The sequence below is a fragment of the Bufo bufo genome, chromosome 2, assembly GCF_905171765.1.
Source record: "Bufo bufo chromosome 2, aBufBuf1.1, whole genome shotgun sequence".
Taxonomy (NCBI): Eukaryota; Metazoa; Chordata; class Amphibia; order Anura; family Bufonidae; genus Bufo; species Bufo bufo.
Window position 1 is genome coordinate 297,967,567 of NC_053390.1, and position 144,179 is coordinate 298,111,745.

At 45.2% G+C, this 144,179-nt stretch overlaps 2 protein-coding genes across 5 annotated transcripts; both read right to left on the reverse strand.

Annotated features, from left to right (window-relative positions):
- Positions 1-4,851: 4,851 nt before the first annotated feature.
- Positions 4,852-9,793, reverse strand: LOC120988975 (leukotriene B4 receptor 1-like). Its single transcript, XM_040416800.1, has 2 exons — positions 9,656-9,793; positions 4,852-6,590 (listed from the first exon to the last, which is right to left on the reverse strand). Exons 1-2 carry the CDS (start codon positions 9,668-9,670, stop codon positions 5,520-5,522), a joined length of 1,086 nt encoding a protein of 361 aa, XP_040272734.1. The 5' UTR covers positions 9,671-9,793; the 3' UTR covers positions 4,852-5,519.
- Positions 9,794-13,263: 3,470 nt separating this feature from the next.
- Positions 13,264-111,237, reverse strand: LOC120988974 (leukotriene B4 receptor 1-like). 4 transcript variants are annotated; one of them, XM_040416799.1, is made up of 4 exons: positions 91,282-91,302; positions 90,767-90,871; positions 58,778-58,818; positions 13,264-16,483 (listed from the first exon to the last, which is right to left on the reverse strand). In XM_040416799.1, the coding sequence occupies exons 3-4, from the start codon at positions 58,787-58,789 to the stop codon at positions 15,461-15,463; spliced, it is 1,035 nt and encodes a 344-aa protein (XP_040272733.1). In that variant the 5' UTR covers positions 58,790-58,818; positions 90,767-90,871; positions 91,282-91,302; the 3' UTR covers positions 13,264-15,460. The 4 variants fall into 4 exon arrangements, with proteins under 4 accessions (XP_040272733.1, XP_040272731.1, XP_040272730.1 ...); XM_040416797.1 differs by lacking the exons at positions 58,778-58,818; positions 91,282-91,302 and adding an exon at positions 111,116-111,237; XM_040416796.1 differs by lacking the exons at positions 58,778-58,818; positions 91,282-91,302 and adding an exon at positions 111,110-111,216.
- Positions 111,238-144,179: the final 32,942 nt, after the last annotated feature.

Sequence of the window (144,179 nt, forward strand, 5' to 3'; positions counted from 1 at the left end):
CTTTTAGCATATAAGAAAAAAGGCATCAAAGGAATGAGTTCCTGGGTCCCTTAGGCTACTTTCACACTAGCGTTCGGGTGTCCGCTCGTGCGCACCGTTTGAAGGGGCTCACGAGCGGCCCCGAACGCATCCGTCTGGCCCCAATGCATTCTCAGTGGAGGCGGATCCACTGAGAATGCATCCGCCTGCCAGCGTTCAGCCTCCGCTCCGCTCAGTGAGCGGACACCTGAACGCTGCTTGCAGCGTTCGGGTGTCCGCCTGGCCGTGCGGAGGGGAGCGGATCCGTCCAGACTTACAATGTAAGTCAATGGGGACGGATCCGCTTGAAGATGACACCATATGGCTCAATCTTCAAGCGGATCCGTTCCCCATTGACTTTCAATGTAAAGTCTGAACGGATCCGCTCCGACAACTTTCACACTTAGAAAATTTTCTACGTTTTAATGCAGACGGATCCGTTCTGAACGGATGCGAACGTCTGCATTATCGGAGCGGATCCGTCTGATGAAACATCAGACGGATCCGCTCCGAACGCAAGTGTGAAAGTAGCCTTACATACATTTTTATTATTACAGATGAAACAATTCTTTTCAATTTTAAACTGTAATTGTGCTTTAAAAATTTATTATATGTCATAGTCTCAGACTTTTTATTGAGACTGTCTTCAAGTGCGAGGAGAGCCAACATTCTGGGTGAGTGCTTCTGTCTCCTAGTTTTAGAGATTGGTGGGGGTCTCAGCATTTGCACCTCCACCAATCTCAAAAACTAGGAGATAGAAGGACTCACCCAGAATGTCGTCTCTCCTCACACCTGCAGATGCTCTCAATAGAAACCCTGTGAGCCTGTCTCAAGTCCATCCCCATCCCCAATTTAGTGGTCGTGGGGGTCTCAACACTTGGACCCCTATTGATTAAAAACTTTGATATGTCACTATAACACATTATTGTTTTGTAATAGGGTTGTTGCGATACCAAAATTTTGATTCGATTTTGATACCATAAAAAAGTATTGCGATACTCGATACCATGCGAAAAAAATATAACTCCAAAAAAGCCGCATGCATTCCGCATCTAAAAAAATGGCTAATCACGCAGTTTTTTTTTTTTGTTCCAGCGTTCACCGCATAGAAGATTTTTTAAAATATTTTAATAGTTTGGACTTTTCGTACGTGGCAATATGTGATATGTTTATTTATTTATTGTTTATATATTTTATATGTAAAATTGGGAAAGGGGTTGATTTATACTTAAAGGGTTATTCCCATCTTGCTATTTCATCCTCACCTTCAGCCAAGCTCTGGAGTTCACTTCCTGGTTTGCTGCTTCTAAGGCTGGGCGGGCTTAGGCAGTTTGAGTGAAGGCCGGCCACGCCTCTTTATGACATCACACTGAGAACTCAGTCTTTGCGTGCTAGTTCATGTGGATAGGATGAGTCATCAGCCTGCAGTGTCTGTGAGGCCCCTCCCCACTGATGGGGAATCATCACTCAGAGAGCCTTGATAAGTGAGCTCAGTAGACAGTAACATGTGGCTGTCCTGCAGTCTAATACAGTTTTACACACAGAACCTGTCTTATCTTTTACAAACCTAATCTGTGTAGCAAAACAATAATTCACTAATATACTTTAGCCCAAAAGCATCTGATTTCCCCAGTAACCTACCAGCACTGTGGCTGAACCGCTTCTGATACAGCACTGCTACATCTGTTTTCCCTGAACCGCTTCATATGCAGCTTAGCTACATCTGTCTTCCCCTCCCCCAATAGCACTGTGGCTGAACCGCTTCTGATACAGCTCTGCCAAATCTGTCTTCCCTGAACCGCTTCATATACAGCTCTGCTACATCTGTCTTCCCCAGTCCCCTACCAGCACTGTGGCTAAACCGTTTCTGATACAGCTCTGCTACATCTGTCTTCCCTGAACCGCTTCTTATACAGCTCTGCTACATCTGTCTTCCCTGAACCGCTTCATATACAGCTCTGCTACATCTGTCTTCCCCAGTCCCCTACCAGCACTGTGGCTAAACCGTTTCTGATACAGCTCTGCTACATCTGTCTTCCCTGAACCGCTTCTTATACAGCTCTGCTACATCTGTCTTCCCTGAACCGCTTCATATACAGCTCTGCCACATCTGTCTTTCCTGAACCACTTCCTATACAGCTCTGCTACATCTGTCTTCACCAGTCCCTTACCAGCACTGTGGCTAAACCGCTTCTAAAACAGCTCTGCTACATCTGTCTTCCCTTAACCGCTTCTTATACAGCTCTGCTATATCTGTCTTCACTGAACGGCTTCATATACAGCTCTGCTACATCTGTCTTTCCTGAACCGCTTCTTATACAGCTCTTCTACATCTGTCTTCCTCATTCCCCTTTCAGCACTGTGGCTAAACCGCTTCTAATACAGCTCTGCTACATCTGTCTTCCCTGAACCTCTTTATATACAGCTCTGCTACATCTATCTTCCTCTCCACTACCAGCACTGAATTTCAATCACTTCAAATACAGCTCTGCTACATCTATCTTCCCTGAACCGCTTCATATACAGCTTTGCTACATCTGTCTTCCCTGAACTGCTTCTTATACAGCTCTGCTACATCTGTCTTCCCTGAACGGCTTCATATACAGCTCTGCTACATCTGTCTTTCCTGAACCGCTTCTTATACAGCTCTGTACATCTGTCTTCCCCAGTCCCCTACCAGCCCTGTGGCTAAACCGCTTCTGATACAGCTCTGCTACATCTATCTTCCCTGAACCGCTTCATATACAGCTCTGCTACATCTGTTTTCCTTGATCCGCTTCATATACAGCTCTGCTACATCTGTCTACCTCTCCACTACCAGCACTGTGTTTGAATCACTTCAGATACAGCTCTGCTATATCTGTCTTTCCTGAACCACTTCTGGGGTGGTAAAATGTGTGGGATTGTATGGAGGAGGGGAAGGGGGGCTGCTGTATAAGATTGTATGAAGGGGGGTGTCTTGTGGAATTATGCTGAGGAGGGGGGAAGTTGTGCGTGGGATTGTATGCTGAGACTTATTTGCATATTATTAAAATGCTGGATTTCTGTGCATCCGATCTGTGTAGTTAGTTTACTATGGATAAAGGGACATTCACACAACAGTAGATAATCTCACACAGCAGCCCCCCAGCATATAATCCCACACAGAATCACCCCCTCAATATATAATCTCACACAGCCCCCAGTATATAATTTCACACAGCAGCCCCCCAGTATATAATCTCACACAGCAGCCCCCCAGTATATAATCTGACACAGCAACCCCCCCCAGTATATAATCTCACACAGCAGCCCCCAGGATATAATCTCACACAGCAGCCCCCCAGCATATAATCCCACACAGAATCACCCCCTCAATATATAATCTCACACAGCCCCCAGTATATAATTTCACACAGCAGCCCCCCAGTATATAATCTCACACAGCAGCCCCCCAGTATATAATCTGACACAGCAACCCCCCCCCCCCCAGTATATAATCTCACACAGCAGCCCCCAGGATATAATCTCACACAGCAGCCCCCAGTATATAATCTCACACAGCCCCCTCCCCCAGCATACAGTCCCACACAGAATCCCCCCTACATACAATTCTCAGCCCCTCCCCAGTAGTTACATCCACCTGGAGCGCTCTGTTATCACAGGCACAGGCCGAATGTTTACAGAGTAGGAAGGTCTGCAGCACTGAGAGGTTGAGAGAGTCTGACAGTGCTGCAGACCTTCCTACTCTGTAAACATTCGGCCTGTGCCTGTGATAACAGAGCGCTCCAACTGCCGACCCTCGTGACCTAAGGATGTCACGCGATATTGTGACGTCAGAAGGTCCTTACAGAGTCTCCAAAGTCTGCCCTGCAAACAGAGCATGCACAACTCTGTTTCAGACGATGTGCTCGTTCATGAATTAAAAGAGAGAACGGTGTTCTAACAAAAATCCTTACTTCGGAAGTCACGAGGGGTAAGGTATTTTCACGAATTAAGGATTTTTGTTTGAACACCGGCCACTGGATGGATATAGTTCATCTGCGCAGGCGCGGCCCATGGAATTGTCAGGCAGCTGTGGCCGTAACTATGGGAGACCAAAGGACAACAATGAGGTAGGAGGGAAAGAATTTGATCAAGAAGGGTGGGAATTTGCTTATACAATATATTTACAAAAATGATCACTGGCACCCTATTAACAGATTAAACTGTGATCATTGTGATGGGAATACCCCTTTAATATATTTGTTTTTTTTTTTACTTTTTATTTAATAACTATTAGCCCCCTTAGGGGCTAGAACCTGGGATCTTTTAATCCCTTGTTATTCACCCTAATAGAGCTCAATTAGGCTGCAGAGCTGACTATGGCAGCCAGGGCTTCAGTAGAGTCCTGGCTGCCATGGTAACCGATCGGGTAATAGGAGTGAACTTACTATTATTCCTAGCATCGGAACAATGGAGAGGAGACTGGCCTTTATCTCAATGTTCCTTCTCCCTGGCTGTAGCGCTGTCCATTTAAAGAGTAGACCGTCACATCCAGAGAAGGTGATTATTTTTTTTCTCCCTGGCTGTGACGCTCTGCGCTTTGATTGGATAGCGCTACAGACAGGGAGAAGGAACGCCCATTGAGAAAAAGGGCAGTCTCCTCTCCATTGCTCCGATGCTAGCAATTAGCATACAGAGCGGGAGAATATACCGGGGGCCACAGCAGGCGACCGGAGCAGCGCCCAGGAATAATAAGTTCATTGAGATCCCTGGGCGTCGCTCTACATATCCTGATAGTTAGTTTACAATGTTTGGACCCATGAAAGGTCCTCTACTATCATTGGTGGTGCAGTGCGCCTGCCCCTCCTCCTCCCGTCTCTCTTCTTATTGGCAGCAGTGGCGGCACAGGGGGGAGGGAGAGAGTGACTCCTTATCCCCTGTGCTGCTGAGGGAACATGAGCGCGCTGACAGCAGTGCGCTCCATGTTCTCTGAAGCTAGGCTGCACAGTAGGGCAGCCTAGTATCGATAAATGTCAAATCCCTGTATCGTATAGCTACCGGGACAAAAGTATAGATTGGGTATCGATATTTCGATACCCGCAACAACCCTAGTTTTTAAACTATAAATAAACTTTAAGCAATTGTATTGGTCAACTGATTGATGCAGATCCCAGCTCTTAACACCCCAGGTGGACAGCTAATTTTGCCAAGAGAAGGGCGTCCATCGTCCAGCAAAGGCATATCCTTGTGTAGAGTACATGAATGGCTCAGTTCTTTTTTAGAACATCGTCCTGTTCCTGTTTATTGAAGGGGTCCTGAGTGAGGAACCTCCCCATGATGATTATAATCCCTTAATGCGATTTGTTTATGTCACAAGGAGATAGCAATTCCACATTAAATAGGAACATCCTCTGCTCAAGACATGAAAATATATTCATGTTTATCAGGCCTAGATATATGTCCTTATTAGTTCTTTTCCTCCTTTTGTGCTTGCATGTTTCTTTTAAGTCCTATTGTTTTTTGCAGAATGTTAATGTTCACTCCTCTACAGTTTGATTTAATTTTCCTTGCTCTGTTGACTGCTTTCGACTCTTCTGCTGTAAAACTTGAGAAACTTTTCTTAAACTGCTTGCTTCAGAACCTGTTGCTTCGAATAGTTTGGCCATGAATCCCAAACCAGCAGTCCTAATGAAGTTGCCGCCAGCAAAAACATACAGAACGGGATTAATGCTACTACTGAGAAAAGCAAGAGCTATAGCATTAGGTCTAGCAGACTTAGCAGCGACTCTTAGTTTTTCTGATGAATACAGTTCTCCTGAAACCTGAATCATATTCACCACATGGTATGGAGTCCAGAAGAGAGCAAAGATTACTATGATCATGATGACCAGTCGGCTTGTCTTATGTTTTGATTGAAACTTTACCGTACGTAACCTTAGTCCAATGTAGGCATAGCAAGACACAATGATTGTGAAAGGTATAACAAATCCCATCATAGTTTCAAACATATATTGAAAGACTATGGGCTGGAAACCCCCATTTACTGGAGGATGCTCGGCGATGCAAAGTGATACATTATTACTAGTTTTTACTGTAAAGTAAATTGGCGTAGGGATTGAAAGCAACGATGCTATTACCCATAGTGCAAGAACTATAATCCGGGCAGACACCTTTGTCCTGATTTTCTGTGACACATAAGGTCTGGAGACAGCTAGAAAGCGGTCCATGCCCATGAAGGTGATCAGGAATATGCTGGTATACATACTCAAGCAGCTTATGTAACGACACATTTTACATATAATCTCTCCAAATACCCACATACCGGTGGAAAGTAGGTGGAGGAAAAGCGGGGCAGTGAGGAGGACAAAAATGTCTGCCATGGCCAGATGTAAAATAAGGATGCAGGTCACGGTGCGCTTCTTCATTCGTGTCAGGATTGTCCAGATGACAAATGTATTTCCTGGGAATCCAATGATAAGGGCGAGTGAGAGAATTGCAATGCCAAGACTGGCAGACGATTTAGGAGATTTATCTGAACTGGAATTGGTAAATGCCGTGGAAATTGCAGTTGTAATGTGGAGAGTGGTCATCTGCTCTGTTACGGTGTACTGTCAAGAAATAAGAGATCAAAAAAATCATTGTCATTTTATAATTATTGTGACTTCCTTTCACCAAGACAGGAATGGGCATGCAATAGGTACTTAGGGTACAACAGGGCCTATACTATACCTCATATTTACTATACCACTGCTAATCATTTCAGGATTTTCTTTTGCTTTATCATTGCTGCAGTGCCGTTACAACATAACATTGCAGATCTATGCATAATAAATAAAATAAAAATAATAACCTATTAATCACCAAACACATGAGCAATATCAGCTGGGCATAGCATTTCTACAATATGGATACGCAAAATACAGATGACATACGGATGTGTTCCGTATTTTTTGCTGACCGATTGACTTGAATGGGGCCTCGGACCGTGATTTGCGGACAATAATAGGACATGCACTACTTTTTTGTGGAACGGAAATACGGAAATATGGAAACGAAATGGACACAGAGTACCTTCCGTTGTTTTTGCATACCCATTGAAGTGAATGGTTCCGCATACGGTCCGCAAAAACACCGGAACTGAAGCGGAAAGATAATACGTTCGTGTGCATGAGGATAACTGTCGTATATATATTTTTTTGGAGTATTGGATTGTGGTGATTAATATCTCCTTGGTGGCCCTATTTCAACTTTTCACTGTGTATTCAATTAACCCCTTAATTCCACATTTTTGTTCCCTGTACAGCCTACTTTTACCTGTGCTTAAAATAGGGTTGCTAGGCATGGTCCGTCTATCTGTTGAAGGACAGAGGACGCAGAAGCAGGCTGCGTGCAAGGTCACATTACTGACAGCCAGGGACTGTAAGTAAATGATTAAAGCCAGGTCCTCCCCAGCAGCTGATAACAGTGCCTGGGCTGTGTGCACTTCTCCCTGTCCCTGCGCTTGGCAGACGCTCCCTCACTCAGCAGAGCAGGAGAATGCAGAGTTGGAGCAGCGCAGACCAGGGAAGGGAGATTTGCCATCTGCTTAGTGTATAACTGAAAGCAACATGTGGTAAGAGGACCCCTTTGTGCTGCAGGAGATTAACCCTTTAGGGGGAGGGCTCTGGTTACTGACACTTTTGGGGGACTATTGTTACTGGCTAGTGAGGGCAGGCGGGATTGGCCTCAGGGTGAGGGCAGTGGCGGCCATCTTAACTGAATAGTGAAATTGCAGTTTTATGCAGACTGGTTTCTAAGGGCTGAATCTTATTAAATATGGGGTAAGTCAGTCTAATAGTAACTGATTCTGGAATATCATGTTATTAGTTACTACATATATGAAAATTGAAATTAGGGGTGAAAGGGATTTTCAGGGTCTAAATGTGACAGTTATCCTTTAAGGTGGATTTAGACGGGCCGACTGAGCGGCTAATTGTTGAGAAGGAAGCGTTCAGTGAAGGAGACCACGCATTTACATGCAGAAATCTCTTTCACTGTATGAGGACGAGGAATCGCTATAGCAATCCCTGGTTCTCATACAGAATAATGGCTTCTGAGTAGCAGGTCACTGTTTAGACAGCACAATCTGCTGCTTAGAAGCCATGATCGGTGGTGCCTGTATGAACCACAGGATCACCCGATCATCCTCACACTGGCCAGGCACGCCGATGTGGTGACATTGTACATCACCCTGCGCGAGATTTTGCACAGTTTCTGCAATCAAGATGGCAGCGACGGCCTCTTTGAGCACAAATAGATGAGGTGAGTATGTTTTCTTTACTTTTTTCTGCGTTTCAGGGAAAATCAACTCGTTATCATGAAGCGCAAGGAAAGTCGGCTTTGCGGCAAATCTAATTTTTTCCTAAAATTTGGATCAACGTCCTTTTAAGATACTTCGATTTGCTCAGTACTAGTAAAGATTGTAGGTGACATGTAAGAAAACAGTATGGATCAGTCCCCTTTGAAGTGTCTTTATGATGTAGTTGAATCACTGATCTCACGACTTTGTTAGGGTGAGTGCCTACATAGACAATTCTTGCATGTTAAAGGGGTTGTCCATCTTATGTTAAGTGATGGCCCACACCCCGCACCCCCACTGATCAGCTGTTCGGTAGTAGCCCCTACGCTGGAAGCAGATGGTTCCGTCTACTTTGTAGTGGACTGAGTGTGTGACTGCAGCACTGCCTCCATTGATTGGTGGAGTGACTAGCTTGACCAATCATCATCTGTGAAAACTATTTGTACTCCATGCTGTAGTGTGATAGCATGCATCATGTACACAATTGCTCCTAGAGGCTAATTTGCATACTATACAAGTAAAAATTCTGCAGTGACGGGGGCCATGAATAATCACAAGAATAGCATAGTTAGGTGCAGCTGACATTAGCACATCGCTAGTGTCAGCCAGTTTAATAGTGAAAATTCTAGTGACAAAGAAACCCTTTAAGAAACCATTTAGATGTAATAATCAGTGACATTCGAGCAATCTGATTAAGGACTCATGCTTTCGCAAAAAGCAACAAAATATGTAAAAGCAGCAATTTAGTCAACTAAATAAGTAAATTAATTAATTAATTAAAGCATTTATTATGTAGAGAAATGTAGAGAAAGTTAATACAATGCGCTTACTAATATATTGCCTCCTTTGCCGGCTGGATTCATTTTTCCACCACATTATACACTGCTCGTTTCCATGGTTACGACCACCCTGTAATACATCAGCGGTGGTCGTGCTTGCACACTATAAGAAAAAGCACCAGCCTATGTGAGCTCCCACGGTCTCGGCCACCAGAAAGGACGGCGCTTTTTCCTATAGTGTGCAAGCACGGCCATCACAGAGGAATTGCAGGGTGGTCATAACCCTGAAAACGAGCAGTGTATAATGTGATGAAAAAATGTATCAAGCCAGCAAAGGAAGCAATATGGATAACAACAATACATTAGTAAGTGGCTTGTATTAACTTTGTCTACATGATAAATGCCATTTGCTGAAGTGACACAACCCCTTTAAGTAATGAATCTAGATTATATATTTGCTAACTATGTAGCCAACATCTTCATTAATCAAAAGTGTAACATAATTTTAATGTAAAATAGCATTAATATAAGAAATGATGATTTTCATGGTACTTACATTTTCAGTCATCATGTAGCAGTCTATTGTGGACCTGGAGTATCCTGATTTTTGTGTCAATATTCATTAGCACCTGTGAAAAGACTGCAGACACTACTTCTCCAAAGTGTGTAGATGAGATTCTTTGCAGGATATTTCCACATCGTCCGTCAGAGTATTGCAAATAAAGCTTCCTACTGTTACCGCCTGTAACAGTATTTCCTTTTATAATACCCTATAATATTTCACAAGTAGCATTTGCAGCCCATATTTAGACACATCCCCTGGGTAGGGTAATGAGGCATGCTTGTCTGGAAGCAGTAGTCATCAATATGTTTCTCAATAACCCCTCTCACCATTGCCGTATATTTGAGAATATGCAGTAGGTACAATAATTGGTAAAAGGTAAAAAAACAACAACACATTATATAATAAAATCAGCATGAAAAAATTATTTGCTTTATTGAAAACATGGTGATATATTACAGAATTCACGATCAAAGCTATAACAAAGATATTTTAGATAAATGGACAAATAAATTTATCTTGAATAAACTGATTTACATAAATTAGGCACAATTACAAAAAGATGTCTGAAATGAGAAAACATGTATATTTTTTGAGAAATGGCACCTCTTGTGTTCATAGGGTGTGTTTGCTTTTGCAGCCCAGCCGCATTCCCTTCAATTAGGGCTCATGCACATGACCGTTGCCTGTTTTGTTGTCCGCAAAACATGAATACCGGCCATGTGCATTGCAATTTTGTGGAACATAATAGAACTGTCCTATCTAGAGATGAGCGAATTTCTTGAAAATTCGATTCGACCGATTCGTCATGAAGCGCACTTTTTTGTAAGTAGCAGGTGCAATGACAGGGAGCTGCCATAGCGCCGCCCTATCATTGTAGCCCTCATATGCCGCGTTCGTACATGATCGCCACAGCTGAGTGTACAAACAGTGTGAAATTAACATAAAAAAAACATTACATCAAACTTGCGCGCGATGGGCTGGCCGCCGTCCTCTTGCTTAAAGATCTCGGCCGAAATCACGTGCGGCTCGAGATTATGTCATCACGCCGGCCCGAGGGGGGGGGGGGGCGTGATGGTGTAATCTTGCTCCGCATGGGATTTCACCGAGATCTTTAAGCAAGATGGAGGCTGGCGGCCCTTCGTGCGCAAATGGAGGTGGTAAGTTTGAATTTCAGGATTAATCGATTTGCTGACACGAAGCACGAGGAAATTCGGCTTCTAGGAGAATTGAATAATTCCTGAAATTCGGATCGAATTCCACTTTGTGGGATCCGATTCGTTCATCTCTAGTCCTATCCTAGGCCATAATAATAATAATAGGACATGTTCTATTTTTCTGCGAAACAGCCATGCAGACATAAGGAAATGGAATGCACACGGAGTAAATTATTGAAGTGAATGGATCCGCATACGGTACAGAAACTGAAAAAAAAAAAACAGGTTCGTGCCTGGTCCGCTGCAGGCATCCTTTATTGTATGCATTTTTGCTGGGGATTGCCATTAGCAGCGGACCACAAGTGCAGGATCTGCCCCCTGGTATAGATGTACCACTGCATATGGGGTTGAGCACTTCCTGCTTTCTAATACCACGCCAATTTGTAGTTTGTATTCGTGTTCATTAGCCTTAAAGGCTGAGATGCAATATCAAACACAGCCCATGCATAGACTGTAAGGTCTCTCATAAGTTCACGTAAGCAGGGAACAAATGCCTTTATCAGTTTGTTACTCTGTTATGTCTGATCATGGATACAAGAACAAAACAGAGCAACATTTGTAACATGACAGCCATGCATTCCAGGCCTTAAACTTACATAGCAATGTTCAACAGCAGAAGCAGTGAAAATTAGAATATCGTGCAAAAGTTCTATTATTTCAGTAATGCAACTTAAAATTTGAATATTGTGAAAAGGTTCACTATTCTAGGCTCAAAGTGTCACACTCTAGTCAGCTAATTCATCCATACCCCCTGAGCAAAGGGTGCCTCAAAATTGTGACTTTGGGGTTTTCATAAGCTGTAAGCCATAATCATCCAGATTATAACAAATAAAGGCTTGAAATATCTCGCTTTGCATGTAATGAGTCTATCTCATATGTTAGTTTCACCTTTTAAGTTGCATTACTGAAATAAATGAACTTTGCACGATATTCTTCTATTTTTCGAGTTTCACCTGTATGTTTCAGAAGGAAGTGTTGCATCCTAAGACAAGTGAGGCTAGTTGCATTTACGTCCCTTTCAAGCTAAAGTACATCTTTTCTCAAAATTCTCAGTTATGGCTGCTTCAAATTGTTTTTGCAACAAAGTATTGATTAGTATGTTTTTTATAAAAGACGGACACGTGGGTCAATAATCATATCTCATTAATCTCCAAGCATTGTCACCGATACGTTTGAGGAATTACTATTGAATTGTCACTTTCAGACAACTTTGCATAAATCAATAGAACTTTGCATTATATCTTATCAGAGAAAAATGCCCTTTTCTCAAATTATCAGCTGCTCACCCTTTTCTAAACTAACTTTTGTTCAGAAATTTCTGAGAACTTAATCTTGTGAGACCAAGAGAGGCTGCTTACTCACTGAATGATCCATGGAAGTCTACAATGCATTCAAAAGGTCTTCAGACTCTCACTTTGTAGCACGTTTTGCTGTGTTGCGGCCTTGGGATAAAATAAGATAAAACCCACTGATCATGAGAATGGGGACCTTTTACCTCCTGCAGCTCCCAGAAGTAAACGGAGCGGCTGATTGGACATGCATACAGCCGCTCCATTAATGTCTAGGTGAGTTCCGGAGACAGCCAAGTACAGTCCTTGACTACCTTCAGAATTCCTATAGAAATGAATGGAGCTGCCTCACATATGCCCAACCTGTCGCTCTGTTCATTTCAGGGTGCTGAAAGTGGTACAGGGCACCCATTCTTGTGATTGATGGAGGTCACAGTAAGACTCCAACCGATCTAATAGTTATCCTCTATCCTGTGGATAGAGGATAACAATGTGACCAGAGAACCCATTTAAGTATTCAGACCCTTTTGCTATGACATTTGAAATTTAGCTCTGGGTGCCTCCCATTTCTCTTGATCTTCTTTGAGGAGTTTCTAAAGCATGATTGGAGTACACCTATGGTAAATGCAGTTGATTGGACATGATTTGGAAAGACATGTAACACCGCAGAGTTGTGTTACTACACGCCTCTACCCCTCTACTATCTTCTAAAAGCTTTATGCTGTCATCTGATGTGATTTTGCTCATGTCTTCCACAAATGTGTATACAAAACCATGTTAAATGCAATTGTTTATGTAATTTGCCTGGTTACCAGTAGGTGGCAGCAACACTTTGGCAAGGTACAAGTCCCAGTTTAGTGTATCTAGGCTGGAATGGATTATTCTAGCTTAGTTCCCTCTCTGTGAGGGAAGTTGGCTGTTCCCACATCCTGCAGCATGGGTGGAGAAGGAAGTTAGAAGTCAGTGTAACCTTCCCCCCTGCTAGGGGAAGGCTGTGTGATAGCGTTCAGGAGTCCCCCTGCATAGGGAAGACAGCAAGGACCGAGTCTCGGCTGAGACTTGGTCATATACCCAGTCTGAGCACCCTCAGCTCAGCTGGATGAAGAAAGCAGAAACTACAACCTCCAGAGTTCCAGAAAGAAAGCATCCCCTGAAAATCTATCTGTGAGTTAAATCCAAAGACCTAGGAGAAGCCATTCCCTCCTCAGCTAGTCTTCCCCCATACAGCAGAAGTCACAGAACACAATTACAGAGCTGCCAAGCAGACGACTTATCCTGCAAGCTTCTAATTTTAAGCAGAAGTATTTATTCCCTCCAATGATTGCTAAAACCTGCTGGACCAGAGACCAAAGCTGTACACTGCTTAGATACAAGTTATCTTCAGTAAAGGAATGTTTGAACTTCTTCATCTAAGGGTCTGGACATCATTTCTTTTGCAAAAAATTTCTCTATTACTCCTACTATCACTACACTCAAATTTATTGCAAGTGAGCCAGGAGCCAGGAGTCCAGCCGTACCCAGGTAGGAGACACCATTGACACAATTACCACTACTCTACAGAGACACTATAGGCTATTACACCACTCTGGCATTCCTAATCTGGGACGTGCCTTATAACACCTTGGAAGGGCCCTGGGATAGTACCCTGTGCACACTGCATTTGGCATCACGACAAATACAGAACATTAACTACCCGTATCCTGGCCATTGCAGACACACCCCGGTCTATATAAGGTCTCACAGCTGAGAATGCATATCAGAGAAAAAAACAATCCAAGTGGAGAAAAAACTGCCTGTGGAGATCAGAGACAGGAATGCGTGAAGAGACAGATCTCGAGAAGGGTACAAAAAATTATTCTGCAATGAAATTTTCCAAGAGCACATTAGCCATCATAATTCTTAAATGGAAGACGTTTGACAGCCAGAACTCTCCCTAAAGCTGGCTGCCCCACCAAACTAAGTAACCAGGGGAGATGGGCCTTGGTAAGAGAGGTGACCAATGGTAAATCCAATGGTCACTCTGGCCCCAAAGCTCCAAAGATCCTGTGTGAAGATGGGAGAAACTTTCAGAAGGTCAGTCATCACTGCAGCATTTCACCATTCTTGGCTTTATGGCAGAGTGGACAGAAAGAAGTCTCTACCAGGTAAAAGACATATGAAAGCCTGCCTGGAATTTGCAAAAAATCCCCTATAGGACTCTCAGACTGTGAGAAGATTGTCTGGTCTGATGAAACTAAGATTTAACTTTTTGACTTTAATTCTAAGCATTATGTGTGGATGAAACCAAGCTCTGCTCATCGCCTGCCCAATGCCATCCCTACGGTGAAGCATGGTGGTAGCAGCATCATTTTGTGTGGCCTTTTTTTCAGTTGGAACAAAAATACTGGTCAGGGTTGAGGTAAATCTGAATGGAGCAAAGTACAGAGATATCCTTAATGAAATCTGGTCCAGAGTGCTCTGGACCTCAGACTGGGCCAAAGGTTCACCCTCCAACAACACAATGGCCCTAAGAACACAGCCAAGACAACAGGGGAATAGCTTAGGGTCAACTCTGTGAATGTCCTCGAGTGGGCCAGCCAGAGCCCTGACTTGTATGATTTGTGTATATGCTGTATATGATCAATTATAATTTACAAAAAATAAGGATTTATCCACATGGCCATCTTAAAAATTCTTAATAAGAAATAACTTATTTGTGCCTCAATATGCAATCTAGAGGCAATCGGAGGTAGAGTATGAGCTCATAGATTTCTAATAAAACAATCAAGCCAAGTTCCATCACATATTACAGAAGTATGTTTCCCTAGTAGCATTACTTCTAGGAGAGAATACAGAGCTTTGCAGAAGAACCATACTGCAGCACATGGAGTGGTTATGAAACCATAATGCAGTTCTACTGTAAGGCTCTGTGCCCTTGGCTTTATGTGCATACGACTAAGATTTATTTAACTAAAACATAAAAAATAAATAGATATTGAAAAATATCACAAGCAAATAATTTTTTACTGAAATCACAGGACATTTTAATCCAGGTCAGTAAAATTAAAGGTAAATGGTGTGATGGCCCTATTCACTAGTGTTATCTATGTTACATTTATTCAAAATTCAGCTGAGCCTCAGAATAGTACATTCGCATTACATCACTTCATAACAAGGCAGTTCTGTTACATTAAGTAACATATAGCACCTGAAATACATTTTACACTCCATCATACAAGTAGCATTAAACATCCGACTTTGCACCTATAGCACCTAAAATAATTATTGACACTCATCTAAGCAGATCAAAAACTTCATTTGTTCACATTGTCCAATTCCATTGACTCTCCTTGACTCTTCTGCCAGAACATATGGGGGACTTTGCAAAAATTATTGGATTCAGAGCCAACACCTTCAAAGAGCCTGGCCATGAATTCCGCTCCAGCAGTTTTTATAAAGTTGCCACCAGCAAATACATATAAAATAGGGTTAACACTGCTACTAAAAAATGCAAAAGCTGTAGCATTAGCCCTTGCGCTTTTAGCTGCTACTTTAAGTTTTTCTGATGAAAATAGTTCTCCTGACACTTGCATTATATTCACAACTTGGTATGGCAGCCAGAAGAGGGCAAAAGTAACTACAATCATGATGACCAAATTACTTGTCCTATGTTTGGTCTGAAACTTTGCAGTACGTAACCTAAGTCCAATGTAGACATAGCAGAATATTATGATTGTGAACGGAAATACAAAACCTGTCATCAGCTCAAAAAGATATTGAAAGATCACATGTCCTGTAGAACTATGAAAAGGTATGCACCACGTCTTATGTTTAAAGGGAATTACTTCCCGGTAGAGTGGCATGGGAATGGCTAAGAGAGATGCTATCAACCATATTGCAAAAACCATATTGCTAACAGCTAGTTTAGTTCTTATGGTTAGAAAAGCTATTGGTTTTGAGACAGCAAGAAATCGGTCTATACTCATTGAGGTGATGAGGAGAATGCTGGCATACATACTCAAACAGCTTATGTAATGGCACAACTTGCAGATAATATTCCCAAATGCCCATGTACCCGTAGCTAGAAAGTGGATAAACACTGGTGCTGTGAGGATGACAATGATGTCTGCAACTGCTAAATGTAAAATGAGAATGCAGGCAACAGTCCGCTTCTTCATACAGGCCAACACAGTCCAGATGACAAAGGCATTTCCTGGAAATCCAATGGAAAAGGCAATAGAGAGGATTGCAATGCCAAGACTGGATCCAGTGGTGTGGTCCTTCGTGAAGTTTGTAGGGGTCATATTGGTAGTCATTATCAGTCCATCAATTAAATTCTGTTAAGAAAGATAAATGTCAGTTACTATATTATTTTAAATGATATTTAATGTTTCACCGGTCTATATAGATCAAACATCATAAAGATAAGAATACACCTAAAAATGGCAAGAAGGTATGCAAATGAGCTCTTAGCAAGCTCTGCTTTTAATACCACCAGGTGTAAGGTAGCTATAAGTCAATGTTTGACCCTTTAAACAGGCCTTGACACATGACCTTGATAATAATTAAGCCAGCATCTCATCTGCAGACAGCTGTTTTAGGGTGAATGTCCCTCATTATTGCAGAGCAGAGAATCCTGGTTTAACTGGGTGAGAGGTCTAAATCAGGATTTAAGGGATACTATATCTTCTTATGGAGAGCGTCTAATCGGCATGAGGAGTCTTAGGCAGCACTCTCTGGCCTGGACTGATGAGGAACAATTACCCTAAAACAGCTGTTGCAGATGAGATGCTAGCTTAATTATTATCCAAGTCATGTCTCAAGGCGTGTTTAAAAGATAGAACATTGACTTATAGGATATCTACCTTACATCTGGTAGCATTCGAGGAAGAGCTTGCTGATAGCTTATTTGCATACCATCTTCTCAGAATTCCAGAGGTGCAATCCCTGGCCTATAAAATTCCTTACGTTGATAGGCACTCTCCATAAGGAGAAATAATATATCCCAAATCGTAAAAATGGCCTCACTGGCCTGTTCAAAGAATTATTTTCTTGACTCTATACAATATTACTTCTAGATGGTCGCTGTTGTTCTTTTTTTTAATTATCTATTTTTAATGTCCCACTAGGACACTACTAGTGGATAAATGTTTAAAGTTTTATATTGTTTGATATATCTTGATATAGGCTCTATTGTTTTCACTGTATTTGACCTGTTTTCATTTGGTTTCTAAGTTTTGGAAGTGTTCTTATGTGGCTGGAACACATGTTTTTCTACTTTTATGTAGGACCTTCTGATTGGAGGGCATTGTTTGTTTTTTGCTTTTATGCTTTCAGCTATGGCAACGTGCACCTGCGTACTGGGATGTGCTGACTAACCCCCATTTTTTTCTTTGCAGTCTGCATTGGAGGTGCGGCTGACTCCATTGTTTGTGTTCTCCTGTTTAGCCTCTCCGTTCTTCAGGCTGATTTTAATCAGTGCAAGTATAAGGCTACTTTCACACTTGCGTTCGGGGCTCCGCTTGTGAGTTCCGTTTGAAGGCTCTCACAAGCGGCCCCGAACGGATCCGTACTGCCCCAATGCATTCTGAGTGGATGCGGATCCGCTCAGAATGCATCAGTTTGGCACCGTTTGTCCTCCGCTCCGCTCAGCAGACGGACACCCGAACGCTGCTTGCAGCGTTTTCGTGTCCGCCTGGCCGTGCGGAGCCAAACGGATCCGTCCAGACTTACAATGCAAGTCAATGGGGACGGATCCGTTTGACATTGACACAATATGGTGCAATTTCAAACGGATCCGTCCCCCATTGACTTTCAATGTAAAGTCAGGATTATACCATCAGATCGGAGTTTTCTCCAATCCGATGGTATATTTTAACTTGAAGCGTCCCCATCACCATGGGAACGCCTCTATGTTAGAATATACCATCGGATTTGAGTTACATCGTGAAACTCAAATCCGACAGTATATTATAACACAGAGGCGTTCCCATGGTGATGGGGACGCTTCAAGTTAGAATATACTGAGAACTGTGCACATGACTGCCCCCTGCTGCCTGGCAGGTGCTGCCAGGCAGCAGGGGGCAGACCCCCCCCCCCTCCTGTATTTAACTTATTGGTGGCCAGTGCGGCCCCCCCTCCCTCCCCAGTATTAATTGTAACCAGTGCGGCCCCCCTCCCTCTATATTCATCGGTGGCCAGTGCGGATATTAAATATGAGCAGTGCGGTCTCCCCCTCCCTCCCCAATATTAAATATGAGCAGTGCGGCCTCCCCCTCCCTCCCCAGTATTAAATATGAGCAGTGCGGTCTCCCCCTCCCTCCCTCCCCAGTATTAAATATGAGCAGTGCGGTCTCCCCCCTCCCTCCCTCCCCAGTATTAAATATGAGCAGTGCGGTCTCCCCCCTCCCTCCCTCCCCAGTATTAAATATGAGCAGTGCTGCCTCCCCCTCCCTCTATTCATTGGTGGCCAGTGCGGATTCAAAGTATTGTGATCAGTGCGGCCTCCCCCCCCCCCCCCCATCATTGGTGGCAGCGGAGAGTACCGATCGGAGTCCCAGTTTAAATCGCTGGGGCTCCGATCGGTTACCATGGCAGCCAAGACGCTATTGCAGTCTTGGCTGCCATGGTTACTTAGCAACAAATAGCAGCATTATACTTACCTGAAGAGCTACGATCTATGTGACCGGCCGGGAGCTCCTCCTACTGGTAAGTGACAGGTCTATAGGCAATGCGCCGCACAGACCTGTCACTTTACCAGTAGGAGGAGCTCCCGGCCGGTCACATAGATCGCAGCTCTTCAGGTAAGTATAATGATTCTATTTGTTGCTAAGTAACCATGGCAGCCAAGACTGCAATAGCGTCTTGGCTGCCATGGTAACCGATCGGAGCCCCAGCGATTTAAACTGGGACTCCGATCGGTACTCTCCGCTGCCACCAATGATGGGGGGGGGGGGGGAGAGGCCGCACTGATCACAATACTTTGAATCCGCACTGGCCACCAATGAATAGAGGGAGGGGGAGGCCGCACTGCTCATATTTAATACTGGGGAGGGAGGGAGGGAGGGGGAGACCGCACTGCTCATATTTAATACTGGGGAGGGAGGGGGGGGGGGGGAGACCGCACTGCTCATATTTAATACTGTGGAGGGAGGGAGGGGGAGACCGCACTGCTCATATTTAATACTGGGGAGGGAGGGAGGGGGAGACCGCACTGCTCATATTTAATATCCGCACTGGCCACCGATGAATATAGAGGGAGGGGGGCCGCACTGGTTACAATTAATACTGGGGAGGGAGGGGGGGCCGCACTGGCCACCAATAAGTTAAATACAGGAGGGGGGGGGGGGGTCTGCCCCCTGCTGCCTGGCAGCATCTGCCAGGCAGCAGGGGGCAGTCATGTACACAGTTCTCAGTATATTCTAACTTGAAGCGTCCCCATCACCATGGGAACGCTTCTGTGTTTAGAATATACGGTCGGATCTGAGTTTTACGAAGTGAAAAATCAGATCCGAAATAAACTGTTATGCAAACGGATCCGTTCTGAACGGATGCAAGCGTTTGCATTATAGGAGCGGATCCGTCTGATGAAACATCAGACGGACCCGCTCGAACGCTAGTGTGAAAGTAGCCTAAAGCTGTAGCCTGCTCTCCCTGCATTTATTGGATGCCATTTGGCCCCAGGATAGGTAAAATACAGAGTGGGCTCAGCAGGCATGTGGAACCTGCATTCCCTGAATATAATGGAGGCCATTGTGGCACCAAAAGAGGTATAATATAGTGTGGGCTCAGCATGCATGTGGAACCTGCATTCCCAGTACGGCACCAGCGGACATAGCATTTAGTGTAGGTTCCTTGCTGTTTGCGAACAAACACAAATAATTTTGCACAAAATGTACTTGTCAAGAATCTCACATTTATAACGTAGCATTAACAGTAGTACATTTTCTATAGTGAGTATGGCACTATTGTATTTACTTGATTATTTGTGTTCGCAGAGTGCTGTTACATTGTTTTTGCATAACTAAGCTACCATTGAGCTCCTGTTTCCATAGTTCCCAAATGTCCCTAATTTGGCAGGACTGACCCTGATTTTCAGAGACAGTCCTGATATTTAAGCTATCCTGGGCCCAAAATGGATGGGGCTAACTCAAACTTCACCTCATGGGATGTTCCTGGGCAGAATCGGGGCATTCCAAGGGGCGTAGCTTAGATGCCCCTATTTTACCAACTGAAATGTTGGTAATTATGTGCTTTCTGGCCAGTCTCTTAAGTCTAAAGATGCATCTGTGAGGAGCGAATATTCAAATCGGGAATATCGCCACTTCGAGAATTCACAAATAATTAGAATATAGTGATATACACTGCTCAAAAAAATAAAGGGAACACAAAAATAACACATCCTAGATCGGAGTTAATTAAATATTCTTCTGAAATACTTTGTTCTTTACATAGTTTAATGTGCTGACAACAAAATCACACAAAAATTAAAGAATGGAAATCAAATTTTTCAACCCATGGAGGTCTGGATTTGGAGTCACACTCAAAATTAAAGTGGAAAAACACACTACAGGCTGATCCAACTTTGATGTAATGTCCTTAAAACAAGTCAAAATGAGGCTCAGTAGTGTGTGTGGCCTCCGCGTGCCTGTATGACCTCCCTACAACGCCTGTGCATGCTCTTGATGAGGTGGCGGACGGTCTCCTGAGGGATCTCCTCCCAGACCTGGACTAAAGCATCTGCCAACTCCTGGACAGTCTGTGGTGCAACGTGACGGTGGATAGAGCGAGACATGATGTCCCAGATGTGCTCAATTGGATTCAGGTCTGGGGAACGGGCGGGCCAGTCCATAGCATCAATGCCTTCGTCTTGCAGGAACTGCTGACACACTCCAGCCACATGATGTCTAGCATTGTCTTGCATTAGGAGGAACCCAGGGCCAACCGCACCAGCATATGATCTCACAAGGGGTCTGAGGATCTCATCTCGGTACCTAATGGCAGTCAGGCTACCTCTGGCGAGCACATGGAGGGCTGTGCGGCCCTCCAAAGAAATGCCACCCCACACCATTACTGACCCAATGCCAAACTGGTCATGCTGGAGGATGTTGCAGGCAGCAGAACGTTCTCCACGGCGTCTCCAAACTCTGTCACATCTGTCACATGTGCTCAGTGTGAACCTGCTTTCATCTGTGAAGAGCACAGGGCGCCAGTGGCGAATTTGCCAATCTTGGTGTTCTCTGGCAAATGCCAAACGTCCTGCACAGTGTTGGGCTGTAAGCACAACCCCCACCTGTGGACGTCGGGCCCTCATATAACCCTCATGGAGTCTGTTTCTGACCGTTTGAGCAGACACAAGCACATTTGTGGCCTGCTGGAGGTCATTTTGGAAGGCTCTGGCAGTGCTCCTCCTGTTCCTCCTTGCACAAAGGCAGAGGTAGCGGTCCTGCTGCTGAGTTGTTGCCCTCCTACGGCCTCCTCCACGTCTCCTGATGTACTGGCCTGTCTCCTGGTAGCGCCTCCATGCTCTGGACACTACGCTGACAGACACAGCAAACCTTCTTGCCACAGCTCGCATTGATGTGCCATCCTGGATAAGCTGCACTACCTGAGCCACTTGTGTGCGTTGTAGACTCCGTCTCATGCTACCACTAGAGTGAAAGCACCGCCAGCATTCAAAAGTGACCAAAACATCAGCCAGGAAGCATAGGAACTGAGAAGTGGTCTGTGGTCACCACTGCAGAACCACTCCTTTATTGGGGGTGTCTTGCTAATTGCCTATAATTTCCACCTGTTGTCTATCCCATTTGCACAACAGCATGTGAAATTGATTGTCACTCAGTGTTGCTTCCTAAGTGGACAGTTTGATTTCACAGAAGTGTGATTGACTTGGAGTTACAATGTGTTGTTTAAGTGTTCCCTTTATTTTTTTGAGCAGTGTATATTTGTATTAATGAATATTCAGATTTTTTTTACTTGAACACATGATCCCTCCCTGCTTCTTGCTTGTAGGCCAATTAGAAGGCTGCAGTGTCTTTGTCTGAGCTTAGCAACATCCCTAGCAACCAATAAGAAAATTGCCTACCCCTTACTACATAAGAACCTCCCCAGCATCCATTTTCTTCATTTTTTTGCAGTTCTGAGAGAGACAGCAGTGTCATTGCTGTGCTCTGTGCTTTGCTGTGTCATTACATTAGATAGTTAGCTAGCTTATATATATAATACAGATAGTTAGTGGGAGATAGTTAGTGTAGGTTAGATAGTGATATAGTGTAGCTGGTTCCTGTGCAGGGTGTTAGGTAGTGTGATAGGTTCTGCTGTCCACACATACATGCTACAGACATAGTGCTGTGATGCCACAAGTTCACAACAATACTTAGTGCACCAATCAGTAATATGTAGTCAGACCTGCTAAAATGTGAAGTTGCAAGTAGGGTTGAGCGAACCCGAACTGTAAAGTTCGGGTTCATACCGAACTTTACGGTGTAAAAGTAAAAGTTCGGGTTGGGGTTCGGTGTTCGGGTAATATTAATATACCATCGGATCAGAGTTTTCTCCAATACGATGGTATATTGTAACTTGAAGCGTCCCCATCACCATAGGAACGCCTCTATGTTAGAATATACCATCGGATTTGAGTTAGATCGTGAAAACTCCGATCCGACAGTATATTCTAACACAGAGGAGTTCCCATAGTGATGGGGACACTTCAAGTTAGAATATACTGAGAACTGTGGACATAACGGCCCCCTGCTGCCTGGCAGCACCTGATCTCTTACAGGGGGCTGTGATCCGCACAATTAACCCCTCAGGTGCCGCACCTGAGGGGTTAATTGTGCGGATCACAGCCCCCTGTAAGAGATAAGGTGCTTCCAGGCAGCAGGGGGCCAGACCCCCCTCCCTCCTCAGTATTAAAATCATTGGTGGCCAGTGCGGCCCCCCCCCTCCCTGCCTCCCCAGTATTAAAATCATTGGTGGCCAGTGCGGCCCCTACCTATTAAAATCATTGGTGGCTAGTGCGGCCCCCCCACCCCCACCCACCCCTATTAAAATCATTGGTGTCCAGTGCGACCTCCCCTCTCCCCCCCTTATTAAAATCATTGGTTAACAACCCCCCCCCATCATTGGTGGCAGCAGAGCGGCAGTTCCGATCGGAGTCCCAGTTTAGTCGCTGGGGCTCCGATCAGTTACCATGGCAGCCAGGACGCTACTGCAGTCCTGGCTGCCTTGGTTACTAAGCACTTTTTGCAGCATTATACTTACGTGCGCTGTCTGTGGCCGGCCGGGCGCTCCTCCTACTAGTAAGTGACAGGTCCGCTGCCACCAATGATGGGGAGGGTTGTTAACCAATGATTTCAATTAGGGGGGGAGAGGGGAGGCCGCACTGGACACCAATGATTTTAATAGGGGGGGGGGCGCACTAACCACCAATGATTTTAATACTGGGGAGGGAGGGGGGTCTTGCCCCTGCTTCCTGGCAGCACCTGATCTCTTACAGGGGGCTGAGATCCGCACAATTAACCCCTCAGGTGTGGCACCTGAGGGGTTAATTGTGCGGATCACAGCCCCCTGTAAGAGATTGGGTGCTGCCAGGCAGCAGGGGGCAGTTATGTACACAGTTCTTAGTATATTCTAACTTGAAGCGTCCCCATCACCATGGGAATGCCTCTGTGTTAGAATATACTGTCGTATCTGAGTTTTCACGATCGTGAAAACTCAGATATGAAAAAGCTAATACTATTATTTTCCGTTATAACCATGTTATAACGGAAAATAATAAAGTGAAGTTCAGGTCCCCATTGACTTTAATGGGGTTCGGGTTCAAGTTCGGATCAAGTTCGGGTCCCAAACCCGAACTTTTTTTTAAAGTTCGGCCGAACTCCCCGAACATCTAGGTGTTCGCTCAACTCTAGTTTCAAGTATTGCGCAAAAATATGCGCATCATTAATTGCCGATTTGCGCAATCGCAAATATATTGGAGCACTCTATCTGCATATAAAGCTATTCTAAGGTTCTTCCGTGCCAACCATTTTCTCTCAGGAAACTTCTAGCAGCTTGAAAAATGTAGCAACAGTGACCCACGCCTGTATTGCGTGCGCATTAAGCGAATATTACATTGCCAATTTTCGCAATCAAGAAAATAATCACGAATTCTCAAATTCGCGTTTTTATTACGAATATTCGCCCAAATATTCGTGAAATATCACGAATATCGCCACTGCCACTCATCACTAGTGAAGAGAAGACATAGGTAACTGGCTTCATGGCCCAGGACTAGATCTTAGGCTTCCTGGCGTTTCACCTGACTATAGTGTGTTCAGTCAGAGGAGGGTGTAATGGATAGACTGTGAGGAGAATACTTCAGGCCTCATAGTTTGGACTAAAGGCTCATGCACACAAACTTATTTTCTTTACGCTTCCGTTACGTTTTTTTGTGGACCGTATGCGGAAACATTCACTTCAATGGGGCTGTAGAAAATATGGAAGTTACTGCGTGTGTATTCCGTTTCCGTTTGTCCGCATGGCCGTTCCGCAAAAAAGTAGTGCATGTCCTATTATTGTCCGCAAATCACGGTCCGAGGTCCCATTCAATTCATTGTGTCCGCAAAAATACGGAACACATCCGTATGTCATCTGTATTTCATCCGTATTTTGTGGATCCATACTGTAGAAATGCTATGCCCAGCTCATATTGCTCATGTGTTTAGTGATTAATAAATTACTGTTTCCGTTTCCGATCCGCAAAAAACGGATCAAATGCGGAAACCATACGGATATGTTTTGTGCAATAATGGAACGTAAGAGGACTTAAATCAGAGAAAAAAAAAACTCAGATACAGAACAACGGATCTGTGAAAAACAGACCGCAAAACAATAACGGTCGTGTGCATGAGCCCTAAGCCTTAAAGGGGTTATCCCACCTTCTCTTTTCCATGCCGTGGCTGCTCTCTCATGTTCGCTAAACTGCTCAGTCAGGGGGCGTTTAGATTTCTTATGACTGACAGCAGGTTCAGCGGTCTGCTGATCTACAGACTCCGCCTACTTGCCTGGCGTGCGCGCTCCCGTGTGAGGAAATCATTTGCGCAGATGAACTAACAAGCGCGCAGGCGCAAAGAGTTCTATTTAAAAAAAAAAAAAGGACGAACGACAGGAATCCTACGCAGCCCAAAAGTCAGGTCGGGCTGCGTAGAAAAAAAAAAGAAGAGGATGTCACTGGGGTGGCCGTAACCAATAACAACCGGCTGTAAACAATGCTAAAAAAGAATGTTAAATATATAAGAAGGGAGGACAAATCGGTAATCACTTATATTGGGTAAGTTGATACTTGTGTCAAAAACTACACAATTAAGCAGACATCAAAAGATGGGATAACCCCTTTAACCTCCTAGGCTGGCTTAGAATGTTTTGCAGCTGTCATTGCTGCTTGTAATTTGAATATCTGCACCTCGCTGTAGAAACTGCAGAAATTTGAGAAGCTTGTGCACCTCACAGTTGGAACTGCATAGCAGATAAATTGCTATTTGAGGAATTGTATCAAGAGAAACAGATTGCTGCATCCAAGAACAGTGAGATTTGATAGACCTTGTTCCAGCCCAATCAGAGCATTAACTGCCTTGTAAGGGCTCATGCACATGACTTTATGCCCTCCGAGAAATACGGTCCGTGAGCGGGCCATATGTCCCAGAGCGGCATACATTGTGCGCATGGGAGCGCATAGGGCCGCCCGCGGGTCTATTGTCCCGCAATCATATGATATTATAAGTGCAGGACAATAGCCCCGCGGGCGGCCCGATGTGCACAGCATCATAGTAACCTATAATGCTGTGCGCTCCCGTGCGCACAATGTATGCCGCTCCGGGTCATATGGCCCGCTCATGGACCATATGTCTCGCAGGGCATAAGGTCATGTTTATGAGCCCAAAGACCTCCTTCCTGTGTAGACATGTTCTGCAACCTGCTGTCAAGTTAAAAAACAAACAGTTAATATTTATCTCAGTCTCCTGACTATCAATTCACACTCTAACACCAAGGGCACCCCACCTTTTACCAGACAGAAAACTCTACACACGGTGTGCCATTGGGGAACTACTATTTCCATCGTCCCAAGTGCAACTACCCTTGTCATTGCAGTATCTATAAGACGGAAAAAGCCAGCAGCCCACCATTGAGATCAAAGAAACACGTGCGGTTTTATTCACCCAGTGTCATGTAGCAGCGACGTTTCAACCGATTGTTGCGGTCTTTCTCAAGCTATGTGCACATGTGTTACAACCACAATATATATAGGTGTGTCAATTCATAATACAAAAGAATCAATTAACTATAAAAGTGAACAAAATTCATAAAATCGCATTTACAACATATAAAAATCTTAATATCCATGTGAAAAGTACATAATTGAAATAAAGTGACAGTGCCATATACAAAATGCATAATATGCTGGGACAATACATGATAAAGTATAATTGATTATTAAAATATACAGGTGTGCCCATTACATGATGTGTATTAAAAGACTCACACAATCAGCTGATAGATTGCACGCGCCGAGCGCAGCGGTCTCGGTGGCGTCCACATTCGGTTACTGCGCATGAGCGAGAGTAATAAATCTCACGATATCTCAGGCGCAAGAGAACTCAATAGAACCCACATCTAAGATGGCCTAATCCGGCAGTGCTCACATGTGCGCATGTCTATGCAATAGAGGCCACCTACTCTAGAATCATGTGATCCTTGTCACATGATCCAAATGAAACCAGGTAAACAAAATCATAAAGTATCTGAACGGCTGACTGCGGGTCAGGATCGCATGAACAACCAATAGTTCACCAATGATCTGCGAACACCGCTCACACGGGAACTTAGGGTCATGCGTCCTACCAACCCTCCTGTCACTATACAGACCCATTCAAGTAGTGCACAATACGGGAAAAGATGGTGTCTCACAGTTAAGACCAACTGGACCAACAGTGGAGTCATCGCTGTAATCGGGCAACAGCGGCGTCGACACGGATCACCGTGTCGAATCGCCACCGTCCCCTACGAGGCACCAAATGCATCCATCCATGTTCACTACATGAATAAAGCAAAACCTGGTGTGACCCTTCAAATGAAAGGGAACAACACCTTAATCAGATATCAAAAGTATTCAATGTGTAAGTAAACCTACAAATTGCCATATACCAAGCGCCACATATGTAGCAAAATTCAGACATGTCCATCATAAAAGTTATTTAATAGAATCTATAGAACAGAATGTGGGTAGCTGATAGGGACCGGAGTGCTCTTGTCTTCATGCAGAATATCAGCCATGATTGTGATTGATAGCCAAATCTATAGGAGATGCAAAAAAAAAAAAAATGTTAAAAACAATTTACAATTCAGCTTGGTTGTATTATACACATGTTTACTGTACCCATCTCAGGGAATACGGACAAGGCGGTACACGGAGAGAGACACCACTAATCCACCCTAAAGTCAACATTTAAGACATTTGGCCTAAGGGTCTTCAAAGTAAAAATCCAAAATAGCTCTCGCTTTTTAAGGAGAGCCTTCCTATCTCCACCACGTCTGCCCATTTGTATCTGCTCTAATATGCGGAACCTTAAATCTTTTTCCGAATGCCCGGCCTCCTTAAAATGCTTGGAGACTGGCAAATCCATTTTTTCTTTTCTGATAGAGTATCGATGCTGATTTAACCGTGTCTTAATGTCCCACGTGGTCTCCCCAACGTACCACTTCCCACAGGGGCATGACAATAGGTAGACCACGTAGGATGAATCACACGTCAAATACTGAGTGATTTCGATCATTTTATTGGTCGCAGGATTGTGAAACGAATCCCCCTTCAGCACAAGGCAGCAATTCACACAGTGATGACATGGGTAGCAGCCAGTCCGCGTGGAGCCACATAGTGCCCTCACACTGGTCTTGCCGCTACCCACATCAGACTTCACCAACCTATCACCTAGGTATCTATCTATCTATCTCGGCAAAATATACAAAAAATATTGCAGTTCTCCAGAATACACAGTATTCTACTGCATGCTGAGTGTAACTTGGCTGGATGAAAATCCTCTCACCAATCAGCAGTTCATTAATAACAAAACAGCAGCTATCTAAAGAGCTCAGCATCATTGTAATATAACAGAGCATGCTATTATCTGTCTATCTATCGATCTATCTAGAAAAAACTAGAAAGTAAATCATCCAAAGATACAGTAGGTACTAGTTCACGTAGAAAAAACATTAGAGAAATATCAAGGCTAACGTGATAATTAAAAATCCCTTTATTATATTGAATGGGTAAGGGTACAGAGGTGCCCATAATTAAAAACGTAATGCCAAATAGCTATATATGGAGACAAAGCAAGCTCGCACGAAAGGCTTCAAAAAAATATATTGAAGAAATTATAATAATGACAGGGATCGGATGGGGGGAAAAACTATCCCTATTTCACCCTGGATGTTTTTGAGCCCAAGGTGGCCCCCTGATGGTGGAGGTTCCCTGTCCCTGTTCCTAAATCTATTAAATCCCTGTTACCGCCGTATATATGACAAGATACATAAAAAATATAAATAAACAAAAAAATTAAGTGATCCCAACGCATTTCACCTACACCTGGAGGTTCATCCGGGGGTGATATGAAGTAATGATGAATATAATGCAACAAAAAGGAAAAAATATGAGTATATATAGGGATAAAATGAAAATTACAAATGATGACAATTAATGTAAAGTAGATAATAGAAGGTACTTGCTCCCGGACATGTAGCGGAACAAGATAACCGCCAGAGATGCAATAAGCCAGCCAAGGGATAACAACTGGTGCCGGGAACCCACTCACACATGTCCGGCAGGATGTAGAGCCACCCCGGGGCTCAGAAACATCCAGGGTGAAATAGGGATAGTCCCCCCCCCCCCTTATCCGATCCCTGTCATTATTATAATTTCTTCAATATATATTTTTTTATATTTTTTTGAAGCGTTTCGTGGGAGCTTGCTTTGTCTCCATATATAGCTATTTGGCATTACGTTTTTAATTATGGGCACCTCTGTTCCCTTACCCATTTAAAATAATAAAGGGATTTTTAATTATCACGTTAGCCTTGATATCTATCTATCTACCTATCTATCTATCTATCTATCTATCTATCACAGCCTCTTCCTAGGCCACTAACGTCACAGTCATTGGTCACATGACCTAAGCACAGCTTAGGCTACTTTCACACTAGCATTAATGTTTTCCGGTATTGAGATCCATCATAGGGTCTCAATACCTGAAAAAAAATCGCTTGCGTTTTGTCCCCATTCATTGTCAATGGGGACAAAACGTAACTGAACAGAACGGAATGCTCCAAAATGTATTCCGTTCTGTTTAGTTGCATTTTTTTACCGTAGAGAAAACCGCAGCATGCTGCGGTTTGCTTTCCTTCCTGAGATGCGGACCAAGACGGATCCGTCATGACCCACAATGCAAGTCAATGGAGACAGATCCGTTTTCTCTGACACAATAGAAAACTGATCCGTCCCCCATTGACTTTCAATGGAGTTAATGACGGATCTGTCTTGGCAGTGTTAAAGATAATACAACCAGATCCGTTCATAACAAATGCAGACGGTTGTATTATCAGTAATGGAAGCGTTTTTGATGAACCCTGCCAGATCCAGCTAAAACACTAGTGTGAAAGTAGCGTTAGTCCCATCTAAGAGAATGGGCCTGAACTGCAATACTAAGCATGTCCGCTATACAATGTATGGCACTGTGCTTGATAAGCTGTGAGGAGGCTGCAGCACTCACTGGAGTGCCACAACCTCAGCTGATCACTGGGGGCCCTAGGAGTCAGATTTCACTGATCAGATATTGATGACCTATTCTAGGCATAGGACATCAATATCAAAATCTCGGGCAACCCCTTTAAGTACCCCAAGGTAGATAGCCTTTGGCTGGGAAATATTAGAGTGTATGTGTGCTGACCATTTAAGAGGTAGAAGAAGGGCATGTAACCTACATACAGGAAGAGAAGCAGACAAAAAGCAAGGCACAGTCTGCAGAGGAACAACCAGAGTTAGGGGTGGGCGATATATGCGATATGCAATATGGACGATATGAATCTGTACAACGATACAGATTTTGTCCATATAGCATATATCGCCGGATAGAGATGTCGCAAACATAAAATTTTTCTGTTCGCGAACGGCGAACACGGATCTCTGCAAATGTTCGCGAACGGGCGAACCAGGCAAACTGCCATAGACTTCAAAAGGCAGGCGAATTTTAAAACCCACAGGGACTCTTTCTAGCCACAGTAGTGATGGAAAAATTGTTTCAAGGGGACTAACACCTGGACTGTGGCATGCCGGAGGGGGATCCATGGCAAAACTCCCATGGAAAATTACATAGTTGACGCAGAGTTGGATTTTAATCCATAAAGGGCATAAATCACCTAACAATCCAATTTTTTTTTGAACAACGTGGTTTAAAACATCCAGTGTGTGTATACGATCAGGTATGATGTTGTATCGATCAGGTAGTGTAAGGGTTACGCCCGCTTCACAGACATTTACAGACCAAACTCCCCTTTTAAAGCACCGCAAACAACCGCAAACAGTCCATTTGCCCAACAGCAAACTCCCCATTTGTACAAGGTTGGATACCAAGCTAGCCATGTCCCGTTGATGTCATTGAAGGTTTCTTCCTCCACCCAGCCACGTACAACACCAAGGGTCCCGGAAAGGTGAATTAAATAGATTTTTCGAACGGGGAGATGGTTAAAAAACGCTGGCTCCCTCCCCTTTGTTTGAATTTACGCCACGGTCACTGCGTGTGCACCGTGCAATTTACTGTCACATCCGATATGAGTGGTATTTTCTGTAGTTCTCTCTTCTCATCAGTTTAATCCCTGTTACGTCCCCAATCTGGGGTCCATTTATTAAATTGATTTTTCGAACGGGGAGATGGTTAAAAAAAAGCTGGCTCCCTCCCCTTTGTTTGAATTTACGCCACGGTCACTGCGTCTGCGCCGTGCAATTTACTGTCACACCCGATATGAGTGCTATTTTCTGTAGTTCTCTCTTCTCATCAGTTTAATCCCTGTTACGTCCCATATCAGGGTGGGATTGCCTTTTGTGAAAAAAAAATTTAGGCCGGGTACCTTCGACTGCCTTCACAGTGACAGACCAAACTCTGATACACCAAACTGAATTGATTTTAGGAACCGGGAGATGGAAAAAGCAGCTTGGTCGGTCCTCTTACTCAGTCCCAAGTTGGGGCACTGCGCGTGCACGGAGCAATGTGCTGTGACACCCTACATGAGTGGTGTCTTAACTAGTACTATTCCTATGAGTTTAATCCCTGTTACGTCCCCTATCCGGGGACGTGTGTCGAATTGATTAACCATTGTCGAATTAACGAACCATTACGACATCCTGGAAGATTTTAGTTCTGAGCTTTGTACTTGCTTTGTATTGAAATTGATGGGGATTTTTTTTAAATTGTCTGCATTATTTCTAATAAACTATTAAGAGACTTTATTATGATTTTTTTATTTTATGTATTAAAAACCCACCCATACAACTTAAAAAAAAGAAATAAAAAAAATGTAAGTTTTTTCTATGAAAAATTATCCAGCCGATCGCTTTTGGTCTGATCATAATGAAGCAACGGCCTTATCATCTGGGGTGTGGCAACATTGCCAACACACTCAGAGGTGATGATCGCTTCATTGTGATACGCAAGCCCCTTCACCACAACAAGGTAGCGATCACGAAGGGGAATTGACACTTGTATGTGCCTTTTTTTTATTTTTTTGCAGCCACAGTGCAGCACCAGAGGCCAGAAAAATTTGGCATGTACACATGCCTGAAAAATAATGTTATTGTTGCAGCCGCTGTTGTAGCAGCGGCCGTAAAAATTGATGTTTTCAAGGCAGAAAGGTGACAAACAGTGCGGCCTGAACCCTAGTTGGTGGCGGAGAATTCACAAAAGTCATCCGGTATGCAGACATTAAATACAGCAGCGTGGGGACCATTTTGAGGCCAAGGCATGTCATCAGGCCTTTTGTTAGTCAAACGTATCCCCCACTGTCAGTCCCTTCGGGATCCATGCCTCATTCATCTTAATGAAGGTGAGGTAATCAACACTTTTTTGACCGAGGCGACTTCTTTTGTCAGTGACAATGCCTCCTGCTGCACTGAAGGTCCTTTCTGACAGCAGGGCAGGCCAGAAGTTCTATCGCAAACTGGGATAGCTCAGGCCACAGGTCAAGCCTGCACACCCAGTAGTCAAGGGGTTCATCGCTCCTCAGAGTGTCGATATCTGCAGTTAAGGCGAGGTAGTCTGCTACCTGTCGGTCGACTCGTTCTCTAAGGCTGGATCCCGAAGGGCTGTGGCGATGTGTAGGACTGAAAAAGCTCTGCATGTCCTCCATCAACAACACATCTGTAAAGCGTCCTATCCTTGCCGCCGTGGTCGTGGTAGGAGGAGGATTACTTTCACCTCTTCCCCTGTTAGATTCCCGTTGTGCTGTGACATCCCCCTTATAAGCTGTGTAAAGCATATTTTTTTGTTTTGTTTTGAACTGCTGCATCCTTTGTGACTTTCGGTAAGTTGGTAACATTTCCGCCACTTTCTGCTTATACCGGGGGTCTAGCAGCGTGGCCACCCAGTACAGGTCGTTCTCCTTCATCCTTTTTATACGAGGGTCCCTCAACAGACATGACAGCATGAAAGACCCCATTTGCACAAGGTTGGATGCCAAGCTACTCATTTCCCGTTCCTCGTCCTCACAGATGTCATTGACGGTCTGTTCTTCACCCCAGCCACGTACAACACCACGGGTCCCAGATAGGTGACAACAACGAGCACCCTGGGATGCCTGCTGTGGTTGGTCTTCCTCCTCCTCAAAGCCACATTCCTCCTCTGACTCCTCTTCCTCATACTCCTCTTGCAGCGTTGCCGCAGGTCCGGCAAGCGATGATGACAAGGCTGTTTCTGTTGGTGATGATGACCACAACTCTTCCTCTTCACGCTCATCTACAGCCTGATCCAGCACTCTTCGCAGGGCACGCTCTAGGAAGAAAACAAAATGGGATGAGGTCGCTGATGGTGCCTTCGGTGCGACTGACTAGGTTTGTCACCTCCTCAAAAGGACGCATGAGCCTACAGGCATTGCGCATGAGCGTCCAGTAACGTGGCAAAAAAATTCCCAGCTCCGCAGAGGCTGTCCTAGCACCCCGGTCATACAAATACTCGTTGACGGCTTTTTCTTGTTGGAGCAGGCGGTCGAACATTAGGAGTGTTGAATTCCAACGTGTCGGGCTGTCGCAAATCAAGCGCCTCACTGGCATGTTGTTTCGGCGCTGAATGTCTGAAAAGTGCGCCATGGCCGTGTAGGAACGCCTGAAATGGCCCCACACCTTCCTGGCCTGCTTGAGGACGTCCTGTAAGCCTGGGTACTTAGACACAAAGTGTTGTACGATGAGATTCAACACATGTGCCATGCACGCCACATATGACAACTTGCCCAAATTCAATGCCGCCAACAAATTGCTTCCATTGTCACACACCACTTTGCCGATCTCCAGTTGGTGCAGGGTCAGCCACTGATCCACCTGTGCGTTCAGGGCGGACAGGAGTGCTGGTCCGGTGTGGCTCTCTGCTTTCAGGCAAGTCAACCCCAAAACAGTGTGACACTGTCGTATCCGGGATGTTGAATAGCCCCTGGGGAGTTGGGGGGATTCAGTTGATGTGCAGCCAGACACCGCAGCAGAAGAGGACTCAGCCGAGGAGGTTATGGAAGAGGATGGAGTAGGAGGAGTAGAGGAGGTGGCAGTAGGCCTGCCTGCAAGTCGTGGCGGTGTCACCAACTCCGCTGCAGAGCCACGCATTCCATGCTTGTCAGCCGTCAGCAGGTTGACCCAATGAGCAGTGTAGGTGATATACCTGCCCTGACCGTGCTTTTCAGACCAGGTATCAGTGGTCAGATGGACCCTTGCCCCAACACTGTATGCCAGAGATGCCATGACTTCCTTTTCAATCACTGAGTAGAGGTTTAGGATTGCCTTTTTTGAAAAAAAAAATTGTCCGGGTACCTTCCACTGTGGTGTCCCAATAGCGACAAATTTTTTGAAGGCCTCAGACACCAGCTGGTATGGTAAAAGCTGGCGGTCTAAGAGTTCCATCAAGCCAGACGCCGGGCAAGGAGGTGACTCTGTGACATTGGCTTCCTACGCTCAAACATTTCCTTTACAGACACCTGACTGTGGGCAGATTAAGCTTGTGTGCTGCTTCTACTCGTCATCATGTGTTGATCCCATAGGCGTTTGTGATGTGCGATCATGTGCCTTCGCAAAGCAGTTGTACCTAGGTGGGTGTTGGATTTCCCATGACTCAGTTTCTTTTGGCACAGGTTGCAAATGGCATCGCTGTTGTCAGAGGCAGACACAAAAAAAATGCCACACTGCTGAGCTTTGCAATGATGGTATTCTAGTGGTGGCAACAGCATGCGTTGATTGGCGTGCTGTCTGGCTGACCCCGGGTGCCGATACATGCTGTCTGACTGTGCCACTAGCTCCTTGCGACAACCTCCCCCTGCTTCCAACTCGTCTCCTCCTTCTCTCTGTCTCCCCTTCTGAACTTTCCCCCTCTTCTTCTTCTCTTTGAGCAGGCACCCGCGTGACATCCACGGACACATCGTCATCATCAACTACTTCACTTGTATCTGACACCTCAGCAAAGGAAGCAGCAGCGGGTACAACATCATCATCATGATCATCACACTGTACGTCCATGTGTGTAATGCTGCCTGACTGAGACATATCCCTGTTATCTCCATCCTCTGGCAATAATGGTTGCGCATCACTCATTTCATCCAACTGATGTGTAAATAACTCCTGAGGGATCAAGTGAAGAGGCTGTGGTGATGGTGGTGGCGTGCGGGAGAGTGGTAACTTGAGAGCAGGTGACCAAAGCTGAGCTGGAGGAGGATGGTGCGACAAGGTTCTTAGCGGAAGCTGTTGAAGATTGGGTGTCCTGTGTAAGCCAGTCAACTATTTTCTCAGAATTTTTGGGGTTCAGGGTACGTGGCCTCTGAACACTGGGCATTATTCCAGGGCCAGTGGAAATCACAGCACCACGAACACGACGGCCCCTGCGGCGTGGCCTGCCTCTGCCTGTCATTTTTTATTAGATAAGTGTTACTATGCGTGCAAGGTACTGTGCCACCCTATATAAGTGGTGGGCAGTGGGCACAGTACAGTCTGTGTGGGCCTGACACACACTGGCTTGCAACTGTGATTATATCACAGAAAAATATTAAATATAATTTTTTTTAATCTGCAAGGTATTTGTGAGTGAGTGACACCCTGTAACGGTATAAGTGGAGGCCTAGCCACTAGCCAGTGGCCACAATACAGTCTGTGTGGGCCTGACACACACGGGCTTGCAAATGTGATTAGATCACAGAAAAATATTAAATAGAATTTTTATTTATCCGCAAGGTATTTGTGAGTGAGTGACACCCTGTAACGGTATAAGTGGAGGCCTAGCCACTAGCCAGTGGCCACAATACAGTCTGTGGGGGCCTGACACACACTGGCTTGCAAATGTGATTAGATCACAGAAAAATATTAAATAGTTTTTTTTTTATTTGTGTAAGGGGCTTACGGTAGTACAGTGAAGAGCCCTGGGAAAGCAGGGAATGAGTGCAGTCGGTTGTGGTGTGCCGAAACCGAGGATGAGGTAGGCCTGAGAAAGAAGAGGGCCTACCCAAGGAAAAGATATGGAAGAAATGAGTTGTAAATGAGTGGAGTGGTGGGAGGGTCAAAAGCTCAGACCTCAATGATGCAGGAGCCAGGTAAGGGGAGTGCCCTAAATAGGCTGGAGGCGGACCTCAGCCCCTCCCACAAATCCAGGCAATTTGCCTTAATACTTGTGTAAGGGGCTTACGGTAGTACAGTGAAGAGCCCTGGGAAAGCAGGGAATGAGTGCAGTCGGTTGTGGTGTGCCGAAACCGAGGATGAGGTAGGCCTGAGAAAGAAGAGGGCAAAAATGGAAATAACCAGTTTATTGTAGCCAATTGATGTATCAATAGCTTAACCCGACATGTTTTGGAAAGCCACTCTTAAACTCTTGTGTTGGATTGGGAATGTATTGCGCGTAAGCGGATGACTCCCAGCGCCCCAATCCCCTGATGCCATGAGTGAGGATGTTGGCACTGGAGGCCGTGGACGTGGCTCCAACACGAAAGGAGTGCCCTGAGTAGTTGGCTGCGTTGAGGCCTAGTTGTGTGAGGGATGACCCGGCATGGGTCATGAAGGTGGTGGTGGTGAGTACCGAACCATGTAGTTGAAGTAGCGGTTGAGAGGGTAGAACTTATGACGCTGATTGTGAGCATCCAGGACCCTGACTGGACACCATCTGTTGTGCGTGGGGTAATATAAAATGTTGACGGGTAAGTGCTGACTATTCTTGGAGTGAGGTAAGGACAGGATGTAGTGAACCATGTGTTTTGACAAGTGGGAGACAAGAAGACAAGGTGAGGTTCGGGTCGTGGAGGCTGTAGTGAATTTCCCGGAACTCAGGAATCCGTAGAAGGCCAAGTAAATGCCGTATGGATGATGGAGTTGGTATCTGTTTCCAGAGGCGTGGCGTCCAGTAAGTCGGATAATGCTTTGAAGATATGATTGATTATGGGTAGCCTCTGGGCTGGACGTGCGGGTTCCGTTTCCTGAATACCTCTGAGTATGGATTTGATCTGGTGCGAGGACATGAAGCTGATGTTATTGGGGTGTATGATTAGCATATGATGTTGAAATGCCAGTGAGATATGGTTTGATGGTGTTGTATGACATGAGTTTGAGGTGGCAAAAAGAAGCCAACCCCGGAAGAGACGTCATGACAAAAGGGTGCGTGATGTTGTGTTCCAACAGGACCTGTTGAATAGTGTGAACGCTCTGTCGTATGTTCTATGTGTATCGTCTGATAGTGCTAAGCGGGACAAAGACTGGCTATGCCGCATGATGCCTTCTAATCCAGAATGAGCTGTTTGAAATGATGGAGTGATGGAGGCCGTGGGCGACGCTGATGGGAGAGCTTGATGAAATGCCTGAAATTTGACGCGAGACAGACTGTCAGCTGCCGTATTGCCCACCCCCGGGACATGGAAACAATGCAAGAAGAAAATATTGCAAGTGGCCAACCAAGGAAGTCTCCGCAGAAACCTCACGATTGTGAGAGATTTGGAACGATCCTGTTGATGAACTGGCAGGTCGTATGGTTGTCTGAATAGCACCGGACCGACATGTTTGCCCATGAATGACCCCACGCTACGGCCGCCGCCACGATGGGGTAGATCTTGAAAAGCGCTGAGGCAGTGGAGAATCCTTCCAAACCCCGGACCGCAGGAGGCCGGCTGCCCCACAGCCATTCGTTCCCAAAAATGGCCGCGAAGCCTGTGGTAGATGCCGCATCTGACCAGATAGAGGGGGAAGAGTCCGGCGGCTGAGGGAGAAACAAGCTCCCGCCATTCCAGGTGGACAGAAATCTCCCCCACATGCCCAGACCTGCCTGCAGCGTGGGCATCCAGGGACAACCTGTGCGAGTCGTGTAGGAAAAAAGGGGAGAGGTGCAGGAGCCGTGATATAAATGAGCGACACTGAGGTGGATGCGCATGGCAAAGATCAGGGAGCCCAGCAGGGATTGCAGTTCTTTGCGGTTGCCGGTGCTGAGTTGAAGGTAGTTGCCTATGTGGGCGAGAATGTCCTGGATCTTCCCGGATGGCAAACTGGCTTGCATTGAGGCTGAATCCAACTGGGTACCCAGGAAAGGTGATGACTGTGTCTGGCCCTTCTGTCTTCTTGGTGGCGATGGGTACCCCAGGTTCCTCCTCCGGTATTATGTGCGCCAGGCTGACTTCTTGGTCCTCCAGGCTAACGGTCGACGTGATCACTGGCAATCCGGCCGGTGACGCTACCGGTGGTGGCCCCGCCAAGGAGAGGGTCGCGGTGACCGATTCCAGCCTCTCCAACCTGGCGTTGACTTTAGACATGGATGACATTTAGGGAGGACAGCATGGTATGTATATCCCCTGTGCTGGACTGGCTAGGTCCTTCCCCTGCCTCCCTGTTATCGATTGGCGTGCGCAGCAGCCGGAAAAGCTCTGCTTCCCTCGCCGTGGCGGGGAAGGGAACATGCCGTCACCTTAACTCCGTCGTTATGCGCGGGATTGTCCAGGATCTGATGGGTGCTGGACTGGCTAGATCGTCTCCCTGGGTAGCAGTCACGGATCTAGCAGGGGTGCCAGGTAGGGAGAAGTTCTCTTTCCCTTCCAGAGACATAGTAAAACAAAACAGTTGATTAGCTTGGGGAAACACAGGATCGTGCTGGCTAGCTAGGCCGGACGGCGAAAAAATTATACTTGCATGGTGACAGATGAGGCCCTGCTAATTTGCCAAGCGGCTTGAGAGGCTCTACCTATGATTTGGCACGAGGGGTTAATGAGGCCACTTGTGGTGGTGGCAGGAGCGTTGGCCTCTCGGTGACTGTAAGACAGGACTAGGGGAAGGGAGTGACAGGTGAGGCCCTCTCTATGCAACACGCGAGGCGGCTTACTAACGAGGTGGCGCGTTGGGCGGGTGCCTCTGTACGTTTGAGGCGGGGTGTCGGCCTCGCGGGACCACTAACTGCTGGCGAAGCCAAGAAGGGGGTAACCTAGTGGGATGATGGTGCCCCTAAAGCCAGCACGCTGACCCTAACGGGATTATTCGAAATGTAAGGAAGACTTTTGTTAATGAGCAGGTGAACGTACCTGGTGGTAAGAAAAATTCTCCGGATACATGGTAGTGCAAAATACAATATAGGTTGACCGCCTGAAAAAAAAAAAAAGGGGGAGGGTAGACATAAAATAGTGTGATGAAATGTGCAAATGCATATGGTACATATACACGACCGGGAGGATCATGGCGGTTGTTCATGAAACGACAGCTTGCGCCTGGTGTGAAAAGAGACCAGTGCGTGCCGTGTGGCCATGCCCAGGCGGAAAGCGCGTGCCTGCAATTTAATGGAACATTTTGGACCGTGTCCCTGCAATTCCCACCTATTTATTGATTATGATGCAACAAATTATAATATATATATATATATATATATATATATATATATATTTTTATTTTTTATTTTTTTTTGGATGACCAGACGATGCTTCCATTGCTTCCATTATTATTGATTTTTTTTAATTTTTTTTTTTTTTAGGCTGATGACCTATCCAAAGGGTAGATCATCGTTAACAAAAAGGTGAAGAACCCTTTTAAGACAGTCTCTTTGCAGCTGAGTGTGTGTATGGGAAGTTATGCCCTTCCAGCCAGAAGAGCATTTATAAGATCATACATTGATTTTGGACAAGAGGGCCTGGCTTATAATCTTTCATGTTTATTCCAAAAGGTGTTTGATGGCGTTTTTTTTGTTTTTTGTTTTTTTTTGTTGGGGCTGCTGGGGTGTTATATGACTGGAGGGGCGTGCTGGAAGGCTCCCCTGCCGTCCGACGGCGCCCCCCCGCAACAGAAGCGGCGCGCACGGCCGCCGGGACACCGCGCATGCGCCAACGGAATCGCCGCGCATGCGCAGAACCCCGGCCGCGCATGCGCAGACCAGGCACCAGGACGCGGCCGGGCACCATCGGCCGCGCGGCAGGAGGAGCGGTAACCAGGCAGGAGGTGGTGGGGAGGGGATGTCAGGGCAGCGGTAAGCCCAGTGGAGGTGGAATGAATGGGGGGTGTGCAGGTTGCACCGCCGCTGGCCCCCGTGACTGCGCACGTAAATGACGGGGGGGGCCATGAACGTTGTTGGTGAAGTGAAAATGAATCATGTGGAACATGCTTGGAGGATTATGTGACTGTTTGTAAGGAGTGACATTTTGGAGCATATAAAAAATGAAAGCCATTTATTTTTGAACCCATTCGTCCGGAGTCCCCCCACGGCCGCCGGGACACCGCGCATGCGCCGACGAAAACGCCGCGCATGCGCAGAACCCCGGACGCGGCCGGGCGCCATCGGCCGCGCGGCAGGAGGAGCGGCAAACAGGCAGGAGGCGGTGGGGAGGGGATGTCCGCGCCGCGGCAAGCCCAGTGAAGTTTGAAATGAATACTGGTGACTTGTGCCGGGTGTACCGCAGCTGGCCCCTGTGCTGTGTACATGAAATACGAGGAGGGGAGGGAGGGGGGGGGGGGGGGGGAGGGCATGAATGTTGGATGTTTGAGGGGTGAAAACCAGAAATGGGGAATGGGGCTGGAACCATCAGGGAGCTGACCGGAGTGACGGTCCTGTGGGGAGACGCCAGAATAGGCATGAGCAATGAGCTGCCGGTGATTGCTGCGAGCAGCCGTGACATGGATGCAGTGTGTGTGAAAAGAACCATGGAAAAAGGGGGGGATTTAATCCACGAACCATTGGTCGCATGCTGCCAGAGCTGTTGACCGGAATGGTGGTGCGGTTTGTGAATGAATATGCATGAAACAGGTGTGACAGAAATGAATGCTGGTGACTTGCATGAAAACCGTGACATTGGTGCGCATTGATGAAGTGAGATGAACCGGTACAGGGGCAACCGTGAGGCCCTGCTGTACCGTATGAAATAACTCATACGCATTGTGCTCCTGCAGCCGTGCACATGAACATGAGGAGAAGGGGGGGGGGGGGGGCATGAATGTGGATGATTGTGGGGTGATATGGACTGAAAAAGAAATGGGGAACGAGCCTGGAACCCCAGGGGTGCTGACCGCAGTGTTGTGCCTGTGGGAAGATTGCTGAACGAGACATGACAAAATGAGATGCTGGTGACTGTGAGAAAGCCGTGACATTAGCGCAGCGTCTATGAAATGAAACAGAAATGGGGGATTAGGCCAGAAACCATTGCCGCATGCTGCAGAGGTGTTGACCGGAAGGGTAGTACAGTGTGGACAAATTGCGCATGAACAAGGCGTGACAGAAATGAATACTGGTGACTTGTATAAGAAAACCGTGACATTGGTGCAGCGTATGATGAAATGAAATGGTACAGGGGCAACCGTGAGGCCCCGGCTGCACCGTGTGGATGACTCAGAAACCACTGCCTGCATGCCGCAGGGGTGTTGACCGGAGTGGTGATACGGCGTAGATAAATTTATGCATGAACGAGACATGACAGAAATGAAATGCTGGTGACCTGGGCGAGAAAGCTGTGACATTAGTGCAGCATTCGGTGAAATGAAATGAACAAAAATGGGGGATTGCCCAGGAAACGACTGCATGCCTGCCGCAGGGGTGCTGACTGGAATAATGGTACCATATAGACAAATTGTGCATGAACAAGGCGTGACAGAAATGAAATACTGGTGACTTGTATGAGAAAACAGTGACATTGGTGCAGCGTTTGGTGAAATGAATTGAACCGGTACAGGGGGCAACCGTGAGGCCCCGGCTGTACCATATGGATGACTCGCAGTTTAACGGGCAAACGTGACCCACAGTGAACCTGAGTAAAGCCGGAAAAATGGAACCGAAATGCTCCAAATCCAGAACTGATGGCAACGAAAAACTCCCAGGAATTCAGCGACTCGCAGGCAACTCTCCCGACACTCCACAAGCGACCTCCTCTCTCAAAAGCTCAGACCTCAATGATGCAGGAGCCAGGTAAGGGGAGTGCCCTAAATAGGCTGGAGGCGGACCTCAGCCCCTCCCACAAATCCAGGCAATTTGCTTTAATACCTGCGAGGTATTTGTGAGTGAGTGACACCCTGTAACGGTATAAGTGGAGGCCTAGCCACTAGCCAGTGGCCACAATACAGTCTGTGTGGGCCTGACACACACCGGCTTGCAACTGTGATTATATCACAGAAAAATATTAAATCGATTTTTTTTTATCTGCGAGGTATTTGTGAGTGATTTACACCCTGTAACGTTATAAGTGAAGGCCTAGCCACTAGCCAGTGGCCACAATACAGTAATTTTAATCACATTTTTTATTTTAAAGAATATATCAATAAAGTAGAATTTTTATAAAACTATTCAGTGAGGGTGCGATTTTGCAAAAGTAACGCTTAGGTCCTCTGGACTGGACCAATAAGGAGATATTAACTGTAATGACAGCACGCAAGGAGCATAAACACTGATGTTCAGTCGCACTACATATTAATTTGCAAGTTTGCAATTTGTTGTATATTTAAAGGGAACCACAGTGTGATCACCTTTATGCTGACCTCACTGACGGCAGCATAAGGCCTATTGCACACGGACGTTTTTTTTTCCCGTTTACTGGACGTTTTTTGCGTTCCGTATACGGTCCGTATACGGAACCATTCATTTCAATGGTTCCGCAAAAAAAACGGAATGTACTCCGTATGCATTCCGTTTCCGTATTTCCGTTTTTCCGTTCCGTTTTAACATAGAACATGTCCTATTATTGCCCGCAAATCACAGTCCGTGGCTCCATTCAAGTCAATGGGTCCGCAAAAAAACGGAACACATACGGAAATGCATCCGTATGTCTTCCGTTTCCGTTCCGTTTTTTGCTGAACCATCTATTGAAAATGTTATGCCCAGCCCAATTTTATCTATGTAATTATTGTATACTGTATATGCCATACGGAAAAACGGAACAGAAACGGAAACACAACGGAAACAAAAAACGGAACAACGGATCCGTGAAAAACGGATCGCAAAACACTGAAAAAGCCATACGGTCGTGTGCAATAGGCCTAAGGCTGCATTCACACGTCCGTGGTGTGTGGCGGAACACACCCGCCCGGCACCCCCATAGAAATGCCTATTCTTGTCCGCAAGCTGTGGACAAGAATAGGACATGCTCTATCTTTTTGCGGAGCTGCGGACCCAAAGATCGGGGCCGCGCACCGCAAATGCGGATGCGGACAGCACACTGTGTGATGTCCGCATCCATTCCATCCCCATAGAGAATGAATGGGTCCGCACCGGTTCCGCAAAATTGCGGAATGGATGCGGACCCATTTTGTGGACGTGTGAATGGAGCCTAATAGTGACAAATATTCTGATGTCAGCGGTGTGTCACTCATTAACTAAAAGTAAGTAGTTACTGAGAACCAGCATCCTAATCATTGCAGCCCAGGCCCTGAAAAGAGTCAAATCTACCTGAGAACTTAGAGTCCTGGTTATCTCTAATCTCCTGCTCTCCCTGCCCACCTGCTGATGATTGGCAGTTCTCTCCTAGACAGAAAGGGAGCTAGGTAGAAGACGGTCAGTCATCAGCAGGTGGGCAGGAGAGCAGGAATTCATGAATAACCAGGACTCTTCTCAGGTGGCCGGGACTCTATTCAAGGCTCAGTCTGCAATGATTGTGAAGTTGGTTCTCGGCAACCACTTACTTTTAAACTACACAGACTGATGAAATCGACTCACCTGTCTCTCTTTTATGCTGCCAAGGTTCCCTTTAACCATTTACAGTTAAGAAACCTGTTGAACTTGAAGGCTTTTTTGTTCAAATAAGTAAGGGCTCGTTCACACATCACTGTTTCTCCTTTCCGTTCTCTGGCTCCGTTAAGGAGCCGGAGAACGGAAAGGACGGATTCTGCAGATAACTGACACCTAACTGAGCGTAACGGAGCCTAAAGACCCCATAGACTATAATGGGGTCCGTTCCGTGTCCACTCAGAGCCTCAGAACATGATTTTTTAGCGGAGACGAAAGTCCTGCATGCAGTACTTTCGTCTCTGCTCAAAAAATCATGTTCTAAGGCTCTGAGCGGACACGGAACGGACCCCATTATAGTTTGAGGGGTCTTTAGGCTCCATTACGCTCAGTTAGGTGTCAGTTATCTGCAGAATCCGTCCTTTCCATTCTCCCGCTCCTCAACCGAGCCGGAGAACGGAAAGGAGAAACGGTGATGTGAATGGAAGGGAGCCTAAGTAATCAGGACAGGAGGAAGAAATGTAATGTTTACTATTTTACATTTTGCACTTTATTTCAAGAAATTTGTGTTACTAACACTTCATCTTTACATTGTTTGGAAAAAGATGTGTTACACAATACACAAATTTCTTGCAAAGTTTATTAATTTTTATTTTTTGTATACATACAGAAGAAAAATATATATTGCAATATATATTGCATATCGCACATGCTTCAAATTATATCGCAATATAGATTTTAGACCATATCGCCCACCTCTAACCACTGTTACTTCACACCACAAGCTGCAGAGGAACAAGCAGAGTTACTTAGGCTACTGTGCTTGCCGGGTAAAAGGGGAGGGGCACAGACAGGAGTGGAGACATATGACATGAAATTTGAAGCATGTGCCCTATTTGAACAACACCTTGACTAAATGAGGAGCTGATTGGCACAGATCCAGAAGCTGAAACCCCTAGAGCAAGCTGTGTTGCCAGGGGGTGTTGGAAATAGGAATAGGTAATACCAGCTTGGGTGGCTTGGTCCTGGAGACTTTATTCTGACAACAGATGGTGCAGACACGTGGTCAGGCAAATCTTTTTGAAGAGAAGACCAACAGTAGTGGTGTGGTAAAAGTGCTAAAGTCTTGTGAATTCCTGGATGACCAGCCAGTTTAGAGTTGTGCCCCCAAGCTAGTATACCTCTCCTCTTGGCAGTTGGCACGAATGTCTTCCCAAGAGGAATGTCTTTGACCAGGACAGGAGCCACACTGATCAAGCGAATGGGATTGACATTGTACTGAGGTTCCTTTTGTTGGTCGGAGGAATCAGATGACCAAGACAGAGAATCCGCCTTGATGTTTTTCTCAGCTGGATGAAAGTGAAGTTCAAAATTGTAACGAGAAAAGAAGAGTGCCCATATAGCTTGGCATGGACACACACGTTGGGCCATCTACAGATAAGCAAGGTTTTTGTGGGCCCCTTCCAACAAATAACACCATTCTTTCAGGGCAAGTTTTATGGCCAAAAGTTCTCTATTCCCTATATATAAATTCCTCTCAGTAGGAGCTTGGAAAAAACCTGCAGGTAAACATCTTGCCCTTGGAACCTTTTTGTAACAAAAAAAAATAATTGTCTTGAGACATCGGGATGGTGAAAAAACTATGGCTCTCAGACGATGGAGACACTAAAACATGATTATTTTTTTTGTTTCAAAATGAAATCATTGTGTAAAACTTACATAAATAAAAAAAGCAGACATATTTGGTATCGCCGCGTCTGTAATAACCTGCTCTAAAAATATCACATGACCTAACTACCGTAAAAAAAAAAAAAAAAACGATGTAAAAAAAGCCATTTTTGGTCACCTTGTAAGAAACAGTCATGTAATGTCTCTAAGTTTCATTATCCTGGTAAACTGTGTTAAAATTTTATGTAAAATGCCTGCAGTATTTGTTTGGTCAGTAGATGGCAGCATAGGACCAATTTGCATTGGAGGTTACCATAGAGAAAGTGTATTAATGTGATACTGGTCCTTTAAGGCAGCAGCTAAGTGTTGAAGTGACACGCCCCTTATGATGTCACCCTGCCTCAGTGTGAGCAGGAAGAAGGAGGAAGAGGGACTGGAACTGCAGCTGCCACCATATTGGCAAGATAGAAAACAAGTTCTGTGTTGTGTAAGACGTGTGTGGAGATACTAAAGGACATTCCTGTACAGCCAAGCTGTGTGAACTTCGGTCTAGAGACGGATGGAGTACAAAGAGACCGTGCATTTAGTGAAGCCAAGTTAAAAGGACTGTGTGCAGCAACTAACCTGTGGAGCCGACATTGGGCTGTGTGGATTGCCCCAAACAGTAAAGAGACTCACAGTGCTGTCGAGGTACTGGATAGTAACTGTAATAATCCTGGATTATATTCAACTGGTTTCCCGGCCTGCTGAGGAGGACTTCTTTGTTGCGGATCCTGCGCTGATTAAAGGAAAAGGACGACATCGGGCCCCACCGTGCACTTCCACAAACTGTAAGTGGTCCACTTGGACCACTGGGATAAGGGGGGGTGCGCACCCGCTTGAAAGTTAGGGTCAGTTAGAGATAGTTTCTGGGACTATTCTTTCTTAGTGTCCGCACTGCAAACACGGACACAGCGAAGGTGAAAATTGTTGCAGTGTTTAACTTGTATTGTTTATACTGTTTTGAATATTTTGCTTGTCTTTACCTTTGTAACTGCATTGTTAACCTGCTTTTATTAATTTATAGTAAATGCAATTTTATTAATCTTGACTTCTGCGTACGCACTCTTTTCTGGTTGCGGAGTCAAACCACCTGCCTTGCTCTCGGTTCACAACCTTACATTACAAAAAGTGTAAGCGACCAAAGTCATACGCACCCCAAAATAGTGCCAATAAAACCTTAATCTCATCACCAAAAAAATGAGCCCCTACACAAGACAGTTGCCCAAAAAATAAATAAAACTATGGCTTTCAGAATGTGGAGACACTAAAGAATCTTTTTTTTTTAAATGCTTTGTTATGTAAAACTGAGACAAACAACCCAAAAAAGTAGTCATATTTGATATTGTCGCGTCTGTGACAACCTGCTCTATAACCTGTCAGATAAATGTTGTAAATAACAAAAAAAATAAACGGTGCCAAAACAGCTATTTCTTGTTACCTTGCCTCATAAAAAGTGTAATATAGAGAAACCAAAAATCATATGTACTCTAAAATAGTACCAACAAAACTGCCACCCTATCCTGTAGTTTCCAAAAAGGGTCACTTTTTTGGAGTTTCTACTCTAGGGGTGCATCAGGGGGGCTTCAAATGGGACACGGTGTCAAAAAACCAGTCCAGCAAAATTTGCCTTCCAAAAACTGTATGGCATTCCTTTCCTGCTGCGCCCTGCCGTGTGCCCGTACAGCAGTTTACGACCACATATGGGGTGTTTCTGTAAACTACAGAATCAGGGCCATAAATATTGAGTTTTGTTTGGCTGTTAACCCTTACTTTGTAACTGGAAAAAATGGATTCAAATGTCAAAATCTGCCCAAAAAGTTAAATTTGGAAATTTTATCTCTATTTTCCATGAATTCTTGTGAAACACCTAAAGGGTTAACAAAGTTTTTAAAATCAGTTTTGAATACCTCGAGGGGTGTAGTTTGTAAAATGGGGTAATTTTTGGGTGGTTTCTATTATGTAAGCCTCACAAAGTGACTTCAGACGTGAACTGGTCCTGAAAAAGTGGGTTTTAGAAATTTTCAGAAAAATTTCAAGATTTGCTTCTAAACTTCTAAGCCTTCTAACGTCCCCAAAATATAAAATGGCATTCACAAAAGGATCCAAACATGAAGTAGACATATGGGGAATGTAAATTAATAACTATTTTTGAGGTATTACTATGTATTATAGAAGTAGAGAAATTAAAATTTGGAAATTAGCTAATTTTTCCAAATTTTTGGTAAATTTGGAATTTTTTTATAAATAAAAATGTATTTTTTTTACTCCATTTTACCAGTGTCATGAAGTACAATATGTGATGAAAAAACTGTCTCAGAATGGCTTGGATAAGTAAAAGCATTTTAAAGTTATTCACACAAAGTGACACTGGTCAGATTTGCAAAAAATGGCCTGGTCCTTAACCACTTAAGGACCACAGGTTTATACCCCCCTAGTGACAAGGCCCTTTTTTACAAATCGGCACTCCACAAATTTAGCGGTTTATTGCTCGGTCATGCAACTTACCACCCAAATGAATTTTACCTCCTTTTCTTCTCACTAATAGAGCTTTCATTTGGTGGTATTTCATTGCTGCTGACATTTTTACTTTTTTTGTTATTAATCGAAATTTAACGATTTTTTTGCAAAAAAATGACATTTTTCACTTTCAGTTGTAAAATTTTGCAAAAAAAACGACATCCATATATAAATTTTGCTCTAAATTTATTGTTCTACATGTCTTTGATAAAAAAAAAATGGTTTGGGTAAAAGTTATAGCGTTTACAAACTATGGTACAAAAATGTGAATTTCCGCTTTTTGAAGCAGCTCTGACTTTCTGAGCACCTGTCATGTTTCCTGAGGTTCTACAATGCCCAGACAGTACAAACACCCCACAAATGACCCCATTTCGGAAAGTACACACCCTAAGGTATTCGCTGATGGGCATAGTGAGTTCATAGAACTTTTTATTTTTTGTCACAAGTTAGCGGAAAATGATGATTTTTTTTTTTTTTTTTCCTTACAAAGTCTCATATTCCACTAACTTGTGACAAAAAATAAAAACTTCCATGAACTCACTATGCCCATCAGCGAATACCTTGGGGTGTCTTCTTTCCAAAATGGGGTCACTTGTGGGGTAGTTATACTGCCCTGGCATTCTAGGGGCCCAAATGTGTGGTAAGGAGTTTGAAATCAAATTCTGTAAAAAATGACCAGTGAAATCCGAAAGGTGCTCTTTGGAATATGGGCCCCTTTGCCCACCTAGGCTGCAAAAAAGTGTCACACATCTGGTATCTCCGTACTCAGGAGAAGTTGAGGAATGTGTTTTGGGGTGTCATTTTACATATACCCATGCTGGGTGAGAGAAATATCTTGGCAAAAGACAACTTTTCCCATTTTTTTATACAAAGTTGGCATTTGACCAAGATATTTATCTCACCCAGCATGGGTATATGTAAAAAGACACCCAAAAACACATTCCTCAACTTCTCCTGAATACAGAGATACCAGATGTGTGACACTTTTTTGCAGCCTAGGTGGGCAAAGGGGCCCACATTCCAAAGAGCACCTTTCGGATTTCACTGGTCATTTTTTACAGAATTTGATTTCAAACTCCTTACCACACATTTGGGCCCCTAGAATGCCAGGGCAGTATAACTACCCCACAAGTGACCCCATTTTGGAAAGAAGACACCCCAAGGTATTCCATGAGGGGCATGGCGAGTTCCTAGAATTTTTTATTTTTTGTCACAAGTTAGTGGAAAATGATGATTTTTTTATTTTATTTTTTTTCTTACAAAGTCTCATATTCCACTAACTTGTGACAAAAAATAAAAACTTTCATGAACTCACTATGCCCATCAGCGAATACCTTGGGGTGTCTTCTTTCCAAAATGGGGTCACTTGTGGGGTAGTTATACTGCCCTGGCATTCTAGGGGCCCAAATGTGTGGTAAGGAGTTTGAAATCAAATTCTGTAAAAAATGACCAGTGAAATCCGAAAGGTGCTCTTTGGAATATGGGCCCCTTTTCCCACCTAGGCTGCAAAAAAGTGTCACACATCTGGTATCTCCGTATTCAGGAGAAGTTGGGGAATGTGTTTTGGGGTGTCATTTTACATATACCCATGCTGGGTGAGAGAAATATCTTGGCAAAAGACAACTTTTCCCATTTTTTTATACAAAGTTGGCATTTGACCAAGATATTTCTCTCACTCAGCATGGGTATATGTAAAATGACACCCCAAAACACATTCCCCAACTTCTCCTGAATACGGAGATACCAGATGTGTGTCACTTTTTTGCAGCCTAGGTGGGCAAAGGGGCCCATATTCCAAAGAGCACCTTTCGGATTTCACTGGTCATTTTTTACAGAATTTGATTTCAAACTCCTTACCACACATTTGGGCCCCTAGAATGCCAGGGCAGTATAACTACCCCACAAGTGACCCCATTTTGGAAAGAAGACACCCCAAGGTATTCCATGAGGGGCATGGCGAGTTCCTAGAATTTTTTATTTTTTGTCACAAGTTAGTGGAAAATGATGATTTTTTTTTTTTTTTTTTTTTACAAAGTCTCATATTCCACTAACTTGTGGCAAAAAATAAAAACTTCCATGAACTCACTATGCCCATCAGCGAATACCTTGGGGTGTCTTCTTTCCAAAATGGGGTCACTTGTGGGGTAGTTATACTGCCCTGGCATTCTAGGGGCCCAAATGTGTGGTAAGGAGTTTGAAATTAAATTCTGTAAAAAATGACCTGTGAAATCCGAAAGGTGCTCTTTGGAATGTGGGCCCCTTTGCCCACCTAGGCTGCAAAAAAGTGTCACACATGTGGTATCTCCGTTCTCAGGAGAAGTTGGGGAATGTGTTTTGGGGTGTCATTTTACATATACCCATGCTGGGTGAGAGAAATATCTTGGCAAAAGACAACTTTTCCCATTTTTTTTATACAAAGTTGTCTTTTGCCAAGATATTTCTCTCACCCAGCATGGGTATATGTAAAATGACACCCCAAAACACATTCCCCAACTTCTCCTGAGAACGGAGATACCACATGTGTGACACTTTTTTGCAGCCTAGATGCGCAAAGGGGCCCACATTCCTTTTAGGAGGGCATTTTTAGACATTTGGATCCCAGACTTCTTCTCAAGCTTTACGGCCCCTAAAATGCCAGGGCAGTATAAATACCCCACATGTGACCCCATTTTGGAAAGAAGACACCCCAAGGTATTCAATGAGGGGCATGGCGAGTTCAAAGAAATTTTTTTTTTTTTTGGCACAAGTTAGCGGAAATTGATTTTTTTCGTTTTTTCTCACAAAGTCTCCCTTTCCGCTAACTTGGGACAAAAATTTCAATCTTTCCTGGACTCAATATGCCCCTCAGCGAATACCTTGGGGTGTCTTCTTTCCAAAATGGGGTCATTTGTGGGGTGTTTGTACTGCCCTGGCATTTGAGGGTCTCCGCAATCATTACATGTATGGCCAGCATTAGGAGTTTCTGCTATTCTCCTTATATTGAGCATACGGGTAATGAGATTTTTTTTTTCCGTTCAGCCTCTGGGCTGAAAGAAAAAATGAACGGCACAGATTTCTTCATTCGCATCGATCAATGTGGATGAAAAAATCTCTGCCAAAAAAAGAAAAAGGAGGGGAAAGGCGTCTGCCAGGACATAGGAGCTCCGCCAAACATCCATACCCACTTAGCTCGTATGCCCTGGCAAACCAGATTTATCCATTCACATCAATCGATGTGGATAAATAAATCATTGCCGGGATTTTTTAATTTTTTTTATATATACAAAGTGTTTGCCAAAGTATATGAACACCGCCGCCTCCTCAGCTCATATGCCTCGGCAAACGTATCTTTTACTGCAGAGGAGAAATCTCGTCTTGCAGCGCCGCATACACCGACTTGTGTGTAATCTGACAGCAGCGCAATGCTTCTGGCAGAATGCACATCAGTGCTGCAGCTTGTCGATCGCTTGGTCCACCTAGAAGGTCAAAAAAACAAAAAAAAAACAGGCCGCAACGCAATAAATTTATTAACATTAACTTTAGAGAACATTAACTTTTATAAACTTTTGAAACAGAACAATAACTTTTTTGCTTACCGGTGATTTTTTTTTTTTTGTTTTTTTACCTTTATAGGACAAACCTCTCCTTCCCCATGGGACAATGTGCAAATCGCCCAGAGATGTGGCAAAGTACATTATGCACTTTGTCCCAGGTGAAAGGAGAGGTTTGTAGCAGCTCTGTGTGAAAGGGCCCTAATAGCCCTGTGTGCCTGTCCTGTGTCACGCGATCCCTACACTAATAGTGTACCTGAGTGTGGAACTTGCGGAAACACTCCCCTATGCATAGGGCAGGCTGGTCAGGACAGTCAGGACAAAAAACGGTGGTGTCACGCCTTATTCCAGCCCTGCTGCAGACACGACATTTTTTTCTTGGGGAACGTTGAGTTGGGGTACCAGGATAGACAGACGGGAAGTGTCTGCCATGTAGCCGGCTCACTACATCAGGGCCTTGGGGCACGGACCCTCCTGGATACAGGAGTTCCGAAATGATCTCTTCCTGGAATTTTAGGAAGGATCCTGTTCTCCCAGCCTTACTGTAGAGAACAAAACTATTATACATCGCCAATTGAATTTAATATACAGACACCTTTTTATACGAGCGTCTGGTGCGTCGGGAAACTAAATAGGGAGCCAACATCTGGTCATTGAAGTCCACCCCTCCCATGTGAAGGTTATAGTCATGGACAGAGAGGGGTTTCACAATGACTCCAGTTGCCCGTTCAATTTGGACAGTCGTGTCTGCGTGAATGGTGGACAGAAGGTAAACGTCCCTCTTGTCCCTCCACTTCACCGCGAGCAGTTCTTGGTCACACAAGGCAGCCCTCTCCCCCCGTGCAAGTCGGGTACTAACGAGCCGTTGGGGGAAGCCCCGGCGACTAGGTCGCGCGGTGCCACAGCATTGAATTCCGACTAGATGTAAGTGCCGAAAGAGGGCCACGCTTGAGTAAAAATTGTCCACGTATAAGTGGTACCCCTTGTGGAGTAAGGGTGACACCAAGTCCCAAACAATCTTGCCACTGCTCCCCAGGTAGTCAGGACATCCGACCGGCTCCAGTTTTGAGTCTTTTCCCTCATAGACCCTAAAACGATATTTATAGCCTGTGGCCCTTTCACAGAGCTTATACAGTTTGACCTCATAACGGGCGCGCTTGCTGGGGATGTACTGTTTTATGCCAAGGCGCCCGGTAAAATGTACTAGGGACTCGTCTATGCAGATGTTTTGATTAGGGGTATACGCATCTGCAAATCTGGATGACAAATGGTCTATGAGGGGCCGAATTTTGTGGAGCCGGTCATAAGCAGGGTGGCCTCTTGGATGACAGGTGCTATTGTCCGTAAAATGCATAAAGCACATTATGACCTCAAAATGTGCCCTAGACATTGCAGCAGAGAACATGGGCATGTAATGTATTGGGTCTTTAGACCAATATGACCGCAATACATTTTTTTTAGTTAGACCCATGCTGAGGATAAGGCCCAAAAAAAATTTAAACTCTGAAACTGTGACTGGTTTCCACCGGTAAGGCTGGGCATAGAAGCTTTCCGGATTGGCGGTAATAAACTGTGTGGCGTAGCGGTTGGTTTCTGCCACAACTAGGTCATAGAGATCAGCGGTGAAGAACAGCTCAAAAAACTGAAGGGCCGATCCTAAATGAGCCGTCTCCACGCGAACTCCAGACTGGGCGGTGAAAGGGGGCAATACGGGTGCGGCGGAAGCAGGGGAGTGCCAATTGGGATTTGCCAGCACCTCTGGGAGACTAGGGGTTCTACGGGCCTGTGAACGCGGTGGCTGCGACAGGGGAGTTACTGCACGTGCCACCGTACCAGCTGGAACTGCCCTTCTGGTGCTCGCCACTTCACCAGGGAATACGGCAGTGCTGGTAGAAGGTCCAGGGTGTGCTGCGCTGCTGGTGTATGCCGCACCATAAACAAGATCAGCGCTAGCACCACTCTGCTGCAAATGAGGGTCATCATGCAGGGTAGGCAGAACCCTGACATGGGATCGGGTACGTCTGGCCGTAGCAGGGACCTCTACCTCGTCATCCTCACTAGCGGTTAGAGTGCCACTGCTGTCTACAGGTTCATATTCTGAACCACTGGATTCAGCGGGTGAGTCGTCCCCATCGCTTTCATCCATCAGGGCCAGAATCCTGTAGGCCTCTTCAGCGGAATACCCCTTGTTTGACATTTTGGGTTCACTAAATTTAGGGGGTATTCCTCTGATACTACCCAGGAAAAAGAGCAAACCTACCTAGCAAAAAAGAGTGCTTGCGAAGTAAAGCTGCGACCGCTAATAAAGATCCAAAAAGCTCAAAAGTGATCTTTATAGCGGCGCAGCGATTTTACCGTGTTTTTGCAGTGATCAGAAAAAAAAATTTCTGTCACTGCGGTGGAGCGGACTGAACGCAAGTGTGCGCAAAAGATCAGGCCTGATCGGGCGAACACTGCGTTTTGTAGAGCCTAAGGTGACCCTAATGTACTTATATAGATCTGATTGCGATCAGTATTGATCACTTACAGATACTATATAGTACTAGTGCTGATTAGCGACAGCGATGACGCTAATCAGCGACTAATCAGTGACTGCGGTGGGCTGGGCGCTAAACTACCTAGCAAGTAGCTAACTAACTGGCGGTGATAAGGGACCCTTACAGGGGGGGTGATCAGTGACAGGGGGTGGACAAGGGGGTGATCAGGGTGATCAGGGAGTCTAATATGGGCGATCAGGTGCTAAATAAGGGGTTAATAAATGACAGGGTAATGTGTAAATGTGTGGTGTGGTGTTTGGTGCTACTTACTGAGCTGCCTGTGTCCTCTGGTGGTCGATCCAAGCGAAAGGGACCACCAGAGGACCAGGCAGCAGTTATATCAGACGCTATTTTGAAAATAGCGTCTGACATAACCTTTTCATTCGGCGATTCAAAAATCTACAGCCTGCCAGCCAATGATCGCGGCCGGCAGGCTGTAGAAGAACTTGTGCACTATGCGTTCCTGTGAACGCGCGCGCCTGTGTGCGCGCGTTCACAGGAAATCTCGGCTCACGCGAGATGACGCCAATCGGCGTTAGTGTGACCTGGGAGCGCCGCAGAGATGACGCCTTTCGGCGTTAGTGTGACGGTAAGTGGTTAAGGTGAAAATGAGCCCGGTTAAAGGGGTTGTCTCACTTCAGCAAATAGCATTTATTACGTAGAGGAAGTTAATACAAGCCATTTACTAATGTATTGTGATTGTCCATATTGCTTCCTCTGCTCGCTGGATTCATTTTTCAATCACATCATACACTGCTCATTTCCATAGTTACAACCACCCTGCAATCCAGCAGTGGCCATTCTTGCACATTATAGGAAAAATCACAACCTCTGGGAACTCCCACGGTCTCAGCCACCAGAGAGGTCGACGTTTTTTCCTACATTGTGCAAGCACGACCACCACTGCTGGATTGCAGCGGAGACACAATGAATGTGACCTTGGACCACTTCTGCCCATGCATCTTGAAGTAGATCAAACACTGATTCAGGAAGCCACGACAAGTATTTGGATCTTCACTGTAGCATAGTGGCAGAGGAAGTTGCATGTCAGTGACACTCAAATTCAGGCTCACGGGTACGGAAGCTGCAGGGGTAGCAGCGACTGGCGACCCTACAGTAGCTGGAGGGGAGATGGCATCCAGGTGAGCAGTGATATTATGCATGAACTGCATCAGGAGGACGTCCTGGTGTTCATTCTGACGTCTTATCGTACAATTGCTGTATAGCAGAGTTGGGGTGACCAGCGGGGTCAATGACATGAGCGTACAGTCACGAACCACCGGGTGTGAACCCACAGAGCCACATGACCAACCTGTTCTACAGGCGTTGGCTAAGTGAACCCCTTAGAGCAGATGGTGACTTTTCCGAGGGGAACACAGGGGTGCTACCTGTTGAGGTGGATTGGCCCACGAAGCAGCTGGTTGAGGCGGACCAGGGGGTACCAGAGCAAGGTACCAGAGGTACATTCATAGTCAACGGCAGAGATGTAACCAGGAGTGGACAGTGCAGGACCGAAGGATAAGACAGAGACGAAGTCAAACACACAATGGGTCAGAGCAGGAGCCTCAGGTAAAGCTCAAGTAATCCAGGTCAGCAACAGGAGAGGCAAGACTAGGCAGATAAGGATCAAACAGGAAGTGAAATCCAGAATGTTATCACCGGTCAGGAATGCAGGAACCAGGGGTGCACCACCAATGAGGTTGAGTCGAATGCCTAAGGCAGCAGCAGGTAGGGGCAAGAGGGGGGTAACAGAACTGGGATTATCTATTTCTGCAGTACAGTATTGGGAAGCACAGTGGGCACAGTATGTGGCGCTGTATTACCCTATATGTTTTATAGCGCCTTATGTAATGTATTCCAAGTATGTCTTTAACAGTAAGGCTGGGGGGCAGGGGTTAGGTTAAGAAATTGGCATTGGGGGGTTCGAGGCGCAATTTTCGTTTTTGCCTCAGGAAGTGCAAAGGCTAGGTGCACCCTTGGCAGGAACACAAGCACAAACGACAGCAACCTTTGCAGAACAAAAAGACCTTTGACGCTTAGGCACCTGAAAAGAGGGCTGGACCACTTATATAGGTGCAGGATGGGTGGGATTGGTCACACAGGTCACATGTTCGAATCCTGTAAATTACAGGAAGTGAGGTGTGCCGGCCCTTAACCATGTGCTAGAGGGAACAGGCTAGAGGGCATTTTGTGTTCAGGGCTGGAAGGAAACCATTGAGCTGTGTCCAGGAAGGACGACATCTGCAAGGACACAGCCCAGGACCGCGGCAGTGAATGGGAAGATACTGGCAGCAGATCACCGCAGCTACCTGTCCCGTAATAGAGCCAGACGCGGACAATGACGGAGGCGGCCAGAGAGGACAGTGCTCGCCCGAACATGGAGCCTGGGACTGCAATGGTGAATAGGGGAACATCAGGGGTCAGCAACCACTGTTACAAAGATGTTATCTGTTAGTATAATAGTCAACTGTAGCTATCATTATGACAGCTCAAAATAAAGATGTTCACAGAACAGGACTGCACGTATTAATGTAATGTGTGATGCTCTAATTAAGTCGCTCATCCTCTTCTGTTTCTGGTTGCAGTGAGAAATTCTGTGCTAAAAGTCCAAACAAAGGAGGAAGTTAAAGGGCTTCTGTCACCAGATTTATAGCTTCATTGTCTGGCCCACGTAGTCGCCGGCAGTTCTCTTCCGTACTGTGCCTGCATTGGATACTGACGCGCACAGCACAGGTGGGATACATTACTAAAAGGCAGGGCCAGGTGTGATGACATTTTCACTGCCTGGCCCTGTCAATCAATGTGCAGAGGGTAAGATAAGATAAGATAAGATGCCTTTATTGTCACTGTACAATACAATGTAATACAATGTACAATATAATGAAATGTTGTTTGGAGCAATCCTAGATGCCATGGACAGAGGAACAAGAACTGACATTTAAACTAAAGCATTACACTAGAAAAAACAAAACATTGCACTAGAAAGCATTACTATTCACAGTTCACAGCATGTATATAGCAAGAGCAAAGTAGGAAGTGCTTATGAGTATATATACACACTGATCAGACACCACTGCAGACAAGAGATCATCATGGGGTCATGAATGCAGCAGTCACTTTCAGTCTGTGGTAGTTTCTATCCTAGAAAGGGGCAATAATCTCTGAGCATTTAGGAGACTGATTGTTTTGGGGTAAAAGCTGTTCTTCAGCCTAGTGGTGCGGGCGTGTAGGGCTCTAAGACGCCTACCAGAGGGTAGGGGAATGAAAAGGCTGTGGCCGGGGTGAGTTGGATCCCCGCAGATAATCTTTGCCCTGTTGCTGCAGCGAGCAGTGAAGATGTCATCCAGTGATGGTAACTGAGTACCAGTGATTCTGCCAGCCATTCTGATGATGCGCTTGAGGGTCTTCTTGTCCTCAGAAGAGCAGCCGGAGTACCACACTGTAATGCAGAGTGTGATAACAGATTCTATGGTGCATCTGTAAAGATTGACTAGCAGCTGTTTTGGGAGTTGTGCTTTCTTCAGACTCCTCAGAAAATAAAGCCTCTGAAGGCCTTTTTTGGTAATTTCTGTTGTGTTTTTTATCCATGACAGGTCCTGACTAATATGAACTATCAAGAATCTGAAACTTTGAACTATCTGCACGTTTCCACCATTAATGCTAATGGTATGGTGTCCATTTCGTTTCTTCTTCCTAAAATCCAGAATTAGCTCCTTTGTTTTCTTGGTATTGAGTATGAGGTTGTTGTTCTTACTCCATCTCTCTAGGTTCTCAACCTCTTTCCTATAGGCTGTTTCATCATTGTTGGAGATTAGGCCTATCATGGTCGTGTCATCTGCAAATTTTATAATGGTATTGGTATTGTGAATAGGTTTACAGTCATTTGTGAAGAGGGAGTAAAGGAGAGGGCTCAACACACAGCCTTGCGGTACCCCAGTGTTTAGTGTTAAGGATGAAGAGAAGTGCTTGCCCATGCGTACGATTTGTGGTCTTTTTCTAAGAAAATCCAGTATCCAGTTGCACAGGTGTGAGCTGAGACCCAAGTTGTTCAGTTTCGTTGCCAACTTGTTGGGAGGGATGGTGTTAAAGGCGGAGCTGTAATCAATGAACAGCATCCGCACATAGCTGTCTCTCTGCTCCAGGTGTGACAGCGCAGTGTGAAGGGTAAGTGAGACAGCATCCTCAGTTGACCTATGTGCCCTGTAAGCAAACTGGTATTGCTTCATGGAGGTGCAGATCTTGCTCTTCATGTGCCTGAGGACAAGTTGTTCAAAGCACTTCATAGCAATAGAAGTGAGAGCCACCGGGCGATAATCACTTAAGGTCTTCACCCCTGCCTGTTTTGGAATTGGGACAATTGTGCAGGACTTCAGGCAAGTGGGGACAATGGCCTGCTCTAGTGAGCTGTTAAACATACTGGTAAACACTGTTTTCAGCTGTTTAGCACAGGGTGTGGCAGTTGCAGAGAGAGCAGAGCCTCTAGAGGTAATGGCAACACCCTTGTTGGTCCTAGAGACTCATTTGAGGATGGGACCAACAGAGATAGCTTCTGCTAATCAGAGCATAGAGTGACTTCAAAATAATGCATGCAGAAAACCATCCACAGGCTTTTTTGTAAAAAAGAAATAAATGAATACCCCCCCAATATACATAATGGCTATCAATTTGTGATAAAAACTAATTTTGATGGTAGTGTCCCTTTTATTTGGTACCTATGCATTGTATTCAAGGAAAATATTACAGACCATGCTACATATGCAGTATAACATATACATCAAATCAAACAACCTATTACAAAAATCATATAGTTTTCAGAGAAGTTTTCCTGTGTGTGGTCAGTGTTACTGCATATGTGAAATCAATAAGTTTGTTATGCAGGTACAGTGATAAGCAAAAAAACAAATTCAAGTATTGTTACTTACTGCCTCTGACATGGTGTATCCTTCTGTCAGGTACTTATTACCTATGGAGTAAAAGTAAGAAAACATAGAAATCAGAAATGAAGGTGCATTTGTCCTCTATAGCAATTATTCCCACAAAGTCTGCAAAGACTTAAAGTATTAAAGAGGTCTTTGATATTGTTAATATACTGTAATTAATTATCTTTTTCACAGATATACGTAAAATAAAAAATAAAGGAGGTCATTTACTAACAGATATATACCACTTTTTGGTGTAAATATGTTGCAGATTGTGGTGCAAAGGTTATTTGCGCTGCAATCTGCGATTTTTCCCTACTCATGACAGGTCTAAAAAAAGGGGGCTTGCATCTCATTTATCATTTTCTATGACTCTTTTAGGCAAGGGAGCTGGCGTAGGTTTAGACAGGCGGCCGGTGCCTCTACATAAATCTTTCCCAGGGGTGTATCCTTTCTATTGCAGCTCATGGCGTTTGTGAGCCATTCTCATTGTATCCTCTCCCCCCCCCCTCTCCACATACAACCTTATGCTATTATGTCTATGACAGAGAGAAGGGAGGGGGAGAGCAGAGAAATCTGTCAGAACCAGGAACCATGCTCTGACATATTGAGGGGGACTTGCACCCACTCAGCAGAAGCAAAATGGTAGGACATTTTCTAATGAAGACTATTTGAAAGTTGCTTTTAGAAAATGATTAAACAATAAAAAAAAATCAGTGCAAGGGTGACTATAGCTGTAATGATCAGCAGGTGTGGAACTACTGTATAAAACAACCAGTTTGACTTTGGGCTAAACCTGAGGATGTTATCCTGGCAGTCCCCTGGTATTCATCCTTTAACTCCTATACAGGAACCTGGACTTTGCTGCAGGGGAGCCTCCAGACCCCTATTTCCTGGAGTAGTTCCATTGTGATTGACAGCTGACCCACGAAGGTCATAGACAGCAGATTAGATAAGTGGGACCTGACCGGCAGGAAGCAGCAGGGTGAGTGAATTGGTACCCTTGCCCGCCCAGAGGATAAGGGCAGCGGTGACAGCCTTTAATTAATAAACTACTTCAAGAATCTATTATTTAAATAACTTGCCAGTCTCACTCAACTTGATGGTTAATGCTTTGAAGGAGTTGTCCACTTTCTGGTTATTGTTGACCAATGTGTTTGTGAGATGATTATATGGCACTTACTAATATAGACTTTGCTGAAATTCTGCACCATTTTCTATATTTCATAAGGGGGCCCCCTTGTTTACAAAGTCTTTTGTGCTGTCCACACAAAAGTCCTGTCCATAAGATGGCCACTGACGGACAGTCATGTGACCAGACAAATCACCTCCATGCGAGGTCTCCTCCATTCAAATACACTGCACCTACCATCTGTACTTGTTCTCTTTGGAGTTTAGCACAGGTGCAATGTGTTTGAATGGCAGAAACATCATATGGAGGTTATTTTCTTGGTTATATGACCCTCCATCAGTGGCCATCTTATGGACAGGACCTTTGTGCGGATAGCACAAAAGACTCTGTAAACAAGTGGGCACTCCTTGTGAAACTTATTTTTGGTAAGTGCCATATGATCATCTCACAAACACATTGTTCAACAATAACTAGAAAGTGGACAACCCCTTTAAGTAGAAAATGGCACAACATGGTTAACTAACTCTTTTAATGTATCTCAATGGCTTTTCTCACAAGATGGCACAAGATAACACTGTGACATGTCTGTGACATGACATAATAGTCAATTTTAGGCTACTTTCACACTAGCATTTTAGTTTTTCGGTATTGAGATCCGTCATAGGGGCTCAATACCTAAAAAAAAACGCTTCAGTTTTGTCCCCATTTATTGTCAATGGGGACAAAACTGAACTGAACAGAACGGAATGCTCCAAAATGCATTCCGTTCCGTTTAGTTGCGTTCCCATACCGGAGAGCAAACTGCAACATGTTGTAAAGAAAAAATGTGGGGGATTGGGTCAGCACAACCCGTATGTAGGTGCACATCACTATGGCGAAATACATATACAAATGGAAAATGCAAATGTGATCGCACTCTACATCCAGCACTCTGCCCTGCCTCCATGCTGGATGAGACATTGGTGTACATTTTGGCCAAAGCGTAATAAGCCACTCACCACGTCAAGGTCGTCTCATTTGAGTGGTCCCTAACACTAGTTCCTACCTGTTTATGGGCCATGACAGCCACACAAAGTCCAGGGAATGCAGGTCAGCATGCAAGCCAAGCACACTCTGCTTTTAACCCCGTCCGGTGCCATTACAGCTTTCATCGGATCCAGGGATGCAAGTACTGCAGGTAGGAACTAGTGTTAGGGACCACTCAAATGAGACGACCTTGACGTGGTGAGTGGCTTATTATGCTTTGGCCAAAATGTACACCAATGTCTCATCCAGCATGGAGGCAGGGCAGAGTGCTGGATGTAGAGTGCGATCACATTTGCATTTTCCGTTTGTATATGTATTTCGCCATAGTGATGTGCACCTACATACGGGTTGTGCTGACCCAATCCCCCACATTTTTTCTTTGTAGTATATATTGGAGGCGTGGCGATCTCCTTTGAGTCATGCACACCTGACCAGTCAATCTGTCCTGGAGGCTGGTTTTAAAGTCAGTATAAAACTGAGTCTGCTTATATAGAACCTACCAGTAGCCATTTGGCTCCAGGAGAAGTATATGGTGGACTCAGCATGCATGTTGGTACTTGCATCCCTGGATCCGATGAAAGCTGTAATGGCACCGGACGGGGTTAAAAGCAGAGTGTGCTTGGCTTGCATGCTGACCTGCATTCCCTGGACTTTGTGTGGCTGTCATGGCCCATAAACAGGTAGGAACTAGTGTTAGGGACCACTCAAATGAGACGACCTTGACGTGGTGAGTGGCTTATTACGCTTTGGCCAAAATATACACCAATGTCTCATCCAGCATGGAGGCAGGGCAGAGTGCTGGATGTAGAGTGCGATCACATTTGCATTTTCCGTTTGTATATGTATTTCGCCATAGTGATGTGCACCCACATACGGGTTGTGCTGACCCAATCCCCCACATTTTTTCTTTGTAGTATATATGGGAGGCGTGGCGATCTCCTTTGAGTCATGCACACCTGACCAGTCAATCTGTCCTGGAGGCTGGTTTTAAAGTCAGTATAAAACTGAGTCTGCTTATATAGAACCTACCAGTAGCCATTTGGCTCCAGGAGAAGTATATGGTGGGCTCAGTATGCATGTTGGTACTTGCATCCCTGGATCCGATGAAAGCTGTAATGGCACCGGACGGGGTTAAAAGCAGAGTGTGCTTGGCTTGCATGCTGACCTGCATTCCCTGGACTTTGTGTGGCTGTCATGGCCCATAAACAGGTAGGAACTAGTGTTAGGGACCACTCAAATGAGACGACCTTGACGTGGTGAGTGGCTTATTACGCTTTGGCCAAAATGTACACCAATGTCTCATCCAGCATGGAGGCAGGGCAGAGTCCTGGATGTAGAGTGCGATCACATTTGCATTTTCCGTTTGTATATGCAACATGTTGTAGTTTGATTCATGGGAGTCCTGGGATGCGGAGCAAGAGGGATCCGGCATGACCTCCAATACAAGTTAATGGGGACAGATCCGTTTTCTCTGCCACAATCTTCCACAATAGAAGACGGATCTGTCCTCAATTAACTTTCAATGGAGTTCATGACGGATCCATCTTGGGTATGTTAAAGATAATACAACCGGATCCGTTCATAACGGATGCAGATGGTTGTATTATCAGTAATGGAAGCGTTTTTGCTGAACCCTGTCGGATCTAGTTAAAACGCTAGTGTGAAAGTAGCCTTAGCTTGGCTACACATAGAAACATAGAAACATAGAATGTGTCGGCAGATAAGAACCATTTGGCCCATCTAGTCTGCCCAATATACTGAATACTATGAATAGCCCTTGGCCCTATGTTGGCCCTATACTTGTACTTTGTTCCACCGAGTTTTTGAGAATAAGGAATCTAAAGCCACAATAATTTTTTGCCTCTCACGCCCTATGACAAATCATTCACCCCACACTAGTTTAACCCCAAGTGTCACTGTTGAAGTTTGTACAGTTCAGAGATTTATTTTATTTTCTCCTTTGCCAGTTGTGAAACTTGAAAGTGTCATCTAGTACAAGCTGCGGACTCCTCATTCCTATTATTTTTATGCTTTCCATAATGTCACTAAGTTTTTAGCCTTAACTAGTTTCTTTATGTTTTGTTCATGGATACATGATCATCTGAAGATTATATTATGGCTACAGCAGAACACAAGCATTACAAATAGGGTTGAGCAAACACCTGGAAGTTCGGGTTCGCTGGGTTCCCGAACTTGACCCCGAACCTCATTAAAGTCAATGGGGACCCAAACTTTGGGGCACTAAAATGGCTCTAAAAAAGTCATAGAAAGGGCTAGAGGGCTGCAAAAGGAAGCAAAATAGGGGTAAGAGCAGGACAATTGCCCTGAAAACAAATGTGGATAGGGAAATGAATTAAAATAACGTAGAATTAAAAAAAATTATGATCTTGAACTAGGAGGCAGAGGTCAAAGTGGAGTAGGAAGTTGAGGAGGCGGTGGACGTGGCGGTGTAGGTGGAAGCGGTGGAGGAGGTATTTTTTTTATTTTTTATAAATTTGGGAAGACCCCTAAATATTGGGAAATATAAAAAAGAAAACAAAGAGAAAGTGCGCTGGAGTATAACAATGGCTGGGTGCAGCCAGTATACTTGTCTATTCTGCACAAGGTACGGACAAGACCTGTGGACAGGCGACTGCGCTTGTCTGTGATCACTCCCCCTGCAGTGCTGAACACACGTTCGGACAATACACTGGCCGCAGGGCAGGCCAGCACCTCCAAGGCGTAAAGGGCAAGCTCAGGCCATGTGCCCAATTTGGAGACCGAGAAGTTGAATTTTTGGGCAAGGTCCACTGAAGTTGGTGCTGAAGTTGGTGGTGAAGGTGTTACGCTGACCAGATGAGGAGGTGGTAGAGGAGGAATCGGAGTAGTAGGAGGAGGCAAAGAGAAACATCCTGCAATCCTCGGTGGCGGAAGGACATGCGCCAAACTGCTATCTGCCTCAGGCTCAGCCGCCACTGCATTTACCCAGTGTGCAGTTAGGGAGATATAACGTCCCTGCTCGTGCTTACTCGTCCACGTATCGGTGGTTATGTGGACCTTGCCAAAAATGGCGTTGCGCAGTGCACACCTAATTTTGTCCGCCACTTGGTTGTGCAGGGCGGGGATTGCTCGCCTGGAAAAGTAGTGGCGGCTGGGAACCACGTACTGTGGGACAGCCACCGCCATAAGTTTTTTTAAAGTCTCCGTCTCCACCAGACTGAATGACAGCATTTCAAAGGCCAGGAATTTTGAAATGATAGGGGGGTACTTCCTCTTTCTCTCCAGTGTTTGGGAGATGGACAGCTGAACGCTTCCATGGGACATTGTGGAGGTGCTTGGTGACGGTGATGGATGTGGTGGTGTTGCTACCACATCCTCTGATTGCGGGGTAGCAGGTGCCACTGTCACTCCAGAGGGAGAGGAAGAGGCCGAGACTGCAGCAGAAGAGGGACCAGGAGGAGCCTGAGATCTTTTGTAGTTTTTGAGGTGCTTATTCCACTGCAGCTCGTGCTTTGCATTTAGATACCTGGTCATGCAGGTTGTGCTCAGGTTTAGAACATTTATGCCTCGCTTCAGGCTCTGATTGCACAGCGTACAAAACACTCGCGCTTTGTCGTAAGCACATTGTCTGAAGAACTGCCACACCAGAGAACTCCTTGGAGCTGGCTTTGGTGTGCTCAGGCGTACTGGCTAGGGGACGATCACTCTGCTTTTGCACACTGCTCACTCTTCCTCCGAACTGCACACATCCCTCGCATGACCTTGATTCCATGTGGGGTTTAGGAACTCATCATCCTCCACATCATCTTCCACCCACTCTTTACCCCTGCCCTCCTTGCCGGTCTGCAAACTGCAGAAAGCCGCAGCAGTTGGCACTAGGGTGACCACGTGTCCCGGATCGCCCGGGATAGTCCCGCATTTGGAGAGTCTGTCCCGGGTCCCGGTCACCCTCATTCCGGGACAATGCAGTGTCCTGGACTCCCGGAATGAGTCATCTGAGCTGCCGACCGCTGCTGTCAGAAGGGGGGTGCCGGCTGGGCACAGCAGGAGATGAGTGCTGTGCTTCCATTGTGGAAGCGCTCACTCATCTCAGTCTATAGTCATCTGTATCGCCGTCCTCAGGACGGCGATACAAATGTCTGTGCTGCGGAAGCCGGCAGGGGAGGGAGAGGTGTGTCTCTGATAGGCCTGCATCGCATCCTGGAGGAGGTAAGTATAAAGTTTTTTTTATTTTTATATATATGTACAAATTACAATACTGGCACATAAGGGGGGCTACTGGCACAGACATAAGGGGGGCTACTGGCACATAAGGGGAGCTACTGGCACATAAGGGGAGCTACTGGCACATAAGGGGGGCTACTGGCACATGATGGGAGGCTACTGGCATATAAGGGGGGCTACTGGCACATAAGGGGGTTACTGGCACATAAGGGGGTTACTGGCACATAAGGGGGACTACTGGCACATAAGGGGGACTACTGGCACATAAGGGGGACTACTGGCACATGATAGGGGGGGCGACTGGCACATGATAGGGGGGGCGACTGGCACATGATAGGGGGGCGACTTGCACATAAGGGGGCTACTGGCACATGATAGGGGGGCACTCTGGCTACTGGCACATGATGGTGGGGGGGCTCTTATTACTGGCACATGATTGGGGGCATCTATGGGGGCACATCTTACTGGCACATGATTAGAGGGCATCTATGGGGGCACATCTTACTGGCACATTATTGGGTGGCACTATAGGGGCATCTACTGAGGCTAAAAAGAAGGGGTATTTTATATGAGGGGCTCTGTATGGGGCATTTTATACTGGGACACATTATGTTGGGTACTATGGGGAAGGGGGGAAAGGAGCACTATGGGGTCATCTATGGGGGCACTAAGAAGGGGTATTTTGTATTGGCACATTATGGGAACATTAGCTCAACTGGGGGCAGGCTCGGACTGGCCCACAGGGATACAGGGGAATCCCCCGGTAGGCCCCTGAGCAAGGTGGGCCCCTAGTCTCCCACCCCCTGCACAAGTGGCACATAACACAGTAGATTTACTGCTCTACATACATTTATTCAATGTACAGCACCTCCACCAGCCTGTGTTCATATAAAAAACTTGTTAAAATATTTATTATATTTGAATGTATCTGTACGGTGGGCCCCCAAAATAAATTTTACTGGTGGCCCTTAGGTATTCCAGTCCGACACTGACTGGGGGCATTACAAGGGCGTATGTTTTGCACATTATAAGGAGAATTATTTCTACTGGGGGGGCATTATGGTGGGCTTTATTACTCCCCCATGGTATGACCCCCTAGTAGCAGCACCAGCCTCTCCCTGCTCTGCTATCCCTCTGCCCTTTCTCCAAATCCTTATTATGAAATCTTTCTCATTAGGATAAAGCACAACATCAGCTCCACCGAGCCCCCGGCCAAAGTGTTGAAGTGGTGTCCGAGATCCCCAAGGGCCAAGCCAAGTAATTGTAAGTGTTCATGTGGAATATGTTTATGTTATACACATATAGCCTACACTGTGCCACACAATATACAGTATACCTCTACACTGTGCCACACAATATACAGTATACCTCTACACTGTGCCACACAATATACAGTATACCTCTACACTGTGCCACACAGTATACCTCTACACTGTGCCACACAATATACAGTATACCTCTACACTGTGCCACACAATATACAGTATACTTCTACACTGTGCCACACAATATACAGTATACCTCTACACTGTGCCACACAATATACAGTATACCGCTACACTGTGCCCCACAATATACAGTATACCTCTACACTGTGCCACACAATATACAGTATACCGCTACACTGTGCCCCACAATATACATTATACCGCTACACTGTGCCACACAATATACAGTATACCGCTACACTGTGCCACACAATATACAGTATACCTCTACACTGTGCCACACAATATACAGTATACCTCTACACTGTGCCACACAATATACAGTATACCGCTACACTGTGCCACACAATATACAGTATACCGCTACACTGTGCCACACAATGTACAGTATACCTCTACACTGTGCCACACAATATACAGTATACCTCTACACTGTGTAGGGGTTATACTGTTTATTGTACAGCATGGCACAGAGGTTATATTGTCCGGCATGGTGTAACCTCCATACATTTTATGTACAGTATACAGTAATCCGCCTTGCCATCTATGCTTTGAATCTGGTTTTATATGTTACTTGGTTTTTGTACATTTACTTGCGTGTGCTAGTTGAGACCTGCTGTGATTGGGTTTTAATTAGTTATTAAACGCTAACATTACAGTTTTTTGGTTTAGCCAGTTAATGTGTGCAGAAATACTGAAAAATGCACAGGCAGATATGTTTTTGCCAGTCTCAAGTATAAGTTTGACGAAATGCACTTGTGAAAGTAAGTGTCCCTCAATGGCAGTTAGGAAATGTGGTCACCCTAGTTGGCACCTGTGATTCGTCATCATCCGAGACGTGCTGCGGAGGTCCTCCCATGTACACATCCTGAAACAAGTGGTTGGGCATCAGTGCACTCAATCTCTTCCACTTCTGGAGCAGGGCTATGTGAACAGCCCTCGGAAACCCTGCCAGCAGAGTCATCAAAAAGCATAAGAGACTGCTGCATGACTTGGGGCTCAGACTGCTTGGCTGATTTGCAAGGGGGTGAGGTGAAAGACAGATGCCCATGCGCTGAAGGTGCCAATTCTCCGCTTTCAGCAGGAGACCGGGTGGGAGACAATGTGAAGGAAATGGAGGCACTATCAGCCACCCAATCTACTACCGCCTCTACTTGTTCTGGCCTCACCATTCGTACACCGGTATTCAGGCCTACGAAATAACGCTGAACACTCTGTCGCCTACGTGCACCTGAGGAAGGTGTTTCATTTGGCCGTGTAGCTGGCACAGATCGACCACGTCCTCTCCCTGCAACAGGGGCTCCACCAACCCCAGCAGCACCACGACCAGGGCCACATCCCTTATTTGATGCTCTCCTCATTCCTTGAGGTCACCCACTGAACTAACAGACAGATTAACTATATTATTTTCCCTGTCATGTAAGCAATAAATGGGAATATGATGTGCACCTAACTAACAGACAGATTAACTATATTATTTTACCTGTCACGTATGCAGTGCAGGTGTACTTCACACAATAAATGGGTATATGACGTGCACCTAACTAACAGACGGATTAACTATATTATTTTCCCTGTCACGTATGCAGTGCAGGTGTACTTCACACAATAAATGGGTATATGACGTGCACCTAACTAACAGACGGATTAACTATATTATTTTCCCTGTCACGTATGCAGTGCAGGTGTACTTCACGCAATAAATGGGTATATGACGTGCACCTAACCAACAGACAGATTAACTATTATATTTGTGTGTCAGGGGTACAAAGTACAATGTTGCATGTGGACACACAAAAAAATCGCTGTAGGTCACCCACAGAATTAACAGCCAGATTTATGATTATCTCTCTGTGTCAGGAGTGCAAAGATGGTGTATTGCACCCACACAAAAAAAAGCGCACTAACACTGTCCCTCACTTCAGCTGCCTGCTTTCTGTCCCTTGACTACTGAGAGCTGATAGGCGGTGCTACACGTGATCCAGCTTATACAGAGGCTGGGTCACATGATGCACAGGCCAATCACAGGCATGCCATTAGTAGGCATGGCTGTGATGGCTTGTAAGGGCACACAGCTTAAAAGCTTGTTGATTGTCTGCCCTGCAGCCTTTCAACAAGCTTCATTAAAATGCCCGAACACCGAACTCAAACTCAAACTTTTCCGGCAAAGTTCGGGTTCGAGTCTGACTACCAAAAAGTTCGGTTTCGCTCAACACTAATTACAAATATAAAGCACAAGTCCATCTCACCTGTGGGTAGTTCCTGGAAGCACGGATAGCACCTAGATTGGGTATACCAATCTTGAAACAAAAATATGGAGAAATCCAACTTCCATAAGAATCTGTAGTTTATTTATCAAAAAGATAAAAAGCCATACACACAGGCAACAATGCTGTTGTCAGTGTGTATGGCTTTTTTTTTTTTTGCATAAATAGACTACAGATTCTTATGGAAGCTGGATTTCTCCATATTTTTGTGTCAGGACACAAGTATTGTATCATTTATGTACCTACTGATGGTTCAAGAGTTCCCCACACTTCTTACGGCATTTTATCTATGGATCAGCGAATCAATTCTTACAAATCACTTTGTCTTATCAACCATTGTTTTTCACCTGCTGTCCCCGCTGGTGAAGAATTTTCCCCTGGCTCTTGATTGACAGGGTTGGCCATCTCGTTTCTCGAGCTTACTTCGCTGCTCCAAGTAGCAGTGCAAGCCACAAGCTCTGCTTCCACTACTGGAGCAGCAACCGTGCATACGCTGCTACACTTCTAGGTAGCGGTGCACGAACAGTTGCTACTCTGGTGGTGGAAGCAGAACCTCTGCACTTGCACTGCTACTCGAAGCAGCCGCACAGGTGGGAGACTGTCAGTGCCCGGAGAGATGTCTGGCCCTGTCAATCAAGAGGCAGAGGGAGATTCTACACCAGTGGGGACAGAACCTTACAGGTGAAGGACTCTAGTTGATAAGACAAATCGGTGCATAAGAATTGATTTCCTCATCTCTAATTTTATGGATGGAAAAGGGCCCTGTGTTCAGAGACTGTATTCCACTAAGCATACTGGGCATATATACAGGCATTTACAGAAGGCTCAGCTGGGGGCCTTCAGTGGATCACTGGCTACATTGTAAAAGCATCAACACCCCACAATCGCATTCACAAGGTTCTGATGGTTGACAGAGGGTGGAGATGGGCAATGCAGGAAGTGTGTCAGAATAAACTTCAGCCAATCATTGCAGAGTCCTGAGTGATGTCAGAGAAGGGGCAGTTGTTTTTTGTAACTTCTGTACAGCCCAGTAACTTTCAGCCATCTGGTAACTGCCTGTTATGTTGAGGACCTATTGTATGCACAGTACCATGGCCATCTGAGATATAAAATTAACCATCTCGGTATGTTACTTTAAATTGCCCTCAAAATTAGTAGTACCGCACTTAAATTATTTAAGATTTCATCTTTTAAATGGATAAGGGTGTCATATGACCAGTCCTTTGTGTGTAAAATGCTCTAGGAAATCCCATGTTAACATTCATTTTAAGAAGCTTGTTGACGTCTTGACTGTTCCAATTTAGAATGTGGAGTTTTTATCACTTTTTTGTTATTTTACAGAAGAACAGAAAACCAATATTGTTCCTCCATCACTGTACTGCCTGTTTATGCCTTAATGGATGTACTGCTCTCCTTTAGGGTGTGAGAAGATGGTATAGGTGCTACCTGGGACAGCAGCTCCCCCTCTCTCACCCCACTCACCACCCACTGGTAACACTAAGTATGAGTAGTGATCAGTGCTCCTTACTCCTTAAATGCTATTATCAATAGTATCCAAGAGTTTAATAGTTGTACTGTCACTTGTATCGGCCTACAGCAACATGATCACGGGTGCCAATGTATTGAAATGACAGCTCAAAGCCTAGCAATTGTCTCTGGGCTGGCCATCTAAAGAAGCCTGTTAGGCCTTAAAGCAGGGTCTAACAGGCTTTACTACATTGCAAAAATACAATTTTTGCAGTGTATGAAACCAGCAATCAGCCTGATGTATATTCAAGTTCCCTAGTGAGCCTACACAATTAAAAAATGGAAAAATCCGTCCCCTTCCTAGTCATGTCGGTAAGGGGTTTAACGATCACTGAATAATTTTTAATGAACTTTCTATAGAAATTAGCGAAACCCAAAAACCGTTGTAGGGCTTTAAGGTTCTCAGGAAGATCCCAATCTAAAATTGCCTGGACCTTCCCAGGATCCATGCGGAAACCTGAAGCAGATAATAGATATCCCAGGAACTGTAATTCCTGAACAGCGAAGACACATTTTTCAATTTTCGCATATAATTTATTCGTCCGTAGGACCTGCAGTACTTGCCTGACATGCACTTCATGTGTTTTCAGATCAGCCGAATAAATTAAGATATCATCTAGGTATATGACTACAAACCTGCCGATGAGATGACTAAAAATATCATTAACGAAATGTTGGAAGACAGCAGGGGCATTGGTCAGACCGAAAGGCATAACTAGATTTTCATAATGCCCCTCAGGGGTGTTAAAAGCTGTCTTCCACTCATCCCCTTCCCTGATACGAATCAGATTGTAGGCCCCCCTAAGATCAAGTTTGGAGAACCACTTAGCACCCGCAATCTGATTAAAAAGGTCAGGAATGAGAGGAAGAGGGTATGGGTCACGGATGGTTATCTGGTTTAACTCACGGAAATCTAAGCAAGGACGCAGGCCCCCATCTTTCTTTTTAACAAAGAAAAACCCTGCAGCCACGGGTGAAGAAGAGGGTCTGATGTGTCCCTTAGCCAGACTCTCGGAGATATAATCTTTCATGGCTTGTCTCTCGGGACCCGAAAGATTATACAACCTGGACTTGGGTAATTTTGCCCCGGGAATCAGGTTAACCGGGCAATCATAAGGACGATGAGGTGGTAGTTTCTGACAACCCTTTTCAGAAAAAACGTCCTCAAAGTCCGAAATAAATGTAGGTAGGGAAGCTATGGAGGCGATTAAGCAATTGTTATTTAAGCAATTCTCTCTGCAATGCTCACTCCACTCCAATATCTCCCTGGCCTGCCAATCCACCACTGGATTGTGCGCTACCAACCAGGGAAGACCCAATACCACCGGAGGGGGAAGGCCCTCCAGAACGTAACATGAAAGACACTTATTATGGTGGTCCCCTACCCGAAGGTGTAAATTACGAACAATGTGGGTGAGGTTTCTCTGAGACAGAGGAGCAGAATCTATAGCGAATACGGGAATAGGTCTCTGCAGCGTACAGAGAGACAAACCCATAGTGCGGGCAAAATGAGCATCAATCAAGTTTACCCCTGCTCCACTGTCTAGAAAAACAGAAATAGACTCCGTCTTAACACCAAAAACAATGACCGCTGGTAACACAAATTGAGATGTTCGTATGGAGGAAACGTATACCCCCCGGCTGACATCCTCCGCACAGCCCGGGGTTAGTAGTTTTCCGACGGTCTTTTGTTTTTGAGAAAGGAGGGACAGACATTAATGAAATGACCCCTCCCCCCACAGAAAAAACAAGCCCCCCCCCTACGGCGAACCTCGGGAGGACGGACCTGACGAGAAGTTCCGCCTAGCTGCATAGGCTCATCTAAGTCAGTACAGGCTGACTGTTGCTTGGGAGAGGTAACCAATTGCTACGGAATTTTCGATCTCTCCCTAAGACGTCTATCTATTCTGATAGAGAGGGACATAACAGCATCAAGGGAAAGGGGGGTCTCATACAGCGCCAGTGCATCCTTAACCCTTTCAGATAACCCAGAGCAGAACTGACTCCTGAGAGCCGGGTCGTTCCACTGAGTATCCGTAGCCCACCTACGGAACTCTGAGCAATATTCCTCTGCTGACCGATCTCCATGTAGGAGTCTCCGTAACTTCGACTCAGCCAGGGCGACTCGGTCAGGGTCATCATATATGAGACCCAAAGCCCCAAAAAATCCCTCCACTGACCGAAGAGCCTGAGAACCAGGGGGTAACGAGAACGCCCAGGATTGCGGATCCCCCTGAAGCAGGGAAATGACAATCCCTACCCGCTGTTCTTCATGACCTGAGGAGTAAGGGCGCAACTTAAAATATAATTTGCAGGCCTCACGGAACGTCGCAAATTTGTCCCTTCCCCCAGAAAATCTGTCGGGAAGAGCAACCTTGGATTCAGTGACAACCTGGTTACCCATATCAACCGCTGGGGGTGCGGTCTACTGCATTTGCTGCTGTTGTTGGAGAACAGACGCCTTCAATCCTGCCACCTCCAAAGACAGGCTTTGAAGCTGTTCTGCCAAGGCATCAATAGGATCCATATTGGATTCTAAGTAGAGAGAGAGAAAAAAAAAAACAACAAACAAAAAATTAAAATTTTATTTTTTATATTTTTTTTTTTCTCAAAAAGTAAGGGCCAGTTATAATATCACGGTCGGCGTGGCTATCACATACGTGACACAGAGGGAGGGAACGAGGAAGGCCCTGCCCAAGTGAGAGGGAAGATGGTGACCCCTGACTCACCTGGCGGCTGGCACCTGGCTGCCCTGACGTCCCTAGACGGGTTCCTCACCCGTACGCCGATCACGTGCCTAAAGCCCTGGCTTTCCCTGAGCTGAGCCCTAGGTAGTGAACAGGGCGATGGGAACACTAGTCCGCACACTAACTCTAAGGGAAAACACCAAGGGGAGGACAGACAACACAGACTCAACATATATTCCCAGGTGGGCGACAACAGGAGACAACAATAAGCCAAACAGGGATCCGGAGGGTAGCACACAGGAACGACAACCAGGATTAACCACTCCAGTGGGTCAGTATAGATGTCCAGGCAGGAAGCTCTATAACTGGCAACTAGAGAAGTGTGAGGGGAGAATATAAGGAGGTAGGGAGTGGCAGACAAGAAACAGCTGAGGAGGAGAAGCTACGGATCCCTGAGAGAGACAAAAAGGATAGCAAGGCAAACACAGAAAACAATCACTAAGAAACACCGTGATCTTTAGATATAGAGCGCGCAGCCACCCGCTGCGACTTCCTGACCCCGGGTATAACGGAGTCAGACGTGGCTCTTGATACCCTCGTGACACTTCTAAGGAATATGATTCTTTGATAGTATCCTTTAGCCATCTAGCTAATGTATCTCTGGAAGTTTGTTGCCCTCTTCTTGGACCTGTGAACAATATGAACAAATTTTCGGCTAACCGGAACTCTTCTGTTCTCTGGAGATAGATCTCGATTGCCCTTTTCAGATCTAGAGTATGTAGTAGAGTTTGTTCTTCATCAACCGGGTCAGGAAAAAACACGGGGAGAAAAGCTTCTCTATTATTGTTAGCAGTAGAAGGCACCTTAGGAGTAAAAGAAGGTATGGTGCGAAGAAGGACCCCATCAGGCAGGATTCTTAAATAGGGGTATTTGGAAGACAGCGCTTGAAGTTCACCTACTCTTTTTGCGGAGGTGACCGCAACCAGAAACATTACTTTGTATGACAGCCATTTTAAGTCAGTCTGCTTCAAGGGTTCAAATGGAGCAAGTGTAAGCCTCCTCAAAACCAGAGAGAGGTTCCAGACTGGTGTAGGCTCTCTATGTGTAGGTTTCAATCTTCTTATTGCTTTGAAGAATCTAAAAATAAGTGGGTGATGGAGAAATTTGTTCTCAGTCATAATATTGATAGCCGTCATGTGCGCTTTTAATGTGTTAGGCTTAAATCCCTTCTGGAAACCTTCCTGAAGAAATTGAAGGATGGATCCGACCTCAATCTTCACATGGTTCGCTTCAGCCAACCAGGCTGTAAACCTTTTACATATTCTAGCGTATTTTTTATTAGTAGAATCTTTGCGGGAACATAATAAGGTCTTAACTACAGAATCAGAGAGGCCCATCTGCATTAACTTAGCTCTCTCAACCTCCAGGCTGTCAGATGTAAATGGTTGAGGCTCTGGTGATAGAGACCGTCTTGTAACAGTAGATCTGGAACTAGGGGAAGCTTCCAGAACTCCCCCTTGGATAGCTGGAGTAGTAAAGGGAACCACGACCTCCTTGGCCAGAATGGGGCTATTAATATCGTCTGAGGCTTGTCCATCATTATCTTCCTCAGGACTCTTGGAATGAGAGGTACTGGAGGAAAAATGTAGACAAACAGGCGTCTCCAACTGAAGGAAAAGGCATCCAGTATTGTGGGCTTGTCCAGCTTGTTCAGAGAGCAGAATTTGGGAACCTTTTTGTTCGATGCTGATGCCATCAAGTCCCACTCTGGACATCCCCATCTGGTCACAATCTGCTGAAATATTCTCTGGTTCAGTTCCCAATCTGCTGGGTCTATTTTTCTCCGGCTCAGACGATCCGCTTGAATATTCAAGCAACCTCTTATATGCAAGGCTCTTAGCTCTAAGATATTGGCTTCCGCCCAACAGAAGATCTCTTTGCACAACTTCAGGAGGGAACTGTTCCTCGTTCCACCCTGCTTGTTGAGGTAGAATACAGTTGCAAGATTGTCCGAACAAATCAACACTGGTTTTCCTACTATAAGTTTCTTGAACTGGAGAAGTGCCAGTTGCACTACCTTTAGTTCTTTGAAGTTTAAAGACTTCTTCCTGTCCTCGGAGGACCACAGCCCCTGGATCCAACTGTCTTGAAGATGGGCTCCCCAGCCTCGGCCAGACGCATCCGTAGTGATTACCACTGGGGGTAGATATTTGAAGGTCTTCCCCTTGGATAGATTCCTGGATTGCAACCACCACCTGAGGCTCTGAACTGTTGAAGGCCTTAGTCTCACTCTTGCTTCCAGATTGTGAGAAGTGTGATGCCAGACTTGAAGCATATTTTGCTGTAGGTCTCTGGTATGGATTCTTGCCCAAGGTACCGCATCCGTTACTGCTGTTAGATGTCCCAGGGTCTTCATCACTCTGCGGACTGTGGGAGAATGTAAAGAAATGAGAATCTTTATTTCTTTCTTCAGAGCTCTGATCTTTGGTGGGGGAAGAAACAGAGCCATTGAGAGTGTATCTATCTGCAGGCCCAAAAAAATCTTTGAGGTAGTAGGAATCACGTCGGATTTCTCCCAATTTATTAAAAACCCCAGTTTTTGAAGCGTCATGATAGTTTGTTTGAGATGTAAGTGTAGAAGATCTTCTGACTGAGCTACCAGTAACCAGTCGTCGAGATATGGAAAAACTTGTATTCTCTGGAGACGAAGATGTACTGCAACCAGGACTGCCACCTTGGTGAAGATTCTGGGAGAGGAACAAAGACCAAACGGTAGTGCTTTGAACTGGAAGTGTGACACTTTCTTCTTTCTTATGACCGCTATTCTTAGGAATCTTCTGGATTCTTCCCTTATGGGGATGTGCAGGTAGGCGTCTCTCAGATCTAGAGAGACCATGAACTGATTTTCTGTGAGCACCGCTGTGATAGATCTTAATGTCTCCATTTTGAAATGGATCTTTTTTATGAATTGATTCAGGTATCGAAGGTCTATTATAAGATGATACTTCCCCCCTGGCTTGGGAACCTGAAATATTTTGGAGTATACTCCGGAACTTCTTTGGTGCCTGGGTACTGGTTCTAACGCTCCTTTCTCTAGGAATTCGTCTAGAAGAGAGAAAATTTTGGGATCTTCTTTCTTGTTCAGTAGAAATCTGTCCCTTGGATGACGATCTAGCTCCAACATGTATCCTTCTTTTATGATGTTTAGAACCTAGATGTCTGAAGTAATCTCTTGCCACTGTGAGTAGTGATGTGTCAGCCGACCTCCTACTTTTTGGCTTCTGGCGTCAGAATTCCTTCTTAGCGGGTTTTCCATCCTCTGCTTTGTGCTTTGATTTTTCTGAAGGCATCCAAAATCTTCTGTCAGGTCTGCTTCTGTTGAAGTGTCCTCTTGATCTATACCTTCTATAATTTTGTTCTCTGTAGGGACGAAAAAAACGCTTCTTTTCATTACCCCTGAATTGGGGAAAATTCAACGCTTTTTCTTCATTACTGGATTCCAGCAGTCTATCTAGATGGGACCCAAATAACTTCCCGGGCTCAAAAGGGAGTGAGCATAGATTAGTTTTTGATGCTGAGTCTCCAGACCATAATTTGAGCCAGACAGATCTTCTGACAGAGTTGGAAAGCGCCATATTCTTAGCTATTAATCTTAAAGAATCTACAGAAAAATCACAGAGGAACTCTGCTGCTAGTTTCAATGTGGGTAACTGTTGGAGTAATTCTTCTCTGGACACACCGTCTTCTATGTCTCTGCCCAGGTGACTTAGCCAGACCCTCAGAGCACGGGCTACCGGAACCGAAGCCATAGCAGCTTTATTTGTAAGAGACAGGTAGGAATGCAATCTTTTTAGGAGACCGTCCGCCTTTTTCTCCATTGGATCCTTGAGAAGAGAAGAATCATCGCTAGGAAACATGGATCTCTTGGCTAATCTGGCGACAGCAGGATCAACCCTAGCAGGAACTTCCCAACTTGTAGACTCAGCCGGGTCTATTTTAGATATAGACTTGAATCTTGATCCTAAGTTTATTTTTCCTATTGGCTGCTGCCATTCTTTACGCATAATAGTATTGATTACTGGATGGCTAGGAAAAACTGACGCCTTCTTCTTGGGAAAATAAAAAAGGTTATCTTCTTCCTTATCGGCCGTCTCCTCTTTTTTTGATTCCATGATGTTTTTCACTTCCTTAATCAAGTGATTTGCATTACTTTTGTTAAACAAAAAATTGTCTTCCAGGGTAGGCAAGTCAAGCTCTGAGTCTGAAGACACTTCACCCTCAGATCTAGAAGACTCCTCAGAAGATGATGGAGAGACATAATGCTTCTTATGTGTTAAATGCTTTTTCTTTTTGGCTTGCGACAAAAAGGCTTTAAACATAGACATTAATTTTTTGGTTTCTGCATCCGACACTTTTTCTGGATGCGAGCAATTTTCACATATATTAGATGACCAGTTCAGGGGTAAGGGCTGAACACATGAAATACATAGACCATGCTTAGTCTTCTGCCTCTTATTAGATCTGGGTGGTGACCTTAGAGAGTCCACATTACAGCTTGTACACAGATCATCTGTACATTCATCAGGTAATGGCTGTTCACAGGACTTGCATAGCCTATGCCTGCCTTTGCGGGATCTTTTTCCCCCTTTCTCAGAAGAGAAGGACATCTGCAGTGAGAAAAGGGGAATCATGAGAACATATATATATATAAATAAATAAAGGAGTTGCCTGACCAAGACAGGCTTTTTACCTTATTTCTGCTAGAGCTCGGCTGCCAGGCACAAAGGAGCGCCGAGCTCTGCACAAAGCCGCCTTATATACTTAACTTAATTAGCTGTAGGAGCGCTTGTAGGGGAGGCACCTGGTGTGCTTGAAGACGCACTTCCTGCATTCCACCGTGCGTTCCACGGCGCGAACCGGAAGTTCGGATTCCACTTCCGGTCCCAGACGCACGCCTCCTGCGATTTGAAATAGCATCCAGGAGAGTGAATCACTCTCCTATTCAGCGCCACAGCGGCTAAGAATGGCAGCCAGGGAACCACACATGGCACACGCCGATTCTTACAGACCATTAGAACCTGGACACACCACGGTATGCGGTCATATAGGTGGGCTTCATCCTCAAGGAATGAGGACAATAAAAAAACACAGTGGAGCATTGTGGGAGGCCAGCTTTATAGTCTCTACTAATGATTTAATTAATTAATTATTTTAATCTAGGTGTGCGGTCCTAGCCAAGGGGATGAAGACGAGCTTAACCCATGCTGTGCTGCCGTAGGACGAAATGGGAAAGTGAGGGTATACTGAGTGGAAGTGATGAGGACAGTGAGGGTATACAGAGTGGAAGTGATGAGGACAGTGAGGGTATACTGAGTGGAAGTGATGAGGACAGTGAGGGTATACTGAGTGGAAGTGATGAGGACAGTGAGGGTATACTGAGTGGAAGTGATGAGGACAGTGAGGGTAAACTGAGTGGAAGTGATGAGTAGAGTGAGGGTATACTGAGTGGAAGTGATGAGGACAGTGAGGGTATACTGAATGGAAGTGATGAGGACAGTGAGGGTATACTGAGTGGAAGTGATGAGGACAGTGAGGGTATACAGAGTGGAAGTGATGGGGACAGTGAGGGTATACAGTGTATACAGACTAGAGGTAATGGGGATAGTGAGGGTATACAGTCCACACAGAGTGGAGGTGATGGGGACAGTGAGGGTATACTGAGTGGAAGTGATGGGGACAGTGAGGGTATACTGAGTGGAAGTGATGGGGACAGTGAGGGTATACTGAGTGGAAGTGATGAGGACAGTGAGGGTATACTGAGTGGAAGTGATGGGGACAGTGAGGGTATACAGATTAAGGGTGATGGGGACAGTACATGTATAAAGTGTATACAGAGTGGTGGTAATGGGGCAGTGATGGTATACAGTGTATACAGAGTGGAGGTGATGGGGCAGTGAGGGTATACAGTAAGAGTTGGGATGATGGAGGACAGTGAGGGTTTACAGTATGTAGAGAATGGAGGTGTCTGCTGAAGAATGCTCCTTTGAAAATTTGCAGTTGGTAAATCTGGCACCTACTTAACATACACTATATGGATATATACTCACCTAAAGAATTATTAGGAACACCTGTTCTATTTCTCATTAATGCAATTATCTAGTCAACCAATTACATGGCAGTTGCTTCAATGCATTTAGGGGTGTGGTCCTGGTCAAGACAATCTCCTGAACTCCAAACTGAATGTCAGAATGGGAAAGAAAGGTGATTTAAGCAATTTTGAGCGTGGCATGGTTGTTGGTGCCAGACAACCCGGTCTGAGTATTTCACAATCTGCTCAGTTACTGGAATTTTCACGCACAACCATTTCTAGGGTTTACAAAGAATGGTGTGAAAAGGGAAAAACATCCAGTATGCGGCAGTCCTGTGGGCAAAAATGCCTTGTGGATGCTAGAGGTTAGAGGAGAATGGGCCGACTGATTCAAGCTGATAGAGGAGCAACGTTGACTAAAATAACCACTCGTTACAACCGAGGTATGCAGCAAAGCATTTGTGAAGCCACAACACGCACAACCTTGAGGCGGATGGGCTACAACAGCAGAAGACCCCACCGGGTACCACTCATCTCCACTACAAATAGGAAAAAGAGGCTACAATTTGCACGAGCTCACCAAAATTGGACTGTTGAAGACTGGAAAAATGTTGCCTGGTCTGATGAGTCTCAATTTCTGTTGAGACATTCAAATGGTAGAGTCTGAATTTGGCGTAAACAGAATGAGAACATGTATCCATCCTCTGATGGCTGCTTCCAGCAGGATAATGCACCATGTCACAAAGCTCGAATCATTTCAAATTGGTTTCTTGAACATGACAATGAGTTCACTGTACTAAAATGGCCCCCACAGTCACCAGATCTCAACCCAATAGAGCATATTTGGGATGTGGTGGAACGGGAGCTTCGTGCCCTGGATGTGCATCCCTCAAATCTCCATCAACTGCAAGATGCTATCCTATCAATGTGGGCCAACATTTCTAAAGAATGCTATCAGCACCTTGTTGAATCAATGCCACGTAGAATTAAGGCAGTTTTGAAGGCAAAAGGGGGTCCAACACTGTATTAGTATGGTGTTCCTAATAATTCTTCAGGTGAGTGTATAGTATATAGGTATACAGACTGAAGGTGATGGCGGAGAGTGGGGGTATACAGTGTATATAGATAGGGGCATTAAGGGTGTACAGTATATACAGAGTGGAGGTGATGGGGGCAGTGAGGGTATACAGTATACACAGATGGGGCACTGAAGGTATACAGTGTATACAGATGGGGCACTGTGGGTATACAGTGTTTACAGATGAGCCAGTGAGGGTATACAGTATATACAGAGTAGAAGTGATGTGGGGCAGTGAGAGCATACAGTGTATACAGATGGGGGTATTGAGGGTATACAGTATATACAGAGTGGAGGTGATGGGGGCAGTGAGGGTATACAGTATACACAGATGGGGCAGTGAGAGCATACAGTGTATACAGATGGGGCAGTGAGAGTATACAGTGTATACAGATGGGGCAGTGAGAGTATACAGTTTATACAGATGGGGCAGTGAGAGTATACAGTGTATACAGATGGGGCAGTGAGGGTATACAGTGTATACAGATGGGGCAGTGAGGGTATACAGTGTATACAGGTGGGGCAATGAGGGTATACAGTGTATACAGATGGGGCAGTGAGGGTATACAGTGTATACAGATGGGGCAGTGAGGGTATACAGTGTATACAGATGGGGCAGTGAGGGTATACAGTGTATACAGATGGGGCAGTGAGGGTATACAGTATATACATAGTAGAAGTAATGTGGGGCAGTGAGAGCATACAGTGTATACCGATGGGACAGTGAGAGCATACAGTGTATACAGATGGGGCAGTGAGAGTATACAGTATATACAGAGTGGACGTGATGGGGACAGTGAGAGCATACAGTGTATACAGATGGGGAAATGAGGGTATACAGTATATACAGAGTGGATGTGATGGGGACAGTGAGAGCATACAGTGTATACAGATGGGGCAGTGAGGGTATACAGTATATACAGAGTGGATGTGATGGGGACAGTGAGAGCATACAGTGTATACAGATGGGGCAGTGAGGGTATACAGTATATACAGAGTGGATGTGATGGAAGACAGTGAGAGCATACAGTGTATACAGATGGGGCAGTGAGGGTATACAGTATATACAGAGTGGATGTGATGGGGACAGTGAGAGCATACAGTGTATACAGATGGGGCAGTGAGGGTATACAGTATATACAGAGTGGATGTGATGGAAGACAGTGAGAGCATACAGTGTATACAGATGGGGCAGTGAGGGTATACAGTATATACAGAGTGGATGTGATGGGGACAGTGAGAGCATACAGTGTATACAGATGGGGCAGTGAGGGTATACAGTATATACAGAGTGGATGTGATGGAAGACAGTGAGAGCATACAGTGTATACAGATGGGGCAGTGAGGGTATACAGTATATACAGAGTGGATGTGATGGAAGACAGTGAGAGTATACAGGGTGGAGGTGATTGTGAAGAGTGAGGACATTCAGTATAGCGTGGAGGTAGGGCAGCCAGATATCCCGTTTTAAAGCGCTTATGGCATGATTAATGTAAAAAAATTAATAAATCTGACATCATATAGTACATGACAGTCACCTACTAATAAAGCAGGAACCAGCCACGTACTGTACCTCATGGATCCAGATCTCACCATTCATTGCTCCAATTGCTTCTAACAGAACATATGGCTGGTGGCAGTTGAAGATTTAAACGGAGCATGTTCAACCAGTTCAGTGAGACGGACAACAAATAAGAAAAAGAACAAATAGCAGATACATTTAATTGAAGAGCTCACCGGCTATTCTACAGTCATGGCCAAAAGTTTTGAGAATGACACAAATATTAGTTTTCACAAAGTTTGCTGCTAAACTTCTTTTAGATCTTTGTTTCAGTTGTTTCTGTGATGTAGTGAAATATAAGTACACGCACTTCATACGTTTCAAAGGCTTTCATCGACAATTACATGACATTTATGCAAAGAGTCAGTATTTGCAGTGTTGGCCCTTCTTTTTCAGGACCTCTGCAATTCGACTGGGCATGATCTCAATCAACTTCTGGGCCAATTCCTGACTGATAGCAACCCATTCTTTCATAATCACTTCTTGGAGTTTGTCAGAATTAGTGGGTTTTTGTTTGTCCACCCGCCTCTTGAGGATGACCACAAGTTCTCAATGGGATTAAGATCTGGGGATTTTCCAGGCCATGGACCCAAAATATCAACGTTTTGGTCCCCGAGCCACTAAGTTATCACTTTTGCCTTATGGCACGGTGCTCCATCGTGCTGGAAAATGCATTGTTCTTTACCAAACTGGTGTTGGATTGTTGGAAGAAGTTGCTGTTGGAGAGTGTTTTGGTACCATTCTTTATTCATGGCTATGTTTTGGGGAAAAATTGTGAGTGAGCCCACTCCCTTGGATGAGAAGCAACCCCACACATGAATGGTCTCAGGATGCTTTACTGTTGGCATGACACAGGACTGATGGTAGCGCTCACCTTTTCTTTTTCCAGATGCCCCAAATAATCGGAAAGAGGCTTCATCGGAGAATATGACTTTGCCCCAGTCCTCAGCAGTCCATTCACCATACTTTCTGCAGAAGATCAATCTGTCCCTGATGTTTTTTTTGGAGAGAAGTGGCTTCTTTGCTGCCCTTCTTGACACCAGGCCATCTTCCAAAAGTCTTCACCTCACTGTGCGTGCAGATGCGCTCACACCTGCCTGCTGCCATTCCTGAGCAAGCTCTGCACTGGTGGCACTCCGATCCCGCAGCTGAATCCTCTTTAGGAGATTATCCTGGCGCTTGCTGGACTTTCTTGGACGCCCTGAAGCCTTCTTAACAAGAATTGAACCTCTTTCCTTGAAGTTCTTGATGATCCTATAAATTGTTGATTGAGGTGCAATCTTAGTAGCCACAATATCCTTGCCTGTGAAGCCATTTTTATGCAACGCAATGATGGCTGCACGCGTTTCTTTGCAGGTCACCATGATTAACAATGGAAGAACAATGATTTCAAGCATCACCCTCCTTTTAACATGTCAAGTCTGCCATTTTAACCCAATCAGCCTGACATAATGATCTCCAGCCTTGTGCTCGTCAACATTCTCACCGGAGTTAACAAGACGATTACTGAAATGATCTCAGCAGGTCCTTTAATGACAGCAATGAAATGCAGTGGAAAGCTTTTTTTGGGATTAAGTTAATTTTCATGGCAAAGAAGGACTATGCAATTCATCTAATCACTCTTAATAACATTCTGGAGTATATGCAAATTGCTATTATAAAAACTTAAGCAGCAACTTTTCCAATTTCCAATATTTATCTAATTCTCAAAACTTTTGGCCACGACTGTACATGTTTAACTACAGTACATGCAATTACAGAAGTATTCAGCTCCAGGTGCTGGTTTGAAAAATGTTGAATATTTTTGTTGTACAACCCCTTGAAGCTGACCAGCTTTCAGTTGACTGTTACAGGTGTACAATGACACCATCCATTTCTATAAACTCATGTGAGTCCAGATAATTGTGTAGTCCACCTAACAATAAACCAGCACATGTCAGTAATTGGCTCCAGGCATCATGTGCGGGTACTATGTTATTGCTGCTGCAATGTAAAGAGAGTCCAACAGGTGACTATGGGATCATTGACTCTTTGTTTTTTTGAAAAGTTTGCAACCAACCAGGCATATTTAAGCAGCTGATTACCCCTTTAACCCCTTGAGTACCACCACCGCACATACACAGCGGAAGTACGTGTTTCAAATATGGCTCCCGTTCGCGCCCGATGGTTGCCATTTTGACTGCACAGGCCTGTATAAATAGGCAGGTTTAAAGTGAAGAGAAAACTGAAAAACTATAACTGCAGCAAGAAGAGTAACTTCACAATAAAAAAAAATCACTACCTGTGTAGTGGGCCAGCCTATGAAGAGCTCATTAATTCAGTATATAACAGTAGCCCCCCACGTAATCTCACTTTTGTTTACATCCTTTAAAACCATTAGTCAATTTTTACCTCGGCATCTAAGGAGTTAAGCAGGGATTAAATTTAGCATCACTTTTGTCTATTGCCATGAAATGTCAGCTGGAAATAACACACCTAGGTAATGGCGTCGCCACTGTCTGCAATACATTTACGGTACTGGTTGTTATTAGTTAGTTTCCAGGGACACATCATTATTACATTATTGAAGTGTAAAGCCGTTTCACTTTTTATTTTTATTTTTTGTGTAGGAACAGTCATATTAAGTGTACTGTTTTATCAGAAAAAACCCTGTAAAATGACCACTTAGAAACTCTCTGAGCGTTGCTAAGGCTACTTTCACACTAACGGCAGGTCGGATCCGTCCTGCCGCTAGTGTGAAAGTACTCTTAGAAGAATACGAATTCTGCGTTCTACGAAAGACTAAAGATGGATAACTGTACGCAGAGGCAAGCTTCTCAGCAGGGGCAGACATAGAAATTATTGAGCCCCATAGCAAGAGTCTGAATCGGGCCCCCCAGCTCCGGCCACTATCCACCTTTGACCCATCCCACTAACTGCCCTGGCTGCTCCCCCGCCTGTGGACAGGGGATAACTTCAAACAACCGGAATACCCCTTTAAAGCGGGAATATGCAACTTGTGGCCCTCCAGCTATTGTAACTACAAGACAGGGTAAGGGACATCACCATCTGTGCATATCAAATCTAGCTGGATAAATAAATGAGTATTTAATGTCCCTTTCTAGCAAACGTTTTTTTACCGCAGTAAAACTGCATCTCTTTTCTTGTATCTCTTTAGAAAAGTCGGGGAAGAAGGACACTTTACTCCCGTTGTATAGAATAGGAAGGCATTCCCTAGCCCTTCTCAAAATCATATCCCTGTCTCGTGAAACAAGTATCTTCACTAATATTATCCGTGGAGGCCTTTTAGGGATAAGTTTACCGCCTGGCACCCGGTGTGCTCTTTCTACCAAAAATAAAGGTGAAAAATATTGTTTTCTAAATTTCTCAAGAATTAAAGGGAACCTGTCAACAAATTTACGTTGTCCATACTTATGCAGCACGCCAGACCTGTAAGGTATAGCGAAGCGAGGTCACGGTTATGGGCAATCGAGGGTTGCTCACTGTATTGGAGAACCCTGGGCAGGCATGCGGCAGTGAAGGAGAGGTAGACACAGTTCCTCTGGGGCACACTCTGTATGTAGGGACCAGGCCTGATGGTGGATGAGGTGCCCTGGATGTTACAGGTATTTTGAGTGCCTGGGGCAAGGTCCCTGTTGGATTCGTGACGCCAGTGCCTGTAACGGTGGCACACCGATTTATAGTTGGAATAACTGAGGTACACAGATGGTATAGTGAACCAAACGTTGCTTTACTTAACAGTCCAACTTTGTACATACAGATGTTAACACAGTCCTTTAGATCACAGCTTTACAAGCAGGCTTTATTCCACACGATGGCAGGTATTAATTATGCAAGATACTCAGAGGGTAAATCCACAATGCACTCAGAATCAGGTGGTACCTTTCCTCAGAAATAGCGTACACTGTTCCTTTCTAGAACTCCTGTCTGGTTTCAATCCCAAGGCCCGGATGCCTAAATGGTGGCTTAAATCCTTGGTATATATATATCTTCCTCTCGTATTAAATCCTTGCTTTTCTTTCTAAAGCATCTGCCTATCAGTGTTACTTATCTTTGCTTGGATGAGGAAGGACTGTGGGTTTCTCCCAGGAGGTGCTGTCCTGCAACTGGGGTGTCTCTACTGAGCTAATCCTAGCCTCAGGAGCTTCAGGTGGACGAAGTAACTCCTCTAGTCCCCTGGAATGAACTACCACTCCCCTGTCTGGGCCTTCCTATATATATCTAGGGCTCTCTAGCTCCCTCTAACGTCTGGGAGGCTAAACTACACCCTGACAGGCCTGACACCCAGCTAACACAGGGAAATGCATATAAAAACACATTAGATGTAATAGAGACACATTAACCCCTTTTGTGCAGTGCCCACCTTTACCTAGTGGGACACTACACTAACAGCAGAATAAAGTAGAGACAGGTGAGTTGATTTCAGCGGTTTGTCATTTATAAGTTAAAAGTAAGTGGTTACCGAGAGCCAACATCACAATCATTGCAGACTGAGCCTTGAATAGAGTCCCGGCCACCTGAGAAGAGTCCTGGTTATCCATGAGTTCCTGCCCACCTGCTGATGACTGACAGTCTTCTACCTAGTTTTCTCCCTTTTTCTCTAGGATAGAACTGCCAATCATCAGCAGGTGGGCGAGAGTGCAGGAGATTAGGAATAACCAGGACTCTTCTCAGGTAGATCTGACTCCTTTCACGGCCTGGGCTGTAATGATTATGATGCTGGTTCTCGGCAACCACTTACTTTTAGCCCATGAAATGCTGAAATCAGCATTTTTATCACTAATTTATGCTGCCCTCAGTGAGGTCTAGTAATTTTCATAATTGCTGTAGCATGTAACTAGTATTGCTATAAAAGCGGTCTGCATGTTTTACAGGAGTGGTGACAGGTCCTCTTTAATGCTGGACGTGTGGGCCATCCAGAGTGATTGTAGTGACTGATTTTCTAACATGATAAAGGATCTCACATACGTATGTTAACTGTGCCTGTTGCATAATATACTGTATAGTGTACCATAACCCCCATGAACTGTGCCTGCTGCTTATTATATCGTGTACCATACCCATTCCCCCATGAACTGTGCCTGCTGCAAATTATATAGTGTCCATGCTCCTCCCTTCATGAACTGTGCCTGCTGCATATTTTATAGTGTACCGTACCTACAATAAACTGTGCCTGCTGCTGTTGATGCATTTTATATAGTGCCTCCAACATTGCTGTTTTTTTTTATATTTGATACTTTAATGAATTATTTTGTAACAATAAAGATATATTTATTTATCATTTATCTGTGTTTATTTTTTTGGTTGCTATTTTATATAGTGCCTCAGCTTTTGCTTTGACAGTAACAAATGACTTGCTGCATGCCACTGTAGCCTTAATGTCAGAAACAGGCGTCGTTCCACTATAGAACAAAAAAGAATGGCGCACCATAGGGTAATAACGTAAAGAATATAGATAAAAAGGTATCTCCACTGGGGAGGCTCACCTGATAGAGTTGTGCTAGTTTAGGCACAACTCTAATGTGGACGTATATCAAAGTGCCATGAACTCCTCACAACGGATGGTGTGCAGCCCGGGATGGATACTTCTGTTCAGGGATGCCTGGAATCCCGCAGAAAGCCAGTGGTTCAGATAAAAGAAAAGGTATCCCACGGCGCAAAAACCCCCCAAATGTTGGAGTGATATTGGTTATTATTTATTTGAGCAAGTGGTACAACGCGTTTCGGGGTTTAACCCCTTCTTCAGGTACAATTAATGCAAGCCAATTGTACCTGAAGAAGGGGTTAAACCCCGAAACGCATTGTACCACTTGCTCAAATACATAATACCAATATCACTCCAACATTTACTGTGGCCTTAATGTCAGAGCGCAACCGTGAGGGACAGTTGCCACTGTAAGTGCCGGAGTCTGGACTGATGACACAGGTCAGGACTGGTCAGGTCACACTGCGTGCTCTGTGTGGCACACTAAAGTTTCTCTGCAGGGTTCTAGGCTAGCCAATCAGCAGGCTAGCTCTGCTAGATAATTCTGATTCACCAGCCTAGCAAACAGCGGAGACACAGGGCGTTTCTTACAACTTAGAAACATAGAAACATAGAATGTGTCGGCAGATAAGAACCATTTGGCCCATCTAGTCTGCCCAATATACTGAATACTATGGATAGCCCCCGGCCCTTATCTTATATGAAGGATGGCCTTATGCCTATCCCATGCATGCTTAAACCCCTTCACTGTATTTGCAGCTACCACTTCTGCAGGAAGGCTATTCCATGCATCCACTACTCTCTCAGTAAAGTAATACTTCCTGATATTACTTTTAAACCTTTGCCCCTCTAATTTAAAACTGTGTCCTCTTGTGGTAGTTTTTCTTCTTTTAAATATGCTCTCCTCCTTTACCGAGTTGATTCCCTTTATGTATTTAAAAGTTTCTATCATATCCCCTCTGTCTCTTCTTTCTTCCAAGCTATACATGTTAAGGTCCTTTAACCTTTCCTGGTAAGTTTTATCCTGCAATCCATGTACTAGTTTAGTAGCTCTTCTCTGAACTCTCTCTAGAGTATCTATATCCTTCTATACATCCAAGCATTCTGCTGGCATTTCGTGCTGCTCTATTACATTGTCTTCCTACCTTTAAGTCTTCTGAAATAATTACTCCTAAATCCCTTTCCTCAGATACTGAGGTCAGGACTGTGTCAAATATTCTATATTCTGCTCTTGGGTTTTTACGCCCCAGGTGCATTATCTTGCACTTATCCACATTAAATTTCAGTTTCCAGAGTTCTGACCATTCTTCTAGTTTTCCTAAATCCTTTTCCATTTGGCGTTTCCCTCCAGGAACATCAACCCTGTTACATATCTTTGTGTCATCAGCAAAAAGACAAACCTTACCATCGAGGCCTTTTGCAATATCACTTATGAAGATATTAAACAAAATTGGTCCCAGTACAGATCCCTGTGGAACCCCACTGGTAACATGACCTTGTTTTGAATGTTCTCCATTGACTACAACCCTCTGTTGTCTGTCACTCAGCCACTGCCTAATCCACTCAACAATATGGGAGTCCATGCTCAATGACTGCAGTTTATTGATAAGTCTTCTATGTGGGACAGTGTCAAAAGCCTTACTAAAATCTAGATATGTGATGTCTACTGCACCTCCACCGTCTATTATTTTATTCACCCAGTCAAAAAAATCTATAAGATTTGGACTAAGGAGCCACTGATGAGCTAGGTAAGGGTAGGGGTGGCTAGTACAGGGGTAGCAGGGAGACAGAATAAGGGGTTTAAGCTCTGAGCACAGACTCAGGAGCTGAGATGTTAAAGGGGTTGTCCGAGTTTTTTTTTTGTTCTTTCTATGTTCCTAACTAAGTAAATGTAACAGCTTTCCAATTCACTCACTTTATCTCCAGTGGCTGGTTTCTCAGATTTCACTGAGGGTCACATGACCTGTGATGTCAGCTTCTCTCCCTGCTCTGATAAAGGTCGTTTACAAGCCTGTAAACGAGACGTCACTGTGATGGCCACGCCCCCTTCACTGCCGTCTGCTAGGATTCTTAACCCCTTCAGCTGCACACACTGGGTAGCTCTCCAGGCAGTGAGGAGACAATGCTGGGCACTGGAGCTGACATACTAGAGAGAGCATTGCACAAGAAGGTAGGGGGAAGATCCTGTGAGTATTAGCAGTGTCATTATACCGCTGCGACTTGTAGTCCTACACATACAAGTTGCTGTTGATTCTCCCAGCAGGCAGACATGTCACTCAGGGCAGCTCTTGTATCCACTCCCTTAGCAGTGTCATTATACAGCTGGGACTTGTAGTCCTACACGTACAACATGCTGCTGAGTCTCCCAACATGCAGACATGTCACTCAGGGCAGCTCTTGTATCCACTCCCTTAGCAGTGTCATTATACAGCTGGGACTTGTAGTCCTACACATACAACATGCTGCAGAGTCTCCCAGCAGGCAGACATGTCACTCAGGGCAGCTCTTGTATCCACTCCCTTAGCAGTGTCATTATACAGCTGGGACTTGTAGTCCTACACATACAACATTCTGCTGAGTCTCCCAGCAGGCAGACATGTCACTCAGGGCAGCTCTTGTATCCACTCCCTTAGCAGTGTCATTATACAGCTGGGACTTGTAGTCCTACACATAGAACATGCTGCAGAGTCTCCCAGCAGGCAGACATGTCACTCAGGGCAGCTCTTGTATCCACTCCCTTAGCAGTGTCATTATACAGCTGGGACTTGTAGTCCTACACATACAACATGCTGCTGAGTCTCCCAGCAGGCAGACATGTCACTCAGGGCAGCTCTTGTATCCACTCCCTTAGCAGTGTCATTATACAGCTGGGACTTGTAGTCCTACACATACAACATGCTGCAGAGTCTCCCAGCAGGCAGACATGTCACTCAGGGCAGCTCCCTTAGCAGTGCAGGGGGAGGGGCAGAGATTGTTTTTATTGCATGTAAACAAAGGGCCAGAAAAGAACCAGGGAAATGAGGAAATATATATATTTTTTTGCATAAAACTTGCTTAGCTCAGTTATATATCAGATTTTCAGTGCTATATTATTTTTTTTCATAACTCGGACAACCCCTTTAAGTGTAATTAAGGGATGCCTATCATCCACAGAGGGGCCCCCTTCCCCCTTGGGCCCCATAGCACCTGTGTGGTTTGCCTCCTTTGGAGGTGCAGGGCACCCACTGTGATGTGCTTCATCATTTAGTTTCTTAGAATCAATATACCTTAAAGAGCTAGTGCAATAAAATACACATTAATATAAAAACAGTATTACTCACATAGGCAATTCTTAGCTCCTATATAGTGAAAAACATTGCAATATATACCATAAACAATATGTACATGTAAATTTTACACAAATTAGAACAAAGTGAATTATTTTAAAACAGAAACCAATCATTGTATTCAATTATATATATTTTAATAAAGTTTGAATTTTGAATCTTACCTGGTGATAGAGGTGGGATGGTATAGCCTGATAAACCTTCCAGATGGGCATGAGACGACTGAAGATCGATTTTGATTGGATAATCCTCCAACGTCTTCTTGAAACCAATAAGGCAAATGAGATTGATTAGTGCACATTCACGTAAGTATATTCATCAAACACCTCCCCCCACCCTATTCTTTTCGCGAGGATTATTGATGAAGGTAAAGTCACTTAAGTCTGAGTGGACTATAGGTGGTTATTATTCTGTTTGATTTGATTTATATTATATACATTTGGTATATTTTGTTATTTATCAATTATATAAATATAGGTAACATAATAAGCATCGCGGCCAAATGTGTATCTACTACTTAAATAAATATACAAAATTATTCTTACTCTATATATGTGTCGTCTTTTTATTAACATAGCTAATCATGGCATTATAAAAGGTATAATAATAGAAACTATGACACCATGAGTTGGCAGTAAGACAAGCACTCTTACAATGGAAGGATAATAGGGGCAAATACTTTTTAGGTGAATCGGCTTTTTCCTGGATGTCCTACAGCAGCACAAAACAAATAGGGTTTTATCCCCTAGGTACAATCAGAAGAGAAATATTAGACAGCAGTAAATTATTAAGTAATCAATCAGACACTACCCCTTTATAAGGAGCTAATGAACAGGCACACAATGTATTTCTTTTTTCTCTAGGTATAAAGAGACATGTCTGTTTTCATTATCCCTTTAACCACTTCACATCCGGGCCATTTGCCCCCTTCCTGACCAGGCCTAATTTTGCAAATCTGACATATCTCACTTTATGTTGTAATAACTTTGGAACACTTTTACTTATCCAAGCCATTCAGAGATTGTTTTCTCGTGATACATTGTACTTCATGATAGTCATAAATTTGAGTCAATATATAAATTCACAATTTTTTTAATTTCAATTTCTCTGCTTTCAAAACAGAAAGTGATACCTCATAAAAAAATAATTACTTAACATTCCCTATATGTCTACTTTATGTTGGCATCATTTTGGAAATGTAATTTTAATTTTTTAGGACGTTAAAAGGCTTAGAAGTTTAGAAGCAATTCTTAAAATTTTTAAGAAAATTGCCAAAACCCACTTTTTAAGGACCAGTTCAGGTCTGAAGTCACTTTGTGGGGCTTACATAGTGGATACCCCCATAAATGACCCCATTGTAGAAACTACACCCCTCAAGTTACTTAAAACTGATTTTACAAACTGATTTTACCACAAGAATTAAAGTAAAATTAAGATAACATTTTTAAATTTCACTTTTTGGGCAGATTTTCCATTTTAATCTAATTTTTTCTTTAACACATCGAGGGTTAACAGCCAAACAAAATTTAATATTTTTTACCCAGATTCTGCGGTTTACAGAATCACCCCACATGTGGTCATAAACTGCTGTACGGGCACATGGTAGGGCACAGAAGAAAAAGATCGCCACATGGTTTTTGGAAGGCAGATTTTGCTGAACTGGTTTTTAGATGCCAGGTCCCATTTGAAGCCCCCCTGATGCACCCTTACAGTAGAAACTCCCAAAAAGTGACACCATTTTGGAAATTAAGGGATAAGGTGCCAGTTTTATTGGTACTATTTTTGGGTACATATGATTTTTTGATCATTTATTATAATACTTTATGGGGCAAGGTGACCAAAAGATTGGTTGTTTTAGCACAGTTTTTATTTAATTATTTTTACAGCGTTCACCTGAGGGGTTAGGTCATGTGACATTTTTATAGAGCAGATGGTTATGGACGTGGCAATACCTTATATGTATACTTTTTCTTATTTATTTAGATTTTACACAATAATAGCATTTTTTAAACAAAAAAATTATTTGTCCATATTCTGAGAGCTATATTTTTTTTAAATGATTTTCTTATGTAGGGGCTCTTTTTTTGCGGGATGAGGTGATGGTTTTATTGGTACCATTTTGTGGGACATATGCCTTTTTGATCACTTGGTGTTGCACTTTTTGTGATGTAAGGTGACAGAAAATGGCTTTTCTTGACACAGTTTTTATTAAAAAAAAATTACGGTGTTCACCCGAGGGGTTAGGTCATGTAATAGAGCTGGTTGTTACGGATGCGGCGATACCTAATATATATACTTTTTCTTATTTATTTCACTTTAACACAATTATAGCATTTATTAAACCAAAAAAATGATGTTTTAGTGTCTCCATGTTCTGAGAGCTATAGTTTTATTTTATTTTTTTAAGCGGTTTCTTATGTAGGGGCTCATTTTTTGCAGAATGAGGTGACTGTTTTATTGGTACCGATTTGTGGGACATACGTCTTTTTGATCATTTGGTGTTGCACTTTTTGTGATGTAAGGTGACAAAAATGGCCTTTTTTTACACCGTTTTTATTTTATTTTTATGGTGTTTATCGGACTGGGTGGATCATGCAATATATTTATAGAGCTGACAGTCACGGACAGGGCAATACCAAATATGTCTATTTTATTAATCTTTTTCTATTTTTAACATTTTTTTTATTCCTTACTTGGGGAATTTTTGTTTTTTTTTACATGTGAAACCTTTTTTAATTTTTTTTATTTTAACGCTTTCTTTTTTTATTTTTTATTTTACACTTTTCGTCCCCCATAAGGTCATACAAGACCTCTGGGGGACATTTAACTTCCTTTTTTTTTGTTATTTTTTTCACTATTGATTTCTCCTGTAACGGGCTGTGAAAGACCCGACAGCTCCTGCACTCTCCCGGCCCCGGCGGTCACATGACTGCCGGGCCGGAACAGAAAGCGCATAGCGCTTCCTGCTCTGTATACACAGCGCTCGGTGAGCGCTGTGTATACAGCGATCTAGAAGGCAGGGACACCTAGGAACTATCCCTGCCTTCTCTAAGGGTTGCCCTGCTGTCACGGACAGCGGGCAACCCGATTTGCAGCTGCACGATTAGCGTGCAGCTGCGATCTCTGAATGGACATTCAGAAGTGTCCATTCAGAGATAGAGAACCACCTCCCAGACGTTTATAGTCAACGTGCGGATGGGAGGTGGTTAAAGAACATGGAGGTTTTGTGATCCCAAGCCGTAGTACAGAGAGGGGTCTCTGTCCCTTGAAGTTGTTCGGTGTGCTGCCTTCTCTTAGGTGTATTTTACACAGAGCACACTGAATACGCAGACTGTGTTGTTTATTACTCCCAACCCACCCACCCATCCCCTGTTGGTGTTGGGTAACAGTGGTTGTGGAAGCACAGCTCTCACCCATTCACAGGTGTCACTGCGGGGTTTGCAATGCCGGGGGCTGGTGCTGGAGGTTGTGGGGAGCTTCATCCATATTGTGCATGCTCTGGGGTTTGCCGGCGCATCACAGGAAGCAGAACTTATCTTCCGCTAGCTTCAAATGCCAGGCGCACTCTGCAAGCCTGCAGAGGTTTCTCTACCAGCAAGGTACATGGTCTCTGAGGCTTGAGGTGTTCTCTGCCCACACATTTGTATTGATGGCTTGTTAAGCAGGAGTCTGTTTGGCTCATGAGACCCCTGCCTATTACTATGAAATATTTCTCTGCTGATTATATGGGTAGCTTTGCTTCCTAAACATATGTCTATATATAAGTGATCTTTTGCTAATTACTTTTGTTTGTTTCCTTTTGATCTTATATGGCTGCCTCTCAGAACCAGGTCAGAAAGAGAAATAGCAAATCTACACACAAACTGTGTAATCAATACCAGCAGCCTCTTCCTGATGAGTGTTCCATTGATGTCTGCTCCCAATGCACTTCACCCCACCAGTCAAGTCAGATGCAGCCAAAAGATGTCCTTTCCTGGTTCAAGGACAAAATGGAAAAGGTATTTGATGAAATGGTATATGTGCAGAAATACAAAAGACCTAGGAAAGAGCAAGTATTCTCTCCTCCAACAGAGGTTTTCATCATCTGAGGATTCTTCTGCTTCTGAGGGGCAAATTATGTCAGAGGAGTCTGATTCAGATGACACAGACGATTTATTCCTCTTAACCAAAGACAAGCTACAATCTCTGCTAACAGCAGTTAAGTAGACGGTGGAGTCTAAAAAAGATGTACATCACAAGTCTAAGCGTGATAGACTCTTTTATTTTCCTCCAACAAAATAGAAGGTTTTCCCAGGTCATCCATTACTGAAAGACTGGTTGAAACACGACTGGGAGAAACCAGAAAAAAGACATGATCCAGGAGTGAGATTTAAATCTGCTTATAAGTTAGATAGGAAATTCTCTCAGGATTGGGAGGCATCTCCTAAAGTGCATCTGGCAGTGGCGAGACTTTCCAAGAGGGCTTTTTTCCTACAGAGAACCTCTGTCTGTTAAAAAATCCTATGGACAGGAAGGCGGAGTCTCTCATTAAAAAATCCTATTTGCCTCTGCTACTGCTTGTGAAGCTGCCTGTGCTACAGTGGCTAGAGCTTTACGGATCTGGTTAAGCCAACTCACATAGGATTTACAGGCTGTAGTTCCCAGAGAAGAAATCCTGTCCCCAATATGCCACTCCTGTAGTCAGCCTCTGATTTTCTATGTGATGCTCCCCTGGTTTCTATTGCATTTGCCTCTAGGTCCTTGGCACTCAGGTCTAAGCGTCAAAGAAGATTCAAGCCTAGAAATGAAAGTTTGGTCTTCAAAAAGAAGAACGATATTAGAAAACAATCTGATTTATGACGCCAGGGAAACAGTAAAAGTGGGAGCCAGACTTCTATATTTTTCTCAGCAATGGTCTCTAACATCCTCAGATGCATGGGCAGCGTCCACTATAAAGCAAGGCTTCTTGTCAATTCAAGTCACAATCCAATTATACTTCAACTTCTTCTAGAATTTGTGCAAAGGGTGCTCTAGAACCGGTTCCGAAACACACACAATGAAAATTAATTTATTCAACGTTTTTTCCAGTTCCCAAACCTGGAGGCAAATGGAGACTAATCATAGACTTCACGTTTTTAAAGAATTTCCTTGTCAAATGAAAATTCAAGATGGAAACTATCAGGTCCTTTCTTGACCTTACTAAACAAAGGAGATTTTCTAGCAAAGATAGACCTGAGGGATGCTTATCTTCACATTTCTATTCTACCAAAGCATCTCAAGTTTCTCTGTGTGACTCTCCATCGGCCGTTCTTCATTGGCTGTTTACTTGCCTGCCAACTCTGAGGATGAAATGGGTTTGTGTGGTTCCATACCTAGACGACTGGCTGGTGAAGGCTAATTCTGCTAAGCAGTTGTCCCAAGATCTCCATTCGACTGTTCTCCTGCTACAACATCACGCCTTCCTGATCTACAAGACCAAATCTCACCTTATTCCGACCAAAGAATTACAGTTCCTGGGATTTATCATAGATTCCAATCGAATGACAATAACATTATCCAAAGAAAGGAGATTTAAGAATCGCAGCGGAACTCATTATCTGATCTCTCAAACCTTAGTGACGGTCCGATTTGCCTCCTAACCTGGGCTATCGACAGTGTTCCATTGGCAAAGGCCCACATTTTGTCTCTTTAGCAGAACATTCTTTCTTCAACAGATGTCATCTTCATCTCAGAATCTGGTGTTCCACAAAGCAAGATCTTCTTTGGTGGCTAGTCCCCTCATGTCTTCAGAAAGGAAGATGTCTTCTTCCTCATCCCCTGAAACTCCTCATCACGGATGCATCCTCTTGGGGTTGGGGTGTCCATGTGGACAATCAGTGGATCCAAAGGCAGTGGTATGACAAAGACAAGTTATTATCTTCCAATATGAAAGAATTGAGAGCAGTCAGATTGGCTCTGATGCATTTTCAGTCTCTACTCCAACACAACTCTGTTCTTGTACAGTCAGACAATCTCCCCACTGTATTTTAAATCAACAAACAAGGGGGAACCAGAAGCCCACAGTTGGAAGAAGAATGAAGACTCCTGATGAAATAGGTAGAACAGAAAACCAAAGGCATTTCATCTCTCCATATGAGAGGAGCTGTGAATCAAAAAGTGGATTTCCTCAGCAGGAATCAGATTCATCCAGGGGAATGGAGCCTGAACCAAGAGGTTTTTAACAAGGTGGTACACAGGATGGATCAACTGGCCTTAGATGTTATGGCCTCTGTTCACAATAGAAAATTGGAATAATTTTGCTCCCTTTATCATTCGAGGGAAGCAACTGCTGGAAGGGGTCACTGGTTTTTGTGTTTCCCCTGCTTCCCTTAATCCTGAGAGTTTTAATGAAAATTCTGGAAGAGAAAGCAAAAGCCATTGAGATTCTTCCATTCTGGCCACGCAGAGCGTGGTTCTCACTAGCATGGAAGTGAGGGATACATTTCAGACAGTCTACTTTGCTTTAATCCCTGTGTAGGGCACATAGCAATCTAATTAAACAGTGTCCACATTGTTTAATAGATAAGCAATTCCATTAGGTCTTGATTCACATCCCCTGACGAAGCCACTTCCGTGGCGAAACATGTCGGGTGGGGTGTAATCGTGCTGTGCTTTAGTTTTAGACAGTCCAAGTGGCAAACACAGTGAGCGATGTTTCACTGAGGGCAAGTTAGTCAGCAACATGTGTGTCCATTAAGGCTTGCCACTGCACAGTACAGATAGATAAAGATAGGGGCGGCACACAGATAGTGTTTAGCAACAATGTATGCCATTTAGTCATGTGTTAAATACACATTGTAGCAATTGCAGGGCAACTGACCAAAGTGCTATACCTGTGGAATAAACAGGCAAATATCAACTACAATAAATACTTGTGTGGTTAGACTTTAGCACTATTCAGTCATCCAAAGCCTGCTTTTTATGAGCATACATGTGCACAACCAACTAGCTATCACAGCACCAGCCTGCCCCTATGACAATACAAGTCACACTCTGCTGCCAATGGCTAATGTATTCCTTTAGGAATAGGGTTATGTGCATACCTTTGCAAAATTGCATTTAAAATCACACATGTTGTTTTGCTCATTTTCCAAAACAGTGTAATGAGCATTTGGATGTGGTTACAACATCCATATGGCCACATGCCTCTCAGTTACCGCTAGTGATTACTAGCAGCCAGTGGGTAAATTGGCATCAAAACCCATCTTGGACTGATAGTTTTAACTATTCCTTCTGTCCTGATACCGCATGTTTTAAAATAATGAAATAAAGAGATAATTTTACAAATTTAGTGGAGATCCCTAAAGGGATTTTTTTGGTCCAATGACCGTTGTTCTTTTGTAATCCCTGTGTAGGGCACATAGCTATCTAATTAAACAGTGTCCACCTTGTTTAACAGATAAGCAATTCCATTAGGGCTTGATTCTCAAATTAGGGTGAATAAGCTGTGTAATTTAACTGTTATTTAGGTGTACACCTTGTTAGAAAGATAAGCAATTCCATTAGGCCTTGATACCCAAATTGGGGTGAATAAGCTATCTAATTTTACTGTTGTTGGGGTGCCCACCTTATTTAAATAGAGAAGCAATTCTATTATGCCTTAATTCTCAATTTGGGGTGAATAAGCTGTCTACTTCTCCTGTTATTGGGGTGTCCACCTTGTTTACTAAATATGCAGGTTTATTTTGCCTTGATTCTCATATTGGGGTGAATAAGCTGTGCAATTTAACTGTTATTTAGGTGTCCACCTTGTTAAAAAGATAAGCAAATCTATTACGCCTTGCTTCTCAAAATGGAGGGAATAAGCTTTCTAATACTACTGTTATTGGGGTGAACATCTTGTTTAATAGATAAGCAATACCATTAGGCCTTGATTCTCAACTTGGGGTGAATAAGCTTTTTAAGTTTACTGTTTTATGGGGTGTCCACCTTGTTTGATAGTGTTAAGGAAATTATCCAGCTTTTCTGAAAGTGGATATAAAATTCATAAGATCTTTTCATTTTCTCTGTATACGTGATACAATGTGGTGACATTTGGAAAAGAACAAGCATAAGCTAAAAAACCTATAAGAGTGAGCTGTGTGTGTTAAGATAAGATAAGGTTTGTACGTACTACTAACCGAAATCTGCATCTCTTGTTAAAAAATCTAAACTCATTAGTTAACACATTTTTGCTAAAGTGAAACTGGTAAAATGCTAACCAATCAATAGATGGATTCAAAAGCCATTATTGAAATGTCTGTAAACCAATCATGTTTTACTTTGAGGGGTTACACCCTTTTGAACTGTGTATAAATAAAGGATGCAGGACACATTATGTTAGGGTCCTGACAAGGTTTTGAACTAAACTCAGACTTCTGTCATTTTCCTCCGTCGACGTCATTCACCTGAACACGAGGCAACGATCATCACGTGGCTGACCCTTGGCCTGCCACAACAATAGATAAGCAATTCCATTAGGCCTTGATTCTGAAATTGGGGTGAATAACCTGTCTACTTCTACTGTTAATGGGCTGTCCACCTTGTTTAATAGCAATTCAATTACGCGTTGATTCTCAAATTGGGTGATATACCTGTCCCATTGTATTGTGTGTGGCATGTCCACATTGATTAATAGATAAGCAATTCTATTAGGCCCTGATTAACAAATTGGCATGATACACGTGTCTCATTCTACTGTTTGTGGCATGTCCACATTGATAAATAGATAAGCATTGCTATTAGGCCCTGATTCACAAACTGGGGTGATACACCTGTATCATAGTGTTGATAGAGCACCGTAGTGCTCGGGCCGAACACATTGTGATATTTGGGTGCTCGACCGAGCACCTGAGTATAATGGAAGTCAATGGGAGAACCCGAGCAGTAAACCAAATACCCCCTGCTCTGAAGAGGGGAGGGTGCCTGGTTCATAAGAAAATGTCAGAAATTGTTGCATCTTGGACTCGCTGGTTGCTGCTGGGAACTATGTTGTCCAAATAGTACGGCACTTTCACATAATGACAATAATACGCACAAAACAAAGGGAAAAAAAAATCGATTTTAGAGGAAAAATTGATAGAAAACATTCTTTCCTGAATATTTACTTGCATATAAAGTGCAAGTGCTGCCAAAAATTACAAGAGGCACTCCGATACACCCTTAGTTACACATAAAGGAGGGCATCATACACACCCTTTGAAAATCATGATTGATGGCCTGCTGGTGACCCTCAAAAACATTAGGAGCAAGGGCCTGCTGATCTGACCATCTAAAACATTATGGGCGGTGGCCTGCTGCCGCTTTGGTAACTCTAGTTAACCTGGGGCCGATGGCACGTCCCCGTGACGGCGACGATCCATTCGGATGTCTGGCCTATCAACTTTCGATGTAATTGTCAGCTCAAAACCATTGTAAACTACGGGTAACTGGGAATCAGTGTTTGATTCCGGGGAGGGAGCCTGAGAAACGCCTAACACATCCAAGGAAGACAAGCGGGTGTCGCGTAAATCACACACTCCCGACTCGTGGAGGTAGTGACGATAAATAACAATACAGGACTCGTAAGATGCCCTGTTATTGGAATGAGCAATAAAAAATTACAGGGAATGTCACTGCAATATTTTGGATGAGGAAACGTTATACAGGAGAGGCCCTGCTGCCGCTTTGTTGACTCTAGATAACTTCTGCCTGATCGCACGTCCCTGATCCATTTGGATATCTTCCATATCAACTTTCGATGTTCTTTTATGCGCCTAACATGGTGACCACCGGTAATGGGGAATCATTGTCCCTCGGAGAGGGAGCCTGATAAACGGCTATGGCTACTACTTCAAAGCAAGGCAGCATGAGTTGCAGGCCTGCAGGTGAGCTGACCCTGTAAAAGATTTGAGTTGCGGGCCTGCAGGTGAGCTGACCCTGTAAAACATTATATGCGAGTGCCTGCGGGTGAGCTGACCCTGTAAAACATTATATGCGAGGGCCTGCAGCTGATCTGACCCTCTAAAAAATTATATGCGAGGGCCTGCATGTGAGCTGACCCAGTAAAAGATTTGAGTTGCGGGCCTGCAGGTGAGCTGACCCAGTAAAAGATTTTAGGTGCTGGCCTGCTGGTGAGCTGAGGTGGAACCGAAAAACCCAACTTGATTTTGATGGCTGCATTAATCTGCAGGTGACCTTCATACAGCTCTACAGATTTGTTTCCACCTGCATCTTTCTCAACAATCTGTGGCCTCAGTCTTTTATCCAGACTGTCATTGTGCCCTTATGTGGCCTCCTCATGCTGCCATCTCTACACCATGTCACCTTTCCACACAGTTTTATCACCATGCTGCTGCTGATGCTGCTTAAAAGGCCTTAAACTGATCACCAGGCCCACAATTTAATTAAGGCTTTGGAATCGATAAACCCAACTTGCTTTTGTGGGCTGTATAAGTGGCGTAGCTAGAAATGACTGGGCCCTACAGCAAATTTATGAATCATTTTTTAGCGACCCTTTCCTTTCAGGCCACCCCCATTCCTGTGGCTAGTAAAGATCGCTCTCTCAGACCAGGGCCAGCAGCTGTTCCATCCGTTTTATACACTGTCTATACTGTCACTGTATATAATTTTATTGTGTGATACTGTTGAGGGGGCCCTGACCAAATCCTTTAGTCCTCCTCTTCCTGGATGGGCCCCTTCTGGGTCAGGGCCCCAAAGCTGCAGCTTCCCCTGCTTCCCCTATAGCTATGCCCCTGGTCTGCATTAATCTGCAGGTGACCGTGATACAGCTCCACAGATTCTTTCCATCTGCATCTTTCTAAACAATCTGTGGCCTTAGTCTTTTATCCAGACTCAGTCATTGTGCCACTATGTGGCCTCCTCATGCTGCCATCTCCAGACCATGTCACCTTGCCACTCATTTTTATCACCATGCTGCTGCTGCTTAAAAGGCCTTAAAGTGATCACCAGGCCCAGAATCTAATTAAGGTTTTATGCACAAAACCAAAGTAAAAAAATCGATTTTATAGTAAAAATTTATTGAAAACATTCTTTACTGTATATTTACTTGTATATAAAGTGCAAGTGCTGCCAAAAATTACAAGGAAGAGGCACTCCGGTAAAACCTTTATATCACATAAAGGAGGGCCTCATTCACATTGAGTTGCGGGCCTGCAGGTGAGCTGACCCTGTAAAAGATTTGATTTGCAGGCCTGCAGGTGAGCTTACCCTGTACAAGATTTGCGTTGTGGGCCTGCAGGTGAGCTGACCCTGTAAAAGATTTTAGTTGCGGGCCTGCAGGTGAGCTGACCCTGTAAAAGATTTTAGGTTTGGGCCTGCAGGTGAGCTGACCCTGTAAAAAATTTGATGTGAGGGCCTGCTGGTGAGCGGACCCTGTAAAAAAGTAGATGTGAGGGCCTGCTGGTGATCGGACTCTGTAAAAAATGATATGTGAGGGCCTGCTGGTGAGCGGACCCTGTAAAAAATTTGATGTGAGGGCCTGCTGGTGAGCAGACCCTGTAAAAAATTAGATGTGAGGGCCTGCTGGTGAGCAGACCCTTTAAAAAATTTGATGTGAGGACCTGCTGGTGAGCGGACCCTGTAAAAAATTATATGTGAGGGCCTGCTGGTGAGCGGACCCTATAAAAAATAATATTTGAAGGCCATATAAGCGAGGGCATTATATGTGAAGAATAAGCAATGCATGTTGATATGATGGAAGAGAAGTAGGAGGATGAGAAAAGGAATATTCAACCATATACCCTTGTTTGTGGTGGAAGGGGTGCATGGGAATACAGTCTATTAACTACACTGCGTGCAGAATTATTAGGCAAATGAGTATTTTGACCACATCATCCTCTTTATGCATGTTGTCTTACTCCAAGCTGTATAGGCTCGAAAGCCTACTACCAATTAAGCATATTAGGTGATGTGCATCTCTGTAATGAGAAGGGGTGTGGTCTAATGACATCAACACCCTATATTAGGTGTGCATAATTATTAGGCAACTTCCTTTCCTTTGGCAAAATGGGTCAAAAGAAGGACTTGACAGGCTCAGAAAAGTCAAAAATAGTGAGATATCTTGCAGAGGGATGCAGCACTCCTAAAATTGCAAAGCTTCTGAAGCGTGATCATCGAACAATCAAGCGTTTCATTCAAAATAGTCAACAGGGTCGCAAGAAGCGTGTGGAAAAACCAAGGCGCAAAATAACTGCCCATGAACTGAGAAAAGTCAAGCGTGCAGCTGCCAAGATGCCACTTGCCACCAGTTTGGCCATATTTCAGAGCTGCAACATCACTGGAGTGCCCAAAAGCACAAGGTGTGCAATACTCAGAGACATGGCCAAGGTAAGAAAGGCTGAAAGACGACCACCACTGAACAAGACACACAAGCTGAAACGTCAAGACTGGGCCAAGAAATATCTCAAGACTGATTTTTCTAAGGTTTTATGGACTGATGAAATGAGAGTGAGTCTTGATGGGCCAGATGGATGGGCCCGTGGCTGGATTGGTAAAGGGCAGAGAGCTCCAGTCCGACTCAGACGCCAGCAAGGTGGAGGTGGAGTACTGGTTTGGGCTGGTATCATCAAAGATGAGCTTGTGGGGCCTTTTCGGGTTGAGGATGGAGTCAAGCTCAACTCCCAGTCCTACTGCCAGTTTCTGGAAGACACCTTCTTCAAGCAGTGGTACAGGAAGAAGTCTGCATCCTTCAAGAAAAACATGATTTTCATGCAGGACAATGCTCCATCACACGCGTCCAAGTACTCCACAGCGTGGCTGGCAAGAAAGGGTATAAAAGAAGAAAATCTAATGACACGGCCTCCTTGTTCACCTGATCTGAACCCCATTGAGAACCTGTGGTCCATTATCAAATGTGAGATTTACAAGGAGGGAAAACAGTACACCTCTCTGAACAGTGTCTGGGAGGCTGTGGTTGCTGCTGCACGCAATGTTGATGGTGAACAGATCAAAACACTGACAGAATCCATGGATGGCAGGCTTTTGAGTGTCCTTGCAAAGAAAGGTGGCTATATTGGTCACTGATTTGTTTTTGTTTTGTTTTTGAATGTCAGAAATGTATATTTGTGAATGTTGAGATGTTATATTGGTTTCACTGGTAAAAATAAATAATTGAAATGGGTATATATTTGTTTTTTGTTAAGTTGCCTAATAATTATGCACAGTAATAGTCACCTGCACACACAGATATCCCCCTAAAATAGCTAAAACTAAAAACAAACTAAAAACTACTTCCAAAAATATTCAGCTTTGATATTAATGAGTTTTTTGGGTTCATTGAGAACATGGTTGTTGTTCAATAATAAAATTAATCCTCAAAAATACAACTTGCCTAATAATTCTGCACTCCCTGTACATTAAAAACAACACATGTAAAGTGCCTTTATGTTCATCAGCATTCCTCTGGCGGAGTCGAGAAGTCATGGTCAATCCAGGCCTTGTTCATTTTTATATGAGTCAACCTGTGAGCATTTTCAGTTGACAGGCAGATACGCTTATCTGTTATAATGCCACCAGCAGCACTAAATACACGCTCAGACAAAACGCTGGCGGCAGGGCAGGCCAGCACCTCTAAAGCGTAGAGCGCAAGTTCGTGCCACGTGTCCAGCTTGGACACCCAGTAGTTGTAAGGCACTGAGGTATCATTGAGGATGCTGACACATTCTGCTATGTACTCCTTCACCATCTTCCAAAATGTTTCTCTCCTTGTGGCACTAGGTCATGCATCAGGGTGAGGGTGCTGCCGGGGTGTCATGAATCTGGTCCAGGCTTTGGAGAGTGTTGCTCTGCCTCTGTTGGAACTGCTGTGTGTTCCCCTTGTATCCCCTCCTTGGTTGGCAAAGGAAGTACGGATTCTGCCGCCAGCGTTATCAGATGGAATATTTTGGAGCAATTTCTTCTGGTATTGCATCATTTTTCTCATTCTCTCCACCAGAGGAATGAGAGATGAGAAGTTCTCATTGTAGCGGCGGTCGAGAAGGATGAACAACCAGTTTTCCGTGTGGTTTAAAATGCGTATAACGTGCGGGTCGCGGAAAAGGCAGCCTCACATGAAGTCAGGCATGTGAGCCAGAGTACCAACAGGCGAGACTTCGCTGTTGTCATCAGTAGGATCACTCTCAATCTCCTCAACCTCTTCTGCCCACCCACGCAGAACAGATGGAATTAAATGTCCATGAGTACTACCCTCTGTAGCTGAGGCAAGCGTCTCCTGCTCCTCCTCCTCTTCAGCCTCCAATTCACGCTGAGAAGACGAACTGAGGGTGGTCTGACTATCATCAACCTGTGTAATGTCTTCCCCCATTTCCACCTCTTCCACATGCACAGCGTCGTCCTTAATTGTGAGCAGAATTGTTTGAGAAGACAATAGCGTTATCGCCGCTCACCATCTGTGTTGATTCCTCAAAGTTGCGTAAAACCTCACAGAGGTCAGACATCCATGCCCACTCCTCGCTTGTGAATAGCGGAAGCTAACTGGAAAGGCGACGACCATGTTGCAGCTGGTATTCCACAACTGCCCTCTGCTGCTCACAAAGCCTGGCCAACATGTGGAACGTGGAGTTCCAGGGCGTGCTCACGTCGCACAACAGCCAGTGAGCTGGCAATTTCAAGCGCCGCTGCAGCGTTGACAGACTGGCTGAAGCTGTCGGTGACTTGTGGAAATGTGCACACACGCGGCAGAGCTTCACCAGTAGCTCAGGCAAATTGGGGGATGTTTTTAGAAACCGCTGAACCACAAGGTTGAATATGTGGGCAAGGCATGGGATGTGTCTAAGGTTGCCCAGCTCCAAAGCTGCCACCAAGTTACGGCCGATATCAGACGCAACCATGCCTGGTTCTAGGTTGAGTGTCGAGAGCCACAGCTCAGTCTGGTCTCTTATCCCCTGCCACAGCTCTGCGGCGGTGTGCTGTTTGTCACCTAGGCAGATCAGCTTCAGCACGGCCTGTTGCCGCTTCCCCACTGCAGTGCTACATTGCTTCCAGCTACGGACTGATGACTGACTGGTGTTGCATGCGGATAATTTGAAGGTGTCAGTGGAGGAGGAGGCAGAGGAGGAGAAGTGGGGGTTGGAGCCACTAACATAGGTGGTGGCGGTAACCCTGATGGAATTGGGGCCTGCAATCCTTGGTGTCAGTAGCACCTGTGCCATCCCAGGGTGTGAGTCACTCCCAGCCTCCACAACATTCACCTAGTATGCCGTCAGGGAAATGTAGCGTCCCTGTCCGAAAGCACCTGTCCATGTGTCTGTGGTTAAGTGGACCTTCCCAGTAACTGCGTTGGTCAGGGCACGTGTGATGTTAAGGGACACATGTTGGTGTAAGGCTGGCATGGCACACCTTGAAAAATAGTTTCGGCTTGGGACTGCATAACAAGGGACAGCCACCGACATCAGGCTGCGGAAGGCCTCAGTGTCCACAAGCCTAAATGGCAACATTTCCAGGCCCAGTAATTTGGAAAGCTGCGCATTTAGTGCTATGGCCTGTGGGTGGGTCGCTGGGTATTTGCGCTTATGTTCAAATGCCTGGGGTAATGACATTTAGACGCTGTGCTGGGACAGGGAAGTGGATGTGGTCGCTGATGGAGCTTGCAAAGGTCCAGGTGCAGGGAGGGAGGCATCCGGGCCTGTGTCTTGGATTGGGGATTGTCCAGCACTTAACACAGGGAAAGAGGAGGCAGTGGTGTGACCCGCAGATATAGATTGTGGACCCAGTCGTTCGGCCCACCTATTAGGGTGCTTTGATGCCATGTGGCGGATCATGCTGGTCGTGGTGAGGTTGCTAGTGTTCACTCTCCGGCTCATTTTGGTGTGGCACAGGTTGAAAACTACTATTCTTTTGTCGTCCACACTTTCCTCAAAAAAGCGCCATAATGCCGAACACCTACCCTTTGGCAAGGGAGATTTACGCAAGGGGGTGCTCCGTGGAACAGTTGCAGGCCTGTTTAGTGGTGCCTGCCTTCTACCTTTTGCCACCCCACTGCCTCTTCCAGCCTGTTGCAGTGCTGCAGATCCCTCCCCCTCTGTACTGCTCTCCTCGCTCGGCTTGTTGCCACCTTCCCAGGTTGGGTCAGTGACCTCTTCATCTAGCACCTCCTCTTCCACTTCCTCACTCTGATCATCGACCTGATTTGTTGACCTAACCACAACCTCAGTGATTGACAACTGTGTATCATCCTCTTCCTTAACCTCTTGAGAGTAATTGCGGTTGAGTCATTGGCAACTGTGTCTCATCATCATCCACCTCATTAAACACTCATTTCTGTACCCCAGCGTCATGTTCTTGTGACTCTGGATGCTAAAGAGGTTGGGAATCAGGGCACAGGATCTCAGGTCCCTCTTCAAGTGTGCTTGGCGAGAGGGCCAAATCAAATAATGACGATGCAAAGAGGCCCTCGGAATTTCCGAGTGTGGGATCACTTGTTTGGCCAGACTGTAAATGGTGGGAGGAAGGAGGATCAGGGTGAAGATTGTGTGGACCAGACTCCTGGCTACTGAGACTGGACTTGGTGGAAGACAGGGTGGTGGTTAACCGACTGGTAGCACTATCTGCTGCAATCTAACCGACCACTTGCTCGCACTGGGATGACTTCAAAAGTGGTGTCCTGCGCCGCCCTGCAAACTGGGACATAAAGCTAGGTATCTTGGATGATTGTTTTTCTTGTGCTCTGGCAGCAGGCACAGTTTCACCGCGCCCAGGGCCACGGCCTCTGCGTGCACCATCAGCATCACAGCCACTTCCCTGTCCCTTAATGCTCGCCTTCTTCATATTAAATGTTATATGTTATAAGGGACCGTTTATAGGCAAAATGTGGATAAATTATGGAAAAAATATAATTGTTTTCGCTAATATTTTTCCCAATATCTGGCCCTGACACACGCTATTGCAGTGCAGATGTAACAATTCACTGCATACACCGTTTATAGGCAAAGTGTGGATAAATTATGGAAAAAATATAATTTTTTTCGCTAATATTTTTCCCAATATCTGGCCCTGACACACGCTATTGCAGCGCAGATGTGATAATTCACTGCAGACACCGTTTATAGGCAAAGTGTGGATAAATTATGGAAAAAATATAATTGTTTTCGCAAATATTTTTCCAAATATCTGGCCCTGACACACGCTATTGCAGCGCAGATGTGACAATTCACTGCAGACACCGTTTATAGGCAAAGTGTGGATAAATTATGGAAAAAATATATATATTTGTTGTCAGTAATATTTTTCCCAATATCTAGCCCTGACACACAGAAGGTATTGCAGCACAAATGTCACAAGTCACTGCAGACACCCTCTATCGAAAAAGTATTGTAAAGTATCGAAAAATAATTCGCTGGCTAAATTATATTGCTGCCAGCCTGCCACCACACACAAAAGTCCTTAAAAGACTTTTGGGTCTTTGAAACTTTTTTCTATCGAATATATTGCGATCACACTCCTGAAACTATCTGTCCCTTCCTAAGTGCAGCTCTCCCTGACTCACAATGAGCCGAATCCGCATCACCAGGTGCTATATAGCACCCAATGATGCGTTCCGGCCAGCCAATCACTGTAATGCCAGTAGCCAACATGGCTACTGGCATTACAGTGATGGCAGTACTTACCTGCACGTTTATTGGCTGCTTAGCAGCCGCGAAACCTGCGGGGAGGAGACTCGAGCATGGTGCTCGAGCACATGCGGTACTCGGCCGAGTACCGCCATGTGCCGAGCATAGTGATGCTCGAGCCGAACAGGTATTCGGCCGAGCATGCTCACTCAACACTAGTGCTTCATTCTACTGTTTGTGGCGTGTCCACATTGATATTCAACTGCTTCTGTGACAGTTACTGTGATTGAGTGTTACAAAGCGGTCTTATTTAACACCCTCGTAGTGCAAATAAATTGATTCTTTGGACAGCAAAATTGCCTACGAGTTGAACGTTCTTTTTTGCTAGAAATTTTTTTATTTTATCTTTTAGCAAAAACGTTAGTCTTGTAGTGAAAAAATGTGTCTTTTAGCAAATAAATTTGTATTTTACCAAATAAATTTGTCTGTTCCAGTATTACAATCCCCGATTCCTATGGCGAACTACGTTGAGCGGGTAACCCGCACCTGTCGGCAAAGGGTAGACACACGGTGATCCCTTCAGTGCAGTGCGCTTGCAGCCCCACACATGTAATGGCATCACAGAACAGTTAGTGCTGAACGCCACTTCAATCAGATGGGCCAAACTTGTTGGATGGATCAATCATGGCAGCTGGACTATTGCTATACAGGAGGTTTGCCGTTGGTTATTGAAATGAACCACACAAATGTCTCCACTCACTAGACCCAATTCACCATAGCTAATACACTTGCTTAGCAACACAATTAGGCCTCATGCACACGACTGTTTTTGTGGTCCGCATCCGAGCCACATTTTTTGCGGCTCGGGTGCGGACCCATTCACTTCAATGGGGCCGCAAAAGATGCAGACAGCACTCCGTGGGCTGTCTGCATCCGTTGCACCGTTCCGTGGCCCCGCAAAAAAAATATAGCATGTCCTACTCTTAGTTTGCATAGTTATTGCGATCGTTTACGGTTGTAACTACGATGGTATTACCAGACACAAACTGGACCCAAATTCATCTTTCCTAGCTACCACGTTCTGTTATGGAAAATTTTATTCAACGTCACTCTTAGGCCTCATGCACACGACCGTTGTGTGCATCCGCGTCCGTTCCGTCATTTTTCACAGTTTAGCGGAGGTCCCATTCATTTCTATGGAGCTGTGAAAAAAAACTGATAGTCCTCCGTTTTTTCTCTGCGTCCGTGATCCTTGATTCCAGTCCGTCAAAAAAATATAACCTGTCCTATTCTTGTCAGTGGAAAACAGAGGACGGACCCATTCAAGTCAATGGATCCTTCAAAAATACTGATGCACAACTGGTATGTCATCCGTGTCCGCGTCCGTGTCCGTTTTTTTCTACAAGACATTGGTGCAATAAAATTACACTTTTCATTAACCTTCCTTTTTTTTCCCCTGTCAGACAAAAAAAAAGGAAGACTCAAGGAAACACAACTGAAGCAAAATCGGACACGGACCACTGAAGCCAAATCACTGACAGTGAAAAAACACGTGTGCATGAGGCCTTACAGCCACAACAAAGTTTAAACAAATTCTACGTCACTGTGCAGTTTAACAAAATTTTAGCCTATGTGGTTCCCTCCATAAGATCCGGGGTCCTGCCATACTATGAACTTAATGGCATTTACTTTTCTTTCAACATGTTTTAGGATTAAAACTAATCCTAATATGGCGGCTGGATTATTGCCATAAGGGAGGAGTGTCGTTGGTTATTGGAATGAACCACACAAATCACTCTACCTGCTCGACCCAAATTCATTGTAGCTAATACGTTTGTTTAGTCGGTGTTTGGCCAGTGTTTTGTATCAGTATTTGAACATAATTTTTAAGCCAAAAGCAGGAATGGGTCCACCACACATATGATAAGCAAATAGAATTCCATTACATTTTATCTCTGTTTTGGACCCACTCCTGTTTTTGGCTTACAATTTTCGATCCAATACTGATGCAAAACACTGACAAAATACTGACCACCAGAAAGAGACTTTATGGATGCTCAAAATACAGGATTGCTTTTTTTTGTTTTATGTACTTCTGACGGATCAGAAGAACGGAAACATAAACAGTGATGTTAACACAGCCTTACTGCCACTGCTGCCACCCTCCCCACTCTGTCATGGTGCCATTACTGATACTTCTGCTGCCAAGGGGCCACTACTTGAATCTTGGGGCACTATACGGTTAAGTCCATGGCGATAAATTAGACCTTACACTTTTATTAGCCTGTAATACTGACGCACAGTAATTCCACAGTTAACAGAAAGGATTAGCTATGAATTTTAGTTCCCTGCACAGTGGTGTAGACGATGATAAATTACAACTGCCTGTAATACTGATGGCTCAGTACCTACAGAACACTAGAACATAATGCACATGGTGATACCCTCTCCTTGCGCTCTCCCTGCACTGTCCCTGCAGTTTAAGTTCCAAGTCTTCACAATGACATTGGGCCAACAAATATGATCAGGCAGAGTGGCTTGGGTATACCCGATTTATCATGATTCGTGACAAATTAATTCGGAACAAATCAAATTTCTTGAAGAACTTTGGTGAATTGTCTGAATCAAATTTTTCAAAACTTCGTTCATCTCTACTAGAAACCGTACAGAACAAAATGCATTCCTTTCTGCTTTATACTGTACACTTCATGCATCGTTTGACCACTCTGCACATGTAGTTTTTAGATTAAACCACTCTAGTATATGTTGCTGAAGAGTAGCAGACAGACTTGAAATCCATATAATAGTTGTAATATATTACATAAAATTGTGAAAAATGGGGAAATAAAAGAAGAGTACTGCTTGCTTAACAACACATTACAAAACAAGCCACTTAATGAAATAACTGTCAGTAATTCACCTATAGGAACTGAAAGTACTGCACAATATTACATGAATACTCACTTTTACCTCAATATGACCACTGTGTGTTGCAGTGTCAGAAGGTATCCTAGTAGATTACAAACAAGCGCTGCTTCCCCATGTCTGCCTGTCATATCTTGCAATCAGTCCATAACACATTGCTTCTACCCAACCCATCCTGTTTTACCGTAACACATAAAACCCTAGTGATTAATGCTGGAGCGCCTAAAATGTTCCAGTATCTCTGCAAACAATCATGAGTCATAAGTGTTACTCTCTAATGCACTGCAAATCTTTCTGATACATTTTGTTCAAATATTATTTCGCAACCTTAAACACTAGGACATCTAGTAACTGCATTTTTTTGTTAACTATTTACCTTTCTAATCACCTCTACAGTTCTCAGTAGATGTGTATTCTGATTTAGGCATCCAGCACTCTCTCCTGACCAGTACATTTCCTATAAAGAGATTTTAATTTTCAGATACATACACTATTTGTATTAGGAAACACCTTTTTATCATTGAATTCAGGTGTTTCATTCAGTCCCATTGCCACAGGTGTATAAAATCCAGCACGTTTGAGCAAGTAGAATCCAGGGCACACTTATATGGATGTGCTGTATTGCATTTCTTTTTCTTTCTTTTTCAAATAATAAATATGATTCGTAAATGTGAAATATATTCGCTAACTCCAGTTGATAAAATATAATGGATCCAGTTTAAATGACAGACCATGTTTCGGTCAGCGTGACCTTTACCAAGTCACATCTGGTATAGAGGCATGTATAGGTGGCTCCAGTAGGAGCTCCTATACATGGTTACGTATATGTGGTTGAAGAACCCTGTTGGTGGCACCTTATTTATTCTTTTATGGTGTGGACTCTGGAAACATGTTCTTCAGTAGAGTGATGAATCACGCTTCTCTATCTGGCAGTCTGATGGACAGTTTGGCAAATGCCAGGAGAACTTTACCTGGCTGACTGCATTATGCCAACTGAAAAGTTTGGTGGGGGAGGGAAAATGCTATGGGATTGTTTGTTTGGGGCCTGGCCTAGGTCCTGGGGCATAAAGCAAACCAGTGTTGGGTGAGTTTGATGTTGAAAAACTTGACCGGCACACGCAGAGCCCTGACCTCAACCCCATAAAACACCTTTAGAATGTACTAGAAAGGATTGCGAGCAAGACCTTCTCAGCCAACGTCAGTTTGTGACCTCACAAGTGTTTTTCTGAGTGAATGGGAAAATATTCCCACAGATACACATTATTTTTTAGAAAACCTACTGTTTTAGCTGTAAAGAGGAGGGGAGGGGGCAATTCTTATTAATGCCTATGGATTTAGATTGGGATATCATAAAAGCTCCTTTATGTGTACTGTGAAGATGTCCCAATACTTTGTATGTTGTATATAGTAGGATCTTTTTTTACAAAAAGGTACTTGCACATTTCACATCTATGATTTATTCAACATCAAGGTCATTGCTGATAGAGACAATTTGAGTTTAATTGAAAATCATAAACTAAATAATAATGTGAAATGCCAATCAGCCAATTCTAAGGCAACACAATACTGTTGTATAATGGAAGAAGCATAGGTGAAGAGACTTGTCTCTTCAGAAAGCATTAGTTCAGTTCTGGACAATGGTTCATAACAAAATGATGCATTCAATCTAGTAATATTTTTATTCATTTTGCATCAAAGTTATATTTACTATACTTATACATTTAAAATTCTTAAAGTATAACTGTCGTATTTTTTTTTTTTGGAGTATTGGATTGTGGTGATTAATATCTTCTTGGTGGCCCTATTTCAACTTTTCACTGTGTATTCAATTACCCCTTAATTCCACAGTTTTGTTCCCTGTACTGCCTACTTTTACCTGTGCTTAAAATAGGGTTGCTAGGCATGGTCCGTCTATCTGTTGATAGACGGAGCACGCAGCGTGCAGGCTCACATTACTGACAGCCAGGGACTGTAAGTAAATGATTAAAGCCAGGTCCTCCCCAGCAGCTGATAACAGTGCCTGGGCTGTGTGCACTTCTCCCTGTCCCTGCGCTTGGCAGACGCTCCCTCACTCAGCAGAGCTGGAGAATGCAGAGTTGGAGCAGCGCAGACCAGGGAAGGGAGATCTGCCATCTGCTCAGTGTATAAATGAAAGCAACATGTGGTAAGAGGACCCCTTTGTGCTGCAGGAGATTAACCCTTTAGGGGGAGGGCTCTGGTTACTGACACTTTTGGAGACTATTGTTACTGGCTAGTGAGGGCAGGCGGGATTAGCCTTAGGGTCAGGGCAGTGGCGGCCATCTTAACTGAATAGTGAAATTGCAGTTTTATGCAGACTGGTTGCTAAGGGCTGAATCTTATTAAATATGGGGTAAGTCAGTCCAATAGTAACTGATTCTGGAATATCATGTTATAAGTAACTACATATATGAAAATTTAAATTAGGGTCTAAGTGTGACAGTTATCCTTTAAGCCCACATTTTTATTTAGTTTTTGAGACCCCCTGCTCCAACAAAGTGTCCTCCCACAAATTAGTGCCTACACTTATTTGTGTCCACTAGGTGAATAAACCTCTATTTCTGAAGCCTAGGTCTACAAAATAAAGTTAAAGAGTAACTAAACTTTTGACAAAAATTTTAATAAGATGTCCCCAATGCCCTAATAAAACTTTTTCTAATATTCTTTATTAATGGATTTTTTATTTTTATTAGACTTTTCCCCACCTAAAGTGCCCCATCATTCCCTGTGCGCATAAAACTGACAATACGGAGTACACACTTTATGAATTATGAAGCAGCAGTGCGTACGGGCAGGAGCACATATTGCTGCTCCTGCCTGTGCCCTGCAGAGGTTTACTAACTCCTGGCATAACACAGGAGCTGTACCCATGTACTATGCCAGGATTAGCTGAGCGGAGAAGGCTTCTGCCCGCTCCGCTAAGCTATGAGACCTGCATGTCAGTTCTTAGCTTCATGGAGCAGGCAGAAGCAGGAGTGGTATTGTTGTAATTTTACTGAATCGGGAACGCTGTAAAAACAAAACCCATAAAACCTCATTCACATGTCTGTGTCCATGCTCAGATCCATGAGCAGGTGGTCAGTGATGCATCCGTAAAGCTGTCCGTGAAGGATCCATGTGTCGGTTTTTTGCTGTCCGCGTTGCATCCGTGTTTCACTGACACTGAACAGCTGAAAAATAATTTTCATAGCATCTCTTCTTAATGATCTGTGAAATACATAGCATTCGTGTTGCATCCGTGGTTTTCACTGACCCATAGACTATAATGGACGTGATGGATCCGTGAACACGGACAAAATAGAGCATGCATCTGTGCTACAAACACTGACCCACGCTTCGTGCTAAAACACTGATGTCTGAATACACATATTAAAATGAATGCAGGCGTGTGCTGTCCGTAGAGAACACGTACAGCACACGTCCGTGAAACACTGAAGTGTAAGGCCTCATGCACACGACAGTATTTTTTCACGGTCCGCAAAACGGGGTTCCGTTGGTCCGTGATCGTTTTTTCATCCGTGGGTCTTCCTTGATTTTTGGAGGATCCACGGACATGAAAAAAAGGTCATTTTGGTGTCCGCCTGGCCGTGCGGAGCCAAACGGATCCGTCCTGACTTACAATGCAAGTCAATGTGGACGGATCCGTTTGACGTTGACACAATATGGTGCAATTGCAAACGGATCCGTCCCCCATTGACTTTCAATGTAAAGTCAGGAGTTAATATACCATAGGTTAATATACCATCTCTTACTGATGAAGGGATAAACTCCCGAAACGCGTTTAAGAGGATCATTGGATCATTGGATTATCCGCCACTCTCTACAGAGCAGGAGAAACATTGCGAGCAAGCCTAACAAGATTCCGCGATCACGTGACCACCTACGTCACTCTTCAGACGCGCGAACCACGCCCCCCGGCGTCCTAGGCAACACGAGGCTACGCCGCTGACTCTGGAGAGCAGGATCGGATCACTACAGCCGACTATCAGGAACCATTACCAGAGGACCAGAAGGATACAAGCCACAAGCGTCAAGAAGGGTAAGTGATCTCTGTAGCCAGAGACCGTGCGGGACGCCGCACTCAGGCACAGAACACCTCTGCCTTCGTACAGTATGATATATGGATTCCAACCAATAACAACTATTACCCACATGTAATACTTGTATAGACGCACCATCCTCTGTTGCGCAGTACTCTGCATAAATTGCTACTTACCTGATACCCCATATACTGGTCCTACAAAGGGGCAATACAGGATAACATCCTCATTACAAGATCTTTGATAATAATCGATTTTATCCACCACACAGTGGTCACTTTATAAAAGACTGCAAGACAGCTCTATCATCCATATTTTTATGAAAGACTTTTATTATTATTCTCAGTTTTATTTTATATATTTTTCCACATTTTTATGAAGGACTATTTTTTCCAAGTTTTTACCCCTCTTCCATTGTTTTCCCACGTATATTATCATCTATCCTAAACAAGACATTGTGCACACTATATATATATATATATATATACCCTATATATATATTTTCTATTTTTGAAGGATTTTAAACAAGACCCATATCCGGGTTTTTTCACCACAACCCTATATACACGCTCAATTTTTCGTAGGACCTTCCTACAGGACATCTATCACCTTTTCACCTACTGGTGATCACTCTATACAGCCCCTACCTTCACCTACATATATTTTTACCCTTTTATCTACTATAACAGATCATAAATAAATTACCGTTTGTACCCAAAATAAGAGTGTGCCTGCTTATCTCTTATTACTTAATATACCATAGGATCGGAGTTTTCTCCAATCCGATGGTATATTTTAGCTTGAAGCGTCCTCATCACCATGGGAACGCCTCTATGTTAGAATATACCATCGGATTTGAGTTAGATCGTGAAACTCATATCCGACAGTATATTCTAACACAGAGGCGTTCCCATAGTGATGGGGACGCTTCAAATTAGAATATCCTACGAACTGTGTACATGACTGCCCCCTGCTGCCTGGCAGCACCCGATCTTTTACAGGGGGCTGTGATCCGCACAATTAACCCCTCAGGTGCCGCACCTAAAGGGTTAATTGTGCGTATCATAGCCCCCTGTAAGAGATCAGGTGCTGCCAGGCAGGAGGGGGCAGACCCCCTCCCTCCCCAATATTATATTCATTGGTGGCCAGTGCGGCCTCCCCTCTCCCCCCCCCAGTTAAAATTACGTTCCGAATCCCCCATCATTGGTGGCCAGTGCGGCCTCACATCTCCCCCCCCAGTTAAAATCACGTTCCAAATCCCCCATCATTGGTGGCCAGTGCGGCCTCACATCTCCCCCCCTAGTTAAAATCACGTTCCCCCATCATTGGTGGCAGTGGAGAGTTCCGATCGGAGTCCCAGTTTAATCGCTGGGGCTCCGATCGGTAACCATGGCAACCAGGACGCTACTGCAGTCCTGGTTGCCATGGTTACTTAGCAATTTTTAGAAGCATTATACTTACCTGCGAGCTGCGATGTCTGTGACCGGCCGGGCGCTCCTCCTACTAGTAAGTAAAAGGTCTGTGCGGCGCATGGCCACCAATGATGGGGGATTCGGAACATGATTTTAACTGGGGGGGGGGGAGAGGTGAGGCCGCACTGGCCACCAATGATGGGGGATTCGGAACGTGATTTTAACTAGGGGGGGGAGATGTGAGGCCGCACTGGCCACCAATGATAGGGGATTCGGAACGCGATTTTAACTGAGGGGGGGGGGTAGATGTGAGGCCGCACTGGCCACCAAAACTCATATCTGAAAAAGCTTTTATGCAGACAGATCTGTGATCCGTCTGTGTGAAAGTTGCCAATGGCCACGGATCACGGACGCGGATGCCAATCTTGTGTGCATCCGTGTTTTTTCACGGACCCATTGACTTGAATGGGTCCGTGAAGCGTTGTCCGTCAAAAAAATAGGACAGGTCATATTTTTTGGACGGACAGGAAACACGGATCACGGCCGCGGATGAACAACGTTGCATTTTCCGAGTTTTCAACGGACCCATGGGTCCGCAGAAAATCACGGAAAACGGAACAACGGCCACGGATGCACACAACGGTCGTGTGTATGAGGCCTAAATGAGGCTTTACACTGTGGCAGAGTTGTGTTTTTTTTTTATAATTCCATCCCATTTGGAATTTTTTTTCCTGCTTCCCACTACATTGTATGCAATCATAAATAGTGCCATTAGAAAATACAAGCCCTCAAAAATCAAGCCCTCATACAGCTATGGTAATGGAAAAATAAAAAAAGCTATGGCTTTGAGAATACTGGGAGTAAAAAACAAAGACAAATAAATGGAAAATTGCCCAGTCTTGAAGGGGTTAAAGACACCACTCCTGTATGGAGACGCATTGGCAATGCTCCATGGGAAATTAATCTGCAAAAAGGTAACTCCCAAGAAAGAGAATCCTCTCACCAGCGCCACCTATCTGATGTTTCAAGATCCAATTGTTCTCTTTAAGAGAATGGTCTGTATATATTCCCTTGTCAAATTTCTAGGCTTGTTGAAGAGTTGGATCTTGACTCATAGGGAGCCACTTCTAATAGGTGGCATTGGTGAGATGGTTCTCTTTCTTGGCAGTACCTCAAAACAATGTGAAATACCAGTAGTTGCAAATCAGCTGTGGCTGCAATGCAAATGAAAACAAACACAAATACTGTGATCATGGTTCATAAAAGGGAAGCAAAATAATACTGTAAATATAATGAACTGTAGCTAGGAGTTTAATATATGTAGTCTGTAAGAAGGTACAAGGAATCATTGTGGATGATAGGTACGTGTCACCGAGGTTCCTGGCCTCGGTGGAGTAAGAGACGGTTTTTATGTGTCAGCAGCAGTTGCTGTTTGACACCTTAATACTTAGTATGGCTGTATAGCTGATCCGGGATGGCTCTTACTGGGAGTAGTCAAAGTGCTGGGTGGATGACTACTCCCCATGTTCCAGGCTGGGTTTTGCCAGGCCTAAAAAACAGCCAGCACTGCCAGGTAAGGAGGATTACCTTAGTCTGACAGTGGAGCTCAGGAGGTGTGTGTGCTGGGATCTGAGGCTTGTCCCGTACTGGAGGGCTGAGACCCGTCTGTAAGGGAAACGGGCCCCCTAAAAAGCCTGCTATGGACTGCTGGAGGCAAAACTGCCAACAAGGTGATTTTTGCTATGTGGACTTTCCATTGTATGAGAACTAATACCAAGACTGCAAAGTGATGTTTTGTTTTTGCTTTATCTGTGAATAAACACAGAAGTTTGATTTAAGAACTGGTAATTTGCCTCTGCACTGTGTCCGCACATCCTGTCTACCAGAGCGAATCACCACAAGTCTTATAAATAGGCATGATTAATAGAGCCACTGATAAAGTCTTAGACAAGAAAAAGACAAAAAAACACAGCGCCTCATGTGTGGTACCGCCTTATAAATAATATAGTATTATGGTGCGTATTTCGCTTACTGGATGATGTATATGCCTTAGCTGATATCTATCCCACCAGCATCAGGGAATGCTGTGCTGCTGCCTGGGCCTCTTCCTGTCTCGATAGTTCCAGGAAAGTTTGTATGCAGAAAATCATAAAAGTGCGAGGCCACTTTCCGGCGCTGCTGGCATATAGATCAATCCTCGAGATTAGTAAAATTATTTTATTGAGTTCAAGTCAACGCGTTTCAAGGGCGAAGCGCCCCCTTCGTCAGGACAATTTACAGAATACCTTCTGTAAATTGTCCTGACGAAGGGGTCGCTTCGCCCTTGAAACGCGTCGACTTGAACTCAATAAAATAATCTTACTAATCTCGAGGATTGATCTATTTGCCAGCAGCGCTGGAAAGTGCCCTCGCACTTTTATGATTTTCTGCACTGATAAAGTCTTGTGAGAAAGCAAGATCTTGTATAATCTTGTGGGACTTTGGTAACGCTTCTGTGAGGCACTGAAAATGCACCTGACTAGGGTTGAAGAGTGCTGAGAATGTTCTATGGTGTCCTGGAGATGACTTTACAGTCAGGTTGCCTCAATGACAGACGTAAGGATCAAATATTTCAAAGTTATTAAAGGGGTTTTCTGAGTGTTTTATGCTGATGACATTCTCAAGATAGGTGATCAGTACTGATCAATGGGGGCTGACTCCCGACACCACCACTGATCAGATGCTTGAAGAGGCTGGAGCTCAGCAGCCTCCTCGCAGGTTACCCTAGGCCAGTGATGTCAAATTCGTCACATGGCCAAGTCTCAGATCAGACCCATTCAAGTGAATGGTGCAAAGCTGCAATACCAAACACAGCTGCTATCCAATGGGTGGTGCTGTGCTTGGTAAGCTCCAGCCTCCTCAAACAGCTGTTTGGCGGTGGTGCAGGGACTCAGACCCCCACAATCAGTATAAAACACTGAGAAAACCCCTTTAACTGTGTCTCAGACTACCGCAGCATACTACTCATAGGGTAAACTGAGAAGCTGGCTAGCTAATTAGAAAGCAGAGAGGACAAGGAATTGAATCAATAACTCAAAAGTGGGGCACTAGATACAGTTATCATGCATTCACCAACTTATGATACATTTTTTGAAAACTGAAAGGTCAATTTAAAGGGGTTGTGTCTTCTCAGACAATGGGGGCATATCACTAGTCTATGCCCCCATTGTCTGATAGGTGCGGGTCTCACCTCTGGGACCTGCTCCTATCTGGTAAACTGAGCCGGTAAAGTCCCGGGGGCTGCCCTCCATTCATTTCTATGAGGCCATCGAAAATAGCCGAGCACTGGCTTCGCTTTTTCCGTCTGCCCCATAGAAATGAATGGAAAGGATGGCCGTGCATCGCAGTGTGCTCCGATTCATGACTATGGGGATTCCGAAAAAATAGCTGAGCACGCTGCTCGGCCATTTTCGGCGGGCCAATAAGATAGCTTGGTGGTGGCCAGACCTGGCACCACCGGAAACCACTCTGCCTCCCTTGTGTTAGGCTGTGTTTTAGAGATAGGTGGGTGTCCAAGAGGGCAGTGCCGTCTTTAACACGGGGCAAAAGGGGCAGCTTCCCCGGGCCCAGTTGCTCCTGGGGGGCCCAAGGCAGCTCCGTGTCCTGACTCCCGATCCTATCCTTCACTATGCGAGCGGCATGGCCCATAGGGCCCCCAAGAAGAGAAGGAGTGCTTCAGCGCTGCACACCTACCGCGCTCCCACAGTGAGTCACTTACAGAGGTGGAGGCAGAGCGTGTGTGTGTGCAGCCGGACAGGGAGTGCCAGGGGTGCTGTGTTGTGGCGGTGGATCGTGCAGGCAGTGGGACTCGGTAAGGAATGTCGGTAATCACTCACCTCCTCACACCCCTGAAAGGCAGATGTTATGGTAGACCCTACAGAGCTACAGGACCTGACCATTTGGTAGTATAAAGGACCTTTGATGATGTCATGATCACGTGTGTAGGAGGAGTCAGCACTGCACTTGGTCAGAAGAACTGTCTGTATAAACTGCTGCAGAGCAGTGTATGTAATGTGTATGGTGATGCTGTGTATGAATGTGTGTGTAGCAGAGCTCTATGTGTAATGTGTACAGCAGAGCTGTGTGTGGGTAATGTATGCAGGCTGCAGAAAAGCTGTATATATAACGTGTACAGTGGAGCTGTGTGTGAATGTTCATGCAGCAGGGCTATATGTGTAATGTGTACAACAGCGCTGAGTGTGGGAAATGTGCATGCAGCAGACCTGTATATGTAATGTGTACAACAGGGCTGTATATGTAATGTTACAGCACGGCTGTGTGTGAATGTGCATGCAGCAGAGCTATATGTGTAATGTGTAGAGCAGAGCTGTGTGTGAATGTGCATGCAGCAGAGCTATATGTGTAATGTGTGGAGCAGAGCTGTGTGTGAATGTGCATGCAGCAGAGCTATATGTGTAATGTGTAGAGCAGAGCTGTGTGTGAATGTGCATGCAGCAGAGCTATATGTGTAATGTTACAGCACGGCTGTGTGTGAATGTGCGTGCAGCAGAGCTAGATATGTAATGTGTATGGTGAAGCTGTGTGTGGGTAAGGTGCATGCAGCAGAGCTATACTGCCTATGTAATAAGTACAGCGAGGCTGTGTGTGTAGGTGCATTCAGCAGAGCTATACTGCATATGTAATGAGTACAGTGAGGCTGTGTGTGTGTGTAGGTGCATTCAGCAGAACTATACTGCATATGTAATGAGTACAGCGAGGCTGTGTGTGTGTAGGTGCATTCAGCAGAGCTATACTGCATATGTAATGAGTACAGTGAGGCTGTGTGTGGGTAAGGTGCATGCAGCAGAGCTTTACTGCATATGTAATGAGTACAGCGAGGCTGTGTGTGGGTAAGGTGCATGCAGCAGAGCTATACTGCTTATGTAATGAGTACAGCGAGGCTGTGTGTGTGTAGGTGCATTCAGCAGAACTATACTGCATATGTAATGAGTACAGCGAGGCTGTGTGTGTGTAGGTGCATTCAGCAGAGCTATACTGCATATGTAATGAGTACAGTGAGGCTGTGTGTGTGTGTAGGTGCATTCAGCAGAACTATACTGTATTATATTTACTCTTAAAAAGAGTAAAAAAAGAAAAAATATATTTTAAAAAATATATAAAAATGCAATTCACCCCCTTTCCTAAAACTTTAAATAAAAATACATAAACAAATATAAAAATGAACATTAAGGGTTTTGCCAGATGCGAAAACACCTGTACTGTTAAAATATTAAAATATTTATCCCATATAAACGGCAAGATGGAAGAAAACTGTTAAAATTGCTGATTCTACAATTTTTGGTCTCTTCACTTCCCACCAAAAAATTTAACAAAAAGTGATCAAAAAACCATACTCACCCCAAAATGGTATCAATGAAAAGTACAGGTCACCCGCAAAAAATTAGCCCTCACACAGCTCCACAGATATCATACATCCCGACTGATAGTGGCTCCTGTTACTCTCCTGTATGCTGTGTACTACCCTCGACATGTACCAGGATGAGCAGCACCTTTATATCCTGGATAATCGTGCGACACATAGGCCACAACTACACTGCAACATTTGTCGCGCAACATTTTGTTGCACGACAATGTTTATAATGATAGTCAATGGTGATAGTCTACTCTAAGAGGCGTGTGGATTATTTTTGTGTGTGTGTTGTGGTGGAGGGCGTGATTGCATGCTGGAGTTTGGGAAGGCGGGATCCAGGGGGCCCAAATAAATTCTTGCCCAGGGTCCAATCAATATTAAAGACGGCCCTGAATGGGGGCATATCGCTAGGATGTTTGAGATGGGAATACCCCTTCAACCTTGAAGACCATTTTGTTAGATAAAGAATTATTAGACTATTTTCACACGTGACAGATTTGTTGCAGAAAATTTCTGTGACTCTAAATCCGTTCCATTCATTTGAATGGGGCTTGCCAGTGGCGTGCCTAGGGGAGGGGGGGCGGGCGGTCCGCTCCCGGGTGCCAGCTCTCAAGGGGGTGCCAGATCACTGCCATAGGCTTCACGCCTAGTAGGCCTGAGGCCTATGCGGTAGTGAAATCCCGGTGCAGGGGTGCGTGATGACGTCATCGCGCACGCCTGTGGCGGGACACAGCACAGTGAAGTGTGCGCGCCTGCCTTCGCGCGCCTAGACATAGGTGAGTATTTTTTTTTCTTTTTTTCTTTTATTTTATGTGCCAACTTTGGGGGACATGGAGGGGACACACAGGAGGACATGTACATCGGGGGACATGTACATCAGGGACAAACACAGGAGTACATGTACATTGGGGGACACACAGAAGGACACTACTTCGGGTGGAAATTGCAGTATGGGGCCAAATTACTATGTGGGGAAAACATATTATAGTGGGATACTGTCTAGGGGCAAATTATTATGGGAGGGATTACTATGTGGGGGCAAATTATTATGGCAGGGATTACTATGTGGGGGCAAATTATTATGGGAGGGATTACTAAGTGGGGGCAAATTACTATATGGGGTAATGTGGGGGAAACTACTGTGTGGGGGAAATTACTGTGGGGGAAACTACTGTGTGGGGATAACTACTGTATGAGGGCAATGTGGGAGGGACTAATGTATGGGGGCAGTGTATGGAAAATTACTGTGTGGGGCAAATTACTATATGGGGTAATGTGTGGGAAACTGCAGTGTGGGGGAAATTACAGTGGGGGGACAGTGTGGGGGAAATTACTGTATGGGACAGTGTGGGGGAAACTACTGTGTGGGGGCAAATTACTATACGGGGCAGTGTGGGGTAAATTACTGTATGGGGGCAGTGTGGGGGAAACTACTGTATGGGGCAGTGTGGGGGAAATTACTGTGTGGGGGCAGTGTGGGGGAAATTACTGTGTGGGGGGGCAGTATGGGGGAAACTACAGTATGGGGGCAGTGTGGGGAAAACTACTGTATGGGGCAGTGTGGGGGAAATTACTGTGTGGGGGCAGTGTGGGGGAAATTACTGTGTGGGGGCAGTGTGGGGGAAATTACTGTGTGGAGGCAGTGTGGGAGAAATAACTGTGTGGGGGCAGTGTGGGGGAAATTACTGTATGGGGCAGTGTGGGGGAAATAACTGTGTGGGGGCAGTGTGGGGGAAATTACTGTATGGGGCAGTGTGGGGGAAATTACTGTGTGGGTGCAGTGTCGGGGAAATTACTGTGTGGGGCAAATTACTATATAGGGGCAGTGTGGGGGGAATTACTGCATGGGGGCAGTGTGGGAGAAACTACTGTATGGGGGCAGTGTGGATGAAATTATTGTATGGGGGCAGTGTGAGGAAAACTACTGTATCGGGGCAGTGTGGGGGAAATTACTGTGTGGGGGCAGTGTGGGGAAAATTACTGTGTGGGGGAAACTACTGTATGGGGGCAGTGTGGGGCAAATTACTATACGGGGGCAGTGTGGGGGAAATTTCTGTATGGGGCAGTGTGGGGGAAACTACTGTATGGGGGCAGTGTGGGGGCAAATTACTGTGTGGGAGCAGTGTGGGGGAAATTACTGTGTGGGGGAAATTACTGTATGGGGCAGTGTAGGGGAAATTACTGTGTGGGGGCAGTGTAGGGGAAATTACTGTGTGGGGGCAGTGTGGGGGAAATTACTGTGGGGGGCAGTGTGGGGGAAACTACTGTGTGGGGCAAATTACTATATGGGGCAGTGTGGAGGAAATTACTGTGGGGGGACAGTGTGGGGGAAAATACTGTATGGGGCAGTGTGGGGAAATTACTGTGTGGTGCAAATTACTATATGGGGCAGTGTGGAGGAAATTACTGTGGGTGACAGTGTGGGGGAAATTACTGTGTGGGGGCAGTGTGTGGGAAATTACTATGTGGGGGAAATTACTGTGGGGGGCAGTGTGGGGGAAACTACTGTGTCGGGGCAGTGTGGGGGAAATTACTAGGTGGGGGAAATTACTAGGTGGGGAAATTACTGTATGGGGCAATGCGGGGGAAACTACTGTGTGGGGGCAGTGTTGGGGAAATTACTGTGGGGGGCAGTGTTGGGAAAATTACTGTATGGGGCAGTGTGGGGAAAATTACTGTGTGGGGAAAATTACTATATGGGGGCAGTGTGGGTAAAATTACTGTGTGGAGGGGCAAATTATTTTGGGGGGATTACTATGGGGGGCAGTGTGGCGGAAATTACTATATGGGGGAAGTGCGGGGGGAATTGCTATTGGGGAGGCACTGTAGGGGCAATTCTATTATTTCTGGGGACACTATACAGGGATTATTACCTGGATCACAATATAGGGTATTATTATTACTGGGGGCACTCTAGGGGACATAATAACTGCCATGGACACTATAGGGACATTTGTGGTAATTTATCAAACTGGTGTAAAATAGAACTAGCTTAGTTGCCCATAGCAGCCAATCAGATTCCACCTTTCATTTTTGACAGCTCTTTTGGAAATCCAGTTCTACTTTACACCAATTTGATAAATGACCCCAATTATGTCTACTGGGGTCACTATTTTTTCAGCAGTATAGTACCTGGGGCATTGGGGGCACAACGGGCACAGTATTGGGGGTGGCAGCAGGATGACATTGTCAGACACCAGGATGGGGAGGTTGATGGAAAAACTGAGAAATCTAACGTGTTTGTGTTACAAACTGCTGAAAGAATTTGTCATGGCGGTCTAACGGAGTAGAAGAGGAAAGAGAAGGTCTACATGACAGGAGATGTCCCTGGATATAAGAGGTATGTGGTCAAGTATTGGGTTGGGGGGGGGGGGTCGCCAGAGAAAGGACCCACCCCGGGTGACAAACACCTTAGGCACGCCACTGGGGCTTGCTGAACAGAAATCCATGTGCTTCATGCCAAAACAACCCCATTCAGATAAATGGAAATTTTCTACAACTAAATCTGTCATGTGTGAAGGCCCCCTTAGGAGGTTTTCAAGGGGTTGCCCCACAAAAAATATTCTACATTTTTCAAGCCAGCACTTGGATCTGAATACTTTTGTATTTGCATGTAATTCAAAAATTTGTATAGCCACTGAGTTATTCACTGAAATATATCCATATAGCACTACCTGCTGTTTGCCCCTTTTCTAAACTTGCTGTCCAGCTCACTGGAGATCATACATGCTCAGTTCCATCCTTCTACTGCCACCAGCTGCAGCAGAAAGGACACTACCCCTGAGAAAGTGCAGGCCAGCTTGGAATAAATCTAGCAGAGAAATTGCTGCAATGAATGGACAGATCTCTGGATCCATGTGAGTAACAAGGATGGCTCTAAGTTTCTTAGAAAGAGACTGTCATGTACAATATGATATCTGATTTCCATTTTTTACTTTACTCATGGGATAAACTCTTTAAGGGGAATAAATCAAGCCCTGCTCTCCAGAATTCCGACTTCATAAAAACTACAAAAAAGGGATTTGCTAACTTTTTGGGCTAATTTGAGCAAAAATGTTGAGACATTTCAAATTTTTACATCACTCACTCCGGTTTTGAAAAATGGATGTGAAAGCGGGAGTGGTAAGCCTGTCAAGCAGATATAAGCCACAGTTATCAACTGTGACTTTTTAAAAAGTAGCAAAATTTTTTGCAATCTCATACCAGTAAAGGAGTGGTATAGAAAGAGAGTAATAGCTCAAGACATAAGGGTTAGACTTAGGCCTCTTTCACACTTGCGTTGTCCGGATCCGGCGTGTACTCCACTTGCCGGAATTACACGCCGGATCCGGAAAAACGCAAGTGTACTGAAAGCATTTGAAGACGGAACCGTCTTCCAAATGCGTTCAGTGTTACTATGGCACCCAGGACGCTATTAAAGTCCTGGTTGCCATAGTAGTAGCGGGGAGCGGGGGAGCAGTGTACTTACAGTCTGTGCGGCTCCCGGGGCGCTCCAGAATGACGTCAGAGCGCCCCATGCGCATGGATGACGTGATCCATGTGATCACATGATCCATGCGCTTGGGGCGCCCTGATGTCACTCTGGAGCGCCCGGGGAGCCGCACGGACGGTAAGTACACTGCTCCCCCGCTCCCCGCTACACTTTACCATGGCTGCCAGGACTTTAGCGTCCCGGCAGCCATGGTAACCACTCTGAAAAAGCTAAATGTCGGCTCCGGCAATGCGCCGAAACGACGTTTAGCTTAAGGCCGGATCCGGATCAATGCCTTTCAATGGGCATTAATTCCGGATCCGGCCTTGCGGCAAGTGTTCCGGATTTTTGGCCGGAGCAAAAAGCGCAGCATGCTGCGGTATTTTCTCCGGCCAAAAAACGTTCCGTTCCGGAACTGAAGACATCCTGATGCATCCTGAACGGATTTCTCTCCATTCAGAATGCATTAGGATAATCCTGATCAGGATTCTTCCGGCATAGAGCCCCGACGACGGAACTCTATGCCGGAAGACAAGAACGCAAGTGTGAAAGAGCCCTTAACCTTTTAAGAACATGTAGCGTATATGTAGGATGCAAGTTCTCTCTTTAAAGATGGCGCCCACTCAGGAGTGATGCAGACGAGCTTGATGACAGATGAGCAAGAGGCGCACAGAGGCAAACCTCTGCATTCGGATGGATCATCTAATTAGAACAATGGTGCGAAGTGTGTGATCTATTCTGTACTGGAATTGAAATTGGATGTCACATCCCAAGCCTAGGGTGGCAAACTGTGTCTACACAAGACATTAGAAGGCATTTGCATGACATTGGGCTAAGAGCCAGATGTCCAGTTACAGGTGTTCCACTGACCTCATGCTACTGCTTTCAAAGGCAATCATGGTGCATAGCAAGTGTCTTGATAGTCAGAGATTAGTCTAGAGACCATGAGGGCAATGCCATAAAGAGGCCTTCAAAAAGGGAATGTCACACCGATCCTACTCCCAGGGTTATGGTGTGGGGTGGCATAATGTATGGTAGCTGGACCACTCTAGTCTTCATTGCAGGTACACTAACAGCTCAGCACTACATTGATTTGGTGAACCAATAGTATGATAATTTCTTCAAAAAATGCCTATGACATCATTGGCAATTGCAAAGGGAGCTGCCAGCAGTGGATCTTGTGATGATTTGCATGCCCAAGTGCATTCATCATGGCAATCCATTCCTTAGACATCAATTAATGCACAAACTCAGGATGCAGGCTTGGCTGTAGTGGTAATATAGCAGCTCAGCTTTCCATTCTTACACTGGAAACACTGGAGCTGGTTGGGCTATACTGAAGGATTAATGCAGCAGCTGAGCTTTTTCTTCTCATAGAGGAATCACAGGAGCTGTCAGGACTGAGCTGTACTGTCTGCACAGAGGCCGGGCACACTTCTGTCTGTAGAGATCTCTCAGTCTCTTCAACTCCTGCCCATGCTGTTGTCTCTAAGATGACTGCTGTTCCTCTTCCTTCCTTAGCCTTTCCCCCTGGTCCCCCTGCTATTGTCTGCAGGAAGGAGCAAGTGCTGATGGGATTTGTAGTCCACTTCACCTCAGAAGAATCAGTGCTAATGCCTGCTGCTGTGAGTCCCTTCTTGTAATTGAGAACCACAGCACCCACTAGACCCACTGCTTTCACCACAGGGATTACATAAAAACTGCAGCGCTGGAATCCCTCTATGAGGAAGCTGTGCAGTGGCTGGGTTTGGGATACCCTGAACACCTATTTACAACATGTGGACTGAGTATATATAAATATAAAATATAACTTTTACTATAATTTCACTTAAAAAGCATTGGTGGTAGCAGTGAGACAAAGACAGAATAACATACATACATATAAACACATATATTTCCACCATCTAAGGCCGCGGTAAGGTAATAGTGGGTGGATCTTACCCCGTCCTGTAGATATACGACCAAGGGATGGTGTGTGGCGTCAATGCTCCAGTGTGGTAACAGGCACTGGTGTCCAATTGCTATGTTGGTATGGCAATCTGGATACTCCTATAAAGCCCTGGTCTAGAGCCCTCCCTATATGGATGGTCGGGGGCTATTCTCATAGACCTGCCTCAACGACACGGAGCACTCGCCCCGACAGGGGCGACCCCATACGGAACCTGTCCCTAAATGGGGCCTATTCCCTGTAAGTCCCTTACTGTATGGCCCTACATGCCATGTTTCGTTCCATTAAAAATGGAGCTCATCAGGGGCTCATTGAAATCAGAAGGTTTCTATAAAAAACACACAGAAGAAGATACACACAAAACGTGGTCACTATAATGTGCTTATTTTGATATACATTTAAACAGCATTATCAGGTATGTAGTCTCAAATTACTATTTCAGTAGAGAGTTTCTCTTTGTAAATACAAAGCGGTTCGGACGGTCAGTGGTACACGTCCCTGCCGGGGTATGGGGAAGTGTCCCCAACGATACCCTCGCCTTACCTCACTGCTAGATGCCGGCAGTGTGGGAACACAGCATATTCCACTGCGTCACCTTTTAAAATCAGCGCCTCCAGCTGTTTCCGCCCTCCTGCTCCACCCTCCTACGGTGGAACGCACGCCGTTCCCATGTGCTCCATTGGTGTCACATGATCGCCCGGGCTGCCGGAAGTTCCATGCAAATGTGTCTGAGCGTCACCCGTCGCCAAGCAACCGGAAGACGCGCAGGCACTGCACGCTGATAAGCCGTCTCAGTTAGTCCGGACAGGAGCGCAGCGGTGGGGGAGGACGTCCATGAAGAGGCTTGGCAGTGCAGGACTAGGTGAGGAAAGGGTTAATGGTGAGTGGGGGCGGGAGCCGAGGTGAGGCGCGAGTTGCTAGGGCGGCGGGGGGCGTGGCCAGAGGCGAGACTGAGGAAGAAGGCGGAAGCAGGAGCAGTGTTGGCCAGGAGACTGAATCGGCAGCATGTCGGCGCCTGTGATGACGGTGGAGGAGATGTTAGAGAGGCTGAGGAGAGAAGCGGAGGTGCGGGGGCCTGGCTGGCTGCAGGAGCAGGTTGGTGCATGCATGGGTTCACCTGCTCCTGTGGCTACCCCTAATGCTCGGGCTGCCCAGCCGCGGCGGAGTATTCCACCGGCGCGCCTAAGCCCTGAAGTCACCCCCCGGGCCCGGCGCCGAGTAGGGAGCCCCCTTGTGGACCCTCGGCGGCGGAGAGCGGCCGCTCAGCCTTCTGCGAGCCGCTCTCGCCGTGGGAGGAATCCCGATAAGCGGCGGGGCCCTGTGAGGAGTGGGACGCCCCTTCCCCCGCTCCCTGCGGCTGTGCAGCTGGATTCGGGACCAGGAACGGTGGACCGGCCCAGTCCCTCCTTCAGCGGGCGGTCCACTCGGCGGTTTGATGAGGTCCGGGTTCCTCGGACTGCGCTGGTGGTGGACGAATACCAGCGCAGGTCCAGAGAAGATTTGAGCAGCGTGGAAGAAGGTCCCCTTGCGGTGGTGGAGGCCGCGGTCTCGTCCCGGTGTCCGGCCAGTGTGGTGCAGAGGGTCGTGCAAGCGGTCCAGGAGGAGCAGCCGTCGACGTCCAGGAGCTATGATGGTGCGGTGTCCGTGCGGCAGGAGTCAGGATCTACGGCAGCGGGAGTCACAGCGCCCGTGGTGCCTGGTGAGATTGCTTGGGGTTCCATGTTAGCGCAGGGTCTCCCGGTTGGTGGGGGGGGGGACCATGGGGGATTTTAGTAAGGGTTTGGGGCAGTTTTTGGGGGGATTGGCAGGATGGTTGTCAGGTATGGGAGCTGGCGGGGGGTCTCCGTTGCCTGGGTGGGGAGTGGTGCCGGGGTCAGGGGCTGGTGTGCAAGGGGTTGCGGCGGGGTTGGGGTCGGTGTCAGTAGAGACGCAGGCTGGTGGAGAAGGGGAGGGGCAGAGGTTAGATGATAGGGCTCGTGGTGAGGTGTATGTGTGCTTTGAGGGGCCGCTGGGGGCTCATTTGAAGCAAGAAGTGAGGGAAAAGATCTGGAAAGGTGAGTACGTGGAGATATTCTCGCTGCTCCCATTAGAAAGGTTTAATTTGGATAGGGGTAAGAAGGACGAGGGAAAAAAGGAGGAGGAGGAGAAGCGGCGGCACCGTTTGATCCCACGTACCTTTGCTAATTGGCTTCAAGCGTTTGCCATATTAGCAAGTGTCATTGGGGAAAGGGCTCCGGAATGTTGTTCGGCGCTTTTTTGCTACCAGGACGCTATTGGGGAGGCGTATAGGGTTTATGGTGGGATGGGTTGGCTCAGGTACGATGAGCAGTTCCGGCAGCGTAAGGCGGTGAGGCCTGATATCCGGTGGGATCATAAGGATATTGGGTTGTGGTTGAGGGTGACGGCGCCTCCTAGGGCTGGGCAGTCCTTTCGGGGGGAGTCCGGGGGATCATCCCCGGGGGCGTTGGCAGCGGCATCGGCAAAAGGGTTGTGTTTCCTTTTCAACGAAGGAAATTGCAGATTTGGGGCCAAGTGCAAATTTAAGCACGAGTGCACGGGGTGTGGGGGAGCCCATGGAGCTAACCGTTGTTTCAAAGGAGGAAGGAATAAGGGGGGTGATGGTTCTGGAAAAGGGACGGACGCCAGTGCGGGTGGAAGAGATGCAGGTGTTCCTAGATAGATACCCGGATCGGGTTGCGGCTGGTTTGTTGGGGGATGGTTTTAGGTTTGGTTTTCAGATTCCATCGGTGGTTACGGCGGGGCCTATGGTTCCTAAGAATCTTAGGTCTGCGCTTGTTCACGCGGAAGTAGTAACCGAGAAATTGAGGAAGGAGGTGGAGTTGGGGCGGATGGCGGGTCCATTCAAGGAGCCGCCGATTGGGGGGTTGAGGGTGTCTCCGCTGGGGGTGGTGCCGAAGAAAGAGCCGAACAAGTTTCGGCTCATTCATCACTTGTCTTACCCGAAAGGTGCGTCGGTCAATGATGGTATAGATCCTGAACTTTGTTCGGTGGTCTACACTTCATTTGATGCGGCTGTAAAATGGGTGAGGCGGTTGGGGCGGGGGGCATTGATGGCTAAGGTTGATGTGGAGGCGGCGTTTCGCTTGCTTCCGGTGCATGTAGAGAGCATGAGATTGTTGGGTTGTTGTTGGGATGGGGAATATTTTGTGGATAGGTGCTTGCCGATGGGCTGCTCTCTTTCGTGTGCGTATTTTGAGACCTTTAGCTCATTTTTGGAATGGGTAGTGGTGGAAGTTTCAGGTTGTTCATCCGTTATCCATTATTTAGACGATTTTTTATGTTTAGGGCCGGCGAATTCTCGGGTTTGTTCTTTGTTGCTGCATACAGTGCAGTCGGTTTTTGCGCGCTTTGGGGTACCGTTGGCGCAGGAGAAGACGTTTGGTCCGGTGACGGAATTGTGTTTTTTGGGGATTGTTATAGATACGGAACTGATGGAGTGTAGGCTTCCGCAGGATAAGTTGGTGGATTTACGTCAGGAGATTGATAGGGCCATTGGGAGGGAGAAGATTAGGTTGCGGGAGTTGCAGTCATTGTTAGGTAAATTGAATTTTGCGTGTCAAATTATGCCTATGGGTAGAATTTTTTGTAGAAGATTGGCCGCGGCTACGGCGGGGGTATCGGCGCCGTATTATTTTATCAGGTTACGTAAAGAGTTAAAAGGGGATTTGAGGGTGTGGGCGGAGTTTTTGGGTCAGTACAATGGTAGGTCTTTGGTGATGGCGGAGTTGTGTGATAGCGTGGATTTTGAGTTATATACAGACGCGTCAGGAGGGGTGGGTTTTGGGGCCTATTGCCAGGGACAATGGTGTGCAGGCGTGTGGCCAGAGTCGTGGGTAAGTCGTGGGTGGGTGAAAAACATGGCCTTGTTAGAACTCTTTCCCATTGTAATGGCGGTGGTGTTGTGGGGCGAGAAATTTGAAAACAGGAAGGTGCGCTTTCATTGTGACAATTTGGGGGTGGTTCAGGCTATCAACAGTTTGTCCGCATCTTCCCCGCCGGTGGTGAGGCTGTTACAGTTTTTGGTATTGCGATGCTTGTCGATTAACGTGTGGTTGGTGGCGGAACATGTGGCTGGAGTGGCTAATTCAGTGGCGGATTCTCTTTCTCGTTTACAGTGGGAGCGGTTCCGGCTTCTTGCGCCAGAAGCGGAGGTGGAGGGTCTGGAGTGTCCGTCGTGGCAGTGGGCGATCCTGGAGGAGAAGTGATGGGTTTGTTGAGGGATTCATTGAGTCCGGGTACTTGGAGGGAGTATGGTAAGGCGTGGACGACCTGGGAGGCGTGGAATGGGTCTTGGGGTGCTGGTGGAGGGGATGGTGATGTGCGGTTATTGATGTTGTTGGGGCAGTTGAAGAGCGAGGGGTGGTCGGTGTCAAAGGTGACTCATCTTATTTCAGGTATAGCGTTTGGTTTTAAATGGCGGGGGTTACCTGATTTGACTAAGAGTTTTTTGGTGCGGCAGGTTTTGAAGGGTTGGCGTAGGGGGGCAGGCAGGGTGCCGGACTGTCGTAGGCCGGTGTCTTTTGAGCTGTTGGTGCAAATAGGTGATAAGCTGAGTGGTGTTTGTAGTTCAGGGTGGGAGCTAGGGCTGTTTAAGGCTGCGTTTGCTTTGGCATTTTTTGGGGCTTTCCGCTTGGGGGAGTTGGTGTGTGATAGTGTTAGGAGAGCGGGGGGCCTTAGGAGTGAGGATATTGAGTTGGTGGGGGATAGGTTGCATGTCCGGATTCGCAGGTCAAAAACGGATCAGGAAGGTAGGGGGCAGCGTTTTACGTTGTTTACAGTGCCGGGGTGTAGTATGTGCCCGGTGAGGTGTGCGGGATCGTATGGCGCGGGTCTGCAGAGGAACGAGGTCCCGTTTTTGAGGCATGAGGACGGTTCCTTTTTGTCTAGGTTCCAGTTTCTGGCGGTCTTTAAAAAATGTTTAAAGGTTTTGGGGGTGCCGGTCAAAGATTATTCTGGGCATTCATTCAGAATTGGGGCGGCGACGGAGGCAGCCAGGTTGGGCACCAGTGAGGAGGTGATTAGGAGGATTGGGCGTTGGGAGTCGGTTCGTTTTAAATCGTATGTGCGGCCTGCATTGTTGTAGAGTAAGGATGTAGGTAGGTGATGTTTATTTTGTTCTTTTGTGTTCACAGGTCGAATGATGGCGGTGTTGGTGTGGATTCTGGGGCACTCCTATGTGTTCTGGGGTGCGATTAGAGCGGATGTGAGGCCGAGTGGGCGGCAGTTGGGTGTGAGTCCGGAGTTGGCTACGGTTAGGTGGTTAGGCGTCAGAGGTATGTTGTGGGGCGGAGTGTTGCGGGAAGTGCATCATTTCGTTCGTTTGGATCGTCCTCCTAATGTGTTGGTTTTGCATGTGGGGGGGAATGATTTAGGAAAGCGTCCGTTTAGGGAATTGGTTCGGGATGTCAAGTTTGACTTACTCAGGATTTGGGCGTTGTTTCCGGGGGTGATCATTGTCTGGTCTGACATTGTGCCGCGGAAGGTGTGGAGAGGTGCGAGGTCAGTGGAGAGCCTTAACAAGGCTAGGATAAAGGTAAACAGAGCGGTGGGCCGTTTTATGGCGAGGAATGGTGGTGTGGTGGTGCGGCATGAGGTATTGGAGAAGGGTGAGGGTGCGTTTTGGAGGGCAGATGGAGTGCACCTGAATGCGGTAGGTACGGATTTGTGGGCTCTGGGGCTCCAGAGTGGAGTGGAGATAGCTTTGCGTATGTGGAGGGACGCGCAGGGTTGAGGTGGTCAAGCTGCGCGTTCTTGGAGGTGGGGGAGGTCCTTGAAGTGGTGGAATATGGTGGTACCTGAGGATGGGAGGGCCCCGCGGGAGGGGCTGGACTCTCATTGAGGAGCTGGTAGGAACTAATTACGCGTCCATCAGTTGCTGCCTCCGAGCTGGGTTCAACGGCAAGTTATTGGGGCTTCTAGGACCTCCCTCGTCATGGGTTAACTCATGTTATATTTATGTTGTATTTATTTAATAAACGGCTGCTGTGGCCGATTAAATCCAAGCAGTGGTGTGGTGTGTTTATTTATGTGGGTTAGGGTAAGGGGTGGGGTTTAGGGATGGGTAGGCTTATAGGACTGAACGAATAGTCAATGCCTTCTTCAAGTTAGTCCGGACAGGAGCGCAGCGGTGGGGGAGGACGTCCATGAAGAGGCTTGGCAGTGCAGGACTAGGTGAGGAAAGGGTTAATGGTGAGTGGGGGCGGGAGCCGAGGTGAGGCGCGAGTTGCTAGGGCGGCGGGGGGCGTGGCCAGAGGCGAGACTGAGGAAGAAGGCGGAAGCAGGAGCAGTGTTGGCCAGGAGACTGAATCGCCCACCCGCCCGACCCTATTGGAAGTGGAAGTTGTGGGGGTTGGTGTTGTTATATGTCGCGGCAGTCGTGGAGGCGGGGGAGGTCCTTGAAGTGGTGGAATATGGTGGTACCTGAGGATGGGAGGGCCCCGCGGGAGGGGCTGGACTCTCATTGAGGAGCTGGTAGGAACTAATTATGCGTCCATCAGTTGCTGCCTCCGAGCTGGGTTCAACGGCTGGGGGCAAGATGGAGACGCAGGTGTTCCAGTGTTTATAAAGTTATTGGGGCTTCTAGGACCTCCCTCGTCATGGGTTAACTCATGTTATATTTATGTTGTATTTATTTAATAAATGGCTGCTGTGGCCGATTAAATCCAAGCAGTGGTGTGGTGTGTTTATTTATGTGGGTTAGGGTAAGGGGTGGGGTTTAGGGATGGGTAGGCTTATAGGACTGAACGAATAGCCAATGCCTTCTTCAAGATGCCGGACGGTAACTTCATATAATACAATCATTTGAAGATGGATTTCTCTGGCAGGTTCTCATCCATACTTATTCCCACATGCAATTACTCATGCGGTGCAGATAAAAAGGATATGTACGACACCAAAATGTGTTCCTCCACCATTACCAAAGTTTATCAATTATGTCATATTTCTATCATCAGATGTATAGGGCTCAAGGGAGTGTTCCTCCACTTTTTTGATCTTTAACAGTTGTATCATCCAAAAAGGGGGTAGATTCCCGCACATATTAGATCTTTGTCAATTAGATCACACAGCCAAGTTTACATCAGCACATATTAGATCTTTGTCAATTAGATCACACAGCCAAGTTTACATCAGCACATATTAGATCTTTGTCAATTAGATCACACAGCCAAGTTTACATCAGATCATTCTAGTGTTATGGCCATCACAGTCGCTGACCATTCAAATGAAACATGTGTAACTCTGTTGTTCATTAAGGTCGTTGGGATATAGTGTCTTCAAATAGAAAATCCACCTCGCCTCACATTGGTGGATTCTCTTATCCCAATTGCCGCCTCTTAAAGGTGGCTTCACTTTTTCGATTCCCATAAAGGAGAGACACCTTGGGTCCCCGCCGTGATCAACACGTACATGGCGCGAGACTGGGGTGTCCCTACTATTGTGGACATCATTTATATGCTCGCCAATTCTCCTTCTCAGCTCCCTTTTTGTTTTGCCAACATACTCCTTGTTACAGGTGCATGTCATTTTATAGACAACCCCCGTAGTTTTACAGTTTATCAGATCCCTGATAATATATGTTTTTCCTGTATTGCTGCTCCTAAATGATTTTCCGCACTGCATGTACTTACAGGCTATGCACCCTCCACATCTGTAATTACCATGAACACCTTTTTCCAGCCAGGTTTTTTGTGCCGGTTTAGGGGAGAAATGACTGACTATTCACCGTCCAATCCCGTACACTCTTTCCCCTCCTATATGTTATACTTGGGTGTTCTTTTATGGTAGCACAGAGGTCAGGGTCCATCCTGAGTACATGCCAGTGTTTGGCAATTATTTCTCTGATGCCTGCGGAGGCCTCATTAAATGTACTAATTAGGCGCGTCTCCTGGATCCCTGTTAGGGACACACTATCAGTACTGTAAATCTTATTAGGGGTAAGAAGGGAGCTGCGGGTGCGGGCTTTTGCGGCCTTATAGGCTGGTGTTAATGTGCCAATAGGGTAACCCCGATCCATGAACCGTTTTTTCAGATTAGTTTCTCCTTATTCTCAGATATTGGCCTCGAGGAATTCCCCTCCTGAGGGGGAAAGGGTGACAACTATCCTACCTCAGGAGGGAATTCATCGAGGTTGGTTTACGAAAGATGTTTGTTTCAAGATAACCGTCCTGATTTTTGATGATAAGAATATCCAGAAATGGCAACTGCTTCTCGTCACACTCTGAAGTGAAGCATAAGCCAATCTGGTTCTTGTTTAGGCCTAATGCCTATTCTGAGAAGGACTTGAAGCCACCCTTCCAGACAACCAGCACGTCATCTATATAACGTGCCCATATCTAGACATTTTGGACCTCACAAATGGTCTCATCGCAAAAGACCAAAGTATCCTCCCACCAGCCCAGGAGCAGATTTGCGTACGATGGGGCACATGAACACCCCATCGCGGTGCCCCTGAGCTGGTGGTAGACCCTGCCATTGAAAAGAAAATAGTCCCTACATAGTACGAACTCCAGTAGTTGAAGGACAAAGCTGTTATGTGTCGCAAATTGACATCCACGTGTGCCCAGGAAATGTGCCACTGCGTGTAGGCCCCATTTATGCGGGATGGATGAATATAGGGCCTCCACGTCAATGCTCCCCAATATGCACCCGTCCTCTAGATGTATACCCTCTAGTTGTTTCAAGAGGTCTCCTGTGTCCCTAACGTATGAGGGAAGTGATTGCACGAAGGGTGATAAAATTTTGTCTATGTAAATTCCTACATTTTGGCTTAAACTATTTATTCCCGAAACTATTGGGCGACCTTTGAGTGGGTCACACCCTTTATGCACTTTCGGCAGACAATAGAATGTAGCTATCTGTGGGTGCTGTGGGAGAAGAAACTCATATTCGGTCGGACTAATTAATTTGTTATTTTTTTGCTGTGTCTAATATACTCTTAAGTTCACGTTTATATTTGGTCGTGGGGTCTCCCTCCAAAATCTCATAACAGTCGCGTGAGGCCAGAAGTTTTTCACACATTATTTTATAGCCGTCTGTGTCCATAATGACAGTGTTTCCTCCCTTATCAGAAGGTTTAACGGTTATGTTCTTATTTTGTGCTAGGCTCTCTAATGCCCGTGATTCCTCCTGTGTACAGTTTTGAGGGGCTAGATGTAAGTCTGCTGACTCTAGTTCAGTACTCACTAAATTTAGGAAAACATCAATACAATTTTTATCAGTGGTTGGTGCCGTTCTGGTACTCTTGTTCTTTAATGGTGTAAACGCCCCCCCCCCCCCCCCCCCCAGTGATGGTTCTAAAGGAGTCGCTAGACTCTGTAAGAGTCTTACATCCGCCACCATATTGGTTGGGACCCCTAATTCCAAACTCTGTTTCTTTTCTATATTACGGAAATGTTTAAACCACCTTAATTTTCTAACAAATAAGTTAAGATCAACTATTGTCCTGAAGAGGTTGAACCTAGGTGTTGGTACAAACGAGAGCCCCTTTTCCAAGATACTGTTTTCGGGTTCAGTTAAGCAGTAGGAAGACAAATGAATTATTTTTGGGCCTGTGTTGCCATCGGTTGTTGCTGTGACCGGTTTCTTAGGGGGTAGGATGGGTTCTGATCTAAAAAACCTTGATTATTTTTATTATAGGAGTTACCTTTATAATTTCTTCTCCCACGCCCCCTCCCTTTAGCCACATTCCTTCTACTGCCCGATTGCTCCTTGTCAGACTCAGATTGGTCAGTCTCCGTTGAGGACAGATCAGTGTCCCTTTCTATTCTCCCTTTCTCATTGAAAAGTATATAAGCTTTATTTTCTTTAAAGTCTGATAAGTCACGTGTAAATTGCTTATGCTTTCTCTCTTTTAAATGATAATGGAATTTTTCCAAGGCTGTCTGGAGCTGTTTTTCTTTAATTCCAAAGTCAGTTTCTTGTGCGAATGTCTGAGTGACCTCAATCTGATCCTTCAACTTCTTATTTGCACTTTCTAGTGTGAGGTACTCCTGTTCTACTAGAATTTTCATGAGACGCAAGGAGCTGAACACTGTCAAGGTGTCACCACGTGTTGCTGCTCTCTGGAAGGAATGGTAAGGCATGGTACATCCCAATGGGAAATAAGTCCAGAGCAGTGGCGTAGGGATCGCCATAGCAACCATAGCAGTGGCTATGGGGCCCTACACCACTGGGGGGCCCGTCCGACCGCATTCAGTTTTTTTTTTATTAACACACACACAGACACTACACACAGGCAGCCAGGAGGTGGCGTAACTACAGTTTTTTTTCAAGTTAGTTAAATATCGATTCTTGTCTTAATGTTCAGGGCCCCTTCACAGCAGCGGTCTTAATGTTCAGGCCTCCTCGCTAATGTGATCTAATCTTACTGTATTCTAAAGTTTCCTAATGTGTCTGGGATTCGAACCCACAACCTCCAATGTATCAGTGTATCAGAGGCAAACCATTTACCCTCACAACCATAAAGGAGGCCTTGCTGCTGACTGAAAAATTATGAGACTTGTACTGTTATAGCTGGCTAAGTGTACATCTATACACATGACTGCTGCCCCAACACAGCCAGCACTGCTATATCTCTATATGACAGCTATCCCAGCACACTCAGCACTGCTATATCTCTATATATAAGCAGCTGTCATGTGTATAGATGTACACTTAGCCAGCTATAACAGTAGAAGTCTCATAATTTTTCAGTCAGCAGCAAGCCAGCTGTTATGGTCTTGTGGTTAGATGCTTTACCTCTGATACAGGAGGTTGTGGGTTTGAATCCCTGCAGAAACCTTTTCTGAAATACAAGCACTGATCCATATATGGACATACAGGGCGGGACACAGGAAGAGGCTGACATGGAGGTAAGTAGAAGTGTTTATTTTATTTTTTTTAATACCCGACTGTTACTGCCATGGGGGGAGCGGGGGAAACTTGATACTGGCACCTTGGGGGGGGGGGGGGGGGGGGTTCGCACCTAATACTGACAAATGGGGGGGGGGGGGGAGAGAGGCACCTGATACTGTGGATGGCACTGTTTAGGGGAGGGGGATCTGTGGATGGCACTGCACTGTTTAGGGGAGAGGGGATCTGTGGATGGCACTATTTAGGGGAGGGGGATCTGTGGATGGCACTATTTAGGGGAGGGGGATCTGTTGATGGCACTGATTAGGGGAGGGGGATCTGTGGATGGCACTATTTAGGGGAGGGGGATCTGTGGATGGCACTATTTAGGGGAGGGGGATCTGTGGACGACACTGTTTAGGGGAGGGGGATCTGTGGATGGCACTGTTTAGGGGAGGGGGATCTGTGGATGGCACTGTTTAGGGGAGAGGGGATCTGTTGATGGCACTGATTAGGGGAGGGGGATCTGTGGATGGCACTATTTAGGGGAGGGGGATCTGTGGACGACACTGTTTAGGGGAGGGGGATCTGTTGATGGCACTATTTAGGGGAGGGGGATCTGTGGATGGCACCGTTTAGGGGAGGGGGATCTGTGGACGGCACTGTTTAGGGGAGAGGGATCTGTGGATGGCACTATTTAGGGGAGGGGGATATGTGGATGGCACAGGGGGGGGGGCCATAATTTTTTTTTGCTATGGGGCCCATGCATTTCTAGCTACGCCCCTGGTCCAGAGAGTCATGGTTTGCAGTACATCACTGTGCTTTTTTACTAAGGGAAATCAGGTACAAAACAATACAGGCGAGGCATAGGTCTGGCTTTTCCAGTCTCCTCCCTGGCAAAAGAAGGTTTTGTGCTGAGGAAAGGCCTAAACTAGCTATCCTTCTCTCTTTCAGAGACTGGTGGCCCAGGGTGTGTGGCTCAGTTGTCAGGCTGACCCCCTGGTCACAGTGCTGGTGACCCAGGATCTGTGGTAGAGTATCCCCCTCTCAGTGCCTTCTTCTGGATACTCATGCAGTCTGGCAGAGTCTTTCCTACTAAGCACTGGCCCCTATTTGCAGATAAGTAGGGTCTCTGACTGCACTCCTTATATACAGTTTCTAGCTGAACTAGAACCTTCTATGGGAAGAAGTGAAGAAACACAGCCTAAACAGATACATTATTACCAATTTCTATCTATCATAGACTTGTTTATCTTGCATGAGTTTCAGTGCAAGTATATGGGAATGACTAATCAGCTTTTCCAGACATAAACACGTCTTCAGACATAAACATCAGAGCTAAACCAGAGAAGGTCAGTGTGTCTGTTTTTCCCTTCCAAAACATTGCATAGGTAGAAAGTCATAAAGTCTCTCAGTATGAGCTGGTTGTGCATCAACCTTTTCTACAATGCAGTGCAGCTATAGGGTAATAAGAGTGAAAATGAACAGTATATACAGTATTACAATAAACATATACAGATGTAGCCGAGCTAAAATTGACTCTGATAACACATGGCACAATCTTGGTTATCTCGTGACAAAAGCCATTAAAAAGTTATCTTTTACTTGCCATTCTTTCTTTAACGCATTAACCTTCAAGTTTAGCTTGGCTGCATCTATAAATGCTGGGGCGTAGCTAAAGGCTCATGGGCCCCAGTGCAAGAGTTCAGTTTGGGCCCCCTATCCCTCAGTGCTTTGTGGCCAGCAAAAACCACAGTGCAAGTTAACCCTTCAAAGTGCAATAAACTAGGGAGTTCATGACTTTGCATAGTGGCAATAAGGGCAAATATCCACAAATGTTCATAGTCCAAAGTGCCCTTGCCCCAGTGCACTACATTAGCTAAATCCACCTCTACTTTCCTGCCAATGATTGATACTGTTCTTTGTATGCATTGTAATAGGGAAAAAAGGAAAGCTGTATCCACAGTAATAGAGAAGGCTATATCCACAGCTCATGAATATCAGGACTGCTTCTTAATTGTGAGATTCCAGCACTGCCACTTTTAAAACGTATGGGGGTCATTTATTAAGAAATATACGCCCCTTTTGTCGTAGATTTAAGGTGCAGATTTTGTCGCAAAGGAGATTTGCAGCAAAATCTGTGACTTTTCCCCACTCATGGCACTTTTCCGAGGTGAGGAAAATGGTCTTTAAAATGGCAGTTTATGGTTAGTGATGAGCAGCAGGGGAAATATTCGAATTTGCGATATTTCGCAAATATTTGGACGAATATTCGTCATATATTCGAGAATTCGCCATTTATTTCTTCATTGTGAAAATTGGCAATGTAGTAAGCACGTATTGCGCATGGGCAATACGGGCGTGGCATAGTTTTGCTACATTGTCAAGCTGCCTGAAGTTTTGAGACTGGAGAAAATGGTTGCCAGAAGCTTTCGCGAATGTGAGGAAGAACTCCTGATCACTGTAAGTAATTTTACATTACAGCATTGTTTTTTAATTACATATGCAGATAGAGTGGTCCAATATATTCGCAATTGTGCAAATAGGGGCTAATGATGCGCCTATTTATTGCGCAATACATCCAGCACCTTTTATCAGGTCTGAGTACATATTACCGATTGGTGCACTAAGTATTGTTATGACATCACAGCACTATGTCTGTAGCATGTATGTATGGACAGCAGAAAAATATCTCTCACATGCACATTGCACATCCATTTTCCTGCGACACACTATATACCATATAAATCACAGAAAAAATGCACCAAACGGATATGCCACTGACTATACTGGCTAGTCATAAATGCAGATATTAAAAGCTGAGACTTTCGCCAATATATTCCTGTCAGGAAAATATCGGAGCCCATCATTGCACCACGTCACGGTCACTCAGCATGGCAAAGAGTCCTACCACTACGCTAACTATGGTGTGAACAAGGTCTGAAGGTGATGTAATCCAGCTCACAGCCAAGCTTCCACACAACCGCCTAGCAGGACAACTAGTGCAATGTGAACAAAGCCAAGACTGCAAGCCACACCCATATCAGACCCTGTGATGGAGGACGCCAGGTGCAAAAGAGTGTCTGAATGCCAGGTAAAGGCACATACACTACATATAAAACAAGACAAAAACACAGAAATATAGTGGTGCAGCATACGGGTAGGTTACCCGACACTGCTAGAATGTAATGTGTGTTTCCCTTTAAGCCAGTTAGGCCTGGTGCAGGCAATCTTTATTCCAGCCAGCAGAGGGAGCCCCCAGTTCAGTATAAATAGGCTAGGGCCTAGCCAGGAAGAGAGTTCAGAAGTTTCTAGAGCCTGAGGAAGCTGAGAGAGAGACAGAGGCAAGTCAAGAAAAGCAAGAGGTACTCAAGACAACAGAGGAGGTACTTGATAGAGATAAAACCAAGGATATACGCCAGAGCTAGGGCATTGGACCTTGGAGAAGAGTTTCTATGTTCCAGGATCAGTCAGGAATAGAGTGCAAGCTGCCTGTACTGCAAGTCCTGTGTTTAACACTCTAAAGTCACCTTGCTATATATATATATATATATTGCCTGCATCAACTGTATTGAAAATCAACTGTCTTCAAAGGAACTGCGCTTCCGTCAATGTCCCTAAATGATGACTACTAAAGTTTGAATTCTGTTTTAACATCACGTGGTTCCTCAGTTATTCCTGCTATCAGCAAACGGCGTGCCACCGTTTAATTGGCACTGGCGTCACGAACATTTCTCATCATCACCTGCCCTTGCAGAGAGTCAGCCGTCTCAGGTTAGTGTCTATTGCACTACAACACCCAGGAACATTTCTAAACCTAACTTGAGTACGCTGCAGTGGCAATACTGGAGGAGCGGCTCAACCCCTAACACTGTAGCGTGTTTTTCATTGGGGGAGCAGCCACACACACTATATACCACACACAAACACACACAGTCTGTAGATTAGAGTTTGTATCCTGTTGGTCAGGAGAAGGGTGTACCACGGGGAGGCGAAGCAGCTGTACACCCCATACCGTCATTTCAGTAGACAGGTAAATCTCTGCTCAGCTGGCCAATATCCGATTGCTCAGACCCCACCCACATACAGTCATAATACAATCCGATCATATAATGGTAACATTAAATCTAATATTTCCCCTTCAAGGACTTAAATACTTTTTGCTGTGTTGTTGAGGACATTATTTTCAATACTTGTAGTTAAAAAAATTGTGATTATATGCTTGCATCTTTATCCTGCGCATGTTGGAGCAGGGAAATAATAGGACCCGGGTCCAGTCTGATAAGCAGAGGATCGTGAGGGGGATATGGAAGGAGCTGTGGAGGGAGTTCAAGGTGAAGCACAGTGGCCATCATTAAGCATTGGTCAGATTTGAAGAGGAGGCACATCCGGTGGATCACAGAGATACGTGATCACAAATGCCCAGGTACAATGCTTACATTACTTTTGTATCTCTTGCCAACACTCTGTAATGTATATATACAGTTAAGCAAAAAAGTATTTCATCCCTTTACAAATGATTACTGGTGTGACACTTATCAAATCAGCTGGTTACATCATACATCTCTACCTCGCCTCGTATATATATATATATATATATATACAGTGGATATAAAAAGTCTACACACCCCTGTTAAAATGTCAGGTTTCTGTGCTGTAAAAAAATGAGACAAAGATAAATCATTTCAGAACTTTTTCCACCTTTAATGTGACCTATAAACTGTACAAATCAATTGAAAAACAAACGGAAATCTTTTAGGTGGAGGGAAGAAAAAAACAAAAACTAAAATAATGTGGCTGCATAAGTGTGCACACCCTCCTATAACTGGGGATGTAGCTGTGTTCAGAATTAAGCAATCACATTCAAAATCCTGTTAAATAGGAGTCAGCATACACCTGCCATTATTTATAGTGCCTCTTATTAACCCCAAATAAAGTTCAGCTGCTCTAGTTGGTCTT

What these genes read in the sequence shown, in the direction of transcription:
- LOC120988974 (XM_040416797.1), bottom strand. Translation starts at nt 90,817, where the DNA reads ATGCCCATCTGGAAGGTTTATCAGGCTATACCATCCCACCTCTATCAC. An exon ending in CATCCCACCTCTATCACCAG is followed by an intron (nt 16,484 to 90,766) that starts GTAAGATTCAAA and finishes CTTTCTTAACAG; the next exon opens with AATTTAATTGATGGACTGAT.